Here is a 140,405-nt window from a genome sequence, read left to right on the forward strand (position 1 = left end):
CTTCCCATGTCTCCCCATCCCGGCTTTCCACAGAATCTGCAGCCATCTCTGGACTTCCCAGAGCATCAAAGGCCACCTTCTCTAGATGGTAAAGGATAGCAAAACCCCAGCTGGGTCCCATTTATGGAAGGTCTCTTTCCTCCTTGATCTTGCCAACCACCATTGTGCAGCCACCTTTGGCACGGTAGCTGTTTGGAAGGCAGGAGAGCACGGTGGGGGAGAGAGGGGGTTCCCCAGCCAGACATGCTGGATTTCGGGCCTGGCTCTGCCAGTTACTGTGTGGCTTTGGACAAGTTATTCACTGTTTGAGCCTCAATGTATTCATCTGTAAAATGGGAGTGATGCTACTCATAGTCTGCTGCACAGAACTTTTGGGAGAATCGAATATGGTACTGCAAGGAACTAAAGTGTTGGTATGGATGGTTACTTTCCAGAGGACCGTGGGTTCCTGACCTCTGCTCTAGCCTCCCTGGAACCCTGTGTGTCTTGGCGTGGAAGGGACAGAACTTCTTCCTTAGGCTGCCCTTCAACTCTTAGGAACATAGAACGCGTTAGGAACACAGAACACCACTTACACACTAAGTGCTGTATTCTACCGCTTAGACTTTCTCCAAGGGAATGGGACCATTCCACAGCCCATCCCAGCTCCTGGAATCACCCAGCCCCCAAGCACAGACCCACTACAGAGAGGAGAGTGGAATTGTCCTCCTAAAGGGAAGGCAGCCTTTTAATGGGCTCCGTGTGATAGGCAAGTCGGTATTGCTGTTGAGACGGTGGGGCTGAGAACAGCCTCAAACCAGGGGGCAGCTCCTGAGCAAGGCGGGCAAAGGGACTCGGACTCAGCATTCTGCCTTTGGCTGTGAGGCTTTCTCTTCTGCGATCTGGCTTGAATGCATCCGAAGAACTTGTGCTCTTCCGATATACTCTGGGAGAAGGGAAGACATCCGTCAGGAGAGGACAGGGAGGGGCCTGGCTCCTAGCTGGGAGCTGCTCGGGAGACCTGGGTGGACCTGCTCTCCCCACAAGACCCCAGGAAGATGTGGGTCAAGGCCAGCTTCTGCTCTGGGCTCTGCTGGTGACCTGGAAGGAGCCAACCCCCTTCTCAGAGCTTCACCTCCCCTTCCCTTTCTCCATCCAGACAAAAAATACCTAGAGGGCCAGATAGCCAGCCCCCTTAGGATCCCTTACAGTCTAGTGGGGGAGAATATTATACATGGCAGGTAGCTGTCCTCTTCTCTGCCCTTGCCAAAGGCACCAGGATGATGCTGCAGCCTCCTCCCTGGTCTCCCCCCCTGGCCCCCGACAGTCCATTCTTTACTGGATCGCCACGGGTCCCCCCAGGCCCTGCTCATAAGGCTCCAGGGCACCCCCACGCCCTCTGCATGGGACCACCGATTCCACCCACCTACCCTATCTCATTTCTTACTTCTGTCCTGACCCACAAGGCCCCAGGCACCCTGGCCTGTGTGTGATTTCACCCACACACCGGGCACGTGAGAGCCCTACTTCTGGGCTCTCCCTAGACCCACATCGGGCTGGATCCTACCTTTTGTTTGGCTTAAGGAGCCCTCTCTCCACCCTGCCAGTCCTCCCTACTGTCCCTCACTTTACCTTTTTTTTCCCCTTTTGGTACCTGGCCCCCTCAAATGTTTATATTGGCTGCCCTCCTCCTCATAAGCCCCGTGGCCACAGGAGCCCATCTGGACTCTTCCCCAGAGCCTAGCTCATAGCTGCTAAGGAAGTCTCTTGAATGAGTGGAGAGATGAATGGACAGAACGGGAAGCTTCCTGGGACAGGGCCTTATCTCCAGGGTCCTTGAATCCTGGGCATACAGCCAGGGTGGGCTTCGGGGAGTGCCCAGGATGACCTGCTGCCTGGAATCTTACCTGGTTTGTCGCCTTTGGGTAGGGGCGGTGTCTTTGTCTTCTTCGGGGATTGGCTATAAAGGACACAAAGACAAGGCTGGGAAGGTGAGGCCAGAGCCCACTGGGGCACAGTGGCAGGGCGGGTAGGGCAGGGAGGGAAGTGCTCCAGGGAGACACCTGAGAGCCCAGTGCAGGGTCAGAGCGAGAACCCAGACCCTCAAACCTAAATGAGCACAAGCCCCAGCCCCCAAGCTGCAACCACCCTCAAACTCAGCATTCCCTAGAGTGAGCCCATTCCTGCCTTCCCCTTCTGACTGTTCGCACCCTCTCATCGGCTCCTTCCAGTTCTACCAATCCCAGCAGCGTTCCCCAAGCTCTACTGGAAAAACTCTGGGAGACTGTCAAAATGACACAGCCCCTGGTTCATCCCCAACGTGCTGTGTTAGAATGTTCCAGAATCTGCATTTTCCACAAGGTCTCCTGCAAATCTGCGTGCTGCTGGGCTGGGAAGTGAGACTAGTCCCAGGCTGAATCCCAGCTCCAGGGTGGACCCCTCGGGTGACTTTGGGCCTCCATGTAGTGGTGGCTTAGCCCGAGTTTTCCAATTTGTAAAATGGGGGTGTACCGCTGCCTCCACAGATGGTTGTGTGGGCTGCAGATACGTGAGACATCTGCCAGGGTCAGGCAGCGTAGTGGGCATGTATTACTGCCAGATCCGTCACTGGCACCTGGCCCTACACACCTGCTTTGTGAGGATTTACCTACTCGCCCCTTTTCCTGTGTCCTCCAGCCATAGGAAGCATGTAACATCCCTGGTAAGGGACTTCTACTTGCCTGTTAGATTTCCATCTCTACTTGTCTTCCCAAAGACTGAGAGCAGGAGGGCTCCATGTGGCTCCTCTGGCCCTTGCCTTGCTACAGCTGACACAGAGCGCCCCTAGGGCATCCCCCAGAGCCAGCCACGGAAGCCTGGGCTGTAGCAGGGGCTGACCTGGGAATCCCCAGGGAAGGGACTGGGCCTTCTCCTCCTCCAGCACAGGCTCAGTGAGCCCAGGCTGTGGCCAGCGCCCGGATTCCTTTTTCAGACCACCCCAGCCTCCCCTGGGAGGGCAGGTGGATGAATGTGAGGGAGCAGCTCTGGGAGCAGAGGGGCAGGTGAGGGGAGTGGAGCCCACCTGTAGGGTGGTTGTTGCCTCTCTTGAGAAGGTTCTTGGACTTCGTGGAGCTGATGGAGAAGTTTTTCCACCGGGAGAGAGTCTAGGGGCTGTGGAAGGAGCTGAGCCACCGCTGTCTGCAGGAGCCCCAGGGCCAGGTCTTTCTCTGCAAGCATAGCCGGGGAGCACGGTCTTCAGTGGCAAGACCCACGCTGTCCTGTCCCCATAAGGGACAGGCTGGAAGCAGGGCCTCCAGCTCTTCTGCCCAACCCTGATCCAGGATAGCTCTCTCTAACCATCTGACATTCTGCGTCCAGGTCCCCTTTTGGTGGGGGGGGGGGCTTCTCTGTCTTGGCCCATGTGTGTGCAGAACACCCAACCCTTCCCCACCTTTCTCTCACCACAAGATCACATGCCCGTACCTTGTCCTTGGCCCTCTCTGGCCCAGCCGCCATGCCTCTGGGCTCTCTCTGGAAAGCCCCCTGGGGACCTGTCTCCTCCCCTCCCCCGCCCCCCCCAACTCCCTCCAGCTCCCATCAGCACTCCTCAACCCCCCACTTGATTACACCTTCCATCCACCATCCCAGTGTGTGCATGTGCGTCCACTTGTGTGTCCCTGTGCATATGCTGTGCCTGTGTGTGCATGTTTCCCACAGCAGTGGGTGTCTGCTGAAGACAGCTCTGGACTTCTCCCTGCAAGGTGTCCAGGGTGGTGGTCAGCCTGAAGCCCCCTCTGAGAAGCAGGGGTGTGGAAATCCTGCTGAGCAGGAGCAGGAGCATGGAGCAGGGGGACCGTCCTGTTGGAAAAGGCTAGTTTGGGGCTCCAAAACGGAGCAGCAGCCCAGGGGGATGGCTCTGGGTGGGAGCCGAGTGATATCCAGAGAACAAGGCCCTCAACAACCTCCAGTCCGAGAAAGCCCCAGGCACCTGCCGTGTCCTCACCCTTCGGAGGAGCGTACAGAAGCCAGAATTGGATAGCGCTCAAGGAGTCTGTCTGCAGGATCTGACAAAGGAGCTCCAGGATCTGCGGGCAGGAGGATAGGCCCCGGGTCAGCGGGTCTGGTAGGCACGTCCCAGCCAGCAGCACAGGCCCCGCCCCCACAACGTGGGCTCCCAGAGCCACATGCTTGGCTCCACTGGTCCCCACCAAGGTCCCTGCCCCGTGACTTCGCACTTTACAGAGCACTTTCTGTCCCACCAGTCCCGGAGGAAGAGTCTTGAGGACCCAGCCGGGAGAGTGCGGCAGAACCACGCTTCTGAACCCCATGTGTGGATGCCTCCTCCCTGAACCCCGTGTGGACTGATGGTACCCCAGAGTCCCTCACTGGGAAGGCAGAGTGTGAGCGGGCCGCGCGGCTGCTCAGAGACGCACCGAGTCTCGGATCCCTGGGTCCTGGGCTTGGGGATTTAAGGAACCCCACAGGCCTCCCCTCCCTGGAGCTCCCAGGGTCTGGAGACGCTAGCATAGAGGTGGGGTGATCGGAGTGGGTGGGCTGCGGCTCAGGGCTGGCTGTTTCTGCAGACTGCCGGGCCTGGGATTCCATCTCCCCCAGTGGCGTGCGCACTTCACACCCAGCCGCTTCCTCAGCTGCTTCCTCAGCCTCGGGTGTCACTGCCACTTTCCGACCCTCTTCCCCCTGTGATCTCCAGGCAAGTGTCATCCGGGGGAGAGCCAGCTCTGTGTCGAACAGGCTACGGGGGCTCCCTAGGCCGAGCTGCTGATGGCGGCTGTGGCTACGGCCGGCTGGAGTTGGGGCTCGCGGTAGCAGGTGGAACCCTTGGAGTCCTAGGAAAGTGGGGTCCCCTCAGTGCTTGGCAGTTGGTATTCCCAGGACCTGGAGGGGCCTGTCGGTCCCCAGCAAGTCTGCCTCATTCTCAGCAGAGTGGGAACCGGACTGAGAATCTTTCCAGGCCTCTGCCGCCTAGGGCACCCCCTTGGTCCCACATACCCACCTGTTGCAGTGACTCCCACCCTGGGTCTGCCCCTGGGCCCTTCTCCGTTCTCCGCGTCCAACTTACCTGCCCTGGGCCCCCTCCCCACAGGACCCGAGAACCTAATTCCAGGCAAGTTGAGGCCGCCCTATGGTGGAGAAAGTGCTGTTCTAGTTCGAGTTACGCCGCTCCCTCTCTGGGGGCCTGGGCCACAGAATGTCACCGGGCAGGGTTTTAGCCTCGCCGTCTGTGGAATGGGGATTCTGGGCCCTGCCTGCGCTATCCATTTCAGCGGAGCCGTGCAGTTCTCCAAAGGACTGCAGGCTTGGAAGCGCTGGTCACGGGGAGGGTGTTGAGAGACTGGCGCTGTGTGTAACCTTTTCTGGAGAACATGGATGCTTTTGGAAAGGGACTGTGAGATAGCTTTAAGCCACCGGCAAGGGGCAAGGACTCATCTCAGGCCTTGACTGGGAAACTTGTGCAGGTGGTGGGCGGCGGGGGGGTGGGGGGGGTGAGTCTGTGCATCACTGTAGCAGAGACCAAACCCCTCCAAGTGTGGGAAGACTGTGCTGGGACTGGCCCGGCTGGCTGCAGCCCGAGGCAGAGCAGGGCATGCTTTGGAAAACAACACTAGGCAGGACCTTCCTCTCCAGCCGTTCAGCCACAGCGGCTCCCTTCCTGAACTCCTCCAGCGCCACAGCTGGAACAGCCCTTCTTGACAAGCCGTTCATGCTCCTGGCTTGGGTGGATCATGGAACTAAATCCCTGAGCGGGGAAGGCCTTCAAAGAGAGGGAGAGCCTCCCACAGAAACCTGGATGCAACAGGGGGTTGGATCCGGGGGCTGGACTCCCAGGTCCGGAGTTCCTGAGGCTGACGGTCTCAGGTACATGTGTCCCCAGGAGAGGCCACGCTGCCTTTTTTCTTTTTTTTTTTTTTAAGGAGGGAGAGGTGGGGGAAGGGGCAGAGGGAGAGGAAAAGAGAGAATTCCAAGCAGGCTCCACCCCATTATGGAGCCCAAAGTGGAGAGGTCCATGCCACGACCCTGAGATCATGACCTGAGCCAAAATCAAGAGCTGGACGCTTAACTGACGGAGCCACCCAGGCGCCCCGAGAGGCCACACTTTAAAGCACACTGAAGTTTTTAAGCTCCTAGTTGGGATTGCTGGGAGCCTGGGAGCAGCAACCCCCGTGTTCTCAGCCCTCAGACCAGACCTCCATCAGGCCATAGCTCCCAGCGTTCATTCCCAGGGCCTCACCAGCAGCTCCTGATCCCGCAGGACAATGGTCTGAGCTCCTCCATCTTTGCCAGAAGGATAAATCCGGGGGCTCTGGCGAGAGTGGCGGCGACCAACGGCTCGGGTGGAAGTGGGGATGAGCCTCCCGGTTTCGGCTGAGTACTTTGCCCCCTGCTCCCGCTGAGGTTCCTCCTTCTGCTGGGGGCAAAGTGGCCAGAGACTCCAGGCAGTGAGAGAGAGATCGAGAGAGAGAGAGAGAGAGAGAGAGAGCGCGGGGCGGTAGGGCAGGGGGCGCGGCTCAAGGAAGAAGGCAGAAGGGGCCCAGTCATACCTCTAGGGCATTCGCTCCCCTCCTGAAATCCCAGCATCACCACATTGCAGGAAACTAGGAGGATGACCAGGCCAGCCCACCCTGTTCTAGACTCCTTTTCCCAGCCAGGGGCCCCTCTATAGCCAAAGTTCTTCCTCCTGGAACTTGAATGCTGGAGCCCCTGGCGATCCTCTGAAGTCCTCGTACTTCTTCCTAGGGAGACCCTCCTTCCTTCCCCTCCCCCAAGCCCATCACAGATTTGAAAGCAGTATCCTGGGCCATGGTCCCCATTGCCTACCTTAACTCCCAGGTCAGCTGCTCCCAAGTTTGTCCCCCAGAGCTTGGCATCTTTTCTTTGCCCTGGGAAACCCTCCTGAGCCAGGCCTGTGGGTACGAGGCCTGAGACCTCCTACCCTTGCAACCCAGTAGACTGGGGCATACATCCTATTTTATTTGTTTATTTACTTGTTTATTTATTTTAGAGAGATCAAGAGAGCTCCTGTGTGTGAGCAGGGGAGGGGCAGAGGAAGAGGGAGAGAAGCAGACTCCGTGCTGAGCACAGAACTCCAGTGTGGTGCTCGATCCCAGGACTCTGAGATCAAGAGTTGGATGTTCAGCTGACTGAGCCACCTGGGCACCCTTATACTTTTCCCCATTTTCAAGATAAGAAAAGTGAGACCCGGATTGCTTAACTGAGTTGCTGTGAGCATTGCACTGAGTTAGCCGCAAAGCAATCGTGAGAGCTCTGTTGCCCCAGACAAGGGTGGAGCCAGAGTCCGTCTCAAGGGCCACACCTGCCCTCAGTCCCTTTCCAGCTACCTCCAGGCTGCCTCCAATTGTCTTTACTGAATTACCAGCAAATGGCACCCATGAGGTCACCCCATCCTATTTGAAATCCTTCAGTCAATCTCCCCTCCTTAATGAGATCCGACACTACAGTAAGTTCAGAAATTAAGAACAAGCTCCTCTTTTTGTCCACATTCAAAGTCAGCTTCTTCTCACACTTCCCCCTTCCCCCTGCCATGGCTGCCCACGTATCCCTGCATGTCATCCCGGTCTCTAAGGATGTCCTGCTTTTCCCAGCTTCTGTGTTCTTGTGCTAGGGACGCCTCCCCTGTCCACTTCTTCACATCCCCCTTCTGTTACGAACCCTTCCTGGATTTCTCCACCCAGCCGCCTTCTCTTCTCCTCCGAGCCCTTGCCGCGACCCTCCCCGTTCAGGCCGGTGTTCTGTAGCCCCCTCCTCCCTGGGCCAACAGCCCCCCACCTCTTGTGGACACGGGCTTTACTGTCCATGAGGTGGGAACCCCCTTGGGAGGGATTTTGTTACAAAGAGATGGACCCTTGGATCTCTTCCCGGCAGCGCCTTTGATCCACACCCACCTCTTTGCTCTTCAGCGCATTCTCCTTAGTGAAGACGGCCACCCGGGAAGCCAGGTCCTTCAACTCCTTCTTCCAGGTCTCTGGGAAGACACTGCTAGCTGATATGTGGGGTCCTACTCCCCGCCCTCCCTGTGGTACCCAGCACTCGGGGGGAAGCGCCTGGCCACCTCCCCAGCCTTCCCAGCCTCATGTCTTACAGGGAAAGGGGGAGGCAGTGACCTGGGGGGAGGCAGTGACCTTGAGGGAGGGAGGAGGAATCCCCCCCCCCCGCAACCTTGGTGCAGTCACTACTTGGCGGGCGGCTGACGTTGATACCCTAGCCTGTGAAGGCTTCACTGGGGGATGCTGGAGATGCTTGGCTCCCTGTGCTAGGAAGTGTGCGGGTTAATCCAGCTTTGCCTTCTTTGGACACTGAGGCCAGGCTGGAGACCCAGTGGCTGTGCTGTACCAGTCACTCAGACATCCACCTGTTCCTGGCGAAGCTGGTCTGGGAGCAGGCTGGCGACAGAGAGCCTCGGAACCCTCTCTGCTCTACACCGCTGTCCTGGTTCCTCCCTGGGGCCTCTCCCCACACCCACCAGTGAGCTTTCCCTTGGCCCCGCAGGGAAGGGCAAGGGCCTGGGCAGGGCCATGGCCGCCTGAGAGCTGCCCCTCCATCTCTGGCTGTCTGCTCCGACGGCCCGGTGATAGAGCATACAAGCCACTCAACATTTCCAGTATCATCCCTGTCTCTGGCTGTCAGTCACGTGACTGTGGCCCGCCTCTGCCTCTCCTCTGATGGTTATTACTCCTCAAATACCTCAAATCTGAGTAGGGGCCACATTTCTGAGGACCTGGGGAGGGGGTGGGGAAGAATGCAGATTCTGCTGCCTGAGGAAATGTGGAAAAATCTAGGGTACCCCATGGGACCCCAGCAACCTAAGAGCTCTTTCCTTCCCAGGCACCTGGAGAGGGGTTGCTGCCCACATACACACCAGAGGAAAGCTGAGGCTCCCGATTGGACTGTGGGTCTCCAATGGGGACAGAGATGCCAGGCATCCCCATCAGGCAGCGGGATAAAAGTGTGACTTGAGGCACGGGGGCTAGAGAGAACTCGTCTCTGACGACACAGACGGGCTTCCCGGTGAGATCTGTGAAGGGTGAGAGGCCGTGAGAAGGAGACCCTGGGTGGACCCTAGGAAGCCCGGGAGACTGGGAGGCGGTGGGCAGGGAGAGCACTGAACCTGCTTCTTCTAGTAATCACAAAAGCCCATAGATCACTGGAGCTGGGAGATCCCGCAGCCACGGAGGCCCTACCCACAGGGACATTAGAACAGACAGTGACAGGCTGTGCTCAGGCTCACCTAGCGAGTCAGGTGGAGGTGAGATAGGAACCCAGGCTTTCTGGAACCCTAGTACTGGGGTCCTTCTGATGTTCTAGGACAGAGCAAGGAACTGCAGGTGTGAACACACAGAGGCAGACAGCGTAAAGAGGAAGGCATGGGGCAGGGCGCTAAGCCACAGTCTGTGACCAGAGGGGCCTGGGCTCAAATCACAGGGAGTGGTAAGAGTTAGCCAGACCCCTCTGGAGAAAACTCCTTGCCATCTGTCAGCCTGTGGCGGGCAGCCTGGGGGAGATGGCGAGCCGCTTACTCACAAGGACCCTGCTGCCTTACAGTCTGGCCATGTATTATCGCCCACCGTAAAGCTTCAAGGACCAGCCTGGTAGGACCGAGCATGGTGGCTCACTCTGTCCTTTCAGAAACACTCTACTTTTTGTCCAGGGGTCCCCTCATTCTGCTGGTCCCTCCTAACTCGCAGGCCACTCCTCACCTCCTCTGCTCCTTCCTTCTCACCAATGGCGTCCCTCCTAGAATGGCCACATCGGGGTCTCTCGCCTGAACTCTGGGCCCAGACGCCTACTCTGCCCTTCCACCCCCAAGCCTGAAAGTCCTGTGCAGTCTTACATCTCCCAGGTCCTCACCAAATTCCCAACCCCGCTTCCACCCAGCTTGGGCCCTCGCTTCGGGCTATTTTTGCCTCAGTCCATGGGACTCTGGTTTTCTAGCCATCAGGCCCAGCACCAGGGAGTCATCCTTGACTGCTCTTTGCCTTTCCCACTCATTTCGAACCAGTCCGCAAATCCTGTTCGCTTCACCTCTGTAGGTCTCTAGAGCAGGGCCGCTCAGTCTTCCACTGCTACCTCCTTGGTCCATGCCACCCTCCAGACAGCGGCCAACATGTCACTCCTGTCACTTCTTTGCCTTCGCCCCTTCCCATGGCTCCCATTGCCTCAGCGAGATGGCTCAATGGTAAGTGGGTGACCTCCAAGGCCCACGTGCTCTGGACCCCCATCACCTCTCTGGCCCATCTCCTTTTTACCCTTCCTTATTCTGCTCCAGCCACACCGGATTCCTTACTGACCCTCCAACTGAGCCAGGATGTGTGCCTCAGGGCCTTTGCACTTGGTGTTCCCACTGCCCGGGACATTTTTTCCCCCAATATCCACAATATCCCTTTAGTTCTTTGCCCCAAGGCCATGCTATTGATGAGGTTTCCTCCCCTCATGAGCCTTGGTGCTTTCTATATGCTGACACCTTATCTGTTTCCTATCCTTTCTCACCAGAGTCAGCTCTGTGGGGTCAGGGACTGTCTTATTCAGTCATATCCCCAGCACCTAAAATGTACCTGACCTGTAGTTCACACTCAATAGATGGCTAAGTGGATTAATTGGCTGGAATTCCAGAACAGAGTGCGGTTCTGGGGCAGAACATTTATCCCTTTCCCTGAATCCTAAAATGGGAGGAGGATTGGTAATGAGGGACATGTTCTAGGGCTAAACACTTGGCCTTGGAGCCTGTCCCCAGGGTCAAGTCTTTGCTTGACCAAGTGCTTGCAAGTGGCCAAGGAGCTCTCTGACCCTGACCAAATCCCCACCCTTTCCAGGTTTCAGCTTGGAAATGGGGGCTGACACCTCCCTTTCCCATTTTTAAGATGACCCCACCACCTCTAGCCGGGCCCCTACCCACCCCAGGTCTACCTTGGATGTGGGTCACACGTTGTGGGTGCGGATGGTGTCGGGAGAAGAAGGAGTGGTGGCTGAGGCGGCCAAAGCGGTAGGTCCCAGGGGTTTGGGGCCTGGGGGCCCTCAGTGCCGTTTGGATCAGCTGGAAATCCACAATCCCTGGGATCATCAGTTCTTTCTGCAGCCCGCCGTCCCCATGGCTCCTCGGCCTGTGTCCTGACTTCTTTTTAGGCTCAGCCCTTGGACTGAAGGAGAACATTAAGGAGAAGCTAATGGAGCCTCCGGGCAGCAGTGCCCACCCAGCTTGGAGCTCAGGTCTTATCTGGAGTCTATTACTGAGACACGCTGAAGTGGGTTTCCAGGATCTCTCTCCCACCCCCCTGGCACCCAAAGTCGGGCCTCTCCCGGGGTCCACTCCCAACTGGTACAATCTAGTCCCAGGGAGCTTCCTGTCTTCCTAAGATGCCTTCACAGGGAGCTTGAATCTATTTGAAAGAATTCAGATGGAATCTCTCAAGACCTCAGTTTTCTCCCACAAACCCTCTCTCAAGCCACAGGGAAGAAGCCTCAGACCCACCTACTCAACCAAATACCTGGGTAAAAGCAAAGGGACCTTATATACACAGACACAGCAAGGGCCTGTCGCCACGCTGACTGTTGGCAGTCCAGGAGAAGCCAGCTACAGGCAGCCCACCCCCACCCTGTGCCCCCCAGACAATCTTGGCCCAGGCATCCAGAGGCCAAAGCTGGAGCGCCGAGGTCAGATGGCGCCAGCATGTCCTTTTCCCGGGGGGCCCCTCCCAGGAGACGCAGAGCTGATGCGGTAGCCTTCAGAGTCGCAACGCTGCAGGGAAGCGTCAAGCTCTTGCTCTGCTTTGCTGGAGACAAGCTTCTCAGGTTGTCTGACCTCCACCCTGCGCCCCTGCCCTCCGCCGAGGATGCCAGGCCCTGCCTCTGGAGGAGGAGCTCGAGGTCAGTCCAACAAGGATCCAAAGGTGGGGTGCTCTCCGCCTGGGGCCTGGGGGGGCCACCTGCCTGCGTGCTGTCTGCACTCCCTTCTCCCGCTGGCCCCGGCTGAAGGGAGGCCCTCTGGAGAAGAGACGGACTCTGGATATGCTAAGCAAGGTGCTCTGCCCCGGGACCCTCTGAGAATTTCGCTGACCAGGCCCCTGAGTTTTCTGTGCCGTCCTCGATTGGCCTCTAAGGGATCTGGGACTTAAAGAAATAAAGCAAACCTTCTCTGAAATTTGCAGTTACCTGGTGGTCCCCTACCCCAAGTGATGGAGGAAGTCATCCCTCAGAAACCCCAGGAATTCTAGTACTAGGTGCTTCGGCCCCCCGTTACCATGTCCTCTCCCTCCAGGGAGGGACCCAGTGTGTGACCTGCGCTAAACTCAGGCTCAGAAACCCACGGGGACCTGGCTGAGGGCAGCGGAAGGCGAGGCCCCTCAGTCTGCTGGGTTTCCCCTGGCCACCTTTGTCTCCCACCCCGCCCTGCCTCCACCACCCCCTTGGTCAGCAGCGGGGGGCACATGCGGGGTCTTACGCCATCAGTGGATGTTCAGCCAACTGGGTCTTCACTTCGGTAGCCATCATAGCCTTTCTGACAGAATAAAGGCCAGTGCACCTAATACTAGTGCTGGAGATGGATGGCAGGAACTCTCATACACTGGTGGTGGGAGTGTAAACCGGAACAGACACTTGGGGGAGAAAAATTGGCAATATCTTGTAAAATTGAACATTGGCATGTTGAACTGGCATAGAGCGCTCAGCCATTCCTCTCCCTGACATATACCCAGGGAGGCCCTTGCGGTGGTACCACGGGGGCTGTATGTAAAAATATTCAGACTAACATCGTGCAAGTTAGCCAACACCTGGCGACATCCCAAATGTCCGATGGTGGCAGGAACGGGAAAATGAGCTGTGCTGCATGTGGGCAATTGAGCATCATATTGCAATGACAATGAACCACAGCTACGCAGAACAACATGGGTGAATCTTACAAATATAATGTAAGGTCAAGGAAAGTGAGTCCCAGAAGCCCCAGAGCCTGAGATTCCTTTTTAGAGGTAGAGTTCAAAGGCAAGCAAAAGTATCATAAATGTGATAAAATAAGGTGGGGGGGGCAAGAAAACAGGACACACAAAATTCAGCTAGTGGCTATTTCTGAGGAAAGTAAGGGGGGGGATGGGATGGGAGGGGGCGGGTTAGATTGTTGTTGGTGGTGTTCTAGTTCTTGGTTTGAGAGGCGCCTTTGCTGGTGCTCATTATAAAATGAAATAAACTAATTTGGTGACATGGATGTAAGATGATAGGTGTTGAAGTCAAGAATTATGACTGGGGGCACCTGGGTGGCTCAGTGGGTGAAGCATCTGCCTTTGGCTCAGGGTCCTGGATGGAGGGCCTGCATAGGGCTCCCTGCTCAGCGGGGAGCCTGCTCTCCCTCTCCCACTCCCCCTGCTTGTGTTTCCTCTTTCACTGTGCCTCTCTCTGTTAAATAAATAGATAAAATGTTAAAAAAAAAGAATTGTGATTGGTCTAAATCTATGGACCTGAATATAGCTATATATATGCATATATGCATAATATATACACACACATACATATACACAGACACGTACGTATACACATATAGTACACACACAGATATACATGTACACATATAAATACACGTGAACACTCACACATATACATGTACATAAGCACACACATGTACACATTTATATAGTATGTGCACATGTACATACATGTATACATACACATGCACACGTGATTGCATATACACACATACGAACACACACATACATCTACACATACAATATACCACACACATACATGTACATATACATGTGCATACACATACATATACATATGCACACATACAGGTACATGTACACACAGCACATATATACAGGTCACATACAAATACACATGAACACACATGCACATGCATATATGCGTGCACATGCACACACAATACAGTATATGCATATATACATGCATGTACACATACACGCATATACACATACACACACATACATAGACACATGCACATATACATATACACACAGCACACACACATGTTCACACATATATACTTGTATATATGTATACTTGTATACACATACCTATACACATGTACACACACATGTATATATACACATATATATACACAATATACAGGCACATATATAGCACACATATACAGGTACACATAAAAATACACGTGAGTACACATGCACATACACATGTGCATTTACACATACATGTACACACACATACAGTATGTAGATCTCTAGATCTATCTGTCTATATCTCTCCAATGTGCAGGATAGTGATGGGGTTGGGACAGGAAGCCAGTGCACTCTGAAAATGAACTCTCAGTCACAAAATCTGCAAAGGACCCCAGAGAGCCTCAGGGCCAGCCTCTCAAGCGCTTCTTGAGTTCGGGAAAGGGGAGACTTTCAGGCGTCCTGCCTTTAAGTCTCCTGGTCTCTTCTCTAAAGAGCAAAACAGTCGGCAGAACTTCCTTGGAAGGAAGCTTTGGGCATCCTTGGTGACGGGGGCTGGGTCTAGAGCACTCACATGCTGCAGGCTTGAGGACAGGCCATTTGGAAGCCCAAACCCATCTGCCTACAGGAAAAAGTACTCGTTAGAACAAAGACTTTCAAATGCTTTTGACTGTGATCATACTAAGAAACTCCTTCCTAGATCCTGATTCACACACACACGTGCACACACATCTGTGTATGTGAAACTGAAGCAAGAACATTCTAGAGCAATCCTTACCCTTGCCACATAGCATGCACAGCACTATTTTCATCCTACTTCTTGTTTTCATTTCGCAAATGTTAGCTGTGACCAATTACATTGATTTTATAAGCCACAAATGGGTCATGACCCACAGCTGCGGTAGAGGTCAACAGGGACTCAGGCAGGCCTGTCTTTTCCAGAGTGGGACAGGCCGGGCCCTGCTGTGTCTGCTCCCGTCCTCACTCCCCTCTCTGCCTGGCCCCCAACCAGCTGGACACAAGGAGTCCAAACACTCACACCCATCCTAGACCTTCCCTTTCTGCATCTCGGCCTCTGGAGGCCCTCCCCTGGCCCCTCTGTCTGGCTCTAGTGTCCATTTCCTCCCCGGGAGACATCCGTGGTGGACTCACCAAGGCGAGTGCCTGCTACGGTCTGTGTATGAGAAGTCCCCGCTGCCTGAGCAGAAAGGAGCGAGAAGACACATCAATAGGCAGGCAGGCTCGCTGGTTCTGTGGGCAAGCCTGTCGGCTTTGTGACCACGTAAGGCACTGGTTGCTAGGCTACCCCTGCCCCACAACTCCAGAACCACTCCCCAGCACCCCTCTCCTTGCCACCCCCCCCCCAGCTCCTCTGAACCCTCCAGGTTCCCTCCAAGTTCCCTCTCCACCTGGGACTCGGCATTTTCAGTGGGGGCCGGGGAAGACAATGAGAGTCGGGGGCTGGTTTCAGCCAGCAAGCGGCAGACAGAAAAACTGGCAAAGAAGGTTGGTGGAGGTTGGTCCCAGCTTTGTCAGCCCAACCAGGCCTGATGCCACTCTAGAGAGCTCTGCTTCCCACACATCCTGTTTCTGGGGGTTGATTGGCAAGATAGCTGCCTCTTAGCTGGAGAGAAGGAGGCTGCCCGAGTGACCTAGAGCCTCCCTTTAGCCCTCCTCTGGGCAGGATAATGGGGTGGAAAGACTCTGGTTTTTAGCTGGGCAGGGGTTTCAATCTGATTCGAACACTTCCTAGATGTGGCACCTTGGGTTTCGAAATCACCCGTGTTGCCAGAAACATGGAACAGTGGTAAGAAGCTTGGTTGAATACCAGTTCTGCTACTTGCAAGCTGTGTGACCTCGGACAGATTACCTGATGTCTCTGAACTTCAGTTATCACATCTCAGAAATGAACATGCTCATGGGATTTTTGGGAAGACAGAATGATTTCATGCACATTGAAGTGTTTAGAACAATGCCAGGCACTCAGTATGATCTCCTACCATTATTGCCTTCTCTGAGCCTGTCTGACGGGGCAGTCTCCTCTACCCCTGGTGTCCTTCTGAAGGATGAATGAGCTCAGGGAATTCAGCTACCTAGTCTTTTACCTGGTGCACACGAGATGCTCAAAAATGGTAATAACAATGCTCATTAGTATTGGTGTCAGGATGGAGGTAGGATTTTTTACTCTACATGCCTATGTAGGTGGGATAAGTCCTTAGTCCGAGAACTCCCTTGGGTAATTCACTTGATTGCTTGGAGGCTCAACTTGGAACACCTTTTGTCCGCAGGGTACGATAAGATCAGGCACTGTGAGGGGTGCATGCTGGTTCTATGAACTAAGGGAACGTGCTTGATGCTGTATCCTCGGCTAGGAAGGAAGGAAAGGAAGAAGGAAAGCTAGAGGCAAACCCAACTCCTTCAGGAGTTCTGCTAGTCCCAGCAGAGGGTGGGGATTCCAACAATGGTTATGACCCACTGTGGGCGGTGCCTGATCTTGGCCTGGCCCCCAGTGCTCCTCCATCCATACAGGTCAGCATGGTCTCCAAGTAAGTGAAGCTTTTCCCAGGCCTGTCTCTGGGGGAATGAGGAGATCCCTTTGAACCCATTCTGCAAGATCCTTCTTCCACGTTTCTGGAGTTGTAGCTACTATTACAATAAACAGTACTGTGTTTGAAAGAAGGGAAAGCTTCTTTCCTGCCCAGTCCCTCCTTGTTGCTTCCAACCCACTTTGGGGGGTTTCCCACCAGATGACCTGAGACAGCTGAACCTAAAGCCCACCTTCCCTTTCTGATTGTACCTCTTACACTTCCATTGTATTCTTCAGAACCCTACAGCAGGGTCTGCATGTAGATTGAGCTGTGGGGGTGAAGGGAGTACCTTAGGGAATGCCTTCAACACTGGTTTGTAAGGTTGATAACATAATTGCTAAGCAAACCCTCCTGACATCATCTTTATGGAGCATCCAAGGCAGGAGGGTCTGTCTGCCTGGAAATGCTCTGAAGCTTGGTCCTCCTGCTCGGACATCTCAGTTATGAGAGGAGAAACATTACATTTTATGGAGCACTTTCTATGTGCCAGGCACTGTGCTAATCCTTTTAGACCTGTTATCTCATAATCCTAGAGTTGAGGAGATTAATGATCAGAGAAATCCTGAGTTACAGGTATTACAATTATTTCTAAAATTTCCATTTGGTTCATTATAGCTTCTATTACTTTGCCAAAACTTTCTATTTTCTTTTCCATCACTTATCTCCAGTGTGTTTCTCATTGCTCATTAGAACTTTTTTTTTTTTTTTTTTTTTTTTTTTTTTTTTTTTTTTATCATGGCTTCTGTAAAATCTTCCTCACAAAATTTTAACATCACTGCCTTTTGGTATTGGCATCATTGGGTATTTTGAGGAATTTCTCCAGAACATCAACATTTTCAATTGTATCGCAGAGGTCATATCTTTGTATTGTTTCCAGGAACTATAGTGATACCCGTTGTTTCATTCCAGACAGTGGACTGGATTTGATCTCTCTCTCTCTCTCTCTCAACCCCTTGATAAATCCTGCCAAAGATTCTTCTTCTTCTTCTTTTTTTTTTTTTAAATCAGTTTTTTCCCCTCAAAGAACCAATGTTTAGGTTTTCGGTCCTCTTTATTTAATTTCCTCTACTTTCTTGGGGGTCTACTTTGTGTTCTTTTTATAATTTCTTGATAGGGATACTTAGCTCATTGACTTTCTGCTTCCTTCTTTTCAAATATAGTCTACGTTTGAGGACATCATAGCTGCATCCCACATGGCTTTCCAGTTTTTAGGGGATCAATGCCAGTTTAATTTGCATTTCTTCAGTCAGATTGAGCATCTTTTTTCCTATGCTTAATAGCTACCTGTGTATATTTCTTGCTATTTCCGTTCATATCTCTTACCCACTTTTTCTATTTGTTTGTTGTCCTTCTTACATGAATATTTGTATATTAGAGTCGTTATCCCTTTGTAACATGAGTCAGAAGACATTTTTTCTTGTTCATTATTTTTCTTAGACTTTGCATATGCTATGAACTCAGTTTGAGATCCCCTCTCCTGCTCAATGGCCAGTCTGCTGAGGGCTTACTCACCTACTTTTGGAGTTCACACAGGAGAGCCCATTTTGACCCATTCTGCTTTGGTGGGCTTTCATTTATCCCCAACAGAATGAAGGCCAGAAGCACAGGCTCTGGAGATCCTTGGGCCTGCCATTCCCTACGTACTTGATCTCAGATAAGTTTTGACAATTTCTGGGCCTCTGTTTCCTCTTCTGTAAAGCAAGGATAATAATTCTGCCCCTATGGGGCTGTTTGATGCTTAAGGAAGATAATACGTATATAATCACCCCAGAACAGTGCCTGACCCATAGCAAAGGCTTTGAGGCATGGCATTTTTCTTTTATTATTACTATTGTTTACCCAAATCATGCAAACATTTCATGAATAGCTGTGTGTTATCCTAGTGCTGTCCCCCATCAGGGCAGGAGAAAGTCCTGTGATCACATGCCTCTTGGCTCACCTGCTATTTCTTTTCTGCTTTGGACACGGAGTTCTGGATTGTGGCCAGTACCACTAGTGCTTTGATGGCTGTTCTGAAAGTGGAGAGTGTGCCAGGCTCTGGGGGTTCACCCACCATGGATTGCTGGTGCCTCTATTGTCCCAAACTCGGTGTGACTAGCCTTCTGGTGGTCTTTTAGAGACAAGGGAAGGAAAGAAAAGGCATGACTAAAGACCACACATGGCTCCCCTGGAATGATCAAAGTTACTGGGTTACCTGTCAGCTGAGCAGAACTCACAGCTCTGGAACTGACATGACCGGTAGAGACTGGTCTAAGCCAGCCTTCAGAAAGGTCACCCAACTGGAAGAGCAGGCATCACAGAAGAGAGAAGAATCCTGAGTTCTCTAGAAAGATCTAAGGTCATGGAACCCCACAAGCTTCCTACATTCATCCTTGTTCAAGTTTAATATCTCTCTGGCTCCCACCCCTAGTCGTCCCCTCATACAATTGTTTGTATCTCTTCTGCAAACCTAGAAGCTCCAACAGGTCAGAGGCCAAATCTGCCTCAAGCATCAGCCAGCATACGCCCTTGCTTTGCATGGTGGTTACATGGGTGTGTCCGTGCTGTGCTAATTCATTGAGCTCCTGGTGCAATGCCGGGTGCTCAGTAAATATTCACTGAATGAATGAATGAATGGATGAATCACGAAGTATAAGGTAGTGTATCCAGGCCACTCACCCACTACATGCCCTAGTCCTTCCCTCAAAATTCCTACTATAGACTAGTATTTGTCAACAAAACAGCCCTAGTGGCAGGGAGTTCTCTATTGTTCAAAGCTGCCTACTGATTTTGTGTAGTCCTGCTGGCAGGAAAGTTCTTCTTAATACTGAGCTGAAATATATCTCCTTGAGGCTTCCCGTTAGTATTCTTGTTCTTCCCTGGTGGTCTCATAAGTCAAGTCTAGGTCCTCTTTGTGATCACAACCCTTTAGACGATGGAAGCTAGTGGACACAGCTACCTGTTCTGCTCTTCAGGCTTCTTCAAACTACCTTCAAACTACCTTCTTCAAACTCACAGGCTAATTACAAAATCATTGATTAGAGACGTGTTGAGTACCTACAACATGGAAAAGACTAGAGAACACAATGATGAAAAGATACAATACCTGTCCTCAAGAGGTTACAGGTCTTGTGGGGAGCCAGGGAAATGGAGACAGAATGTGGTATATGCTGGGGACAGTGAAGACACAGGGGAAGGAGAGCCCAAGCCCACCTATGAGTCTTGAGGAAGGCTCCACAGAAGAATGGATTATAGAATGTGCTCCAAGTAAACCAGAAGAGGAGAGCAAAATTCTGGGGATTCAAGAGCCCATGACATGTTATGGGAGCTCTAAGTAGCTCCACATGGCTATGGAGACCAGAAGTCCCAGATTGGGTAAAACAGTCCTGGTTATACCTTTTGTCCTGGGAAACTGAATAGGTCTGTATCAAAAGCATCTCATATTGGATGATAAACTATATGGTCGCTCTATGCCTGGGAAATAAAGCCTCGGTGTGAGATAGACATGTGGGAGGTAAAGGCAGAAAAAGGAAGAGGCTAATCAGAAGGGGCCTGTGGGCCAAGTTCAAGAAGAGCCTTCTGTTAACTGAACTTTGTATGGCGTCTTCCCTTGGAGGTCATCTTCTCCAGAAGTAATCTAATTCACAGATAGGTCAGCATATCTACTGTAAGATGATTATTGCTGTGGGTTGCCATTTATGGATGAGTTAACCAGGTAAGTGCTTTCTGCATAGTCTGGGGTATGGCCGAGGCTACCTCTGCTAACCCTTGTTCATGCATATTCTATAACTGATTCTCTGCCAGTAGACCTCAGTGTTGACTTGTTTTTATGGTTGTGAGGTTGTGTCCTGAGACAACATTGGGCAATCCCCTCAGGGCCTTCTGTTCCCAACTAGAAACTTTATAAGGCTTCCCTGGAGGGGGCTAGCTCGGGTGGGGAGTAGGCCTATTAGCTATAAACAACTTGCTCTAAAGAAGGGGAGTGATTTGTGTATTGGAGAGGCTTATAAGAATCTTCAAACGAAATGAGTTTAATTGGGTCTACGATGATGCAATAACCAGGGAGCCTTGAGTTAGATGTTTGAATGGGAAGCCAATGTAAAGAGTTTACGTATTTGCAATTCTTGAAATACACGAAAAATGAATGGTAAGGGAGGGCATTTGAACTATGTCTGGGTGAGTGGTTTCTTTGGCAGTGGTTCCTGCAGCATTCCAAGGTGCCAGGTCCAAAACTAAATGTAGTGGTCACCTCAAGGATTAGCTTCAGGATTAGCCCTGGTCCCAAGGGTACTGGGGGCTCTTGCACTTCAGTCATTGCTCAGACACCTGGCTCAAGGGGACACAAGGCTCCTCAAAATGGACAGTTCACCCTGTCTCTCTCATTCCTCCTGCGTCAACTTAATGAAGGTTGGAATGAGTTTGAGAATCTCAACATATGGATTTACCAGAGCTGTTGTCAAAAAGGGCCATAAACTGGGTGGCTTCAACAACAGTAATGTATTATCTCACAGTTCTGGAGACTAGAAACCTGAGATCAAGCTGTCAGTGGGACTGATTCCTTCTGAGTGCCGTGAGGGAGAACCTGTCCCACGTCTGTCCCCTAGAGGCCATCTTTGGTGTTCTTTGGCTTGGAAAAGCAACGTCTCAGCTTCTGTCTTTATCTTCTCAGGGCACTCTCCCTGTGTGCACGTCCATGTGCAAATCTCCCCTTTCTGAAGGACCTCGGTTATATTGGATGAGGGGCCCACACTACTCCAGAATGACCTCATCTGTCCAGGTATGAGTCTTCCCCACTGATGCCACTGTTCTTTCCTAGAACCAGCGCCTTCCACTCTTCACCTGGAGGAGTGTGAATGCCTTGTAGCTAGTCTGCATCTAGCCATTCTCCTTAGTAGCAGGGGGAGTGTATGAAGACCCAAATATGGTACAATTAAAATGACTTCAATGGCTGCTGGCTGATATTTGGATTAAGATAAAAATATTATATCTGGGGCACCTGGGTGGCTCAGTGGGTTAAAGCCTCTGCCTTCTGCTCAGGTCATGATCCCAGGGTCCTGGGATCAAGCCCCACATTGGGCTCTCTGCTCAGCGGGGAGCCTACTTCCCCCTCTCTCTCTGTCTGCCTCTCTGCCTACTTGTGATCTGTCTGTCAAATAAATAAATTTTAAAAAAATCTTAAAAAAAATATTATATCCTACAGGGCCCTGTGGTCTCAGACAGGAAGCTTAACATTTGCAGCGAATCTCAGTTGATTTAATTAAAAAAAAATTGAATTGGCAATCCTTCCTTCTCCCATTCTTTTCTTCCCCTTCCTTCCTTTCTCTCACTCTCTATCTCTCTTTTTCCTTCTTTCCTTCCTTCCTCCTTTCAAAAGATTTTATTTTTAAGTAATCTGCACACCCAGCTTGGGGCTCAAACTCACAACCCTGAGATCAAGAGTCACATACTCCACCAGCTGAGCTGGCCCAGCACTCAGAAATGCTCTGTGTTTTGATATGGGTGATGAACACTGATGTTCACTCCCTGAAGATTCATCAAACCTTAGTCTTTGATTTGTGGACTTACCTGTTCATAGGGTATACTTCAATTAAGAGACAGAACTTCAAAACAATTGAATAAGTTACCCAAAGCTCTGGGATTTCCTTGGTCACATTCTCCTTTATGACCTTTTCGATCTCTTGACAATCACCATACAACTATAGATTTCTCTCTCTCTCTCTCTCGGGGGTAAGGGGAGGAGATGGAATGAACAAACAGGGGCGATTCGGTAAGTTACATCATGGTCACAAGATGAATTATGGAAACTGTGACAAGAAAACAACATAGTCCTACAACATTTTTGAGCTCTTTTTGTCCAGAATTCGTGCTGGCTTGCTGTTTCCTGTTGCTAAGAATAAAGAGTGATCTGTATGTTCCATCTGTCTCCCAGCGCCCAGAGAAGATCAGGATTGTGTCTGCCTGTCAGTATAGAACATGGTTTGCCTCTGGAGGGACCATCTGCCCAACAGAGCTGGGGCAAGAGGCTGGCTGTGGGCAGCTCCTCTATGTCTGCCCTGAGAAAAAGGGAGTTTAGAATAGCTTGGGCATCTGAAAAAAAGGAAAAGCTTTCCACACATGGCTGAAAGCATCACTGGTGGTCTCTGGATGTCACTGCTTTGGGGCAGTGACAAGCCCTTTGAGTGGGCTCTGTCTCTTGGGGTGTTGAGCCCATTGGCATAGTTTGACACAGAGCACTAAAGCAGTCCTAGCCAAAAGAAGAGCACAATCGCTGATATCAGCAGGCTTCTAGGACATAGCAATGTTAACATTGAGAGATTTTACCAAAAAGTCTGGATTTATAACTTTCCTTGTGAAATTGAAATGTTGGGCCTACTCTACCATTCTGTTTGCAATTACAGCACCTAGGACACCCCGCCCTGAGCCCCACACTTTCTATTTCCCATACTCAGTTTTCTTTTTTTTCATAGTCCTTGGCACTTTCTGGACTGCCATATAGTTTACTTATTGTGTTTATTTGTCTGACTCTTTCCACTAGAGTACAAGTAGTACTGGGGAAGGGTTTTTGTTTTGGTCAATGATCCACCCCTTGCCTGGGATACTGCCACTTAGCATTTAATGAATGAATGAATGAATGAGCCCGAGGCAGTCACGTCACCTGCTTGGGCTCCTGAAGACATGTGCCCTGCACAACTATCCCTACTGATCTACACTGCTTTCTGTACCTGCCACTGGGCCTTGGCACATATGACACCCTCAGCCAGAACATTCTGCCTGCCCCTCTCTGTCTGCTTAACTCCTGTTCATCCTCTGCACTCAGCTCAAGCTGTCCTTGATCCCTCTGCCGGGTCAACTCCCCTGATCATGGAGAATGACTGTCCTTAGTTTTTATAAAACCTGCTAGAGAAAATTACTTTAACTCCATTTTTAAAGACTAAGGTTTTCAGTTGCTTGTGCAGATGGATGCTCTCTCCTCCTCCCCTGACCCCTGAGCTCAGGATACATCTAAAGCTCCCCTGAGTGAGTCAGCCTGGGAACTGGTTCTGCAGGACAAGGCAAGGAGTAACCACAGGCCAAGGTTCATAATTACCACTTGGTCCTCTGTTTACACAGGACTTATATTACCCAGGCTTCTTCATTGCATCCCATCTGTGTCCACACTGGTGGGGGAGGAGAAAGGGGGCCCTGGCTTCCCTGGGCATTTGGGCCATGGCACTCACCCTCAGAACAGGACCGGGACAAACACTTTTCCCAATCAAGTAACTTTGTGATCTAGGGCCTTTCCCGGGAACCTGGGGACAGAGAAGTGCAGTTTCCAAACAGAGGCTCCGGGGAAGTGTTAACCCAAGTGAGGTATCGAGAACTCTAGACTGACAGAGTTGGAGAGCTGCTTCCTCTCCCTATCCAATTTTGAGGTGAAGAAATTGAGGCCCAGAGAGGGTCAATGGTTCACCCAAGGCCACACAGTACGTGAATCCCAAAGCCGGCATAAGAACCTACAGTTTTCACTACGGTTCCTGAGTCTGGGCTTCTGGAGCTGGAATGTCAAGAATTCTTGGTTTTGTCTCCACTAGCTGTGGGGCCAAGGCATAGAAACTGATGAGAATGGATAGAATTTAGTAGCTCTTACCTGGGTGTGCCCAAAATACAGGTGTCTGGGGCCCACCCCTCATCCACTGGGTCTGCAGGAAAGCCCTGACATGCGGATTTTGAAAGGGTTTTTGGAGATTCTGACCCGCCATGATACCTGGGAAGTCTGGGCCTGGCCGATGCTCAAGTCCCTTCCAGCTTGACAGATACTCAGCTGCAGATACTAAAGTGAGGCTCATGCTCAAGTACATTTCTGTTATCAATCCACGGTGACAGGTCTCAGTGGGACGTCTCCGAGCCTAAGGAGGCAACCTGAAAATTTAAAAATTGCGGTTGTCACGTGATGAGGTTGGTTCCCTGGCATTCGGTGATCTTGCCCTGCAGACTGTGAGGACAGTTCCTCACAGTGAGGAATTATCCCCGAGTCCTGCACACCTTTTTTTTTTAATTAGTTAATTAATTTATTTGACAAAGAGAGAGAGAGAGATCACAAGTAGGCAGGGAGGCAGGCAGAGAGAGGGGGAAGCAGGCTCCCTGCTGAGCAGAGAGCCTGATGTGGGGCTCGATCCCAGGACTCTGGGATCATGATCTGAGCCGAAGGCAGAGGCTTAACCCACTGAGCCACCCAGGTGCCCCCTGCACACTTTTTAAATAACATCTTACCAGAATACTCATATAGGTAAAAAACCAGATCATAGTCACATGAGCCAAATATTTGACTTTCTTTAAAAAAAAAACCAAAAAGACTTATTTATTTTAGAGGGGGGAAGGGGGAGCAGAGAGAGGGGAGGGGTGGGGCAGAGGGATAGACAGTCTGAGGCAGACTCCACAGTGAGCATGGAGCTTGCTGTGGGGGGCTGGATCTCACGACGCTGAGATCCTGACCTAAGCCGAAGCCAAGAGTTGCATGCTTAACCAACCATGCCACCCGGGCGTTCCCCGATTTGACTTTCATGCAAAAAGTGCATTTCTTTAAAAATATGGTTTTACTATACGCACTGTCTAAAGGGTAATTACCATGTGGAGAGTTGCATGTAAGTTGCCTCATCTTGCTTGAAACTTGGCAACTCTTAATCCAACAACCTTTCAGAAAAATCACATCACCTAGGACGACGCTGCTTATACAGCCAATGAGTCACCGGATGATACCTCCATACTGGTCTGCAGCTGTAGCTTGTACAATTGATGTAACAATTGTACATCATTATAGCAAGATCCAAATTTAGCCTCTTTTTCAAATGTCAATTATAAAGGACAAAGAGACAACCACATTTAAATAATTATTGCTTTCTCTTAAAAACATAGTCCACCCAGGGGTGCCTGGGTGGCTCAGTGGGTTAAAGCCTCTGCCTTCAGCTCAGGTCATGATCTCAGGGTCCTGGGATCAAGCCCCGCATCTGGCTCTCTGCTCTGCAGGGAGCCTGCTTCCCCCTCTCTCTCTGCCTGCCTCTCTATTTATAACAGATTTTGTAACTCACATAAACGGGGTGTTGGGTCTGTTTGGTCTGAAATGTACCGATCAATAAACAAAACCTGTAGGAAGACCATAGAGAGATCTGAGGCTCTTGGACAAGCCTTGAAAAGGCCTTGGGTTCCCTCGGCGGCCAAAGTCAGGTTAGAAAGACTGACCGACTGTCAGGATCAGGTCCTGATGGGGAATGAAGCCAGACCTGGAGGTCTGGTCAAGGTGAGGGGGCGGGGCTTGGTTTAGCTGGTCCCAGAGTGCAGCCTGGAATCCTACCTGAACTTCTAGACACGCGTGGAGTGGATCTGACTAATGCTCTGGAGGGTTCCTGGCTCATGGCTGGGTACACGCGCCTGTCTCCTGAGGTGCCGCCACTGCCCTCGGGTAGAGGCTATTAACCTTTGTTCTACAACTGGGGAAGCCCAGGCTCAGACCATGAGACCCACTTGTTCGAGGCCAATGCAGCAATCCGGGAGAGGCCAATGTGCCTGCCTTCAAAGCAGTTCTGTCACCACAGGCCCCAGCTGGTTTCCTTCTGCCCAAGGAAGGGTGTATTTATTTGGCTTCTGATAAGCAGTCACTCGGTGTGTGAGGCTTTGCTAAAAGTGATCCCGTAGCCCAGACAGCAATGGGTGGCTTCCTCAGGAAAAGCCGGCTTCCTTGGGAAATGATTTGTTTCTTGCGGGTTTTGGCCATTCTGACTTTTGGCTGAACTGGTACGTGGGACATGGAGCTCAGTGACCCAGTGGAACCTTCCTGTCTATCCCAGGATGGCACACTCTGGGCACCTGCTCCCCATGTCAGTTGCCCCCACTGTGTCTGGCCGGCCCTTAACTTACCTTCTCCAGGCCGGTCTTGTGTCATCCAACCTGCTGCTGGTGGCTGGTTTCCTGCCTCTCCATGGGGAGGGCATTTCAGGCTCCATGATCAGAGGTCCTGCATCAGAGGTCCTGCATGGCTTTCCTGCAGGCCATTCCTTTCCAGGAGGGGTTCAGAAGCTGCAAGAACATCTGCCCATAGCCCTATCTTGAGGTGATCTTCCACAGAAGGCCCCCAGTTGGGTGGGGAGGTGTCAGGGTCAAGAATGGAGGTGTGGGTAGTATGTTCCTGCTTTTTAGAGTGGGGCGTGTGTTCTCCTGGATGGGGGGAGGGGTGTCACTAACTTGGCCATGGAGAGCTGCCATTTTAAGCAGAGCCCAATTTGCTGGCATGAATTGTTTTAAAAGAAGTCGTGTAGGCGGGGGCCGGAGCACCTGGGCGGCTCAGTGGGTTAAGCCTCTGCCTTCAGCTCAGGTCATGGTCCCAGGGTCCTGGGATGTTGCCATGCATCCAGCTGTCTGCTCAGCAGGGACCCTGCTTCCTCCTCTCTTTCTCTGCCTCTCTTCCTGCTTGTGATCTCTGTCTGTTAAATAAAAATAAAATCTTTTAAAAAATTAAAAAAAAAGAATAAAAAAGACGATGCCACCATGTAGGGTTAAAAAAAAAAATCCCAGACTGTATTTCTTCTCATTGTGGCCCCTGCCACCCCAAACCCTCCGTCATCAACACAAATTCCAGTCCCTTGCTGGTTCTTCATGGGTATTTCCAATCGCTCCCATTATTTTTGTTATCCGGGAAGGCACCATGATGTCACCGAAGGCCAACTTGGGAGCATTAGTTCCCCTTGCCCCCCAAATATTCATCAATCTCCCTATACCATCCCAAACAAACACTGTACTTTCTCTGCAAGCAGGGTGTCCAGGAAGTGCCTGTCAGAATTTAGGGTGCATGTCTATTACCTGGGGGGCTTGTTGAAATGTAGATTCAGATTCATCATCTGGAGTGGGGCTCCAAGAACCTGCATTTCTAGCAAGTGTCCCAGTGATGCCAGTGATGCTCCTGGGGAAACCATACTCTGGGTTCGGAAGCTCCAGGGAACCCTACCTCTGCCTCCCACCAGCCAGCCCAACCCGTCCTTCTGAAGCCCCCACTGTGAGAGAGTCTGGTGGGGGGAGAGGGGAAGGAGATTTGCTTGTGTCCTCTCCTTAGCCACTGCTTCTTGCTTTTTCATATCCCTTTTTCCCTCTGCACTGCATTATAATTCTCTCTTTTCTATCTCCTTTGTTCTCCTCTCTCTAGCTTTCTCCCAAGGGCCCACCGATATAGCTAGGACACATAAGACCAAGAGGCTGTGGGGATTTTGTTCTGTTTTAGTATAATGTGATTCCCCCGTGAAGGCTGAAATTATCTCCCTTAATCCCCATGCTGCTTTTATCCCTGGCCACTGCCTACTTGATGCTTCTAGTGTAATCCCTGATGTTATCCTGTGGATAGGGGGAGAGGGAGCGTGGGGCAGAGGAGCCGGGGGGCCTTGAGTGTCTCTCTGTCTCTGTCTCTGAATCTCTCTGTCTCTGTCTCTTCCTCTCTCTCTCTCTCACACACACACACACACACAACCTCTGGGCTCTGCCAGCAACAGCCAAGAGTCATGTTCCTTTCTAGGCCTTGGTTTCCTCACGCATGCACAATGGGGTTGAGCTGGCCAAGAGTGGAAGTCTTCTCCACCTCAAATCTTTGAATTTAATAAATCAACCAGCATATTTTAGGCTCTCCCTCCAAAATCTAAAGCCTTAACTTTTTATCCAAAAACTCTATCCCCTTCTTCTGTGTGTCTTCGGAGTGATCATTCACCTTCTCTGGGCCTTGGTGTCCTGATCTGCAAATTGGGAGGTAATGAGAGTCAGCTGATCTGGGCAAGTTAGGACCTAAAGAGAGTCCTGGTTGTAAAGGTACCTAGTTTAGTTCTTGGCAAATTTAGTTTCTTAGTCAGCTCAGGCTGTCACAATAAAATATAAGATAAAGTTGTTGCCAGGTTTGGGTTTCAGTGAGGCTCCTCTTTCTTTCTTGCAAAGGGCCACCTCATTACGCGTGCTCACATGACTTCCTTTTTGTGCCTGACTGGGGAGAGAGAGCCAGAGAGGGCTGTGGCCTCTTCCTTTTCTCATAGAGACACTAATCCTATTATGGGAGCTCTGCCCTCAGGACCTCATCAAAACCCAATGACTTTCCAGAGACCCCACCACCACAATGGGGGGTAAGGCTTCAACAGACGAATTCTGGGCGGGAGGGGGTGCGCGGTGGGGGGGGGGGCGGAGACAAACTTTTAGTCCACCACAATAAGGATTAGTCAATAACGTTGAATTGGTTGGTTCATCCGGGAAGAATGACAGGATGACCTGCTGCATTTTAAGGAACTGCGAAATTGTACTGCAGAAGCGTAGGGAGGGACCAGAGACGGACCCTGGTCCTTCAGTCAGCTGGCATAGAGATTTCAGATGAAAGGATGGGAGGTAGCAGCTAAGGAGGAGGTGAGGGACAACAGATCCTAGGATGGAAGAAGAAATAAAGAAGAGGGGTAGAAGTGGGAAGTGGGGAGTGGGGAGATCACGCCTGGAATCTCAAAGTGACTCTTGATGATTTGACATTGGCTAAAGGGCCCAGAACATTTCCTGGCCCTTCCACACTGAGAATGGATGTCTGCTGGGAGATAGCAGCAAGGGGGTAAGGGTTTGGGAGCATCAGTGACTGATTCAGGAGCTTTGAATGGCAGAGATGTCTGGGATTTCCTATGGGGTGGGGCTGACGGTGAGGAAGCTGAGACCTGCTTGACCCTTTCAGAGTTTTCACCACTCTGGCGGCCAGGCTGGGAAGTGACAGCCCCTCAGGGTGTGCAAAGGAGGGCAGCCATTCTAACAAGGGATTCCATCCCGAGAGCCCTGGTTGAGGGGTACCAGGGGCAGCGATGACACTCTAGGTTAGTGTCCTGACAACATTTGCAAGTGGTTGCAATTGGGTACCCTCATTCGTGTCATTTTTGTTAAGATTTCAAGATTCCATCTAGGTGTCATTTTTAAATCTGTTGAAAAAAATACCGCATGCTGATCACTGGTCAGTTACCTGAGACTACCCTATCTTTGCTCCTGCTGAGTTAGTGTCCTAGGAAAGTCATGAAAAACATATTTGAGATTGAGCTATTTCATCGGGAAATGAAGGCTGACATTTGTGGTCCCGGTGGGCACTTTCACTTCAGTGTTAGACGCTTCCTGACATTGCTCATGAAAATAAAGTAATATTGGTAACGTTTTTTGCCCAGTACCTGGTCTCTGTTCTTCATGTTTGTAGGGGGAGGGGAGAAAGGGGAGGATAATTCCCCATCCCTTTTAGGAGTTTTCATGTAGCTTTTCTTCAGACATTATTGACCTCAAGGAAATCTGGAAAGAAAAGGTGCAAACCTCTGAGACACCTATTAAAATCCCAAAGGTCTTTCTAGGGACCCATTTTGAGTGGTTGCTTTGGGTTAGTTGGTGCAGTGCTCGGCATGCTGACTCTCTCAAGGGCTCCAAGTGACCAAATGTGACCAGTGAGTTGGTTTTTACAAAAGGCGGCCTGAAGGAGAAGGGGGTGATGGTCTGTCGCCAGGTTCCACCGTCCCTCAGGGCCCGCCGAGATGCCGGTCCCTGCCTGGCCAGCAGGCGGCGCGCACGCGCCGTCAGGCTGGGAGGAGAGGCGGGCCTCGCCCCCCCCACCCCCGGTCTCCTGGCCGGAACGTGCGCGCCCTCGATGCCAGGGTCGCGCACGCCGGGACTGGGGAGCCATTTCCGGGCGGGGAGGGGCGGGTCCGCCGGCGGTCGGCCCTCCAATCTCGGCGGCGGCGGCGGCGGCTGCAGGGGGAGCCCGCGCTCCGCTGCCGGCGAGTCGGTCGCGTGGTGAGGAGGAGCAGGGCCGGCGACAGGGAGAGGCTGAGGGAAGGAGCGGGGCGGCGGACTCGGGGCAGGGGAGTGCAGGGGGCCGCTGCGGCTCCGGAAAAGGGAGGGTCGGGCTGGCGCGGACGGCTCCTGGGTGGGCCGGGCAGGGGCGTGAAGAGGAGGAAGGAGGGCCCGGCGGACCGAAGGGTGCGGGCTGAGTGTGGGCGTGCCGAGCCCCTAGTTCTGAGGGAGCTGGGAGTGGGGGTGGGCCCGAGAGGGAGCCCCCGTCCCGCGGAGGTGGGAGCGGACCGGGACCGCCGCGATCTGCTGATCCTTCCTTACAGAGGAAGGGCTCGGGGTTGGGAGCGATGGAGTCGGCGGCGAGGCCAGCGGGGCTCGGGAGGCTGGACGCTGGGCTGGGCTGAGCTGAACCGAGCTGAGCTGAGCTGAGCTACCGGCGGCGTCCGACCCTCCTCCCTGCTGCGCTGGTGGGCTGGGCTCCCGGGCCCCGGGGCGGGGTCGGGGGCGGGCTGGGCGTTTCCCCGGGTGTCTACCTGGGGGGCGCGCTGGGTGGGAGGCTGGGTCTGGATTCGTTCGGTCAGCTGTGGGAGGAAGCACCGTGCCAGCAGGGTTGTGATTCGCTGGCTTGGGTGCTGAGGGGGTGGAGTGTCCTAGCTGCGAGTGAAATCGGAGCTCTCAAAGGAGGGAGAGAACCATTTCTTGACTGCTCCTGCGACTCTCGGCGGGCCGAGGCGACAGTTTGAAGCTCGAGAAGTAAACAAACCTGGTTCCCTTTTGCAGAGGGGAGGCGCCGAGAGGAGGGCTGGGGGAGGAAGATGCCGAGTACGGACCTTCTGATGTTGGTGAGTCTTTCCCAAACATCCTCCTGGTTATTAGGCACTTTGTCCCTTAAGTTTTATTTTTAGTCGAGAGGATCTGAGTGTGTGGATCTCGCTCCTGGTGCTTGCTTTTGGTAGCCGAGCGTTTCTGCTCCCCTTTTAGTTCGGGTGTGCTGGTTGGGATGGATAAATGCTGATTTACATATACGAATATGTTTGTATTTAATGAATGCGAAGAATCTTTTACAGAATTCTTGTGGTTGATTTTAATCTCTCCCTTTCCATACTCCCAGAACGGTTTTAAAACTTGTATTCAGTTTTGCCTGCGTCTGCCCTGTACTCGTTGATAAGCGTTTGTCTCTCAGACTAGACTTAAGACTCCTCAGAAAACAGATAATCATGTCTTACATGTTTAAAGATGAATAAACAGCTGTCATAGTGCTCTGTCTATAGTAAGTGCTAAACACATGCTTGTCGAGTTAAACTAATTTGAATTTAAGTTTTTCTCTTGGGCTGAGGAATAGTCCTTGCTTTGGTAGAATCTTGTTTTTTCCTCTAGAGATTTCTGTGCCTATTTCTCCCCACCCCCTCCACCCCTCCCCAGCAGGGAGAATAGCATTGCAAAATGAGTGTTTCCCAAAATGAGCTTTTATTCTTGGGACATTTATGATTCCATAGAGGGACTTTTTTGGGGGGTATTGTGGGGAGCCCGTGGCTTTCTAATAGCTATCTCGAAAAACAGCATTTTGTTTTTAATAAGCTACTTCTCCGAGTCTGATGTGTCTTTGTGCAAAAACACTGATTTCAGAACAATTCATCTCCCTCTCTTTATCTCACTCTCCCAGAGAGCTGGTAGCTGTCCCTGGGAAATGGGCAAAAAAAAAAAAAACTAGCAGTGAGGTTTTTTGTTTTTGTTTTTTAAATACCCAGTGCTGACTTTCTGTAGTGGCAAAACCTGTAAGGTCTGTGGGAAGGATAAAGAAGGAAATCAGGTGCTGATTAGTGCTGGTTTGAGGCAGAGACCAAGGATGGTTTTAGAGACTGAGGTAAATACTTGGCTTATTCAAAGATCCTGATAAAGAATTCACTTAAAGTAGCTTTTTGCTTCAAATTTCATGGATTGCCAGTAGATAATCCTTATTTATTATGAAATTTTAAATTCTTATTGCAGGAGCCATGTATTAAAAAAAATTGGAAGCTATACATAAGCAAAAGGAAGCAACCCCCCAATGATTACACTATTCAGAAATAAACACCTTAGAGGGTTAATGTAGAATGATTTGTAACGATTGGCAGTTTGTTTTTCCCCTTACAGACGGATCAATATGTTGATGGAAATTAAGATTTCCTTGTGTAAGGAAATCATGGCCTGAGATGAGCTTGTGACTTCTTGGGCCCGTGTGCTCTCTTGAAAGGTGTGGCCAGTCAGGGCTTTTATTCAGGATGTTAACTTGGGCATCTGTTTTGTTTTGAAGCATTTCTCTGGCCACCACCATTAGTTTTCATTTCCTCATTTGATAAGCTAGAGTATTAAGGGTGTTCATTTGCTTGTTGGTATAAGGAATACATTCACATGGACAGTGACTGACTCTCGAGAATCCTAACTCTCTGAGGATACTGTACATGTTCCTTGAGGTGCTTCTCTGGGAAAGCTGTTATTCTTTGCCTGTGCTGCGTTTTTGAGGCCAAATGGTAAAGCACCAGTGGCCAGGGCCGGGTTCTTGATGAAGGCAGTAAACGGTCATTATCTGCATTCTTTAGCTACTTTGTGTGAAGTGGAAGATGTTCTGGGCCCTCTAACAGGGAAGAAAGGACCTCAGGTAATAAAAAAAAAAAAAAAAATAGCCTCCATGCCAGGCAGCGGGTTGTAGAGCCGCAGAAGTAGAAGCAATCTTGGAGGCCGTGTGATGCAACTTCTCACTTAGATTGTATGTGAATCCTTTTTAGAGCATATCTGATGAATGGATAGCCTGTCATCCATCCTTTCTGCTGGGGGAATAAGATGGGCATAAGCTGGTTCACAATCCAGGGTGGACCCAGGAATAATAACATACAACTGGTAGCTAACATTTATTGAACATGACTTACATATTAGGTGCGGAAACAGATACTCCATGTTCATTGAATTTTCACAAAAACCCTTTGAAAAACATGCCGGCATCCTCCTCTTGTAGGTGAAAAACCAGGCTCAAAGAGGGTACTGCTGCCGTGAGCTGGTGGAGCCTCATTTGAACTCCAGCTAGTCTGACGTCAGATCCTTCCTTCTGCCTTTTTTTTTTTTTTTTAAGATTTTATTTATTTATTTGATAGAAGACACAGCAAGAGAGGGAACACAAGCAGGGGGAGCGGGAGAGGGAGAAGTTGTCTTCCTGCTGAGCAGGGAGCTCAATGTGGGGCTCAATCCCAGGACCCTGGGATCATGACCTGAGCCAAAGGCAGACACCTAACCACTGAGCCACCCAGGCGCCCCCTTTTCTGCTTTGTGATGCTGCCTTGGACCACACTGCGCACAGCTACAGAGGTTGCTGAGCTCTTTGAGTGACGGGACAGGGGTTCCTGTGGGGCAAGGGGGCAGCATAGCTCTGTCCCCTGAGGGGGGCACTTTGGAAACCCATGTGGGGGTGCTTTTGTTTTCTAGTATGGTCCTGTCTGAAAATACATGCTACGTGAGACAGATCTTCTGATTTATTTTCTCCTACCTTGGCAGTTAGGGCATTATGCCGAGATTTTTAAAAGTTATGTTCACACAGGTAGTCTTTGAATTCCGTTTCAGAACCATAAAAGGGGCATACGAAATATTTGTTCTAATAAGAGGGCAGCAAATTTGATAGTGTTGGAAACTGCTTATGTGGACAGTATCCTGTGGCACAAAAGCATGAAGATGAACCAGAGTCCAGAGTTGATAAGCCTTATCCTACTCCATACTGTAGGGCTGCGGCCGCCATCTGCCGTGCCTTCCTGCCCTACTCTTTGCCCTCATTTGATAAGGATGGTTTGCCTGAGTTTTTCCATTTGCTCACTTGTGTCATGAACTGTAGTACTTTCCACCTGTGTCTCAAAGAGAATGAAAGGGGGGGAGGGTATTCATCTGAGACCCACGATGCTTTCAGAAGGATTTCAAATCCAGATTTTTTTTTTTTTTTAGCAGTTTCTCTCCACTTTGCCCACATTCTTTTCACCCATGTTCTCCTCCTCCCTGGTGCTAGGGTATGGTGTCACTTTGTAAGTTGTCAAATACTTAGAGCTTTTAAGAAAAGAGTAAGTCTGCTCCTTTGGGTGTCTTTTCTCTTTTCTCATCCGGTGACTCATTCACGCCATGGCAGTGCTGGGTGGAGGTGGAGTGCTCGTTTATCTGGGGCCAAGGTTCTCGGCTGTGATTTTGCTCCCCAGGAACATTCAGCAATGTCTGGAGGCACTTTTGGTTGTCCTACTGAGTGCTAGAGGTCAGGAATGCAACTACAGGCCCTATTGTGCATATAGCACTCCACCACCAAGAACTATGTGGCCTAAAATGTCGGTAACGCTTAGGTTGAGAAACCCTGGTCCAAGGTTCCTTAACACAGGTAATAGCGTCTGTGTAGCCCTGGCATTCATGTGGGTGAGAGATGGGGCCTTTTCTTATAGTTCGGTGGGTCTGTTCCGGTGCTCCTTCGGGTTATTTTGTCCATGGACCAAGTCCTGCTTTGGAATGTCTGTATTGGACTGTATACAGCACAGTCTTCTGTAATACAGTAAAATCTTGAGAAATGCTTTCCTTCACAACATCTCTGAAGCACTCTTGATTTGGAAACAGTAAGCCTGTCTTGGTTTTGTTTTTTGGGTTCAAAATGGAATCTTTACAGATCTCAGAGCTTTTATCTTTTGAGCCTTGAATCTCTCTTAGGCATGCTTTCTTTCTGAATGTCAGGTCGGATTTGAGCCATAAGCCAAAAGATCGACTTTGAATCTGGTATCTTGTTTGTAGGATTGTCTAGGGAAAAAAGGGAAAATTCATTAGGGCTGGTAGGACCTTTAAAATTTTGGTGACCATTTGAACGGCCCTTGTAAGATGGCACCATGTTTGGCATTGTCCAGTCTTACTGGTAAAGCAAAACTACAATAACAAGTTCGATAATTCCTCCAGCCATGGGTCTAAAGGAAGGAGGGGTGATAAATAATAGATAAATGCCAAATCCCAGTATTTGGCTTGGCTTTGCAGTCTGTGTGTCAGGAGCTTTTAGTGCTGTTTGCTTTCTTAATTAGGCTCTTCCCAAACATACAGTTTGTACACATTGGTGGCAAACCTGGGAATCATTTTGGGATTAAGAATTTCCCATAGGGAATTGATTTAGAGTGACTCAGTCCGTATGTGGAAATGTATAGAGCACAACTACTGAGAGGAAAACCATTGGGGGGTAAGAAGAAACAGGCATCTGGGAAGATGGAATGGTTCAGGCTGAAGAGAGGGTTGGATATATCTGCAATCTCCTGGCACCCTCCGGTAGTGTGATTGAGGAGAAGAAAGGACTGTTTACAAAGCTGGGTAGAGTTAAGGAGACCCATAGGGGTTGGTGAAATGCCTCAGGGTTAAGAGTCATCATTATTCTTAGGCCTGAGTGGGCAAAGAGAGAGAGTAGCTTCTGGAACCTTGAAAGTTTAGCTGGAGGAGAGGGTAACCTGTAGGAATGCTGCCACTGCCAACTGGTACCATAGCAGGAAGGGAATCGGGGAATACATACCTCACACCCTTCCTTTTCCCACCCTCTGATCTCACGATGGAGCCTTTCCTCAGCCAAACCCAGCTGGAAACGAGAGGATAAGGAAAGGAGCCTGGGAGGTTTAATTCAGAGAGGGCGGTCCTGTGAGGCACAGTGGGGTGGAGAAGGTTGGATAGAGGATCTGGAGGAGCCAGGGGAGGATAGCCAGCATGCTCAAGTTGAGGTCAAGTTCATTCTGAGAGGCACAAGCGAGAAGATAGCTTGTTAGTAGAGTCTCGAAGAAGGGATAGAACACAGAATGTTATAGAAAAGGAATGTTCTCACTGATAAGAGAAGGATAGATTCAGAGGCAAAATGTTGCCACAGCTTTGGCAAGGCGGAAGCTGCTTTTTTCCAGGAGTAGCCTTAGAATCTTAATTGCCTGAAGGGCATTGAGAGATCCTGCAGTCCAGCTTCCCTTGCTGTGTGGAAATCCTTTCCATGGTGCCCTGCCAGGGGTGCGTGCAGAGTGCTTTCTCATGGAGTTCTTTCCATTGTTGGACAGCTTTAATTGTGGAAAGCGTTCCTTTTGTCCAGATCACTGACATATCCGGGAGGGTTAGGTTTGGCTGCCTATAAAAGAAAAACTAAAGTAATAGAGATTTTTAAAGGTAGAAATGAATTTCTCTAAAGTAAGAGAAAGCCAGAGTAGACACTTCTTGGCTGCTTTGGCTGTTCCTAGGGCTTTGAGGAGGTTCTACCAAACGCAGTGTGTCCCCTTCTGGTCCAGCATAGCTGCCCTGAGCTTGAGCTGTTACATTCATGTTTTATTTGGTAGGAACAGCAAAGGCAAGGAGAAGGTCTTGCCTTCCTTTTTAATTAAAAACGTTTTCATATTGGGGCACCTGGATGGCTCAGTGGGCTAAAGCCTCTGCCTTTGGCTCAGGTCATGATCTCAGGGTCCTGGGATCGAGCCCCGCATCGGGCTCTCTGCTCTGCAGGGAGTCTGCTTCCTCCTCTCTGCCTGCCTCTCTGCCTACTTGTGATCTCTGTCCATCAAATAAATAAATAAAATCTTTAAAAAAAAAAAAAAACGTTTTCATATGAAATTTGTTATACATATAGAGAGCTATATAAAGCACTTATCTGTATTTTAAAGGATAAAGGTAAAACAGTCATACACTCTCCCCAGGTTAAGAAATAAGAGTATTTACTCCCAGTCCCATGTGCCTCACCCTGATTATATCTCCTTTCTTCCCCTCTAGGGATAACTATCCTGATTTTTGGAATAATTAATCTCTTGCTGTGTTACCAAAAAAAAAGTTACCACTTACATATATGTCCCTAAGTTTAGTTTTGTTCATTTTTTAACTTGCTGTAAATCTGTGTATATGTATCTTTTGGTGATTTCCTTATGTTGCTCAGTATTTGTGAGACTCCTCTATGTTGTTACATGTAGTTATTGGAGTTTCTAGTTCATTCATTTTCATTGTTGCCCAGTGCCTCACTGTATGACTACCACAGTTTATCCAGTGCATGATGGTGGGTACTTAGGTGGTTTCCAGTTTGGGGCTCTTTTGAACATTACCGTAGTGAACTTCCTTGTATATGACAGTTTTTCTGGGATTTCCTCCTGGGAGTAGAGTGGCTGCATTGTACCTTCACTTGATAACGCCAAACTTTGCAGAAGTGGATGCAGTTTATACTCCTAGCAGCAGTGTATGAGAGTTTTTGTTTCTGTGCAGTTTGACAGACTTGGTACTTAAAAGCTTTTTATACTTTTTGCCATTCTGGGAGGGTAAAATCTAATTGATTCCCATATGCATTTCCCTGATTACTCCTGAGGGTAGGTGTCCTTCTTTTTGTATCTGGAGTGTTTTGTGGGGTGCCTCTTCCCATCTTCAACACTTTCTCAATCATTTATTTCTCCTTGTAGTTGTAGTAGATTTTGTTATATGTACTTTGAGATTTTGTTACTAGGTGCATGCGGATTTAAAATGATCACATCTTACCTAGTAAGTTGCGCTTTTAACCTAATAGCGCGTTTTGACTTGCTATAATACAGCTGCATGAGCTTTTTGTCCTGAAATGGGGAAACTGTAAATGCTTGATGAAATTGAATGAGTGTCTTGCCGATTGTATAGGCAGGAACTGCAGAACAGTCTTTATCCTGGTTCGTTTTTCTGGCATACTGCTGTTTATATGGCCTGTTATCACTGACAGTGGATAAATCACTTTTGAATTTAAGAAAAAAAAAGGTAGTTTTCTTTTTTGAGGAGGAACTTACATACAGTAGAGGCAGGAATCTTAATTATACAGCTCAGTAACATTTGCATGTGGTTACACTGTGCTCACTGCCTAGATACTAAGAATGTCCAGCCTCCCAGCAAGTTCTTCCTTCCCTCCCATTTGGACCCACCAGGGTTATCCTTCTCACTTCGGCTTTGTTTTGCTGATTTTTGAACCTCATAAATGGAGACATACAGTATGTTTTATTTCGAGTGTCCTTTTTACCGAATCTGCAAGATGCAGCCGTGCTCTTATGTAGCAATAGTTTTAAAAATCATAGCTGTGTGGTTTTACATGTATAAAATGCCGCAGTTTAAAAAAAATACTGCAGTTTATTCCTTCTATAGTTGGTGAACATTTGTGTTTCTAGTTGTTAGCTGTTTTCAGTGACACTGCTACATTCTTGAATATGTCTTTGGGTAAACATAGCATTGCCAGGTCATGAGGCCTGCTGCCAGATGGGTTTCCCAAGTGGTTGTACCAATTTATACTCCCACAGGATTTTCTTAATGTGTAACTTGTGCTTTTAGCTTTTGGGCAGCGAATCTTAGATTTCTGTTACCTGCACATTAGATGTAGGAAGACAGCATTGAGAACTCTGTCCTGAAGTAGGGTAGGCACTTTTAAAGTGTGAAATGTCCTTCCTTTTCTGTAATTTCCCCGGAGAGTAAAAGCCTACTATGTTCTTATTTATCTTGTCTCTAACTATTAATAAACATTTGATGGAAAGAGAGCAACCTGGGTTCTCTGTTGAGAAGCAGCTGTTGTAGTGTATTTACACTTTGTGCTCCATCCTGGGGAGACCTTTTTTTTTTTTTTTTTTTTTTTTTTTTTCTGGAGGCTTTTCTGAAAGCATTTAAATGTATTCCTTTGAAATGCATTTTGGCAGAGAGGACTGATATATTCTCTTTTAAAACCACTGTGAGTTCTAGTCTTACTGGTGCTGAAACAATTGAGGCAAATAGAAAATTCTGTTTTCATACTCTAGTAAGAAGGACTCTAGAGACCAAAAACAAGAATGCCTCCAGGGACCTGCTCCCTGTGTAGCTGCATTGCAGCCAGGGTGGACGAAGGCCTAGGAATAAGCTACCCAGCCCTTTTTGATAAACTTGTGATTTCAAGTGCTTTCCCAAGAGTCATAACAGTAGTAATCAAACAGCAATCTATCCCCATGCCTGAAATCAGGCTTGTGATCTGTAAACAGGAGTAGGTAACCAATATAATCCTGTTTTGTAGGTGAGAGGGCGCTTGCAACCTTCTGATTGAGTTAGTTGGAGGCTGAGAGTTGACTTACCTCTGTCTTATTAAACATCGGCATCTGTAAGATAGTACTTAAGCTAGTACGATGTAGGCAGGGGAAGCAAACCACTTAGAACCTCTCCCTGCTCTGCCTGTGGGACTTCGCTGGGGACATGGCAGAGCTCACTTTGCCTTGCTGCTCACTGAGCAGGAAAGGAAAGCATTTATCATCAGAGATTCAGGTTCATCAAATATTTAGTAAGTGTTCATTATCGGCAGTCAGTCTCTTACCCCCTGACTGCGCAGTCACAGCCACCCTATGAGTAGCTACTTGAGGTGTCTGTTTGTCTTGTGAACTTTTTGTTGAATGACAACAATGGCATCTGTTTTTGCAAATCAGCAAAATCCAGCTGCATAGAGGCTCAATCATATGCCAGAGGTCGCACAGAGCTCACATTAGTAGAGTAGAAGCCTCTGCTCACCAGTGCAGACTTTCCAGGGCACCGCAGCTGTTTGTAGGACACGATTAACAGACATTCAGTGAGTCTCCAGGAGTGGTGATGAGTGTCGGCTCAGAACAGCACCCAGAACCGGCTGTCCTTTCTTCATATCCTTGGTAGTGGCTGGAGCACTGGTTTATGAGCTGCCAGGGGAGAAAGTGTTTTTTGTTTGTTTGTTTGTTTGTTTTATTTCATTCTTTTAGCAGTTAGTAGTTCTGTTTATGGACTCTTAAAAAATACATACCTTTAGGCAATAATGACCTGCTTTGTCTAGTTTATACATAATTGCTCTACAGATTTCTGAGTTATCTTCAGATACTCAGGATTGGTTTCACTTGGAGTCCAAAGCTTTGCTCTCTGTTTCTGGAACTGCAGAGTTTCTGCTGTTTTTGGCCCATACCACAGCTTTTTTTCAGAAAGGCCTTTAGGCATTTTTTTTTTTTTTTTTTTTTTTTGCTTTGTTTTGTTTTTTAAAGAAAGCCTGTGAATCTTAGGTGGTTGGTCTTAGCTGAGAGAACAGTGGTGAGAGTAAATGGAACTGCTGGGTCATAATGCCTTTTTTTGTTTCTTTTTTTAAAGCACCCAGTTCATTGCTTTTCACTGTGTTCACAAAGTTGTGCAACTGTTACCACAATTTCAGAACATTTTCAGAGGAGACCCCTTATCTCTGCAGTCACTTCCTTATGTGCTCCCAGTCCCCCAGCCCTAGGTGACCCCCAAACTGCTTTTTGTCTGTAGATTTTCTTACTCAGAACACGTTATATAAATGGAATCCTGTAGTGTCTGGTCTTTTGTGATGAAATAGTTTTGTTCACTTAGCATGATGTTTTGAAGGTTTATCCATATTGTGTAGCTTGGATCAGAATTTCATTCCATTTTGTTATAATCATAAGGCTTTTCCCAATTTTCAGTAATGGATAATAGTTCTCACCTCCAGGCAGCATAGGGGAGTTGGGTTTACTCTACATATAATAGGATACTTTGTCATATTAAAGCTATTGCTGTGATTCATTTTGAAGAGGGGTTTATTAACCTAGGGAATATAGACCCCAATGACTGGCCTTCAGGATGTTCTGAAACCTTTGTAATTATTTACAGGTTTCATGTTCCCAGATATTTTTTTGGTGGGGGGTGTTTGGGGACCTATGGGTTTTAGCCTTTGTTGAAAGATAATTTTCAAAAAAAGGTAAAATCATGACACTGATACAAATATAAAACAAACACATTAAAATTTTTATTTTGCTTATAATGAGGAAACCTGGAAGATGTTATAATTGTTTCAAGGAAAGGTCTAAAGAACAAACACATTTATAGGTCATGGATATTAAAATGAATATGTAAAGAGCACCCAAACTGGTTTCTTCCCTAGTGAAGAGGGAAGTCACGTGAACCATTACCAGACCTGGCAGATTTTACATGTTTATAGATAAAGAATAGTTTAAATTGCTGTAATTACATACAACTTAAAGGGTTGTACAATAACTTCCTTACAGTCAAAATCAGGTAACCTAAGGGAGTTCCTAGATAATGTATAATTTTCCATTGGAAGCACACATCTTCTGCACTTTCAACAGGTTATCAGAAAAGTCAGAAACTTTTCCCGGTGTTACTATTAAACTTGGACCTTTCTTCACTTTTTAAAAAGTAGCTTCTTTGTGACTAGGTTTTGAAAGCAGATTTTCCAGTGGGTGTTTATATTCCCTGATGGCTGGTTAGAGACCCAGGGACAGGTCTTTGATTTGTGCTTTTGAATAAGGTTACACGTTAGGAATCTCCAGAGAAGGAGCCTTTGTGGCTTAACTTAGGTTAAGCTTCCCAGCACAGATTCAATGTTTCTTGTCTCATAGCAGCATGATGGTGGAAATGGAGATTTCTGAACTATAATATGGAAAGGGTAGGCACCTGAGCTCAGTGACAAAGGTAGAAATCCTATCAGTAAATAAGGATGGTAAGGGAGAGGCCATGTGACTCCTTCCCCAGCTGGGATATTTGCAGGGAAGTCAAGACTTCCGTTAATGTGTGAAGAATACGGGATTATTTCTGCTGCTCCTTATTTGTAATCCAAGGAGTTCCCATTAATTGACCAGAGGATAGTGAACTCCTTTTGTACTTTGAAAGGTAGCTTATATGTACGTGCACAGTTATTTAGCTACTACTGTAAAAGGCTCTGGAAGTTCGTAGCTGTCAAGTTTGAACAGACCTCCCCCCACTGCCACCATCTTCCCTCCTTGCGTTTGGGTGAGAATGTATTCAGCAAGGCTCTTACCTCAGCATCCCTCAGCCTGTGCCCCGGCTTACTGAACTTGGTTTCCTGCATGTTCGCTTTCTCTGGTTGAAGCTTGCATGGGTGCCTTTCTGATGCATCACAGAAGAGAAGGGCTCCAAGTCTTCAGTGACAGAATTTGCATCAGTCTTCACTCAGTGTCTTTACCCCCAACACAAGTAAATAAATGCAGAATTTACACACCCGTTTGGCAGTGTTTAGGGCTGTCATCACCGTTTATGAGCTCAGAAGCTTTGGTCTTCCATGAGTACACTTCTAGCGCTGCACGTCTGTCCCCTTTCTGAGGCCAGGATTATGTCTCAGTGATGGTCAGGGGCTTATCTGAATTCTCCAGTGCTTCTCCAGTGCTAAGTGCAGAGCAGTTAGACGTGTTAAGTGTTATGGAGCAGTACAGCTGTACCTCTGACTCTTGAGGCGTGGCTGGCAGGGCAAACATGGACCGTTAAGCTCGTTGCGATGACCTCCACACATGTGGTGGAATTTTGGAAGAAGTATATGGTTTGTTCTTTACCACCTAAGAAATGATGATTCAGTCCCTTCAAAAAGTTCTGTAATGCAGTCAGATGACTGTTTGGTTTTGTTGCTCAGTTCTTACTTCTTTAATGACCCAAGGGAGTTTTTCCTTTGGGCTTGTGATCTGGTTTTGCTGATAAACTTTAATGCCTTTTAAGGTTCCAAAAACAATAGTGTTTTCTTACCTGTTTACTTTGCACTTTGAAGTTCTGTGGAATATGATATGAAAGGGAACCAGATTTAATTTGCTTTGTTTTCTGTGTTTTTAGGGCAGAAGTGTGTAAGAATGACTACATTAACTCTTTGGTGTCTTCTGTGTCTTAGCTCTACTCCTTGACCTGAGTCCCAGGCTTTAAATACCCTCTGATCTTGAGGCATTAAGGCAAAGGGTGAACTCGGTAAGACAGGTCTTCTTTTCCTCAGCAGCCCATTCCTGCTTTAAAGCTCGGATTTCTGGCTCTTCGGGAAAAACTATAGAGTGGTGAGGTGTGTAGTTGTATCGGGTATAAAGAAAGTGGAGGGAAAAAGAAAACCAGTGCTTTTTGTCTGCAGCGTTGCAGGGTGGGAGATTTTGATTCCCATTAGTATTTGGCTTAAGGATAAAAGCAGGGAGCAGTGTGTGGTCTTGTGCACGATGTGGCCGGGCCCTCACTGACACTTCCAGGAACACTTGGCGATGTTAAACAGTCATCTGAAAGACGGATAGCCACAAAGTGTGGCGACTGAGTCTCAGTCATTTTTCTTTTACCACAGCAGGGGATGGGGAAGTCATGTGAGCTTCAGCCTCAGTGTGTTCATCTCTGAGGGGTGGAGAAGGGCCCTGTGCTAGTCTTGAAACTCCCTGCTGCCTCCGGCGGCCAATGACGTGAGGTGCGTTGTGAGTTCATCTGAATGGTGCTGGTGTGTGCCCGCTGGTTACAGATACGTGCCCTTGTCCTCCTCGGGTTTGAGCCCCTGCCACCAGGAGAGGTGTGGGAGAGGTGAGACAGGATCTTCCCTAGGACCGTACAGAGCAGTCCTAGTGGATGCAGTATTAGAATTATTTCACTTTAGTTGAACCAATAGATCTCGTGTTTCCGCCGTGTTGAACGTGTTATAGGAGATATAAAAATTATGCCTTCTCTGTTGTTTGTATTCTTATCAGCACTTGGTGCCGTAGAGAGGTCAGGTCTGGAAACAGTTACTTGGTCGTTCTCCCCCACCAGGGCTGACAGCTCTGCCTCTGGGACGCGTTAACTCACAGTGCAATTGGCTAATGCCGCTTGGTGCTGATTGACTCTTGAGAAATAACCCGAGCTGAGGCACACGGAAATGCAGAGCAGTCACCGTGCTGGGATAGGGAGGTGAAGCTTTTGTAGCAAAGCAACTTTCCCAGAATCCCAGTTTCAGAGTGACCCTGCAGTGATATTGATAGGAATCACTGTTCTGAATTTTCCCTCCTGCAAGTGACAGACTTAAACTTGAACCCGGGTCTTCGTCGTGGACGGCAGCCCTCATTTGGATGAGCAAGCATTTGGAGGGGCCCAAGCTGTGACGGGAACTGAAGAAAACTAGGGAAACTAGTTCGTGGGCACTTTAGCTTTGACCCAAAAAACCTTCGCAGATTTTGTGCTGGGTAATAATCAACTGAGCAAAATTGCTACATTTTCTTTGGCGAGAAATCCATGTCTCTGTCAGAAATTATTAGTAGAGTCAATCATTCTGACAGTGGGAATGTTTTTCTCTGATGTTTAGCCTGATTTTCTTTGATGTGGGAGGGTCAGGAAGCAGAACATACGTTGGAATAACTTGCTGGTTCCTCTGCTTAGCCTCACAGCGTTTTGGTTTCCTTGAGTTCTCTTCTTTCAGGTCCGATTCCTCCAGTTAATGTTTAGTTACATATGGTGTCCTGGAGCCCTGGGAGAGGGTCCAGGGCGTCTTGAAAATCAACTCCGTGTTTTAGTTCTCACTTTGCTCCTTATTACTTACTATAAAGCAAACTTACCCTATCTTGATTTCACTTTTTGCCACCTATGAAGTGAAACCATTTATTCTTTTTTTTCTCAAATCATTTATTCTTTTTTATTTATTTATTAGAGAGTGAGAGAGTGCAAGAGTGCACAAGTTGAGGGGGGGCTGAGGGAGAAGCAGACTTCCAGCTGAGCAGGGAGCCTAATGGGGGGCTTGATCACAGGACCCCGGATCATGACCCATGCCGAAGGCAGATGTCTGACTGACTGAGCCACCCTGGCGCCTGTGAAACATTCATTCTTTTTTTTTTTAAAGACTTTAGTTCTTTATTTGAGAGAGAGAGGGAGAGAGAGAGTATGAGAAGGGAGAGGGTCAGAGGGAAAAGCAGACTTGATCCTGGGACTCCAGGATCACGACCTGAGCCGAAGGCAGTCGCTTAACCAACTGAGCCACCCGGGTGCCCTGAAATATTCATTCTTAATCTGAGAACCTCATGAGGCTATAAAGTACACATAAAGTAATGTGAAACCTGGTTAAAAACTTAAGTTCTATAAATATCACTGGGTATTCTTTACAAATGAGTTAATGCTTTTAAGTGCTTCACCTTTTCCTGTGCGTGTTTATCATGGCCCCTGGGGCCTTCCCCATCTTCATTCTAGTCCCTCTGTGATCAGGGGGTCACCTAGTCTTGGAGTTTTGAAGTAAAGAGAAAGTTACAAGTGAAAACAAACTGGTGATCTCTGATCCCTGTAAGATAACGCTGTGGGGATAGTAGGTGCTCAGACACTAATTGTCCTGTGGCGGAAAAAGTGGAGAGCAGTAGACATGTGTGTAGCGCAGGCAGCGTAGCCCTGAGATCTTCTCGTAAAGTGTGGGAGGCAGCGCAGGGAGCCGCCTGAGCTGAGATGCCCAAGCTCTTGAACAAAGCCAGTACAGATGGTTCGCCCTGCAAGATGATGGAGAGAGGATTGTTGTTATTTGTAGTAGCTCCGAGGAAGGAAGCGCTGTCTGCTGGATGGATTTTCTCTTTCAGTCCTGTCCATTCTTAGAGTGTTTCTTCTAGTATGCATTGGTCAAAATCAATGGGCAAGAAATATCACTGCCTAATTGGCTGTTGGCCAAGTGCAGTTCTAGTTCTCAAAGAGGGTTTTTTGGGGGAAGGGTGTGGGTAGTGCCACTGAGGGAAGTTTGCCTGTGGAGTCTTCTCTCCTGGAGGGATGTGGGAACTGAAAGAGTTAGCGGTCGCTGGGAGTGGCTGTGGGTTGGGACCAGTAGGGGAGGAACCTGTGATGGAAAGATTCAGCATCTCTTCAACTGACCGTTAGCTCATGACGTCATAATGCCGGACTTACAAACGTGAAGAGAATAAATCTTAAGAGCAAAAACCACTGAGAATGTGGAGAGTGTAACATACCTCCAGTTAACTCCCACTTCTGCGTTTCACAAGTGTATTCTCTATTTGGAGAAGCCAGGAGTAGACTCACAGTAAGGCCCTGCTTTTAAACCTGAAGGCTGTGATCCATTCAGAGGGATGCAGAATCAAGTTAGTGGTTTGAACATTTAAAAAGAGAACGAAGAAAGAAGAGAAAAAAATGTACCTGCAGCACAAGTAACAGATGTTAGGTTTTATTTTGGAAACCTTTGTTTTGGTTTCCTACCATTCTGTTGCTGTGTGCTAGGTGGTTGTAAAATATACTTTGCAGGTCTGGAATGATAAAGTGTGGATCTGGTGGTGCCTGGGCAGGTCAGTCAGCTAAGCCTCTGCCTTTAGCTCAGGATGGAGCCCCGCATCAGGTTCCCTGCTCAGCAGGGAGTCTGCTCTCCCTCTCCCTCTGCCCTTCCCCCTGCTCGTGCCCCCCCCAAATAAATAAATAAAATCTTAAAAAAAAAAAAAAGGAAAAGTATGAAGTCCTGTGGTCTAAAAATTAACATGCAGGGGCACCTGGGTGGCTCAGTCGATTAAGCATCTTGACTCTTGATTTTGGCTCAAGTCATGATCTCAGGATCATGGGATCGAGGCCCATGTTGGGCTCCAAGCTTGGCGTGGAGCCTGCTCAAGAGTCTCTCTCTCTCTGTCTCCCTCTGCCCCTTCCCATCTCCTCCTTTCTCTCTCAAAAAAATAAAAATAAAAAAAATAAAAAGGCACATGTCCCAAATTTACAGAATTTGTAGACTTTTACTATTGTGTTACTTTTATATGGAAGTGTCTTGCTCCTTTGAAGTGATTTGGGGGTTGGAAGAGTGCAGTATGATTGGGACTAAGAGGGCCACTAAGTTCCCATAAATCCTAGCTGCTGCCTTTTGTCTGATAATGATTAGGATTATTGAGTACTATTTTGGTGGTTTGTAGGCATCAGCTAAAACTTAATCATTAGATGGGAAATTGGAAAGAATTAAGAAGAGAAGAGCCAGTTAGTTTATTCATCTTTGACAGTAGCTCCTTAAAGTAGTTACCCTTTTGAATCTTTATATTTCTTTCTATTTTAATAAGATTTATGGTTTTCTTTGTCATCATTTTAAATATGCTAGTGAGCAAAGTGTTTTATTTTGGTTTTCTCCAGGGGAATACATTCCCAATCTGATAACAAACTGCGGAGGAAGGAATGCTTTCCTTGTAGAAATTTTACCAAAATTGCTCTGTTCAGGGTTGGAGGTACATGCCCACATGTATCCCCCCCCCACACACACAGATGCACATCTACACAGACACAATTTCTTTCTTGTGTGACTGTTATCCTATGTCCCTTCCTCTAGGTGAAGGGCAGAGGCACATATTGGTGAAATACTTACCTGGAGGGCACGACAAACCAGTGGCCTTCACAGATGTCCACTTGTGGTTCTTTTGTTTCCAGAGACAAATGTGTGGATTAGGTTGAAATAAAAGCCCAAATATTGACTATTAACACATATGCAGGTGTATATTGACCCCCAAAAATGTATTTCTGTAAACAGGAAGACATGGTGGGAAGTAGTAATTGTATTGATATTATGTTCTTGTGCTATTTCTAAGTGTGTTTATATCTGTAGTCATGACCTACTTCTACCATTTTTGTTTGCTCTGAACTGTACATATATCCAGGGTAGGTTCTGCCAAAAACACAACTTGTGAGAAGGAAGCTTGTGGGATGGCACTGGATGGTAACATGTTAAGTGACCATCTGCTTATAGACACTTAGAATGAAGAACAGGAAAGAACCCTGATCCCTGAGCTGGCGGCCCGGGCTTGGACACAGCCTCTGTGGCTAGGCTTAGCATGGCTGTCTCACCGCGGGGCCTCTGTTTGTGCACTTGCAAATGTGGCCTTGATCTCTAGGGTTCCCTTCAGCATTGGGATTGTATGCTTCTCTAGGGCTGCCGTGTTGCATCAGGCCCCGGCCTGAGGCTTGTGCCACATGCAAGGCCCCAAGGAGCTGCCTCATCCTTTTTTCCAAGGAGATGGTGTGCATTAGCCCCAGAGCCCTATAAAGCCATGAGCTCTTAGTGCCAGGAGGTGTTTATTCACTGGGGATGGAACCTAGGTTGTTTGTGGTAACCAGCAGGACCTTGGGCTGAGGCTAGGACTTGATTTCTGTGACCATCTAGTTGTCTACCAGACAGCTTACTAGGACCTTTCCAAGGCCAGCAGCATTCTGTCTTGGGAGAAGGAGAATATAGAAACAGATCTCTTTCTAAGGAGATATATTTAAGGACTTGGAATTTAAGGACTCCCATTATCCTCTTAGAGCAATTACCAAGAAAATACGTTCTCACTGAAATGTAATTTTATAAATGTTAGAAAGGAATGCGTTCATATCTTAATAGGCTTTGTAAAACTTAACACAGATTACATTTGCTGATTCTTTGCTCTCTCCCTGATACTAGTTATATTACTTTTTGTTATGTGCTGTGAAAAATTGATATCTACAGGCACCTTTTGACCTAGGTAAGCTCTATTTTCTGGGTAAATTAGGAACTAGGATCACAGGAGGAGAAGATGATCTGCATGATTATTTCTTCTGTCATTCCATTTGTATACATTATTCATTTCATGTATTTATTATTATTTAAAGTAGTCTCCATGCCCAGTGTCGGGTTTGAACTCATGACCCTGAGATCAGAGTCGCATGCTCTGCTGACTGAGCCAAACAGATACCCCATATATACTCTTTAACCATTTGGTTTCGTCCTAGCCTTAACACTAGAAGATTTCTTCATAATGATGGAAATAAGGACACACCTCTGCTGATGGGTAGGCTCTTCTGGTCTTCCCCAGGTCCTGACCGACACTGTCACTGCTGGGCAGGATTGAGGCTGTTGATAGCAACAGTGGACTCTGGGGAGTGGCCAAGAACTATGAGGGGGGTTGCAGATCAGCTGGGTTTCCATGGTTGGCCCTCTAGGGAACCTAGCACTTGCCCGATGTTAATGACCTTACACTGCAGCCTAATTGCTAAGGATAGAAATGTTTTCAATACACATTTGTTGAGTACCTGTCCTCCTCGGCTTTCATGCTCCTACTAGAACACTGCAGGTAGATATCCAACAGGAACATAACTCAAACCAGTATCATTATCTTTATCGCAAAATCTCCTTTACCTTCTTCAGTTTCCCTTTCTCTTCTAGTCTGCTGGGCTTAGTGCTGACACCACTCACCTGCTCTCTCAGACTTAAACTTGAACATTTGGAATTACGTGTACTCTTCCCACTCCATACTTCCTGTATCTGAAGTTAGCAAACCCTGTTTGTGCCACCTCCAAAAGGGGTTTTTAATCTGTGCTGCTTTTCAGCCCCAGTGTCCTACTGCTTAAGGTCAAACCTAGTTTGTTTCTCCCCTGAACTGTTTCAGCAGTCCTCTTAACTGGGATTTGTGTTTCTGACCTCTGTCCTCTCCTTCATCTCCCATCAAGTTATCTTTAAAAAAAAAAAAAGTACTCTCCTGATTAACAACCTTTTGTTTGCTCTTGTGGTTCTGCAATTTTTTTTTTCTTACACTCAACATTATGTTCTAGAAATTTTTCTAAGTAATTCATTTAGATTTTTCTTTTAAATGCTGCATAGTATGAATACATTAGGGTATGTATTATAGTTTGTTTCGCATGGACATTTGTGGTATTTATATTTCACTGTTACAGAGAAGCCTGAAATGACTATCCTTGTCTCTGTGCACAATGAAAAGCAAGTAGATACCAAAAAGTGGAATATCTGGGTCAAAATGAATGTACATTGAAAACATCAATAGATACTAACAAATTGCTTTATAAAAAGTACCTATCAAATTATATTCCCACTCTCCATATTTTTTTTTAAGACCATTTTTAATCTGGACCTAGTTTACTTCTGCCAGCCTCTCTTCTCCGACTGACGTGTTGACACGCATGCTGGGTCGCCGCCGGCTACCCTCCAAGTGTTTGTGGAGCACTTGCTGTGTGCTGGGGGCCTAGTACTGATGACACACGTAGCTCCCTGTCCTCAACGCTGCTCGCACTATGCAGAACTTTTTTGCTGTTCCTAGACTTTCTTTATGCATTTGCAGTTCCTCTTCTCTTCCTGGTTATGACTTTTTTTTTCTTTTAACTTTTCTGCCAAGAGAATTTTCCTTGGTAGTTCTTTTACCCTTCTAATAATATCTTCCCTGTCTCCTGTTAGGTAGAGTTGGACAGGCCTTTTTTCTTAGTGGTCTCTTTTAGCACTTTACTTCAATACTTTAAAAAAAATATTTCTTTTCTTTAGGGGAGAGAGAGAGAGAGAGAGAGAGCACCAGCGAGCATGGAGGGGGGAGGGGCAGGCAGAGGGAGAGGGAGAAACATGGTCTCCCCTGAGCAAGGGACCTGGATGTGGAGCTTGATCCCAGGACCCTGGGATCATGACCTGAGCTGAAGGCAGATGCTTAACTGACTAAGCCACCCAGGCGCCCCCTTAAATACTTTTTATCCTGAAGAGTTTACATGTATATGTCTGCCAGTGTATGTTTTCATGTGTATGCCTGTGTGGGCACACACACGCACACACATGCGTACACACACACCCCCGCTTCCCATTAGACTGTAAGCTCAGTGAGGGCAAAAACTTGTGGTGTTTATCTTAAGGCTCCAGCACTGGGGATGCTTAGTAAACATGGAATAAGCCAGTGAGGAACAAACTGTCAGATGAACCAGTTTTGGGGCTTGGGGAGATGACACATATATCTGATGGGCATTGAAGGACTCAGGCTTCAGGCACAGTGAAGAATATAAAAACAGAGGAGTAGGCCAAGTGCAGGCCACCTGGAGCTAGGCTCTGTGGGGCGGCACAAGGGGAGACTTGAGATTTGAGCGGGAGAGATTCATTCTTGTGAGGGTTTGGTAGCTGATCAGGGCAGAGGACTTTATTCCTGCTCATGCTGGCTGTTGCGAGGGACACACGTAGCAGTAAGCTTCTGTCTCTGCTCTAAGAGTGTGTTAGCCAAGCTGGATGTGAGAATGGAGATTGGAAGCATCTGCTGCCTCTTTCTGTACAGCCCAAGAGCTAAGCATGATATTTTACATTGTGAAAATGGTTTTTATAAAAAGAGTATTTGGTGATATGGGCAATTCTGTGGAATGCAGATTTGAGCATCTGTAATGAACTTATTGGAACACGGCCATGGTCGTTGGCTTCCCGTTGTCTGGGATGCTATCAGGGGCTGCTGCCATAGCAGCAGAGCCGAGTCCTTGTGACAAGACCAGCCAGCCTGGGATGCCTGAGACCTTTCCTCTCTGGCCTTTTCAGAAACAATCTGCTGACCCCTGGGTTAGAGGATGGGAAAGATCCAAATAAAGCAGAGCAGGAGGGGAAGACGGGCTCGGGGGAGCTAGGAGAGTGGGACGATGGATACTGTAGTCACAGTGAAGCTTCAAGATGGAGATGATGATCCCGCAGAACCTTCTGTTTTATAGACCAGGCAGAGGATCAAATACCTTGTCAAAGTCCACCTGACTCGTGAGGGGCAGTGTACCCTGGAGCGCCTGGAGCAGAAGCCTGGAGGATGGTGGAGGAAGATAAGATTATTACTGGGGTAGGGCCAGATCCTGAATGGCCTTGCCCTTGAAAAATGAGAGCTGAGGAACAGATGAAGAACAGACTTTCTCTTTCTGAATGTCATGTTTCTTTTTTTTTCTTCTTCTTGTATTTCTAGAAGGCTTTTGAGCCCTACTTTGAGATTTTGGAAGTGTATTGCACAAAGGCCAAGAATTATGTAAACGGACATTGTACCAAGTATGAGCCCTGGCAGCTCATTGCCTGGAGTGTCCTGTGCACCCTGCTCGCAGTCTGGGCCTACGATTTTGTCTTCCAGCCAGAGAGTAAGTACACCTCCCCCTCTCCTGGAAAGGTACAGTGGAGTCTCACCAGCCTTAGAACCCATGGCTGATGGATTGGATGAATTTTTTGCCTTCTGATTTGGTTCTGATTTTTTAAACCTATTTAAACGGGAGTGGGACATTATCTTCTGACCATGAAGCTATAGTAGGACTCCATACGTAAAGTTATAATAGCTACTCTCATGTGTCTGTTACTGCTCTTGTTGATCCTTCTGGATTTGCAGCTTGCACAAAAACTCCCAAGAAAGTAGTTACTGTAAGGATCCGCAGGTATCTCAGAGCATGGCTTAAATGAACTTTCTCATTTTTAGTTTCTTGCCTAGAACATAATTGCATACCCTGGAGTTCCCCAAGCAGGAATTTATTGCGTTCATTTTAGGCCATCTTTTTAGTATAGATTATGGGAAATTGAAACAGCACTCCTGCAGTGACCCTACGAGTATGCGCTGTGTGCCAGGCACTGTACTGGGCTCTGGGGTTGTCTGCACAAGTCGTACAGGGTCCCTGTCCTCTTGGAGTTAAACACGGATGTCAGGGGACAGTGTACTTCGAACTTCCAGGCAGCAGGGTAGTGCACTACTACTCAGGGAGCCAAACTGACATGGGGAAGAGGAGGCCACTTCTCAGGGAGTGCAGAGGAAGATGAGAAGTCTATTAGTTATGGGATTGTAAGTCCTCCATCCTTCCCAGCCTGGTTGCCTGTTCCCTCCTTGTGAATCGTTTCCTCTTGCAGGTTGTGCTTAACAAGTAAAATAGGAGTGGCGCTGGGTGTTTTAGACCTCTCCTCTGCACCCCTTCCCCATCCTTAGTAGAGTGCCTGAGTTAATTTCCTTGGGATGAAAAACCAACACCACTGAAGAGAATTGCATGTCATATCTCATTTGTTTAAAATGTCCATGACTGTTTGCTTCCCTAATAACATCTGTTTGAAGGGGCTCTTAAACTATACTTTTCCTGCTTTTCTTCTCTCCCCCAGGAAGGTTAACTTAGAAGCCAGTTTCTTTTTTACCTGTTTACCCTGCAGATAGCCACTGAGCCATTCTAGTAACCATTGCTGTTAAGGTGCAGTAAACATTGCGCTTAATGAAGGTGGAAATGAGACCTGCTTGCCCTGTCTACATTTTAGTCCATTCCGGCTGTAAAAACCCTGTCCTCAGTTTCTGCTCCATCTTGTCCTTCCAGGTGAAGTAACTTATTCCAGAGGACTCTAAGGAGTAGCAATAAATAGACTTTTCTTCCTTTCTTTTTTATTGTGATAAAATATTTGTACATAACATTTATTCTTTTATCCATTTTTAAGTACATTCTCATTTTTGCACAGCCATCCCTACTGTCCATCTCTAGAACTTTCTCAGCATCCCACACTGACACCCTGTACCCACTATATAACTCCCTGTCACCCTCTCCCCCCAGCTCCTGCTGGCCATCAGTCTGTGTACCTTTCCTTTTAAGGTAGTGCATTTATTAAAACCAACGTAAGGTTCCAGATCTTGAGTTTATATTTCTTCACTATGATTAGTGTTTGCTTTAGATATTGACTTCTGTTTTTAGTCCTGCAGGCCACGGTGCCTGTGTGCATTTTGCCCACAGCCACCTTAGACCCTGATACTTACATACCTGCCTTGTTCCAAACAGAATATACTGGCCTCCATGCATTCCGTGAGAAAATTACCCGTAGCAGTGTATTGATGGTATGTGCCATGGAAATCTTCGTAAGCCCAACTCCGAGCTATTTAAGTCCTTTTAAATACATTTTTTTCTTATTATAAAAGTAGTACAGGTTCATCGCGGAAAATTAGGCAATGCCAATAATCCATAAGAACTAAATGAAAATCTTGCTACCTAGAGCCAACCACTGTGTACACACAGGTATCTTTTTTCTGTATCTGAATCCAGTTGAACCAGACATAAAAAATGTTGTTTCAATAGGTCAGCATTTTTTTTTATGTTATTTATTTATTTGACAGAGAGAGCCACAAGCAGACAGAGAGGCAGGCAGAGAGAGAGAGAGGGGAAGGGAAGCAGGCTCCCTGCCGAGCAGAGAGTCCGATGCGGGGCTCGATCCCAGGACCCTGGGATCATGACCCGAGCCAAAGGCAGAGGCTTAACCCACTGAGCTACCCAGGCACCCCAGGTCAGCATTTTTGAATATCAGCAATTTCCTATAGTTTAACACATATACACACCCTACACTTTTTATTTTGTAACTTCTAACTTGAATTTTAGACACTGATCAAAATGCCTTCCCTCTAGAGATTGGGGATAACCTTGGCAGCATTGCCATTTTTTTAGTACCTTGCTCGTGGAGAGGCATTGTCCTTATCACAATTGAGTTATTTTCAGCCCATTGCCCCAGAAGAGTCTTAAAGTCTAGACTAGTGATAAATTTTGTTGATTTTCAAACTCTGAATACACGTCTAAGAGGAGAGGATAATTCTGGAACATAGGATGGACACTGGGGTAGATAAGAACTAGAAGTGTCAAGAGGATGGGAGTGAGAGCTTTGGCAGGGGTCAGCTGCTCTCAGGCGTGTTATCTCGTCCCTAATTCTGCTCTGCGATATCAGCGCATATCATTATTCTTTGACATTGATTTAACTGTGGGATTGTCCATAGTTCATGAACAGAAATCAGAGTTATGTGGCAGGAGGAGGTGATACACTCTGCCCGTTTCTGACTGTGGCGCCTTGAACAACGCCCTTAAGCTCTCTTAGCCTGTTTCCTCATAGTAAAATGGGCCCAAGTGTCACCCGCCTTACTTACTCATAGGGTAATGTCAGTATTGAGGAGGCCTTGTTTGTGTGAAAGGAATTTGTCACCTGTAAAGAGCCATGCTTTGGTGTCCTTACACTGCATTTCCTATTTTATTACCTTAAAACACTACAATAAACACTATAATTACTTTTCTTTCTGTACTTCTGGGGACTTCTGAGATCATCTTTTTATGTTATGATCACATGATCTCTTCATTTCTAATTTCTCTGTCTCTGATCTTGTATTCTCTTCTTTTTACCTGTCCTGTTTAATCTCACAGCTGGCACACACTCCGTCTATTCTCGCCTCCTTCACCTAGCCACATGACTACTACTGGACAAGTGACTCCCATTTACTGAGTTTTTGACCTCTTTCTTCCTCATTAGTTAATTACCTCATCTACTAAATAAGGAAGGTGCTATGAATCTTTACAACTTCAACATTGTTAGAAATGGTCAGATAATAAGCATCTTAGATATCCAATGCTAAGTTATACTCATTTGATGGCCTATTATGATAATATTTTAAAAACTCTGTTTAGGAAGAATCTTTAATGTAGAAAAGGCTGTGACAAAAGGACACGAGGTTGTACATACCGTAAAATCGCAGCTGTATGTAGAACATAGGCCCGAGAGGAAATACTCCAAAATTTAAACAAAAAAGTAACCTACAAACAAGTGATTTCAGTCCCTTTGTCTTTTTATTCATTCTCGGTCTCAGTTCCCTGATTTTGTCCCAGATGTTATGGAGTGTTGACACTGGTGGTAGGCACTGTGGGCAAGGGGGAAAGGCAGGGTTATAGCGCACATAAAAACAAGCAGTAAAGATGCAGGGCGTCGTGTAATCAGTACCAAGGAGGCACAGACAGTCCATGCTTGTTGGAGAGTGCTCCACTGGCTAGGGAAGCTGGAGCGTCTCCATCTCCTAGAAATGTAGTAAAAGGTCACATTCATTTCCTGCCTGCACAGAAGCTAGGTCTAGATTCCTCATGGACTCATTCGGGATAACTGAGAATTTCTGTTCTGTGTTTGAAGCAGCATAGAGTCCTGGGGTTCTAGGGCTAGGAAAATTAATACTTCAGTTAAATGCCTGCTGTGTCACTGTTGTGACCTGTGGCCTTCAGCAAATTATTAATGCTTGATCCTTAGGTGCCTCCTATATTGAGTGTGAATTTATTAAAAGTTACGATGGCCTCTTTGGATGCCATGTATTTATAATTCTTGCAGTGGATAGAATCAGAATTCCGTATTTGTCCTGTGTACTGCCTGACAGAAGGGAGTCTGATTGGTGTCCGTGATACTGAAGGCCTGTTTAAGTCTGTAAGTGTTGAAAAGTTGTCAGGGGGTATGTTGAAGAGAGGCTAGAGCATAGATCCTGAAGAAAAGCATGGCTTGGTCATTTGTGTTCATGGAGGAAAGAGAGGTGTTGGGCATCTGGAACTTTGGGAAGGTCAGCAGCTCTGTAATACATATGTCATTTGACCTAGTGTTCTGTTAGGAACAGAACTGGGAATTCATGCTGTAGACACGCTGTCAGGTGTGTGGTACCTGCTGCAGGGTTATTGTTCCACTGTTGTTGATAATAGGAAGTACTAGAAATAACCTCTAAGTGTCCATCAGGAAGGTGCTGGTTAAATTAGTTATGATACATCCATATCATGGATTACTTTAGAGCTAAAAAGGTGAATGCTAGGGTGCCTGGGTGGCTCAGTCGGTTAAATGTCTGCCTTCTGGTCAGGTCATGACCACAGGGTCCTGGAATCGAGTCCCATGTCCGGCTTCCTGCTCAACGGCAAGTCTGTTTCTCTCTCTTCCCCTCTGTCCTTCCCCCTCTTGTGCTCTCTCTGTCTCTCAAATAAATAAAATCTTTTTTTTTTTTTTTAAGATTTTATTTTTTTGACAGAGATCACAAGTAGGTGGAAAGGCAGGCAGAGAGAGAGAGGAGGAAGCAGGCTCCCTCCTGAGCAGAGAGCCTGATGCAGGGCTCGATCCCAGGACCCTGGGATCATGACCTGAGCCAAAGGCAGAGGCTTTAACCCACTGAGCCACCCAGGCGCCCCTCAAATACATAAAATCTTAAAAAAAAAAAAAAAAAAAAAAGATGAATGAGGAAGCACTGAGTTTTAAGAGAATATGCCTAAATAGAGTATCAAGGTCTAGTATAGTGCTATCGTATGCTACCTTTTGTTTAAAAGGTGGGGCAAATAAGATTTTATCTTTATTATTGCTTGTATAAGCATAAAGAAATTCTAGATGGCTATTCTAGAAGTGAAGAGTAGTAGTGTTTACCTGAGGGTAGGATGAAAATCTGGGGAATCCTTGAGAGAAAAACTTTTTTTTTTTTTAAAGATTGTATTTATTTATTTGATAGAGACACAGCAAGAGAGGGAACACAACAGGGGGAGTGGGAGAGACACAGGCTTTCTGTGGAGCAGGGAGCCCGATGCGGGGCTCAATCCCAGGACCCTGGGATCATGACCTGAGCCGAAGGCAGCTGCTAAATGATTGAGCCAGCCAAGCGCCCAAGAGAGAAACTTTTAACTCTGTGTGTATTTATTAAAAAAAAATTTTTAAAGACTTTATTTATTACATATTTGAGAGAGAAAAAAAGAGAAGGAGACTGCACATGTATACATGAGCAGGGGGGGAAGCAGAGGAGGAGGGGGAGAGAATCTGAAGCAGACGCTGTGCTCAGTGTGGAGTCCAACTCCGGACTTGATCCCAGGAGCTTAAGATGGTGACTGGAGCCGAAACCAGGTGTCAGATGCTTAATTTGACTGGGCCACCTAGGTACCCCAATTTTTAAAAAATTTGAATCGTGTAAATACATTACTTTTGGCAGTTTAAATTTAACAGTTTTTTAAAACAGAGAGAATACCTTTATGATCAGTAGGTGGGTGAGGTTGCAGGAGGCCCATTGAGGAGTTCATACCTTATCCGTGGGAATTTATTCGGGTAACGGAACCCTCTGTTTCTTTTAGGTTTGTGGTCAAGGTTCAAAAAAAGATGTTTTAAGCTTGTCAGGAAGATGCCTATTATCGGTCGCAAGGTAAGTGGAATCTGTGTAGATCTCTCTGCCCTCCCACCACCCCCATGAGCATGACGTCTTCTTTCTGTTTACTGAACCTAGTGTGAATTCCCCAGGGCGAGAGGTGATTTTTGTCCCCCTACCCACCGGGGAACATCTGACAATGTTTGAGGATGCCTTTGGTTGTCACAACTGGAGTGGGATGCTGTTGGCTCTCAGTGGAACACAGTCAGGGGTGCTGCTAAAATCCTGTGGGGCCCAGCAGACAATTACCTGGCTCAGAATGTCTGAAGTGCCAAGATTAAGAAACCCACCTGAACCCTCTCTCCAACCTGTTTGACCAAAGGAGACAGGTGACACCTGTTGAGACAGAATTTACAATTAGGAAAGCTGACCAAAGTGGCATGATGCTTTTGAGCAGTGTTTGGCTGTGCTAACTTGAGATGTGTGTCTGGGTCAGGTACTTCCATGGTTAGGGCAGGTTTGACAGACTTTCTCCATGAAGGACCAGATAGGAAACATTCTAGGCTTTGCAGGCCATACCATATCTGTCAGAACTGTTCACGTCTGCCCCTGGAGCAGGAAAGCAGCACAGGGCCATGGGTAGGTAAAGGGATGAGCCTGGCTGTGTTTCCCTGAATAGCCAGGGGCTAGATCCCAGCTGTGGTCTGTGGGTCCCAGGTCTTGAACTTAGAGAGCTCTGTTCTCTTGCTCTTTGTACCTGTCTGTAGCACAGTATGTTCTCTTCTCTGTGTCCTCTGTCCCCTCACCCATGCTGAGGATGAGACCGTTACCTCTGTACCCTTCCCACCGGCTCTTTATCGCAGAAGATAAATAGGGCAGGCCCCATGTGAGCCCTTAGGAAGGCACATAGCCTCTGATGTCTTCGTCTCCCTACGTGCCCTGCCTGTCCCTCTTTCACTTTTGGCTTTCAGTTCCCTTTTCCTTTTCCCCTTTCCTGGCCAAATCAGAAGAGATGTCAGTTAGCTTTAGCCTTTCTACCAAAATCCATTCAGACCCCTGCGCTAACTAACTCTCCAGTAACTGTGTATTTATTTTCAGGTTCACTTCCTGATAGGGAAGCAGAAATAGTCATTGGGGTAGAAAAGGGGAATGGGAATAGATGGGCTTTTATTTGACCCTAAATCATCTTAAGCCCTAAAATGAAATTTCCTTGAGTCGTTCTAGACTTAAAGGATAGAGAGAGGGCGACCGTAGAGAGTGGACTGGATTTCAAAGGATACTAGCATTTCCCCTTTCCATTCCCCGTATTTTTTTGCTTTTTCTTCACACATTTCTCCTTCAGTTTCAGATTTGGGGACAAATAAATGCTAGGGTTCCAAAACCCGTTCTTAAATTTATAAAATAACAGAATTGGAAGGCACTTAGAAACTAAGCAGACACCTTTCATTTTTTAGAAGCAGATTTTGAGGCTCAGAGATATTCTTTGTTTTGAGCGAGTGTGCATGATGTGTCCCTGTCTTGCTCATTTCGCTACATTCACTTAACTCAGCTGATGGTTTGCAGGCCCGTGCTCAGCATCAGGTACTGCTCTGGGTGCTGGGGACTAAGTCCCCAATCTGTGCAATTTTCCTGGGAAAAGCAGAAAATAGCTACATGAACAAATACACAAGAATTTCATTTTGAAATAAATGCAGTGAGGAAATTAGAATATGATTGAGGCTCTGAGGCAGGCACTGGGGGAAAGGTATATGCTGTGCTTTCTAATATGATCATCATCGTTTCGTGTCTCTTCTGTTTTATTACAGCAGCAGTCTAGGCCTGTTTTATTACAGCAGCAGACTAGTCTACCTAGTCCCATGGCTTGGTCCTGCTGCGCGCTTTCCATTTGGCAGTACAGTCCATGTACAACTTTAAAAATGCTTTCATGGCAATCCCATGTCTCCCCACTACCCTGGGCGTGGCCTCCGCTGTCTGCTGCTGCCTGCCTGCTAGCCTGGTGGGCTTGGTTCCCAGGCTCGGCTTTCCCTGTGGTTTCGTTGGGGGCCGCATCTAGGAGGCACCTCTCCTATTCTAATCCTCTACAGCTAGAGATGGGAAAGTTGCAACATTTGGGGTCAGATCTTGGGCCTCGGACATTCACAAACAGGTCGCTGAAATGGTCTTGCTGTAATGCTTATAGATCGTGGCCTGCAGCCGCTCTTTCAGGCCTGACCCTCAGTGGTCCCTTAGTGCAGATAGCAGCCCCTGCTGGCTTGGTGTGTTTTTAAAACTCTGCTCTGTCCTCCCCCAGCACTTTCCACCACCTGACTTTCACTCTCTGTGTCTGCTGCTACAGGGAAGCGCCGTGAGAACAGAAGTTGTTCTCACTTGTACTGCCTAGTTAGTGTGTTTTGGTCGCTGTGTCTCCTGGGCCCACAGGGGTTGTTGGGCAACGGGGAAGGGAAAGCACGGGCTTTTGCGGTGAGGATGAGGGCCAAGGAGAAACAGCTGTAGCTGATGAACCACACGGAAAGGACCGCCACTCCCCTAGCACTGAAGCCTCAGGGAGTACAGGCAGCAGACAGACCGAGGAGATGGGAGTGCGCTCTCCCCTTGCCCCCAGCGGTCTTGTGCACACGTGTGGGGAGTTGCACAGGGCCTCCGCGTTCTGGGTGTGCTCCGTGTGTGTCTGGTGACGGAGCCCATCACTGGCACAGGCACCAGCATCCCTTCTGCACGTGGCCTATTTTCTGGCTGCCGTTCGTGGCTCCACCTTTGTTTCTTCACACACTGGCTGCTGCCAGGCCCGGATATGGTCCAGATACCATGCTCACAGGTGCCGGCACTGGCTCGAGCAAACCCAGTAAAGCAGGGCTGATGTCGGGCATCCCAGAGGAAGGGGGTGGGGGAGGGAAACTGAATGCATTTTTGACTTTCAGAAAGAAAGTTGACTTTTCAGACTCCTAAGAGCCTGTCTCACATGCCAGCAAAGAGCTGAGCAGCCAGCACCTCCTCGTATCTATTGAAAAAAATACCATCCCTGTTCTGTCGCACCCGTGTGGCGCCCAGCCCAGAGTGGTTGACTCGGAGTCATAACTGGTTCTTCTGCTCCCTGGCCTGTATTTTTCTATATCCTTTTTAACTTTGCCTTTCTTCCCTTTGGAGATCCAAGAGAAGGTGAACAAGACCAAGGATGATATAAGCAAGAACATGTCATTCCTGAAAGTGGACAAAGAGTATGTAAGAGCTCTGCCCTCGCAAGGTCTGAGTGCGGCTGCAGTCCTGGAGAAGCTCAAGGAGTACAGCTCTATGGGTATGATTCTGGTCAAACGCACGCTGCTTGCTTTCCCAGTGTGGCCGGTTTGGTCCTTGTTTAATGTCGTAGGTGAAGAATGCTTCATCCCTGGAACTTAACATGTTCATTGTGTCTCAGAGGCTGAATTTCTTATTATAAAAATTATGCTTAAATTCATCCTTCATCCATAAAGCAAACAAATCTTAGAGACAGTGGAACTGGAACTTGGTCCCATTTCCTTTTGTGAGCCTGAATAAAACATAGTTTGTTTCGAAAGAGAGAATATATACGTAATAAAAATAAAATGCAGATTCATTACAGAAATTGTGAAATCTGCACAAAGGCACAAAAGAAAATTCCATCATCACAAGATAAACACAGATGAGATACACACACACACCCCTACACACGTGTGTGTGTGTATATATATATATATATATATGTATGTGTATATATATGAATTTTAATAGTGTTTTTGTGTAACAAACATACACACACAGATAGATACATATATACGCATGCAGATACATATATACGCATGCATGTAAGGGAAGGATAAATATACCAAGTAGCTTAATGTTCTTAATGTTTAAGAGTGTAGCCCTGGCTGGCTGAGTTGGGGGGGCATGTGACTCTTGATCTCAGGGTTGTGAATTCAAACCCCACCTTAGATATGGAGATTACTTTAAAAAAATGCAAAGGTCTTTTAAAACAGAGTGTCGCCCATGGAATAGCCTGGATTCACATCATGGTTGGGCCATTTAAGCTGTGACTTTGGGTGAATTACTTAACCTATGTCATGGTCTCTGTCTTTCTACGATGGGGATTACTTGAAAAGATGATTACAAAGATTAAATAAAGTCATACATATAAATGTATAATACCTGCCATGTAGTAAGTGCTCAATAAATGTTGACTCTTTTTTAAAAAAAAATTTTATTTGAGAGAGAGAGAGAGATAAAGCACTAGCAGCTGGGAGAGGAAGAAGCAGACTCCCCACTGAGCAGGGAGCCAGATGCAGAGCATAATCCCAGGACCCTGAGATCATGATCTGAGCCAAAGACAGATTCTTAACTGGCTGAGCCACCCACGTGCCCCAAAATGTTGACTATTAACACAAATGCAGGTTTGTTACAGAGTAAGATCGTATTGTAAGTACTTTTAGAAAACAGGCTTTTTAGTTTGTCATAATTTTAGATTTGCAGAGAATTTGCAAATTCATACGAACAGAGGTTTCCCATACACCTGGCTTCTCCTGAAGTTAACATCTAAAGTGACCGTGATTCATTTGTCAAAATAATAGTTGACTAAACTGCAAATTCTGTTCCTATTTTGCCAGTTTTTCCACCAATGTCCTTTTTAATGTTCTAGGTTCCAATCTAGGATACCACAGCAAATACACTGAAAAATTTCTAATTGCCATGTGTTGAGATTTTGACATTGGATAGTATAAGATTAGCTGCAGTCCAGAATTTATAGGTGATATAAAGCGGGGATCAGCCAGATGAGACCTGGATATTAAAGATTTCATTGATCTTCAGGGCACATTCCTGTCACCATATTGCCTTGCCTTCCCTTTTCTGAGTCATTGACAGTAGCACCGGTAAAATAACAGGAAACAAAACCACATATTCTATTTTTGAAGGGCTGGTGGCCTCTGGTCTGAAGACATGCATGGGACAGTCCAGTGTCCTCTAAGGAAAGAGGGAAAGTCCTATGGAATCAAGCCAGAGCTGGCTGAAAATGAGGGGTCTGTCTGGATGTTCGCTACTCATTCTTTTGCTCTCTTGCTGGAGCTGAAGAGTGTGGCTTTGTGGGGCCCGTGGCAACAGTTTTCAGTTAGTGTGTCTCTGGTAGCTTTGTCACTGCCCACTCTCAGTAGGGCACAACTGTATTGGATCAGAGGTACCTGCTACCCACATCAGCAGAATTACTGATAGAACATAGACTGACTTTGGAGAAGCACCTTAGACCGGAGGTGGAATTGTGGGTGGGTTTGGGGCTTGTGCGAGGCCAGGGCCACTGAGACCAGGGTGCTGATGGTGTGTTCATCATCATGGTTTGTCTGGTCAGGGATTCAGTTCTCTGGTTCCACCTTTGATGATAGTGTACTGAAATCTTGCACTTCGCCCTGCATTTTCCTGCCAACTCTGCTCATCGTAGTTCTCACACTTCCTTTGACTAGATAGGAAGGGGAGAAAAAAGTCAAGTTAGCCATACAGAGACCAGAAAATGAGTTTAGATAAAGGAACAATTTGGTACTGGTAGAAGGCCGCTGGGGTGATGACAGCATCGTTATTGGACTGTATTATACCTGGATGCTCCTACTGTCTTTTTCACACTATTATTGGTAGTTTCACACTTTCATCTTTATTTTGCTATGATAATAAGTCTTTATTGGAATTCTTTTTCTTGATTTAACATAAGAACACCTTTGGGTTTCTACTCAAAAGTTTTTTTTTTCTTCTTTTGTACCCAGAGATGTTTCTTTGTATTTTGGGGAGGTTCCTGCTTATTGACCCAGTGGTCTTACCTTTCTCTACAGACATCTTCTGGCAGGAAGGGAAAGCCTCCGGAGCGGTGTACAGTGGGGCTGAGGAGCTCACCGAACTCCTGGTGAAGGTGAATGCTGGCACCCCAAGGGAGCGTGTGTGGTCTGTGGCCTTCATACTACCTCAGTTTTTCTCCTTCCTTTTGTAATAAGAAAAAAAAAATACTTAAGGATAGTTGAAAAGTTTCTCTTTACCCATACATAGGTGAATATGGGTAATATTGTCAGAGACATCTTCAGTCCATAAAAAAGGACAATGTTACTTACGTTTCCATGCTTTATCAGTGCCCCATGTAGAAGGCAGATTACTGGGGAAGGGTGTCTTGTTTCCCCATCACTTGAGGTTATTAATGACAAGACATACTTTGATGAGAAGAGAGGAGGAACAGACACTTGTCCCTCATTCCCTGTACCACCTGAGTCTCAGATCAATTGATTTTGAGAATAAGCAATAGGTTCACTCATAATTGAAATAATTCTCATATTTTTGGTTGACTTTAGGGTTGCCTGTAGCTTCTTCCTCTCCTAATCCAGTTTATTTCCTAAACCCCACTTTGGCATTGGCATTGGACTCAACAGTGTTTAAGGTCTTTGTTTAATTATGGTAACTATGAAACCACTCCTACCTTACTAAATACTGTAAGTTTGGCTCGGCTATACCTTGACATAATGCTCTGAGTTTACTTCTTAGCTTAAAAATCTTTCCACTGAAAGATGTCCACTGAAAGATAGCTTCCCGCTATCTATGGGATAAAACCCAAGCTGCTTACATAGCAGAAAATGCAAGCCTAGCCTCAGCCGGCTCCCACCTGTGTTTTTCAACTACCTCTGTTACTTTCCCATGTAAATATGAACTTCCGCCTTTCCTCTTCACTGAGTGTACCTTGCTCTTACCATGTTTTCCTCCCCTCCTTCATTCCACCTGTTCAAAATGACGAATTCCTATTGATCTGTCAAGGTTCTGCCTGTACAGACACCTCAGACCCCTCAGGCTGTTTGTTATTCCCTCCTTAGGGCTCCTTTCATCACTTGCATACTTCTGCTGTCACACACCTGGCTGCTTTTTGCCAGATGCTCTCCTAAGGGCTTTGCATACCTAATGTTATTTACTTAGCTAGAACCCTATCGAGTAGGGACCATGATTGTCTCCTTGAGCACATGAGGGCACTGAACCTCAGAGAGGTGTTTTGACCTCACATGACACAGCAAGAAATAATAGGCAAAGCTAAGATTGCAAACTGGGTCTGTTTGGTGTTTTAGTGTGTGCTTTGAGCCACTTTCACATCTCCTCTCTAACAACATTGTAAAATAACTTATTTGCAAGTCTGTCTCCTCCACTGTATTTTGAGCTTCTTTGGAGGGCAGCACATATCTTCCCGTTTTTCCAGTTTCTAGGGTTGTGCCTAGCATCTAGAAACCTTTGTCTAGTGCATGATTTCCTGTCCCATACCGTGTATTTATCCCTCCTGCTTCATATCTGCGTGCATCGGTTTGCAGGCTTACGGAGATTTTGCATGGAGTAATCCACTGCATCCAGACATCTTCCCGGGACTGCGCAAGATCGAGGCCGAGATTGTGAGGATAGCTTGTTCCCTGTTCAATGGGGGGCCGGATTCCTGTGGATGTGTGAGTATATGCAGGTGGCCTCCAATAACCTTATGTTTTTATCCTAAAGTAGAAGAGTTTGTTGGAAACATTTTGTTACACAAGTAATGTGATTATTGATAGGAAGATCAGATTAACAACAATGTAAAAATGCTAACTTTTGGAATTTTTAGAGCATCAGCATTTTATTTTATATTTTTTAAGATTTTTTTTTCCCCTTCAGTTTTATATTTTGAAAAATTTTAAACCTGAAGTTACTAGAAAGACAGCACTATGGATTCCATTATTGTAAATATTTTGCACATCTGCTGTGTCTGCTCCTTTATTTCTCCCCCTCCCTCTTCGACCCATCCAGTATTCTCCCAGCAGATAGGCCTTCTCCTGTGCCATCGACTCTCTGAACTCTGAGGAGACCATCAGTTAAGCAAGCCCGAAACAGTTTGGCCTCATCTGAAGAAGTGGAAGAAACATGTATCTCATGACCCTGAAATTTCACTACTTAGGGTACATACCTCTGGAAAACTGGCACGTGTATGTCAGGATAGATGGATATTCCTAGCAGCATTGTCCGTGATGTTGGAAACTGGAAGTAATTCAAATGTCAGTCAGCAGTGGGGGAAATTACAGACTGCTCCCTGTGTTTCAGTCCATCGGAGCTGCTGCTCTGAGTGATGCTCAGATTAGCCCATTTTGACCAGTGGGAGCCTCTTATTTTTGGCCTCTGGGTCCTTTTGTATGATTCAAGTGGTCTTTGAAAGCTTCTTTCCTTCTTTTTTTGACAAAATACTTTTATTTGCTGAAATGTTCCAGGGTCGCTTTATGCATTTCCAGACACCAAGCCAGCCATTTGTCCGAAGAGCCCTGTTTCATTCAGAATGGTGTAAAATACTTACATGGCTCCTAACCCAATTTATAGAATAAGACTTATACAAAATTAGCCGGAAAAACATCCAGAGGGACAAACAGCACAAAAGAGTTGGGTGAGACATGAGGGCTGGAGCAAGAAGGGCTGCCACGCACCTGGTTGGGGTGTAATTAGTGTTGAAAGAGCAGGTGTTCTCAGCCGCAGCGGCGGGGGCGTTTGCAAGTGGAGGAAAGACAGGCTGTGAGGTGCTGCTTGTCGGAGCTGGGAGATGAGTACAGGGGTTTCATGGATTCCCTCTTCAGCCATGTCTCCTCTGCATTTGAGTTCTCCTATTGAGTTTTTTTTTTTCTTTTTAAGATTTTATTTATTTATTTGACAGGCAGAGATCACTAGTAGGCAGAGAGACAGGCAGAGAGAGAGAGAGGAGGAAGCAGGCTCCCTGCTGAGCAGAGAGCCCGATGTGGGGCTCGATCCCAGGACCCTGAGATCATGACCTGAGCCGAAGGCAGAGGCTTAACCCACTGAGCCCTGCAAGCGCCCTTGTTTATTTATTATTTTTAACCTCATTTACTGTGTTCTTCATTTTTGAGAATTTTGTCTTAATCTACCTGGGGATTCTTTTGTTTTTAGACTAGGTTTTTGCTCATTTTATTTATTTATTTATTTATTTATTTCTGTATTATTTAAGTGTTATGCCTTATGTGGGGCTCGAACTCAGAACACTGAAGTCAAGTGTTGCAACTTCTGCTGACTGAGCCAGCCAGGTGTCCCTGCATGGTGGTTCTTTATCGTTTCTTTCCTTGGCTTATGTTTTGTTCATTTAAATATGTTGCGTGTAAGTATTTTATATTTTGCGTCTGATAGAATTATCAGACAGGATTGTTACTCATGAGTCTTAACTCTCCGTTTCTGCTGGTTTCACTCATAATCCTCTTGTATCCTTATATTTGTGACTTTTTTTTTTTTTTTTTTTTACATCTTTCTGGGAACTTCAGTCTCCAGATTGAAGTGAAGTTCTCGCAGGGAACATGTGTAGTTACTTCTGGCAGTTGCCAGGGACTTGCTGGGAGGTGCTGTCACATGGGAACCCATTTGAGTCTGATGCTCAGGGTGCAGTCTCATCCTCCAGAGGGCGTGTGAGTTCATGCTGCAGACCCACGTGAGAGCTGTCTCGTGAGTCATTCTTGAGAGAGAGCTTTATTTTTCTTTATCAGAGCATCAATGCTTCTTTACCAGAGCATTTTATTTTTCTTGACCAGAGCATCGGGTCAGGGAGAAAGCAGTTTTTCGAGCTGTCGTCTTCTGCACCAGTGGGGCTTTAATTTCTTGTTCCCTTGAGATGTGGGTGTAAGTCCCAGGTTCTCCAGCTATCTCCTGTTAGACTCTCCACCTTGGACAGGCCCGCAGTTTACCTCCTGTTCATTTGTCACGGTGGGGGTCGGGGGTCTCAGAGGGTGGTAGCAGCCCTCAGAGTTGAAACCAGCTTTGGCACTCACTTATCTTGATTTTGCTCTGCTCGAGTTCAGCATATGCCTTTATGTTATAAACTCAGTGGTGGATGTAAAATAAATTCTAATGTTTTATGAGGCTTTTTAGTTGTTTCCCTTAGGGCTGCCCAAGATGGCTTATCTATAGTGCTGGAAATAGGATTTCCATGATTGTTTTTTCCCTCCGTGTGATCTTTGTACACTTTACAGCCTTCTCCTTCTGGATCTGCTCTTCTCCACTTTCTTCCTAGGCTACTCAGCTATTCTTAGAGAATACAGTTTGACAGATTGGCGACCATGCCCGTGTTTCTTCTCCAAACACCTTTTGGTTATGTGTGTCCAGCCAGAGGGATATAAGTGTGGAGAGGCAGTGATCTTTCAGTCTCTGTCTTTTTTTTTTTTTTTTTTTTTTTTTTTTAATATGGGTTCACTAAACTTGCCTTAAACCTTTCCTCCAAGCTCTGATCTTTATTCTCGGCAGTGTTTATTCTATTCCTCGTGTCGTTACTACTCCTGTATCGGGGTCGTTTGGTACTCTGTGTTTTAGGTCTGCGGTCTCATTCTCTTGGTTGGGTGTCCAGTCTTTCAGCTCTTACTTTCTTGAATTTGTCATCTTGTCATGTTGTCCTATAGTGAGAAACAGTGGTGAGGAATTCCCTTCTCCTCCTCAGACTGTTATCTTTTGAGTTAGTTACCATGCCATTTTCTTTCACTGTGGCTCATGCTGATCAGAATATTCTGTTTTGTTCTGACACATGCTGGCTGATTTCTCATCGGAGAGCATTAGGTTGAGGGCCTCTTGTATTAGAATATCAGGCCACACCTGTGTTAGAATAACTGGGTCTCTTCTGAGATTTTGTTAAAAGTTACCTGTTAGAGTTCACTCTGCCTAGTTGGAAGAAAGTAATACCCTTTGGGTTTTGATTATTTCTTTAACCCATTCTATATCCCTGAAGCCATGACTTTGAGGGGTTGGTCCCAGTGTCTCTTAACCCATTTTGCCCGTTTCTCCCTAGCTGCCTTGTCTACCACTCACAGAGCAGAAGATAAGGAACCCCCATCCACTTGCTTCTCGGAAGATTTGGAGGGGTATTAATGAGAATCCTCAGGATTTTGCTGGCTCGCTGGACAATTTGAAGGGCTTGGAAGAGGGATTAGGAACTGTGTTTTGTTCTCTGCTGTGCTTTAGTAACTTGTCTCTCTTTTTCATTGCCAATATTTGAAGTTTATTGCATTGTATTCTCTCTCTTTTCTTTGATGGTTGCGATTATAGCTTTCTGCAGCTTTTTTTCCCCTACTTTTAGGTACCAGGGGAGAGGAAGTAGCTGTGAGGTGGGTTCAGTGTTTCATCTTAATGCCCAAGTCCAACCCCAGGGGCATTTTTGCATTGCTGTGGTATCGGGGGCTCTGGAGAAGGATGGAGTCTGAGATCCCTTAGTCGTTTCTAATACTTAGACTTTTATAAGAGAACTAATTACCTCTGGGGTACTTTGAGTTTCTCTGTTTCTTTCACTCTTCTCAGTATCTGTCTCTCTCTCTTTGTCTCTCTCTTGATGAGTTGCTTTCAGTGAAAAAAATTCGGAGGTGGGAACCAAGACAGAGCCGCATGGCCAAGCTCTTAAGCTCTTTTTAGGTTCTTTGTTTTTCAGTGTAAACCATCTTTCCTGTTACTAACTTCATTTGGCTCTGTTAATAATGGAGGAGAAGTGATTTCATATACCAAAAGAACTTCTGTTGCCCTAGGGAACAGTCTTGGCTTGTGCAAAGGCCTCTGGGTCCAAACAGCATCTGAAAGAAAATTCTCTCAACAGGCCATGTTCTCCTCTTATTCTCTGACATACTTCTCTTATATTATAGCAAGAGTTTTTCTAAATGTCGGAAGAAGCTGACTAACATTAGTAGTTATTGAAGCTTTCATCTTCTGTTTACACAATTTCCAATTTTCTTTGGGCACAGAGGGTCGAAGGCAATGGGAGGTTAATAGCATGTTTAGACACAGAATTTGGGGATTAGAAAAAAATTAGAAATAGAATTTAGGTATTCCTGCTTTTACAGTCAGAAGTACACTGCTGTTTGCCCAACAAATAATGATGTTGATCTGATTAGTTATTGGACTAAAAATAGGGCGTGTGTGCTAGGTGACTAGGGGTTTAGAAATCCTTTTGCGTAGGTCATTACTGAACCTTAGTAAGGGGCTGACACACTGGAGACTTGGACATTGCCGGTCCTTTCCTGACTTGCTTCACAGCTCATTTGGGTCCTCATGTGACAGTCTGAGGTTTTGTGCTAGACCACAGGGCGAGCTGCTGATTTGCAGAGCTGACCTCTGCTATAAGCATTTTCATCTCCTCTGGCAGAAGAGTGCAGAGGCTACAAACAGGCGGGCGTCCTGTGCCCAAGTTCAGTGGCATTACTTAGTGGGTGATGGGCATGTGTTTGGTGAAAACTTCCTGAATCACAGTATGACTAACTTCTCTCAGCTAATCTTCCATGTAACTCCTGACCGCTGGGATTTTGTAGCCAATGGTGTTTTTGTCCTCTGTGGGGGTATTATATGAAATTCCAGAGATCCCTTTCTCTTATTCTCCCCCTCATGTTAAGCTTCACCAAATGAACAAATGTAGAAAGTTTTCTTTTTTAAAAAAAAATTTAAATTCAATTATTTAACATAAAATGTATTATTTGTTTCAGGGATACAGGTCTGTGATTCATCAGTCTTAACACAATTCACAGCACTCCCCATAGCACCTACCCTCCCCAGTGTCCGTCACCCATCCCTCCCTCCCCACCAACTCCAGCAGCCCTCAGTTTGTTTCCTGAGATTGAGTGTCTCATACGGTTTGTTTCCCTTTCTGGTTTTATCTTGTTTCATTTTTCCCTCCCTTCTTCTGTGATCCTCGGTCTTGTTTCTCAGATTCCTCATATCAGAGAGATGGTATGATAATTGCCTTTGTCTGATTGACTTATTTTGCTTAGCATAATACCCTCTAGTTCCATCCATGTCTTTGCAAATGACAAGATTTGAGAGTTTTGATGACTACATAGTATTCCAATGTATACGTGTGTGTGTGTGTGTGTGTGTGTGTGTGTGTGTATCTATCTCACATCTTCTTTACCCATTCGTCTATTGATGGACATCTGGGCTCTTTCCATAGTTTGGTTATTGTGGACATTGCTGCTATAAACATTGGGGTGCATGTGCCCCTTTGGATTACTACATTTGTATCTTTAGGGTAAATACCCAGTAGTGCAGTTGCTGGGTTATAGGGTAGCTCTATTTTCAACTTTCTGAGGAACCTTCATGCTGTTTCTCCAAAGTGGTTGCACCAGCTTGCATTCCCACCAGCAGTGTAGGAGGGTTCCCCTTTCTCTGCATCCTCACCAGCATCTGTCATTTCCTGACTTGTTAATTTTAGCCATTCTCACTGGTGTGAGGTGGTAGGTATCTCACTGTGGTTTTGATTTGTACTTCCCTGATGCCGAGTGATGTGGAGCTTTTTCATGTGTCTGTTGGCCATCTGGGTCTTCTTTGCAGAAATGTCTGTTTATGTCCTCTGCCCATTTCTTGATTGAATTATTTGTTCTTCGGGTGTTGATAAGTTCTTTATAGATTTTGGATACTAGCCCTTTATTTAATATGTCATTGGCAAATATATTCTCCCATTCTGTGAGTTGTCTTTCAGTTTTATTGACTGTTTCCTTTGGTGTGCAAAGTTTTTTTATCTTGATGAGGTCCCAATAGTTCATTTTTGCCCTTGGTTCCCTTGCCTTTAAGACATGTCTAGCAAGAAGGTGCTGCAGCAAAGTTTTACTTTTTATCAACTGATGCTAATAGATGGCATTGGGTGGATTATTTTAATCTTCTTAGGGCTCAGTTTTCTCACCCATACAATGAACAAGTTATCTAACCTTGTATGAATTTTTGGAGATGAGAAATCTAAGAAAATAGCCACCTAGCTCAGTGCTGTGGCTTTTTTTGTTTTGGGTTTTTTTTTTTTAAAGTGATTCTTTTTTTTTTTTTTTTTTTTTTTAAAGATTTAGTTATTCATTTGAGAGAGAAAGAAGAGGTCGGGGAGAGGGGCAGAGGGCGAGAGAGGGAAACCTCCAACTGAGCGTGGAGCCTGATGTGGGGCTTGATCTCACAACCCTGAGATCCTGATCTGAGCTGAAATCAAGAGTTGGATGCTTAATCAACTGAGCCACCCTGACTTCCCTGAAATGATTCATTCTTAGATGTCATCAAAAGTTAACCTGACGGGTATGATGTGCCTTGTTGGTCATGGTTTACTGAGTGTCAGATCAGGCTTTGAGAAAGTTAGGTGAGGTTCTGTTAGGTGTCAGCCTTTAGGCTAGGTGCTTGGAATATTGTCACGAGGGGATCGGTCCCCACCTTCATGAGTTTATGGTCTCGTGAGGGAAATTGGACACACGACATGACCTTTGAATATTTACGTTTCAACTCTGATAAAGCAATTCACCAATAACAGAGGGCTAGGCCTAGCTTGAGGAAAACATTTTACTTTGTTTAAAAACACTAGGATTTTTGTTTTGATTTCAGGTAAGTGAGATAACCAACTTCTTTTTTTTTTTTTTTTTTAAGATTTAGATAACCAACTTCTAAGTAGAGGCTTCTGTTTTTCTTTTTCAAAGAGAAACCACAGTTCACTTCAGAATATCTAAACTTTTCTTCTCGGTCTGCTGAGATATTACGTAGTTTAGTGGACTTTGTGACTGCAGTGTATTCTGCAGTGGGCACTGGGAATATAGATCAAAGTCTGTAATCCTGACACTTTTGAGTGGTGTAAAACGCGCTGTCCTGACCGCAGCCGGATGAGTAGTAGAAGTGTAAACAGCCCATGTACTGCCGACATCTGGGGAGCTGGTGCATTTTTCCATACAGTGCAGAGATTCTTATTTCATAGTTTTTTACTCTTCTGAACCAAGATTGGGCTTAGCTGATAAAGCCACATTTCCTTCCGGAAGACACAGTAATATCCGCTCTGCAGAGTGCATGCCAGACCTGACCTGACCTGCTCCTGCATGAGACACCACCAAGATAGGGTGGGACATGCATGCCAATAGCTGTCCTTCTCTGCTCTCCGAGGATGACATCTCTTCTTTATTACAGGTGACCTCTGGGGGGACAGAAAGCATACTGATGGCCTGCAAAGCTTACAGGGACCTGGCCTTTGAGAACGGGATCAAAACTCCAGAAATGTATGTTTGCGTGGCTTTGGGATTTATCTGTTTGGAGTACTGCAGTTGGAAACAACCTGACCATCTGTTTTCTCCTTCTCTTCCTTCTTCCTTTGGTAGTTCCAGTCCTCTTTCATCCTGTCCTGTACCCTCAACCCTTATCCTCTCACATTTCACAGAATCCTACATGGATTAGCCAGTTAATTTTAAAGGTCATTCATTTCCCAACCCCCAAGTTTATACATGGTAAATACTGAAAGCAAGAATGAAATTCTTAAAAAAAAAAAAAAAAAAAGAATGAAATCCTTTTTCTAAAAGTGATCGAGTAACAGGACTACATCTTTGAATTCTGTGATATTTATTATAAATAATCTGAAGCCCAAGGAAAAACTCTCTAATTCCCTTAAGTTCAGTGCTAGTTACTTAAATATGATAGGCTGTCTCAGGGTGCTTCCTAAGAAAATCAACCTGCAGGCTATTTTCTGGGAGAAGAACTTTTTAAAAATCTTTTTGAGATGTATCCATAACGCCACCCCATGGGCATAACTTTGATATTTGGCTGCATTTTTTTCTCTAGACACTCTCTTTGCTCAGAATGTTTATGCTACATCCTCTGGGTTTCTGTTTCCCCACAAGTATCAGTGACCCAAGGGTTGCACGTGGTCTCATGCTGTGCTTCGTCCTCGGCCTGAGAGAATCCATCAGGCTGCCATCAGTCTCTGTATATAAATCTTGGTGCTTGGTACTCAGTAATAGAGTCTTTCCTTCTGTAAAGGGAATGATTGATTTTGAGAGTGCAGTAATTGAGAGAAGTTTGAAAGCAGATACTTAACCATGACTCAGTCCCCTTTTCAGTGCGATTTGTCCATGCTCTGTGCCAGTGTGGGCCTTGTACTCAGGACCCCAAGATCAAGAGTTGCAGGCTCTACTGATCGAGCCGACAGGCACCCCCATTTCAGTACTGTGGAAGTGCTGCTTCCAAGTGTGTAGGAACAACAGGAATTATAGTTTCTCACAGGTTCGTGGGCTCTCAGAGCTGGAAGGAACCACTGACCTCATAGAAGCAGTCTTGGGTTCTTCCTTGGCTGTGACCCCGCCACCCCTCACAGCTTCCTGGCTTTGGATGACTGACGCAAGAAGGCTTTGCCGGATGCCAATCTGCTCTAAATTCCCAGGCTCTCATCTTCTCCCTGTCAGCCCTAATTTATGCTTTGGATTTCCTAAACCATAGGGAGAAGATATCTGTAGAAAATCAGTTGACCTCTTTTTCTTTGTGCTTGAAAGGGTAAAACAGTATAAACACTTGTAAAAATGTGAGGAAGAATAACCAGCTGCTAACTTGGCTCTCTCTTGAGCCCTGTTTCTATCTGAATTTCATTAATCTTTTCCCTCTCATTCAGTGTGGCCCCCCAAAGTGCCCATGCCGCATTTGACAAAGCAGCCAATTATTTTGGGATGAAGATTATACGGGTTCCACTGAACAAAATGATGGAGGTGGATGTTCGGGTGAGTTCCCCTGAAGGGCCCGTGTTGTGCCATGGACTGTGAGGAGCAGGGACACAACCGACTGACAGACGTTCTCCAGTGTTGTGCGCAGAGAGGCTCCAGTGGCCTCTGACTGGGCAACGGGGCTGCCAAGCTGCCACCGGCTGTGGGGATGGAGTGAGGCTCGGTGTTTGCATAAAGTCTTGAGCTCTGAGGAAGCAGGATGGTCCAGTCCTGGGTTGATACTTGGCAGACCTGGGCTTCACTTCTGCAACTTCACTTTCTCCTCTCTCTAAGATGAGCACGGACTGACTTGGCCCAGGACTCTCCCTGTGGTTTTTAGGAGCCTGAATCCATATCCTTGCCAATAAAATAGGAACTGTATCTTTTCAGAACTAAACTGCCCAGTTTCGTAGCACTAGCATTATTTCTGCCTTCCATCTTTATTGATATGTTGACTGAATAATTAATTGACAGATAAAAATTGTGCATATCTAAGGTGCTGGCTGGATGTTCCGCTGACGCGTGTCCACACAGCCAGCTCCTCACTACAGCCGCACTGTGGAGCGTATCCCATTTCACATAGTTACCATCATCCTTCTTCTCCCTTGTTTCTGGGTTAGAATACACGGGGCTGCTCTCTGGACCGCTAGCTGGCTTCAGGCACACAGTGCAGTATTGTGCAGCCCGGCCACATGGCCATCCGCAAGCGGTCCAGAACATCCGGACAGGCAACTTGGTGCCCCTCATCCTCCAGCCCCTGGCAGCCGCCATCCTGCTTTCTGCTTCCGAGTTTGCCTGTCACGGGCACCATGTATGTGAGGTCACACAGCCTTTGTCTCTCTGTCCCTGGCTTACTTCACTCAGCAGAGTGTCCTCCAGGTTCATCCATGTCATCACAGGTGGCAGACTTGCTTTTTTAAAGACCCTGTAGTAGTCCTTTAGTCACTGTTCCTATGTCGTGCCGTGTGGAGAACTCTCTAGTGCCTGGGTGCTGTAAGAATTGCATCTCAGTCTTGTGACAGCCCGGGTGGGGGGCGGGGGGTGGCTGTAGAAACTGTCTGTCCTTGCACAGCGCACAGGTGAGGAAACAGTTTGTATGGAGTTAAGTCGTTTGCCCCAGGGTTCCACACTAGTGAGCAGGACTGGGACTCACACAGGCTTCTCTGCCTCTTGGCCCAATGCCCTTTCTCCTGCCAAGTTGTGGCCTCAGACTTTTCCCCAGATGGAGCCCTCTGGCCGCGTTTGCGTGCTGCCTCTGTGGCGTGGGGCTGTCCTCTCCCAGGTTGGAGAGGCAGATGAGGCGGGCTAGATGAGTGCAGACCCTGAGCTGGTGGCTTGGAGTGCTCTTGGCAGCAGCACAGAAGAGGGATTCTGACGTGGCTTCTCATTTTCCTTTCAACTTTAAACCCCAAGGCAATGAAGAGAGCCATCTCCAGGAACACGGCCATGCTTGTCTGTTCTACACCCCAGTTTCCTCATGGTATCATTGATCCTGTCCCTGAAGTGGCCAAGGTACGTGGGAGAAATGGGCCGCCAGGCACGCAGGCTGAGATTTGAGAGTAGAATGTAATGGTGTAATACTCAGCAGGGAGAAGCAAGTCTCAACTTGGACACGTGCACACATTTCCTGAGCCCTGTAGGAACCCCTGCTGCTCTGTTTGGAGCCTCAGAAAGTTACTGGCTTCTGCTGTGGGAAGAAGACTGTTGAAACTGGATATTCTGGGAGAGTACTGGCATTTCGATTCAGCCGGGAAAATGAGCTGCATTTGGAGTCTGCTGCCCGATGGTGGCGTCCAGCAGCGGCCCCGCCTGTTGCCCTTCCTCCCCACCTGGCAGTTACTACAGCAGGACCTTGTGCCCAGCATCAGAGGGCTGCTCCTGCCCTGCTTGATTATAGAGTGAGGTTGAGGCCCTGTGTATTAAAATATTTTTTAAAGCCTGAAAGACACGGTATATAGTGGCCTGTGGTCACAGCACATCTTTCCACCTGCGTCTTGCAAGTTTTTGTTATATGGTTATAATGAAATTCTCTTGTGGTCTTTGTCTTTTGGGAATAGCTGGCTGTCAGATACAAAATACCTCTTCATGTAGACGCTTGTCTGGGGGGCTTCCTCATTGTCTTCATGGAGAAGGCAGGATACCCACTGGAGCAGCCTTTTGATTTTCGGGTGAAAGGTGTGACCAGCATTTCAGCGGATACCCACAAGGTGAGATGGGAAGCGACCAAATGCTAATCAAAGTAGGCGGTTGATTATTTTCACTACTGTCAACAAAATAAATTGGTTAAAGCATTAACTTCCACTCAAAATGTAAAATTTAACCTGGCTCTTTGATCTCCCCTGCGTAGCTGGTTCAGGTGACAAAGTATGGTGCTAGAGGTGACCGGTAATCGTGAAAAGGGACCTGTTATCTTTGTGGCATATGGCTAAGAGAAGTTCTGCATCCACTGGCCGTATGTAGCTGGGACATGACAGGACAGGGGCCCATAGAACAATGTTTCTGACGTGCTGAGATTCCGTGGGGTGGAGGCTAGTGATGAAGCTCATAGTGGAATTCCTGAGAGGGTGGACGTTGGTGCTGTAGCTCCCACGCAGCCAGCCGGGGCTACTTCCCGCTAAGGGAAGCCCTTTGGCAAAAACGAAGAACTGCGTGCTCAAGAAGGTTTGGACGCCGCCCCCGGTGGCCTAGAACAACGTCTAAGTTGGTCAGGAATGCTCTGAAGCTACACGCAGTTGTGGGGGAGTTGGAGCAGCCTCAGGAATGTGTGCTCACTCATGGAGCTTGTTTTCATCCCAAGTACAGAGGAGACCTGTGTTTCAAACCCTGCGTGATGCACATGGATCTCCTGTCGGGACCTGATTTGGGGTGGCCTCAGGGCTGAGGCCACCCCTTGTGCCCTTGTCCTCACCAGTCTCTTGCTGTGTGGTTCAGGGAGCCAAGCCGCGTCCGTGCTTGCTGCGGCAGGAGTTCACTAGGAGGGCAGGTTGCTGTAAGGAAACTAAGGAGTAGGTTGTTTTTTTAAAGGGGATTCAGTAGTTTCAAGATTCTAAACACCCTGATGTTCCTAAAAATGAAGTATAACACTGAGCGAGAGGGATGGGAAACCCCAGTCAGCCGGGGTTTTAGTTGCTTCATGTGAATTCCACCCTTTGCCCCAGTTTCCAGTGGGAGCTTATCTTTGCTTCCATCCTGACGCCCTGCCCTGGGGTCCTGTTTATAGAAGAGAAGCTACGTGCTGGGTTGGGGGCCGTGGGCTCGGCCTCTCACCAGCACAGGCCCTGTGTGCCCTCCACCCTTCACATCTGAGTGCGAATTCTCCGAATTCCCTGTGCAGGTGGGCCCTTGAGAAGGGGCGCAGGAGGAGAAGTGCGGGAGGAGCTCATTGGGTGGGCACTCACCTGTGTGCTTCTCCCCCTCAGTATGGCTACGCCCCCAAAGGCTCTTCTGTGCTGCTCTACAGTGACAAGAAGTACAGGAGCCATCAGTTCTTCGTGGCAACAGACTGGCAGGGCGGCATCTACGCGTCCCCAACCATCGCAGGCTCCCGGCCCGGAGGCATTAGCGCAGCCTGTTGGGCTGCCTTGATGCACTTCGGTGAGAGCGGCTATGTTGAGGCCACCAAACAGATCATCAAAACTACTCGCTTCCTCAAGTCAGAGTATGTGTGTTAGATTGGGCTTCTGCCTCGTCTCTTGCTTTGTCTGCTCCTAGGCTCGAGGCATGTACTGGACCCAGCACCTGTGCCCCCAGCCCAGTCAGCATCCTTTAGTGGCCAGGGGTTTAGGACAGCAGTTTAGGGGTGTGGTGCTGGCCTGGGAGGAGGAGAATTCCCTGGCACTGCTAGGACTTGGAGGGTCCGATCCAGGCTTCATGTGTAGGCCCCTGTGTTTCAGAGGACGTCTTCATGACTGGCCGCTCTTACCCACTGCCCAGACGCTGTGCGCCGTGAATGCTGCAGACTGCGGGTCTCACATGTGACCGTGTGTCATCATCATTGGGAGGGCCAGTCACGACACACGTTGCTGCGCCCCCCCAGGCTTCTCATCCCGTCCATTTGGAATGGGAGTCTGCGGACGGGCATTTCTGGGATGCGGAACCTGTGGGACTAGAGTCGCTGGTAGATGAGGCAGAGGGAGTTGGGGGAAGGGCGGGCTGGGAAACCCAGGGCCGGGATGAAGCTAGAACTACGCAGCACATTTTCTGACACACCTGTTCATGTATATCTGCACACCACCCCCCCACCCATCTCTGTGGCTCACCCGCCCCGGGGAGGCTTTTTCAGAATCTGGAGGGTGAGTGAAAGCAGCCAGGAGGCATGTCTCATTTGAACAAAGCCTACATATACGCAGCCAATACACCCATCTGTTTGCGAACTGCTCTGCCATTTCTTGCTTTAGGGATTACATACATGACTTTTTAAATTGCAGACACGGAGGGGTTCTTTTCCAGGATTATTTTTTTAAGTGTGTCTTTTATGCCTCATACGCCCCTGGGCACATCATAATTTGGGAGTTGGGCAGACAGGGTAGGAGCCAGTGACTCTGACTCATCCGAGCTCAGTGGAGTTTGGGTCTTCAGATGTTTGTAATGTTTGGGAACCACTGATCTCAGTCTTGCCACCTGATTTTAGAAGGTGAGCAAGCTGAAGCCCTAAAAGAGGAGACTGTGCTATAGGGGAGATGTTGCATGATGAAAGAGTTGATGACCCAAGCAGTATATGTGGCTGAAATTTTCTTTCTGTTCCTTTTTTTGTTTGTTTAAGACTGGAAAATGTCAAAGGCATCTTTGTTTTTGGGAATCCCCAGTTGTCAGTCATTGCTCTGGGCTCCCGAGATTTTGACATCTACCGGCTCTTCAACCTGATGACTGCTAAGGGCTGGAACCTGAACCAGCTGCAGTTCCCGCCCAGGTAAGCCCCGGAGAGCTTCCTGCCCTCGATGTGCTCTGTGACTTCCCAGCAGCTTGAGTAGCGGGGTCACCTGAAGCCTAGAGACTGACGGCGAGGCCAGCACCCTGGTGCCGATGGACTATCTGTGTGATTTCATCTCTCCACCTGGCATTACTCAAACTCTGGGGACCATTGGTTGGTCAGGAACCCCTTTACAGCAGACCCTATCCTCTTCCTGGGCTGTGTACTCTGCGCCCCATCTCGTAACCACCTTCAGATTGTCCTTGGACGCACTCATGACCTGAGTCATACTTAGCTTAGAACCTTCCACAGGCTTCTCATCATTCAGGCCCACTGCCCTGATCTATAATATGCTTCTGTCATCTCATCCCCCATGATGCCTGTAAATAAACATGGCTCCCTGAGGGCAGAACCCCACCCCCCACCCCCAGGTATCCTCGGGGCACCCTGATCCTTTCACCTGGTGGTGCCCTTGCCAGTCCCACCTGGACTCAGCTTCTTCCTCTTCATGATCCCTCTGGGCCTCAGTCTCCCTCCAGGGGGTGTGAGCATTTCTTCTGTGCTTTGAAGTCCTTCAGGACCCCCGTGGCCCTGAGCATGTGGGGGGTTATCATCTGCGAGGAGAGCATCCCCTTGGTGGCCCTGTGGCTCAAGGCATAGCGGTTGGCAGTTTCTGAGGGGAGAGGTGGGACAGAACAGGCAGCCTGTACTCCCTTTTGTTGGGATGTTGCTGCTCACGTGGAAGTGTGACCCCCTCGTGCCGGGCCAGGCTTGACAGCCGTGTATTTGAGAGCCCCGAGTTCCAGGACTGGGAACACTTCTCACAAGTAACATGAAGAAGCGAGTGATAAATTCCAGTCTGTGGGGCTCCTTTATTTTAGAACTTGGTTTTCTTTCCCCAAGGTTCATCTCCACCTGTCTCTCTGTTCTCCCACAGTATTCATTTCTGCATCACGCTAGTACACACCCGGAAGCGCGTAGCCGTACAGTTCCTAAGGGACATCCGGGAGTCTGTCACTCAAATCATGAAGAATCCTAAAGCAAAGACCACAGGAATGGTAGGACGCTGGGGATTTTCATCTTCCTATGGAAGTTTAGGTGTCGTGGGGCGTTTGGAAGAACCAGGTGACCTCAAGTCTCTTCCTGCCTCTGTTCTATCTCCGCAAACCTTATTCCTTGGAGCTCATGACCTTTGCCTCACCCGTTTCCAGGCTCTTTGGTCTCAAGTGAGGCATGCTGTAGATAACGTACCTTATATATTTGAACATGTCCTACAGAGGCAGGTGGTGGTCGTGTCCCTTTGAATGGAAAATTTTGACACAGGAAAGACAATAAGCGTGTTTTCTCTGGAATTTTCTTTGGCAAATCCCATGGGTCAGTTCCTTTGGGCAGAAAGGCAGACTAGCAAGTACCTGTGAAGTGCTGCCTGGGTGGGTGTGGAGCCAGGGTGTGGAGAGGACGTGGAAAGCGGGGATTTCTGGGGGGTGGGGGAGAATCAAAGTCGCAGCTTCGTCTCCACCCCCATACGCTGTTGCCACTAACACTCTGACTGGATTTGTAGGGTGCGATCTACGGCATGGCCCAGACGACCGTTGACAGGAACCTGGTCGCAGAATTGTCCTCAGTCTTCTTGGACAGCCTCTTCAGCACTGACACTGTAACTCAGAGCAGCCAGATGAATGGTTCTCCGAAGCCGCGCTGAGCCTGGACCCTCTGGCCCCGAAGGGCTCCTGGCCTCCAGACGGTGCTCGGGGTGCAGAATGGGCCGTGTGCAGGGTCAGCATCTGGTCTTGCTCCATGGAGCACGACAAGACAGACCGTGAGACAGCTTGATCCTTGGGATTCTTGTTCCTCCTCTCGTCCTCCTCCTGTGGTCTTTATGTGGAGACCTGAAGGAGCCTATTATATAATTATTTTGCCCTTGTTCTCAGATGTTGCCCTAGGAATTGTTTTAGTCATTTCTCTCTCTTACCTTCTAGCTTTCAACTTCACTTAATCATTGTGCAGCGGCTCTGACCTGAGTCCTTACAGAGGCTGGGGGGGTTTACGTGATAAAGAAGCTTCTCTGTTCTCTCAGGCAGACTGGCGAGGCAGATTGGAAGATGTTTTCCCGGGTGGGAGTTAGGCGCCCTCTAAGCGTGAGGCTTTCTCCGCCTCCTCTCTGGGTAGTGAGTTGTCTGTCTCGGAGAGTCACTGGTAGTGCAGCTCAGTTTCTTTTCCCATTTGATACTTGGTGGCCCCATCTGTGGAGATATGTGCTTGAAATTGGGCTCCCATTGGTTTGTTGTTGCTGCCCTGGATTAGGAAGAGATTGCAGTTTTCAGAGAGCCCAGGCCTTTCTGGCCCTGGCACTGCCTGTCTGCACAGGCAGTGTTCAGAGCACACCTGGACCCTCTCCTGGGCTGCTAAGGATCAGAAACCAGAGCCTTTTCTCAGGTTCTCTGTCACATTCAAATACATGTCCCAGAGTTGGTGGTGGCCGTCCCCTCCCCCGCTGCTATAAGCCCTCTCATCTGTGAGTACGTTTGCTTGAAGGAACAGCTCAGAGCACCTTCACAAGTTGCCTTGACCTACCCTAGATGGGTGCAAGGGGGCATGAGAGAGCCTCCAAGGCAAGGAAACTTCTCAGCATTCGTGTATCCCTCCTCCCTCTTTCTGTCTCTTTGGCTCCCCAGGTACTCTGGCAGTTTAGCCTCAGGTACTGGACACTTCTCAGCCCTGGCTAACTCTGGGCTAGGGAAGCATGATGGCAACTGTCAGTTGGGGCCTGGGGCCTGGGATTCCTTCCTAAGACTAGTTTCTCAGGGTGGTGCAGGGACAGAACCAAACCCTGCGCCCACTCCCTGCCCTCTTCACCCCTACACAGGGCCCTGACCTAGGTGGAGCCACAGTCTTCCTCTGAAGACGACCTACCGTGTGCCTTTTTCCTCAGCACTGAGCAGCGAGGGGCTACTCCTGACCCAGGCTGTAGGGGAAATGGGTCAGTCTTCAAGCTTTTATTTGGGTGGGGGAGGACTTTAGGATAAAGTCATGAGAAAATGTCCTCTGTTCATTCCCCTTCTCAGGGACCTCTGAACCATTCAGCCTCTGCAGGCTGCTGTCCTCCTGCATGCCCTCACTGGGAATGCTGGCGGGGAGAGCCAGGACGACCAGGCCTTCCCCGGGGCTTCATAGCACATGTGTCTGAAGTGGCCTTTGGCATTGTGCTTCCGCCACAATAACTGTGACTAGCTGGCTGTGTCATTGCCGGGCTGGCGTGTGTGTTCCTCCTGTGCCTTGTGGGTTCCAGGAGTGGGGGTTGGTGGGGTGTGCGTGTGTGTGTGTGTGTGTGTGTGTGTCCGCGCATGCTCATTAGAGGGAGATGCTAAGATCTTTTGGACATGGTAGCCAAGTTCCTTCCAGTTGCTGAACTGGGGGACACCTCCCAAGAGTTGCTGTGGCCGGAGCTGTGCACCAGTGCTTCTGGGTCTCTGGTGCGATCATGGTGTCGGAGGAGTACCCGGGACCCAGAACCACCCTGGCACCACTCTGTTGGCAGCGAAAATGGAGAAGCCTGTGCCGGATAGAGCGATGGGCATGCTGTTGCTTCCGGTGTCTGCGGGCCCTTCCTCTGCTGTGATGGCACTGCTGCCCCGGAGGCAGTGGTGTTTTTTCAAAGGGACCTACAGTAGCCACTTTATATCACGAGCCTTAGTTTGATTGACACTTGCGGGCTTTCCATTCTATGCATACCTGCGCCCTAGAACACCTAGTCTGGCAGAGGCAGGCAGGATGTCTTCAGATGTTGTGTTGCTAGCAGATGTCACATTGGCCTCTGCAGAAACGGTAGTGTCTGGGTTCTATACAGAGGGAGTAGCCGCCAGACTATATACTGCCATGTCACTTTTAATATTACTGGTTTTATACTTGCAAAATGGTACTTGCCTCTTTTAAGTCTTTTCTGTTTAACCTCCTTCTTCCCAGCTCAGTGCTCCCTTCCTGATTGCAGCAATAATATCTTAAAGAGCAATTCAGTAATTAAATGACCGAAACCGTCACCAATGTGGTTGCATTCATTTGCTTCTGGAGGGGCAGGTGGGAGATCCCTGGAGGGGTGGTGGCCACGGGAGACCTGGCTGCTGGTGGGAGCTCGCCCCCTTGTGGTGAAATGGTTGTGTGTGGCCACACAGACTCAGGGTGGTGGCTTCAACAGAAGGTCTGGAACTCAGGCCTTTAGTTCCCCAGAGCCCGGGTCTGCCTTGTGTTTTCTGTCCTCTTCACCACCATCTTCTGCCTATACCTTAATGATGATGGATCCCCCGAGGGGTCTCCAGCCAGCTGGGCGCTGGCTTCAAGCCCTGCATTTGGTTTGGGAGCTGATGGAACCCCTCAGAATATCTCTCTGCACATGTAACCGCTGGGCTTCTTGTTCCATTACAAGTAGGAAGTGAGAATTCCTTCCACAGGTCCTGGGGCCTGTCACTCGGGAACCAGCATTTCAGCCCATTTGGAATTTGTTAAGAGTCAAGTCAAGGAATGCCTGTCTTTGCTAGTTTTCTGCTAAATGACTTGGTTTCTTGAGCACCTGCTTGCTTTGGGGTTAATCCTAGAGGATGAGGCCTGCCCCTCCCCCCCCCCCCAATCCAAGAATTGGTGTTTGGATGCTTATACCTGCTACTTAGTGCTGTGAACCCCTCTGCCTTCTCTGAGGGTTTTTGGTAGCAGCAAGCCACTTGTAGCCAGACCCTGTAGTAGAGACGTCATTACGTCTCCTCAGAGGCCTGACTTGACAGCTGCCAACTACAGCCTGGGTCCAAGCCTTTTCTCAAGTTGGGAGTCTTAATTGGCATTCTTTTTCTTGGGCTTTTTTTTTTTCATAATCTCTCCTTAACATCTTCCCCTGTAACTTCAGTTATTTGCACGAATTGTAGAATAAACATTTGTTTTTGAAAAAGTATCATTAATGTCTTTGTCCTATAGCAAAGTCTGTCACAGAACTGTAGTTTCTTCTAGGTTGGCATCTTTCAGCTCCTGATCCCTCGGTGAGCAGAGGCAGGGAGGTGACATAACACGTGCTCCATACCTCTGTGTCTGGTGGCTTCTGTCCCCTAAGCCACAGTCATCAGATTGAAGCACACTTAGGAAAAGGGAAGTTAGAAGTGGAGCAGATGGGGGCCACCATCAGAATAAGTTTTCTGAGAACCTCCCGTTGACGTAGGTGTTGTCAATCCTCAGATTCTGCCGGTACCTCTCACAACAACATGCTTCTTTCTCAGACACCGACCTCTGCCTCTCTTCTGGCCCCGGTTATGTGACCAGCTCATCCTGGGTTGTAATATTGCTGAATGTCTGCTCCAAGGAACCCTGGCATTTGCAAGTCAGCTTAGAATGCAGAAGCTGCCTGCATCCAGCTAGGGGATCTCAGATGAGAAGCCATCAGAAGGGCCTCCCACAGTCCTGCGTCATGGCACACGTGGACTGCTATGTGCATCGCGTGCCCTGGGGGGAGAGGAGACTGAGCTCTGTGCCTCACCCCCTCTCCCAGTCACAGCGCATTTGTGGGAACAGTATCCTGGAGTCACTAGGTTGGAGGACTTATCTGTAGGAATCCAGTCCCTAACTGCTTGGATGGAAAGTAGCCCAGCACCTCCTAAGCTAGAATTTCTGCCCTCTCCCTCACACAGTAAAAGCGTACAAGCCTCAAAGCGCACAAGCCTCTAGAAGGGCTAAGTCTCTAAGAAACTGCAAGACCCTACCGGGATTAGCAGTCTCCCCGCCCTGGGACGCTGTAGGCCGGAATGCAACAACAGCTGCAGACTGCCTTCCTCATCCCAGATGCCACCGCGCACAAGCCTCTAGAAGAGCTAAGTCTCTAAGAAACTGCAAGACCCTACCGGGATTAGCAGTCTCCCCGCCCTGGGACGCTGTAGGCCGGAATGCAACAACAGCTGCAGACTGCCTTCCTCATCCCAGATGCCACCGCGCACAAGTACATGGTACTTGCATACCTTTACCTGTTAGTCATGGTACCCCTTTGGCCACCGCTGCGTCAAGAATCCCTTTCAGGTTTTCAAGGCACAAGTCAGTGAAGCCTTCAGACTCACCCTTGTCAATCACTTCATGTTCCCTTAACTCATTTCTTTACCCTTGCCTCTAGTGTTGACTTCATCCATCCTGCCCCGTGGTAGTGAACTGCTTCCTGCTTAATTCCGCTACATGAAGACCATGGTCTGGTCCTCTGACCCCGGGGCCTTGAACAGGGCTTCCCACAGAGTGCTTATTTAAATGCCTGTTGACTCCAATTTGGATTGACCTGTGGAAAGGAAGTTTCTAGAGCCTGAGACCGAGTGAAACACTAGTTTTATTTAAGACATAAAAGCACAGGTGTTTGTGTTACATATGGTAAGGTTGACTTTAGGGTCCTGGTTTCTGAGATTAAGACTTGGTACCTCTTTGTCACAGCTTCCTGGGAAATGAATTAGAAAGGGAGCAGGATGCAGCCTGGCAAAAAGACCAATACTGTTGCCAGGAAGTCTTCCAGAGAGAGATCAGACTCAATTAGTATACATATAACAGCGCCAAGGATGAAGAGGGGTTTGGGGAAAGGTTGGCGTTGATGCCGGCATCTCGTTCCACAGCAAGGACTCTCCCCTAGCTGGTGGCAGAACAGTCCACTTGGCCCTTCTAGCTGCAGCAACATCTTGGCTCCCTGGATTCCCCCCCCGCCCCAGATTCCTGATTCAGTCACTCCCTTCCCCTGAAGAATTCACAGAGGAAGGGCAGGGCCTAGGTCATGGACACTGCTACTTGTTCGATGAAGCTGGCCAGGTTTATGTCCCGTTCCGAAAGGCCGGCACACTCATGGGTGCTCAAGGTGATATGGACCTGGAACAAAACCAGAGGTTCGGGCCCAGAGCGGGAGAGGGTCAGGGCTGTGCGGGTCAGCGACACAGAGCGCTCCAGGCCAGGGTGGTAGCTGGTCATGCTCTTGCCCGGGGACAGCCTTCCTGTCTCCAGCAACACTGCCAACCCTCCCGCCGTGGCCTGTGGCAGGGGTCGCGTGACCGCCCTCCGACAGCCTGCGGTCCGATCTGTCTGCTGTGCGTGTGTGTTCTCAGCTCCGGTGACTACTTTTTCATTCCTCCACACCACACCTTCAGGAGGATTTGGGCCACAGAGCTATGAGCCGTGAATACGGCCAGTGCCTGCGGCCTAGCCTTCTGTGGTTCAGCTTTCCTAATGCCGACTGTGCACCTTAACCGCATGTTCGCTCACGAGTGTTTTAATTTGCACTTTTCTAGTCTGTAGCGAGCCTGACTACCATAGGGGTGACGGTGCTGATTCTAGGTGGGGAGGCCCCTAGGGAAGGCCAGGGAAGGGCCTTCAGAGCTCAGCCGGCCCGGCACAGCAGGCACGCCTCGCTCACCTTGTTGTACACGTTAAACCATTCGGGGTGGTGGTCCAGTTTCTCGGCCTGCAGGGCCACTCTTGTCATGAAGCCAAAAGCCTGCGAAGTGAAGTGAGACCCGGGTGAGCGCTGTGAGAGAGAGGGCTGCTCGAAGAGTTCCAGGTGTGGAGACCCCCAAGACCCATGCCCCCCACTCCCGTCCCCAAGGACACTCCAGCCCGACAAGGATAGTGGCCGAGGGGCTTAGGTGGCAAGGCCTTCAAGGGAAAGAACAAGTTCTGGAGTGTCAGAAACTCTGTCCCACCAGGCAACATACCCGATTGAAATCTTTGAAATGGAACTGCTTGAAGATGGCGTCTCGGCCTTCCAGCTCATTCCACCCCACAGCCCTCAGGTTTGGCAGCAGCTGGTCCCGCTCCTCGGCACTCAGCCTGTGCGCTTTGCCGGCCTAAGACAGGAAATCAGCAGAGGCCCACGGGCATTTCTCCCTCCAGGACCCAGGAGAGGGCCCCAGTCATGAGGGGACCTTGGCTGACCTCCATGGGGTCTCTGATGGCGTGGTCTAAAGCAATGGACAGGGAGCCGTTCAGGTGGACACCCTGCCCTGGGGGTGGGGCCCTGGCTCACGCACTGATGGGTTCTTAGATTCTGACACTGCTCAGGGAACAGAAAATACTGAGCCTGTGACGCAAGTCACTGGGACTGAGCAACACTCCCCGGCCCGCCCCTGTCCCCAAAGCCTGACAGAGCACCCCCACCATAGGTCTCTCATATCAATGAGGGAGTAAAAGCAAAATCAAACCCAGATGCGAATGTGTTACTACACAACTTTTCAGAAAAAGACTACCCATGACTGTCCAACCTTCCTTTTTCTGTTACAGACTGTATCCAGTTCACCCCCAGGTCTGCACAAAGAAACTGAGGCCTAGAAAGAGAACATGACCATGGTTCTCCTCCCCCCACGTCCCCTTCCATCCTCAGAGCACAGACATTGTTCTCACAGGGGTCTGAATCTGCATCCTGGGCCCAGAGAAAAGGAGCAAGTGCTTACAACACCTTCCAGGCGATTCTACCAGAACTGATCCCCACTGGTACTATCTCCCACTGGGTATTCATCCCGCCACCACGCAGCCCCTGAGTACCAGCTGCTAGGCCTTCTCATCTACTCCATCAGCCTGGGAAGCCCGAGCCACAGAGCTCATGCCAAATGGAAGTAACTTGGCCAAGGCCGACTGGCAAACCTAGCCCCTTGGCCTATTTGCCTATTGTGCAAAGTGCCCTCCAGGCAGCCAGAGCTGGCACAGTTCAGGGGCGGAGTGGAACCTTCAGAGACAGACGGAAGCAAAGGCCAGTTCCATTCTCTGGGGGGATGGATCCAGGCCTAGGCATGGAAGGGATCCCAGAACTGTGATTCCTCCAACAGAAACTGTAAGAGTGTTGAAGGAAAAATGAACCCGTAAGGTCTGGGGAGAGAATGTGAGGGAGGCTAATTCAGCTTCACGAGGCAGCCCGCAGCCTGGCAGTCATGGGGGCGTTGGCAGGGCTGGGTCAAGCCCCAGTTCTGGCATTGGCCAGCAGGATGGTTACCTCCCTTGGCTTGAAAGGTAGAAGGGGCCCAGAACTTCCATTTCAGATCAGTGAGAGGAGCCTATGGGACCTATGAGTAAGTCCATCCTTATTAAGGGCCTGCCATCTCGTTTTGTAAAGGGCTTGTTAGGTCCTGCAGGTGTGGGGTCGGCTGTGGGGGTCGCACTAGAAAAGCAGTACAGTCTCCTCTAAGTAAATTTTCCCTCCCTTCTGAAAACACTTGTTTTCTCTGGACTGATCTGGCTTGGTCCGGTTCCTCAGCTCTTAGAGCTCTGCATCCTGCCCCCAAACCCTGCTCCATTCCAGAGCCGGCCCTTTCTCTGGGGCTGATAAGCCTGGTCATGTATCCAGGCAACTGGATGAATGATGTCAGCCCAGGGATCAGAACCCACTGCTTCGCTCTCTGGCCCAGAAAGAAGTAGGGGGATATAGGGAGCTCCTAGGAGGCACCCCGTGCCCCTTAGTGTCTTCTGGGATTTCATAGCCTGGGGCTGAGAGGACAGGCCCCCCTGAGAGCTGGGGTCAGACTGGGGAAGGGGCACTGTTTGCTTAGTAAATCACAGGCCAGGCCTGGCCAAGCCTTCTGGGGGACTGTGCGCTCCGGTTACTGATTACCAGCCCTGCCCCGAACCGCAGTCTCTACTGCTCCTCAGGCTTTGGGATCTGAAAGGGGCTGTTTAGTAATGCTCCCAGGTCTACACCCTTCTCCCCAGCCAGGGCTCCACTTCACTGCTAGAGAGAGGGTGGAGGTGATGAAGCAGGACTGACCACAGGGCCCAGGCCCTCCTGGGGGAACACCCTCCCTGGAGGAGGGCTGATCCTGAGCAGTCGGTCCCCACTGCTGGGCGCAGCCTCAAGCGAGGCACTAGGGCCTGGCTACGAGGCCAAGGGGGCAGCGCCGGGTGCGCAGAGGGCCTGGCCAGACCCTGCCGGAAGTGCAAGCCAGAAGGGCGGCGGTAAACAGACTCCTACTAGCCTCCCTCCTACTCACATTCTGACACACAGACGCCCCTCACCCCCATGTGGACGAGAACCCGCCACTGAGAGGGGGCAGATATCTACAGGCTCACCAGCTGCCTCCCCCACCCCTGCCCTGGGCCAACCGCCCACGCCCCGCTCGCGAGGCGGCCGGCAGACAAGGGCCTGGGGGCAGGGACAGGCCTCGGCCGCGCCACCGCCCCTCTCCGGCCTCAGCTCGCCTCGCGCGCCACTGGGGGTGCGGGTGGCAGCAGGGCGGAGACCCCGGCTCTCCAAGCCTAGCCCTGGCTCTTCTAAGCCTAGCAAGCGGCCGGCGGGCGGGTGTCTCGCAAGGACCGTCCCCCACCCTCGCCGCCGCCGCGATTGGCCCCTTCCTCTCCTCCGCCCTCCCGCGCGCCCGGGCCCCGCGAGCGGCGGCGAGCGAACCCCTCACCATGGCGGGCGCTGCGCAGGTGCGGGCGCGGCGCAGGTGCTGACGGGGCGCAGGTGCGGACTCGGGCGCAGGTGCTGACGGACTCGAGCGAGCAGCAGGTGGCGGCGGCGCGGGCGGACGGCGCGGGGCGTTCGGGGACGCGGGCGGGGAGGGGCCGAGAGGACCCGCCCACCGGTAATCGTTAACTCGGCCGCGACCCGCGCACTCGGCCTCTGCCCCCTTCCAGCCCCTTCTTCCGGTCTGCTGTTACCCGGAGCTCAGGGGCTGGGAAGGACTGGCTCCAGGTGCAGCCTTCTGCGTTTGAATCGCTCTCTGCCGCTTACCAGCCGTGTCACCCTGGACGCGAGATTACGCTTTTCTTTTTTAAAGGCAACAGATGGAGGTATTGGCCTAGAAGAAACCGCACAGAACTAAAATGTACTGTATGATGCCTTTTGACGTCTGTTAGCGCTCCTGCGAGCATCACTACAGTCACGCTCATAAACATATCATAGCCAGCGTCCCTACAAGTGTCCTTCTTTTTCTGACAACCACTCATCCGCTTCCGGGCACAATATGTTAGGTTGTATTTCCTAGAATTTTATGTAAATGCAGAGCATGCAGTGTACACTCTTGTGCCTGGCTCCTTAGGACTCAACGTTGTCACTTTGCGGTTTGCCCCTGTGGCTGCGTGTATCAATAGTGTCTTCCTTTCTATGGCTAAGTAAAATTTATTTCATAGTGCTACATTGTATGGCTATACCACAATTTGTTGATCTGTTCACTTGTTGATAGGCATTTAGATTGTTTGCAATTCTTCATTATTACAAATAAAGATGTTGTGCGCTTTCCCATCAAGTCAACTTAGATATCTGCTTTCATTTCTCTTGGGTAAAGGTCTAGGAGTGGGATGGCTACCTCATACGGCACATGTGTGTTTATAACTTGTTAGGAAACTGCCAGACGCTTCCCAAAGTGGTTGTACTATTTTAGGTGCCAGCCAGCAATGTGTGAGAGTTCCAGTTTCCCTACATCCTCAAAGATGCACCAATTTTTGCTACGGTCAATCTTTTTCATTTCAGTCATTCTCACTGGTGTGTAGCGGTATCTCATTGTGGCTTTCCTTCGAGTTTCCTTAATGGCTAATGATATTGAACACTTTCAGGTGTTTATTTTCACTGGTAAATCTGATAATCGTCTTCGAATTTCCTGCCCCCCCCCACCCACTTTTGAGTTGGGTTCTTACTGGCTTTTGACTACTTTACTCTGGATATGGGCACTTTACCAGAGACATGGTTCGCCAGTTACTGCTTTGTGTTTCACACTGTCTTCCAAAGAGCAGACACCCTTAATTTTGATGAAATCCAATTTATCCGATGTTACTTTTATGGATTAGTGTTTTGGTGTTGCAACTAAAACAATCTTTCCCTACCCTACCGTCATGAAGATTTTTCTGTTATGTTTCCTTTTTGTGACGTTTTTTCCCTGTGTTTTATAGTTATTGGTTTTCCATTTAGGTCTATGACCCATTTTGAGTTAATTTTTCCTATGCATTGCATTATGGATCCAAATTCACTTTTTTGCATATGAATATCCAGTTCTTCCTTTCTCCCCTGAAATGCTTTTACACCTTTGTAAAAACTCAGTTGAAGGTATATGTGTGGTTTCCTTATAATTGGACATATATTGTGGACTCTAGCCTGCTCATTGACCTGTTTGTCCCTCCTGATGCTAATGCTATACATCTTGATTCCTGGAGCCATGTAAGTCTTGGAGTCAGGTAATACAAGTCCTCTAACAGTCAAAAACGTTTTTCCTTCCCATTAACCTTCATCACTATAGTCCACTTTTACTCCTCTCCTCCCAGTGCGTTATTCTGCAAAATCTAACGTGTTGATATGTAGTTTTGTTTGTATCTGTTTGGCAACAGGTGCTGTTGTTTCATCTCTGTGCCATTTATTTTTTGTAAATAGATCCATGTGCTGTGTCTCATTCTGTTTCTTTCACCTATTTTTGCCATTTTTGTATATACACTTCATGTGTAGCTTCTAACTGCTGCTCCGTGGGGAGCACCCAGCATAAGTTCTCATTCCTCCAGTGGTGGATGCTCGGCTCGCTTCCGACAACCTGCCTCCACCACCACCACCCCCCAGCCTGTGAGTGTGCAACACACGCAGAATATAAATCCAGCAATTCCCTCATGGGTGTGTATCCAAAAATAGTTTCAGACGCTGTGGGCAGGGGCTGCTCTGGTCCTCACATCATGTGCATCATGTAGGGGAGGGTTTCTATTCCCCTGTATTGCTCACACATACTACTCATCCTTGGCATTATCTTGCTTTTTAATTTTTAACACGTTAATAGGTATAAAATGATAGTGCACTGTTTTTACTTTGTTTTTCTGATGACTAATGGTTCTGAGCACCTCTTCATCTGCTTGTTAGCACCTGGGGCTTATTGCTTGTAAATTGCCTTTTAATAGTCTTCCCATTTTTTTTTTTTAAGTATACAGTGTTCTGTTTTTTTTTAAGTTGATTTGCAGGAGTTTATATCTAGACATTAATTGCTTGTCCATTTTCAGTATTGCAAATATCTCCTCCCATTGGTCATCAGTATATTAACTTCTTCCATAGTGTCTTTTGTTGGTAGAAATTTTATATGTTGGTATATGGGACTTACTCCTTTTTTTTCTTGGCCTTATAGTATTGTGCTTTTCAGGATTTATCTGATGATTTTCCTGCCACAATAATAATCTTCCTTTTCTCCTGTTAACTTTATGGTTAGATAAACATAAGACTTAAATGTGAAAGGTCCCCCTTTATATGTAGCGCTCTTAGTGTTCTCCAGTGGACCTTGACTGTCCATCTTCTTGCCTGTGGCTTCCGCTAATCATGCTGCAGCGTGGGGCGGGGGCTCCTTGGCTGTCCAGACTGTCAGATGACTTCAGCCCCAGCAGTCCCATGTGAGACCTCAGCAGAGACCAGTCAACCCATGGAACCATGAGAACTAGTAGCACGTTTTAATAGTAAGCCACCAGATTTGGGGGGTGGCTTGTCACACAGCAATGGAGAACAGGATTCCCGAACAAAACTCGGTAGCTGGAAGTGAACTGCTGAAAACAAGGTGCCTGGAAGCAGTGGTGGGAAGAAGGTGGAAGGAAGGCTGCAAAGACGGGAAGTTTTGCTTCCACCCCAGATGTAGAAAGCTGCAGACTGTTGCTCCCACACTAACATGGGGAAGCCTGGATATACTACAAAATCAGCACTTTTCTTCTGTTCACCAGGAAGCTGAGCTCACAGGGCAACCAAGGAGCCTGAATTCCAAGGGAGGAGCACAGACAGACTCATCTGTGCTGGCCCTTGGGGAGGGAGAGGGACACACACAGCCTCCATATATGTGGAGAGGAAGAAATCAGTGAAATCTTTTTTTTTTTTTAAGATTTTATTTATTTATTTGAGAGAGAGAAAGAGAGCACAAGAGCAGGGATGAGGGAGGGACAGAGGGAGAGGGCAAAGCAGACTCCCCACTAAGCAGACATCCTGACCCTGGCTCGATCCCAAGACCCCGAGATCATGACCTGAGCTGAAGGCAGATACCTAACAGACTGAGCCACCCAGGGACCCCAGAAATCAGCTCAAGTCTTATCAAATAGTTGGGAGCCAGGTGTGTGCTGGCATGCCAGCCTGAGGAGCTGGGGCTGCAGACACCGGGACAGTTTGCATAGAGGAACTCTGGCAGGAGCCGGGTGGAAGACGGGAGGAAGATCCAACCAGGAGCAGGGTGGAGGGGATCGGCAGCTGCTGTGGGGAAAGGGCCAACCCCTCCCTCCTCTTACAGACCCTTGTTGCAAAGGAGCAAAAGCCTAAGTCACTAGGAGAGGGGCCACATATCAAGCACGCCCAGGACCCTCGTAAAGACCCACTGTGGCTTCATTTCCAGCAGGAGGAACAACCCTGGTTGCCGCACCTCACAGGACACTGTTGGAAATGCAAAATAAGTCAGCCACTTGGGAAAATGCTTTGGCAGTTCTTTATGAAGTTAAACACCCCTTACCTTATAAATCACCAATCCTACTCCAAGAGAAGTGAAAACATGTCCATGCAAAGACTTCCATACAAATGTGTAAAGCAGCTGTATTTGGAAATAATCCAAGTGTCCATCAGCAGGTGAATGAATAAACACAGGTGGTCCATCCAGACAGTGGAATAGTACTCAGCAGGGGAAAGGAGTGGACCGTGGACCCGGTCAGTGTAGTGGGTGAGTCCCAAACACATTATGCTAAGGGACAGCATTTCGGATGTCTACACACCATATTATATGACATATTACATCATTCCATGTATATAACATTCTGAAACCCACACTACTATTGGCAAACATTCCTGATTGACTACAAGGGGCTGGTGGGGGGACCTGACTACCGAGGGGCACAAGGGAATTTGGGGGGTAATTATAATATTTTATTATATTATGATCATGGTGTCCCATGACTAGATGTTTCTGCCAAGAAGTATGAATATATACATTATATCTCAATAAACTTGAATTAGAAAAATGAGCCTGGAGTGTGAAATCTCGGGACAATCATTTCCCAGTGATAGTTAATATTGGAGAGATTGTGAGTGGGCTTCTGGTAATGTTTTGTTCCTGAATCCTTGTGTGGGATATGTGGGTATGTCAGTTAGTGAAAATTCTTTAAGCTGTACCTCTATGAGTTATGAACTGTTTTATATGTATATGTCAATAAATTTTTTTTAAAGGCACAGTGAATAAATTTTTGGAAAAAAGAGGACTCAGGAACAATTACAAAGACTATCTCTTTAAGTTACCTGGAAGGGAGAGGGGTTATCTAATAAACTTGTGCTGAGCTTTCTAGCTGCCTGTGATAACACCAAGAAAAGTGGGGATGGTGAGCAGATTGGTGGTTTTTGTTTTTGTTTTTTTTTAAGTAATCTCTATACCCACTGTGGGCCTTGAAATCACAACCTCAAGATCAAGAGTTGCATGCTCTATAGACTCAGCCAGCCAGGAACCCTGACCTGTTGTTGTTGTGTTTTGTGTTTTGTTTTTTTTTTTAAGCAGAATTTATAGGAAACAGAGAGGTCCCAGGACAATCTTTCTGGGTTGCAGAAGATTCTCAAAGTAAGAAATGACTTCACAGTAAAGGTCAAGTCAGGGGTGCAGTTGTAAGACTCTTTGTTATGACCTTAGAGAGATTTAAGGCTGTGTGTCATACTTTCAGGTAGACAACAGGTCTTCCAGAAGAATCTTTAGGATGTGATTCTTAGACCAATTTTGTCAGACAGGAGGGCTGTTAAAAATCCCAAGGACAGGATCCTGCCCTGCCCTGACTCACAGCCCAAGGCAGAGAGGGGCCTCTCTTGAGATTTGTGGCTGGAATTTTTGTCTAATAGAATAAACCTCCATAAGGTTCATAGGAACCTCACCAAATTTTTAAGAGAATTGTATTGGTAATAGCACTAACAACTTGGATTGAAAAAGACAGAGACAATTGAAAAGGCAAAGAGTCCAGTGTACTTCCTGCCTTCTAGGAGTAGAATTCAGACAGAATTCAGACTGTACTTCAAACAGGAGCATTTCTTATCAAGAAGAAAAAGTAAGCCCCATTTCAGAGGCAAGAACTCAGTGTTCTAAGCCAAGAGCTATGAAGATTCACTCCCAGGGGCAGGACTGGGCTATGACCCAGGATCTTACAAGGAGCATGCCCTGCTGGATTTCAGACTTGCTAAGGCCCACTGACTGCCATGTACCTCTTTCTCCTTCCCCTTTTTGAGCAGGAGTGTTTATCCAGCCACCCTATCCCTGCTATTGCAAGTTTGGGGAAAGTTTGGAGTAGGGCGATGTTCTGGTGAAAATGCCTTGTCATCTTCCTGTAGGAAGGGTCATGTCCCTTCTAGCCCCTTCTGCCCCAATGGGGTATGTGTTGATTCATGAGCCATGTTCTCGAAAGATGGAATGTGAACAGATGAATAAACAAGCAGTCTGGGGCCACATGCTGGTCTGAGCAGCCTCGCTTCTCCATTTCATGCCTCTGTCAGGATGGAGTGGGTTATGCTGCAGTAACAAATAGCCCCCCAACTCCTTCTGGCTTAACAGAGCCAAAGCTTCCTCCTCTCACAACGTGCCCAGTGCAGGGTGACAGGTGGATTCTACCCATTGTAGTCACATGGAGACCTGGCCAATGGAGATCTCTTGTGTTCCTTATTTCCACAATCACTAGTCACTACAAGGGTGGGATGGGGATAGGATGGGTTAGCTCTGACCCCTCAGTTTCAGCTCACATGGCTGTGCCTAGCTTCGGAGGGAGTGGGGAAATGCAATTCTACTGTATGCCTGGGAAGTGATGCTGGAAGTATCTGATGACTTACATGAAGGACCAGAGTCTACTATCCCCATGATGGAGCACCTAGAGAGGGTGGATGCTGTTCTAGGAGGAAAGGGAGGCTGTCCTTTAGGTTCCATAGCATGGGACCGTGGGTCAGGCATGTTTGAGGCTCCAGGGGCATGATCTGGCCCCGGGAAACTTCTGAGGCTCCCTAGTTGAGGCCAGAGGTTCATAATGTCTGGATTTGTTTGGGCCATCTTCTGATATTCCCATTCTACGTAGCCCCAGAATTTCATCCTCCATGAAAATGACTTAATAGGGGCACCTGGGAGGCTTAGTTGATTAAGCATCTACCTTTGGCTCAGGTCACAGTCCCAGAGTCCTGGGACTGGTCCGGTATTGCGCTTCCTGCTCAGTGGAGAGTCTGCTTCTTCCTCTGCCCCTCCCTCTGCTAGTGCTCTCTCTCTCTCTCAAATAAATAAAAATTTAAAAAGAAATAAAATGACTTATTAATGACCTCTTCCAAGAAGTAGAGGCAGATCCAGAATTTTTGTATAACTTTAATGTATATGCAATTGGGGAGGCCTTCTTTAAGCAAAATAACACAAATTACAGAAAAAAAAAATCTCTCCACACAAATTTAGGCTTAAATGTGAATATTTATTTAGAAGGAGAAAGGCAGTCACAACAAATTGCAAATTTAAAAGAACTGCCATAAATATCACAGAGTTCATAGAGATAATAGAATATTTTAATTAGGTGGCTGACATGCACCTATAATAGTTTTTATTTCCTACAATTTCTTCTACATTTTGATTGCTTCATATGATGATAGTTCCGTTAGCATTTTTAGAGAGAGAATAGGAAGATAAATTTTGATCATTATGCTAGAAGAAAGACTAATTATTTTGTTCATAATTTAGATGCACAAACTGACCTCACACAAATGCAGACTTGCTAGTTGGATCTGACCAACAATGAAATTCTGATACATTATATCTGTGCAATACACAAAGAAAAAAATAACTACTTATAATTGAATATGTTACATTATTGAGAATTTTGCTAACAAGGGAGAAGATGTCTTTTTTTTAAAAAAGATTTATTTATTTATTAGAAAGAGAGGAGGGGCAGAGGGAGAGAGAGACTATCAAGCAGACTCCATGCCTGGTGTGGGGCTCGATCTCAGGACCTGGAGATCATGACCTGAGCCAAAATCAAGAGTCAGATGCTTAACCGTCTGAGCCACCCAGGTGCCCTGAGATGTCTTTTTTTTTTTTTTTTTTTTTAACCAGGTGTTGACCAAAATGAAGATGCCTACTTACAAATATTACCCAACTGACAACTGGAAGAATGTTCTAGAGGTTAGATGCTGGCTCTGTACATAAAGAGACTTTTCTCTCCTGCATTACCCATGTGCCCTTTGCCAGGGTCCAAGGGATGCATTCATGTCACTTACAGTGTCTTGCCCTACACCTTTTTGTCACTTACCTGAGGATTCTGCATAGCAGGAGGTGGGAATATTTCTGGAAGACATTCCTACAACCAGAATGGCCAGCAGTAGCTCATCTAGACATGGAAATGACTGAGAATAACATCCATGTACTCTTCCTTCTGAAGACAAATTAAGCATATCCCTAACTCAGCTTTTCCTTAGCCAGATCTCCAAACCCAACCAGCATCTGGCCAAACACAACCCAGTCTGAGGTGAGCAACCTCAGGACGGTGTTGGAGAGACAGAAGACAAGGGGCTCAGCCCATTGTATTTAAAATATGAAAATATCTTTCTTTTGCCAATTTCACAAAAGGATATGAGCAGGTTGCTTCCTGGCTGGGTCCCATTCAGGTGCAGGGCTCTGAGGCTCAGAATCTGTTTGCTCCAGTAAATCCACCCCTGCCCCGGGCCTTTCCCATGGGCGCCTCCCACTTCCTGACCATGCTTTATTGCATCTGTGTCCTCAGTACATTTCCTTTCCTCCCCTTGCTCTGCAGGATGCAGTATGGCATCTCTGAATTCCCCACGGTGTCTGGCACTCTGCCATCTGCTTAAGATGCTTTCAACAAATGCTTCCCAAATCCACATTCATGTCTGTTTGCTGGTTGGAATGGCTACCGAGCGACATACCAACTGTATTCAAGAAGTAGGATCTACAAGGGACACCGCTCAGACTCACATTTCCCTACCTTTAATTTTTTTTTTTTTTTTTTTTTTTGCCAGATCCTAGGCTAAGGATCTAAAAAGTTAAAGCAAAAAACACAAAACAAAAAATACACAACCTTGAGGAAAAAATGTTTTAATTCTATTGTATAAAGAAGTAAAACTGACATCCAATGATAACTTAGTTTCAGGTTTACACATTGTAATCGAATAAGTCACTCAAACTTTTTTTTTTTAATTATGGAAGAAACACATGCTTATAGTAAAAAAAAAAAAAAAAAAAAAAAAAAAAAAAAAAAAAAACCACACACACACAACAAAAATTAACAAGAAGAGTGTTATGGCCGGGCATAATAAGGAGAAAGGTAAAAATCACCTTTCCATGCCGCCTTATGCCCACTGAGGGTCACCATGTGGAGGCCACCGCAGGAACTGGAGTGACATTTGCTCTGAGGTCATGCTCCTCCACTGGCCTAAGGGTGGGATCTTAGACAAGTTACTGAACATTTTGGAGCCTCAGTTTACTGAACTGTATAATGGGAGTAATAATAATAATGATGATGATAATAGCTGCCTTGTAGGGTTTTTTGCAATGACTAAATGAGATAGTCTGTGGCAAGTGCCCAGCACTATGCCTGTGCCTTCGCAACCCCAGGTGAAGGTCACATGCATGGTCTGTCTTCCCACTGCTGCTCTCTGCTTCCCTCCACCTGAGGGCATTCTCCACCCCTAGAACAAGCTGTCTAGACATTTAGACTGGGAGGGTAATGCCCCACTCTCCACCAGTGAGTACCAGGGCTTTGTGGGTCAAATCCTCTCCCTTGCTCCTTGGGGGAGCAATCCTCACGTGTTCTACATGGTCCCTCAGGGGTCCCTAGCAGGTTCAGCCCATTGCCTGCTCTTCAAAGCCCATGCCCTGGATTTCCTCCGCACCCCCCACCCACCAACCCACCGGCCTGCAGTCTTTGTTTTTCATATTTCCAGATGGTCCTTTTCTTGTTGATTTGTAGGATAATAGTCCCTTATTTATTATAGATGTTGTAAATATTTCTCTGAATCTCATTTGCTTTTTAGCTTAGCGACACAGCAAAATGTTAAATTTTGCGGGGAGGTGCTAAGGAGGGGGCTAGGGGAGGAGCAGAATCTTTAGCAGACTCCATGCCCAGCATAGACCCTGACGCAGGGCTCAATCTCACAATCCCGAGACCAGGACCTGAGGGGAAGTCAAGGGTCAGATGCTTCACAGACTGAGCCATCCAGGCACCCTGAAATGTTAAATTTTTAGACAGGCAGATCTATCTGATTTTTCCTTTGTGACTTCTGGATTTCAGGTCTAGCTTAGAAAGGACTTCCTCATACTGAGAATGAACAAATATTGGACAGCTGGTAAAAAGTGCTCAGATTATTAATCTCTCTGGAATTTTCTTTTGGGCATGATGTCAGATATACTAATACTAACCACAACAACAACAAAAAACTGGAGAACAATACTTACTGTTCTGTTTCCAAGTGGATAAGGGAAAATCCCACACTATTTGTCCATATCTCAACTGGCCCATCTTGCCCCCTTCCAATCTGAATTCTGCTCTTACATTTTTCCCAGTTCCCATGATCCCCGTAGCGTGGCTTCTGAGTCTTCGTTCTGTTCCTTTGATGCATCAACTCCTCTCTGTTGTAATTACTCTGGCTTTACAACGTGTTTTCGTATCTGGAAGGTCAACTCTCATCTCATTTTTCTTCTTTTTTCAAAAGGTTCTTGGTGATGCTTACTTGTTTACTCTCTCAGATGAGCTTAAAAACCAGCCTGTGAAGTTCTTATAAAAATCCCTTTCAGGTTCTGATTGGAAATGCATTGAATTTATAGATTTAATTTAGGAAGAATTGACATCTTCATATTGTCGAGTCTTCCCATCTGGAGCATATGATATATCTCTCCATTTATTCAGCCTTCTTTATGTCTTCAGTAAAGTTTTATTGTGTTCCTTGTGTAGGACTTGGACATTTCTCATTAAGTTTACTCTTAGATATTTTATAGTCTCGGTTGGCCATTGTGCATGGGATATTTTTCCCATTACATTTCTAATTGGCTATTGTTGGGTGGGCAGGTGGGGTGTGAATTTTTGATGGTACCTTGTCTGCAGTCCCACTGCTGCCTTATGGAGTTCTAATGTTTTCCTGTGGGTTAGCCGAACTTTAAACCAGCCGTGCCTGTCCCACAGGGGACAAGGGCTTCCTCCCTCAAGAGCAGAGGGCTCTGTTGTACCTGGCTGGCAGCAGCTAAATGCTGACCCGGTTAGGGCTGCTGTAGGGACAGCTGCATGGGTCAGAGCTCTCCACCTCCCATCCTAGATCCCTTCCAGTTGTGAGCTTCCCTGAGTTCGTGATTCTGGTCATCGTGTCTGTTTTCAGCCATCTTCCTGAGCACAGGATCATCAAGGACAAGGTTCCTTCCCTCCTGTCTTCCTTTCCTTCTTCTTCTGTTATTATTGGATTTCTACATGCTGAGCTCTGCAACAAGGGGCGGGAGGGAGGGGAAAGGGATATTGAGATGAGAGTTGAAGATATAAATGCTTCCCACCCTTGGGATGCAAGTGGTATCCCTTAAAATATTCTTCAATTAGTGCATGGTAGAGACCCACACCCCCAAATGGCTCAAAGTGCAAAGTATATTTCGGAGGCTCCTCCTCCACCGCATGTCCCTAGGCATGTCCCTAGCCCCAAGCACGAACCCCAGGAAAGCTTCCTCCCAAAGGAAAGCATCTATTCCCTGGGAGCAGTCTTGCTTTTCCAAGTGGCTTGCCTCTATGTTTGCCACAGAGGGCGCTGCTGTCCAGCCCTGGGCCCCTGCTCTGCTGCTGATCCATGCTTCTGTTCCAGCAACCAGCCTTCTCCGAGGCAAAAGTGTGGGTGTCCTTGCCCCCAGCAGCCTAGGCTGCTCCTCAGGGACCCTCTCAGCAGTTCCTAAAGGGCGCACAGCCTCAGAATGGGGCGGGGGCAAGGACCGCAGGCTCTGCCTGGCGGATATCCTGAAACCTGCCGCCTTTGCCCTCCTTCCTGGGCCCACAGAGACTCCAGCAGGGGGGCTGCTCCCTCCCCCACCCCTAACACAGATGACTCTTTCCCATCCATCTCTCATAGGGACCATGCTTACCTACCAGAAGGGTCTGGGACAATGGTTCTCTATCAGGGTGGTGGCAGTGGTGATGATTTTGTCCCCCAGAGATCATGTGGCCCCTCCCCATAATATTGCTGGTGCTCAGCTTAGCGAATGGCTCAGACAAGCCCTCACTAAATGTTGTTGGGTGAAATGAGATCTGAAAGACAGCTTTGGAGCAGCCCAAGAGTCCTGAGCACCCTTGGAGGTGGCCACTAGTTTTTAGAATGAGGCGTCCCCAGGGTGCCCTGAATGCCCCCAGTTTGGGGGCGCTCACTCCCTTAATGATACTCTCCGTTCTGGGGTGGCTCCCGCCATCTGGGCAGAAGTACTTGCTGATGATGGAAAGGTAGGTCAGCTACCTTCGGAGAGCCACAGGTGACTGGGGGCTATCATACGGGACAGGACTGTTCTAGACATTAGAAATAGAAAGTCTTCATTTCTTCCCCAGGGAGACCAAAACTGCCACCTGCTCCTGTCTAATGACTCAGCCTTCATTCTCAAGGACAGTGGGGAGCTCTGGCAGGAGTGGTAGAAACCAGACCCACGAGTTTGGTTCTTAGTGGGTCTCTGCCATGCTGAGACCAAGTGGTCTCTTTCAAGGACCCTCTGGTCTGGGCAAGGAGTCAGGTACCCCAGTAATACAGGCAACAAGTGCTATCCTCAAGGGCTGTGGTGTGGCTGTCATAGAGGGACACAGAGTAACTCTACATGTGGGGGGCAATAAAGTGCCCACCTGCAGGGATGTTCGGTGTATGCCATGAAGATGCACCAGGAGCGGGCCAGGCAGAGACAAGGTATGTATATGTTGGGGAGCTCCTGGCCAGAATCAGGTGGCAAGGGAGGGTGTGGCTTATCCCTAAGGACAGTCTTTAGTGGGCCGACATGGGAGCCCCGAGGGGTGGGAGGGGGCTGATGGAGATGGACTCTGCATGCCTCTGTGGCCTGCTTTCCCCTTCTCCCTTCTCCGCTGAACCACAGCTATGGGCTCTGAGGGTGCTAGGAACCCCGTGTTGTGTCCACCCATCCCTGCAAAGCTGCTTTCCACCAACAGGGGGCAGGGCGACCTCAGGAAATGATCCTGGTTCTCTGAGATTTGGGCAGCCAGAGGATGTCCAGTGTTTCATGAGGCCTCAAGATACTCAGGGGACAATGACTGAGCTTCAGGCTTGGTGCTAGGCTCTGGACGCATGAAGACAAAGACACACCCTGCCCCTTGCAGCCCGTGTCCCTGGCCACAGGAGTCATAGGGGCTGCAAGGAAGCAGCAATCACTTCCACCAGGGTGGAGGCCAGAGGAAGCATCAGATCTGCTCCCTAGAGAAGGCCATTTGGGGGCTCAACCGAGACGTTTTGGCAGATGGGGTTTGGAGATGTGCACCGAAGGGACAGGGCAAGGTGCGTGGGGGCGGACACAGACAGGAATATCTGGAGGCTGAGCGTGGTCCTGGATTCCAGCACATGAGGTGTAGGCAAGTACGGGGGGTGGGAGGGTGGGCAGGAGGCTGGGACAGTGACAAGGGGGCTGGGGTTATGAGTGCAGCTCTTGGAGGACCTGTGCTCCATCCTGGGGCAGCAAGGAAGTGCAGACAGACTTGCCTTTAGCAACACAACCTCAGAACAAATTTTCATCGTGAAAACGTACAAATACACACCAAAGTATGTAGTATAACGACTTCCCTGTGCCTGCCCATGATGATCACATTCTCCCACATTCTCATCCATTGTCCCTCCACGTCTGAAAAACTTATTATAGGGAATTTCAAACACGCACCAAAGCAGGGAGCTGGTATAATGAACCTCACAGACCGACTGCCCGCCTAGCTCAGCGATGAACAGCTTGCCGGGCTCATTTCCGCTGTACCCAACCCTCAGATTAGTTTGAGGCAAATCACATATCATTTCATATATAAATTATTTTTGGATCTCTAAAACTTAGGGGCTCTTTAAAAGCAAAACACAACCGCACTACCGTGAGCACACCTGAACAAAGTTAACAGGCATTCTTCAACTTTATCCCATAGCCAGGACTGACAGATTTTTAAGCCCAGAAATGGTGGGAGTTGGGTTAGCATTTCCAGAAGCTCGCCAAGGCTGGATATGTACGGGAGATGGGTGGGGGGTGGGGTGGGCAAAGGGCTGGCGTCCGGGCATCAGCCAGGAGACCCTTCTGAGAGGCTGAGGTGAGGCAGTGAGGACATGAACTTGGCTAAGGGATGGCCGTGAAGGGAGGGGTGGAGAGCCATAGGGGTGCCAGACACTGCACGTGTTGTCTTAATCTCACAAAGCCCACGAGGGAGGTCTTGTTACGTCTCATTCAAGGTCAGGAAACCACAGCTTGGAGGCACTGAACTGCACCATTCCCCAAGCCCTGCCTCGCTGCATCTCTCCCTGTAGCTGAGTGCCCGGGGGTGGGGGTGGTGGGGGCGGGTTGAGCTCAGGTGCAGGGGGTATAGGGGGAGCCTCTGGCATGTGAGTTATGGGGAGGGAGCTATCCCTTTCCTAATTTCCTAAGTCAAGCTCACGCCCATCCTGGGAGATGTGGTAAGAGTCTCCAGCCCTTTCTGGGCTTCAGTTTCTCCGGCTATGAAATGAGGTGGGAGGACTTGTCTCCAGGCCACTCCAGGGAGATTGTCCCGGCAAATCCTGACCAATGGAAGCGCTGTGCCTGGTTGATGAGGGGGTCATGACTAACTTTGTTCCCGCATTGCTTCTGGACCTGTGGGCTGAGATCAAACCTGCTGTTGCTTCCCTCCCCAGAGTCAGAAGGGCACAGGGGATGGGGCTGCACCTACCCTGAGAGCTTAGAAAGCAGGAAACCCTTGAGCCCCTGGGGCAGTTTCTCGGGAGGAGGCCCGGGGACTCTCCCCCTCCTCATCTTAGCTCATTAGGAATCACTTCTCCCCTCTAGCCCCTGCCCATCTGACCGCTCCCCCAGCCCCAGCCCTGCTGACTTCCTTCCTTCCCTGCAGCCCAGAGGAGCCCATCTGTCTTCAGTAACCAGGGACTTGGGCCCCTAGTGCTATTCAGAATTGGCCACCCTGGGCCAAAGCTCTGGGGACTGTGGCTTTGAAGGAAGATGAGCAGGGCCTCCTTGGTGTCTCTCTGTAGCCTTTGGTGGCCGTGGGGAAGCTGTGTGACCGGTGTTTATCCATGTCTGAATTAGACTTCTGCATCCCAAAACCAGCCAACTGTACCTGCTCCCCCTAGGAGTCTCAGAGGCCAGAAGGGATCTCGTGGTAGTTCCTTACTGGGTAGATGAGGAGACAGATGCCCGGAGGGTCAGGGACCTGCTCAAGGTCACTGTCAGCTGTGATACAAGGCCAGGCCTCCTGCCTTACTGGCTGGGTTCTCACCTCTGCTGTAGGCCCTCCAGACAGGTTGGGGCCGCAGGCCTTTCCCCACCTCCCACCTCGACAGGCTAGAGGGGCTCTGGTGGGCTGGACTTGGGGTTCAGACCTTGGGCTCTCTGAGACCTCAGTGGCCTCCAAACCAGAAGGAACAGAAGGGTTCACCTTGCCCGGCCCCTTCCTCATATGGCAGCTATGGAAATGGAGGCACACACAGGGGAGCTCGCCACTTCAGTCAGCCACTCGGGGTCTCCTCTCCATCTGCGCTACCTTCCTTCCTCTCATTTACCTCCCTCAGGACCAACTGTGAGCCAAGGAAGGGAGATGGCCAAGGGCTGCCCCGGCTCGGCCCCTCCCCCACACCCTGCGGGAAAGACTAACAGGGCAAGGTCTTCCTCCCCTGTCATTGTTGTAGAACGCACCTCCCTGCTCCCCTGAGCCTCCCCAGCTCAGCTGCTGGCTGGAGCACTAGAGGGGGAGTCCAGAGACCTGCCCACTGCCGTGGGATCTTTAGTAAGTCACTTCACTTCTCTGAGCCTCACCGGCGCAATGGTAACAATGATTCCACTAGCCCTGCCTTGATCACCGGGGATCGCTTCTGATCACCGGGGATCGCTTCTGATAGAAAACCCCAGACAAGTATGGGGGTGGGCTTGTCCTGACACAACTAGAGAGAGACCGAGAGCATCCATGAGTCTACAGAAGAGGTTCTTCCCAGGCTCCAGAAGACCGTGACCACCAACTCCAGCTCTGTCACGGATTTGCCGTGTGGCTTTGGGCAAGAGGCCTAACCTCTCTGTGCCTTTTATGAGGCAATCTGGGCTTCTCCGTGCTGTGGTATTGACCTGCTGGCAACATGGGAAGCTAAATGTGGAAGAGCTCTAAGATCCTTGGAAGAAAGGCTGTTTATAAACCTAAGAGATTATTAACAACATCCAATAATCACACTGTCTGCTAACAAAAGTAATGACGCCCTAAAGTTGGGCAGAGAAACTAGCCCCGTCAGCACGGCAGCTCCGAGCCGGCCTCCCTCTCAGGCTCCAAGGGCTAATAACTCTCTGTGTTCATGTGGGGCTTTGCCTCTGCAAACTAACCACTAATTAGCTCCTCCACAGGCGTGCCCAGGAGGTAGGCAGGAAGGGCATGGGGTTATGAGGGAGCTCAAGCTCCCGGAAGGGGGGGTCTAACCCGGCCACCCAGCTGCTTAGGGGCAGGGCCAGGCTGGGAACAGAAAGCTCTCCTGGTTCTCAGCGCCTACTTCTGCCACCGTGGTGATCACCAGGGCGAACGGCTCACCCTCTCTAGGCCTCTGTTCTCCCCCAGAGATGCCAACACAGAAAGGCAGTGGGGCATCATGGCACGGGTGGCCAGATCTCCTGGGACTTCGCCCCTCAAACTTTCCTCTCTGTCATCCTTGATGCGTGGTGCTAGCCCAGAGAGAGCACTTGGAGGTGGGTAGGGGGTGGTGGTGGGCTGCATCTTTAATTCTGAGCCCAGGGAATCCCACAAGGTGTCTGTCCTCTCTGCGGCCCAATCCTTGTGGTGGTACCCAGGAGTCAGGCCTGTCATGTGGCTTTCTGAACCTCAGTGTCTCCATCTGTACAGTGGGGTTGTAATGGCTACCCTGCCTGGTCTGGGTGCCTAGAGCCTGGCTCTGAGCCCACCGAACGCTGCACAGGTAGGTTATTTCTGGGTGGAAGGATGTCTTCAGCCTCCAGCTGGGGCCGGGGCCAGAGAGGGAGACACAGCCGCTGGCTTGTCCCGGCGGGAGCCTGCAGGGACACTCCTCCTCATCCGGCCCTGTACCTCTTGCTTCAGATGCCTGCTCTCATTCTGTCTCTCTTTCACCACACAACCTATTTTTAACTTTCGGCGTTGGGGGAGGGGAGGAAAGGCTCTGTGGCAGCGGTTTTTCCTGTCTCCTTCCCTTTGTCTTTTCCTCCTGGGTCCTCCCTGCTCTGCCCTTCCCACCCCTCACCCCCCTGCTCCCCCATCCCACCATCTTTCCTCCCCTGCTGCGTTCACCCCCTCCCTGCCTCCTGCTCTTCCCCCAGGGTCCCTCATCTCCCACTCCCTGCTGCCTCTTCCCGCCCCACCCCTGTCCTGGATGGTGCCCCCAGGTGACAGCCATTTGAGTAATGCCCAATCTTGCCCCCATCTCGTGTGACTGCTGGTGGCCAATCTAGTGGACACTTTGTGGCCCCTGCGGCCATGGTGACCACGCCCTCCCTCTCCTCCTTCTGGGAACCTGGTCTTTTCTTGGTGTCTGAGACACTGACCTTTCCTGGTCTCCTCACCTTGCTGGACAAGCCTGTGGGCACCACTGGCTCCCTGCCTTTGGCTGTGGCGTCGGCTGGGAAATCTGGCAGCCGCGGGGAGGACTTCCCGGTGCCCTCCGCCTTTTTGGCTTCCAACGTGGGGATGCCCCTTCTCCTCCTCACCCACCTGCCTCATCCCTGTCCCTGTCCCTGTTCTGCTTGTGGGCCCCATCTGGCTTCAGACCATGCGTGTGACCAGGCCTGGCCCGTGGATGCCCATCCTAGGTCTTTGCTGGATTGGGAAGGAGGATCTTTCCCCTTGATGGGATGTCAACGTGGAGCTTCGGGGACGTGTGGCCCACTGCACAGAACACCTGCCTGAGGGAGAGGTTCGCAGGGAGGAGAACAGAACCCTAGAATAGAAGGAGAGGGATTTCCAAGCCCTCGGGACCTGGATCCAACTAGGAGTGTTCTCAGTGCCTGTCCCCATACCCCACAGCTGGCTGCCCCCCAGGTGGGAGGCCGTCTCAGATGTACCACAAGGAACCGCACCTGGGGGAGCGGGGGATGGCCAGAGACCACAGCCCACCTTGTGGTATGCTGCGATGAGGGTCTGGGACTCCGGTAGATTGGGGGCTCCTGCTAGGGCCCGTGGAAACACCTGCCTGAAGCATGCGGCAGGCCTAGGAAGGTGGGGTCCTGCTCTGGGGCAGTTGGGGAGGGCGGTGCAATAGCCCCAGACTCTTCTGTATGACACCACTGCCCCCTCCCCAGCCCAGCCCCTGCCGGCGCTGCCTGGCTCTCCTGGGTTCCCCTCCAGCCTTTCCTCACCACATTCCTCCTGCCTGTAGAGCTCCAGCACCCACCCCCACAACCTGGCTGTGGCTCAGCCACCCCTGCGAAGGCTTCCCTGCCTCCTGACCTCCCCAAGGACTCAGCGTCGACTTCCTGTTTGGGACCTGGGACAGCATGACCCCCAGCAGCAGGCCCTGAGGTACCTGACCTCTCCGTGAGCATCTCTGGGCTCAGAGCTAGTCCCTGTGTGCCCGGAGGGCTGGAGGTTCAAATCCTGGCTGTCCCATGAGCCCAGCTGTCTGGCCTCCTGGATGTGGATATAAGAAAGCCCCTGGGCTTTAGAGTCGGGCAGATCTGGGTTTGAACCTCAGCTTGGCTGGGTGGTCTCCTTATGTCTCTGTGTTTCTGTGTCCTTTGACATACAACCCACCTTGGATATTTGAGGGAAGTGCCTGGGCCAGCATATGGCTGCCTCTCCTCTCCCCTGCCTGCCTTCTGGCCTGGCACAGGGTTGGGCACCCAGGAGATGGTGTGGGGAGGGCAAGGAGGAGGGCACAGGGGCAGGGGGCGGGCTGTGCTGGGGAGAAGGGAGAGTTACCCTTAGCTCGCAGGGGCTCAGAAACACTGGTCAGCAGTGGCTTCAGCATGCAGCCCTGCAGGGCTGGGGCAGGCACAGAGAGCGGGAGGGCGGGAGGCTTGGGGGGTGGGGAATGAGGGGCAGAAGGCACAGAGACAAAGAGGGATAGAGATGGAGAGGCAGTGGGACACACAGAAGAGCCCGAGGGGAGGGAAAGGCTGGCAGAGTGGAGAGCCATGCGCAGTGGAGGGCAGTAGAGGGAGGAGAGCTGAAGGCCGGGTCTCCCCCCAATGCCCGCCCTGCCCACCCGCCCTGTGGGTGAGTCCCCACAGGCACATGGGAGATTGCCTGTGAGCCAGGGCCTTTGGGGGCTGTCATTTCCCATGGCTCCTCGTGCCCCCATGGGTGCCGATGAGCAGTCCTGCAGCCTGGGGCCAGCAACTAAGGTGTGGGCTATGGCCTGGTTGGTGGGGGCTCTGGGGGCCCTGGACCTCCATGACAAGGGGGCTACCAGCTCCTGTGAAGGGTCACCCCGGCACTGGCCACTCAGAGAACTCCCTCGAATGCCAGGGCTCTGGTAGCACGGCAGAGGAAGGGCAGGGAGGACGTTCGTGGACTTGCATGCAGACTGGCAGAACTGGGAGGCTCATGCAGGAGGAGGGGAAGCGGGGAGCGGCCAAGTATCTGAGTCTCTCTGGGATGAAAGAGTCCCCTTGTCATTCCGCTGCCTTGGCTTGGATGCCTCCAGGGTTGGGCAGCTCCCCACCCCTGAGAAAGCCTGCTCTGACACTGAGAAGGTCTTTGCTTGGCTGATGCTTTCACTCTGGCCTTGGCCGTGGGATGTGTGCGCCTGTGTGTGTGTGTGTGTGTGTGTGGTGTGCGGGTGCGTGAGCTGGGACAAGCTATAAACCAGTGTATGAGACCATAGGGCTGCCCCTTGGGCAGAGAATTCTAGGCATTCCGTCTGCTCCCCAGAGGAAGCAAGGGTCTTTCTCTTTGGATCCTTTATTTGATCCCGGGTCCCTGTTGCCCCAGGGAAGGACTTCTGACAAATTCATTTATACTGTGATGCTAGGACATGACTTTGTTAACTTCCTCTATAAAGAGGGCAGTGTTTAACCCAAAGCGACAGTTCACTTACGGAGGAATGACAGGCAGTAGGGAGATGATGGGGGAGGGCACAGCACACTCTCTGGCTCCTGTTCCCCGCTAGAATCTCTTCTTCTTGTCTTGATTGTGGACTCTTGGCAGGTGGGGGCGACCCCCCCCTTGTCCCAGGCGACTCCATATGAGTGGCAGTGATGAGACAATTAGCACAGCTTCCGTGCCCATGAGTCACATCACCAAGATCTCAGCTTATGTACAAGTCCTGGCTGTGGGTGGCTTGCTGTGCAGCCTCGGGCAAGTCATTGCCCTCTCTGGACCTCCATGGCCCATCTGGGAAAGGCAGAGCTTGGACCATAGGGTCTTTGAAGGCCCCTCCAGCTGTGGCAGTCCAAGGTCCTGGGCTTTTGAACCTCTTAGGTTGCTAGTCAACGCCCAGGCTAGGCTCTGAGGGGAACAGGACAAGGTGTCTGGACTCCAGATGATCCTGTAGCCCTGGGCCAGCCCGGCAACTGGCCTCCTTTGGACAGAAACGATGCTCTGGGGAGCTATTTCTGGAGGCCTGGGGGCTCTCTTGTCTGACTCCTTTGGTGACAGATGGAGAAATTGAGTCCCAGATAGAAATGGCTTGCCAGAATCCCTTAGCACGTTAGGATTGGGTTGGACCTATAAACAGGTTTCCTGCCATTCTGTGCAGTTGGATAGGTCTTGCAGCTAAATCCTGGTGGGCTGTTAGAGGTGAAAAGTAAGAGAGGTTCTAAAGAAAAGTGTGGGTGGAGAATTGTCTTCTAAAGAGGGGTTGCATTGTATACCTGTCCTTGGCCGGTGTGCCCCTTTCTTGCATCCTTGAGACCTAGAAGCTCTGGTGTCTGAGTTGGCCATTCTGCACTTGACCCCTGGTGTGCAGTGATGGAGGACACCTCTCCCTGGGGTGTGCGCTGTCCCCAGACCAGTGACCAGACTGGGCGGTTGTGACTATAAATCAGCCATGGAGCGGAGCTGGATGAGAAGGTTTATGCATCTCAGGCGCCTACTCTGCAACTCCGAATGGGCGGTGACATGTCACTCTAACGAGGTTGTAAATTCCCTTGTCACCCAGCACCACCTTCTCACCACAGGCCCCTCCAGGGCCTCTCTCCAGGCTAGGGAGTGTGTACAGAAGGCGATGGGCCTTCAGGTTCAATCAACCAGACTGTAGAGGGTTGGGATTGGCCTGACTTTGTGCACCCCAGCCCACTCCCACTTTGTCTCCCTCTGCTTTCCAGGGCATCTGTCCCCTCTGGCCCCTGATCTCACTGTCCTTGAATCTGCCCTACAGATTTTTCCCTCCAGATCTCCACTGACACTGCTACACACCCTAGAACATCTCTCTGTTCCCATCAACTGTCCAGATTCTTTCAAGGTTAAGGTGAAGACTTTTCCCCCCAGGAAGTCTCCTGTAGTCAGCTCAGTTATAATCCTAGAGCTCTGGGGACAGGGGAGTCCCATTTTGCCAGCTGACTCCAGTGATCAGGCCGGGGGCTGCCTGGGAGCACCCTAACAGAAAGACCAGGGAGGCTGGATCTGGGCCCAGCTGGAAAGAGCTGTGGGGATTAGAAGACCGCAGGGCCTCGGGCTTGCTTTCTGCGTTGAGGCATCTGGGCCACATGGCTATATTCTAACATTTCACACATAGTGACATTCAGCCTCTCTCATTGCTTTACCCTCTGTCTACCCAGGGGAGACATAGCCTCCTAGGGCTGGCACTTTCCATGTATCCCCCGTGTGCCTCGTAGTGGTAGATGTGTGAAGACTTGGCAAACCCCAGCCAGAGAGGGGGGCACGAGGAAAATGCAGCCACTTTCCCTAGAGCTGGGAACCTGGGTCTGAGGGCTTCAGAACCACCTATAGAAGAGGGCTGTAGGGGACATGACATGCAGAAGCTTTTCCTCGAGGTCCCAGAGGAAGTGAATGCCAGGAAAATCTTTCTAGTAGGCTGGAGGTTTCTGAATTGCTGGTGCTTCTTGGACCAGTGAGGCAGGGCCCAGGGTCCTGGCCTCAGGAGCCCCTAGGTCCCCATGCAGACTCCTTTTTTCTCTTCTGAGGCTCTGAAAGCATTCATTAGTGCGTATCTTCCCACATGTGGATCCTATTTTATAGATGGAGAGATGAAGGGTGCTTGGGATTCGTGTTTGAACTTCACGGCCCATCCAGCAGTCTGGTAGTGGCTAGAATGGCTCTGGCTCTGAGCATAAATTCTCTGTTCATGCCAGACCCCACTCTTGTCGAAGAAGTTGTCCCTTTAGGGACTCTGATGAAGAGTGTCTGAGCTACAGTCTCTTACAGATGGTTAATTCTGAGTCCCTTGTGATCAGACAGAGAAAATGAGACCCAGAAAGGACCAGGGCCGGCCCCAGGCCACACAGCCTCTCCTAATGGACAGGCTTCCTGACAGCCAGGCCCCCTGAGAATCCAGAATAGAGGGTGAGCAGGCTGCTTGCCTGGGCCTTTGCCAGGGTCCCACACTGCCCGGACCCAAAGACACTGAAGAAAGGGTCCTTGTGGGACTCCTGCTGTGGTAGCCGGCCTTGGCCAGCACTGGTCTATGCCTTTACTTTCCACCAAGTTAGACACTGACTCTCCACCCAAGCAAGACCTTGGTGTGGGATGGTTGTGCAGTACGAAGCCTAGTGCTCTGAAGTTTTCAGATTGATAACTTTCAGATTGATCAGTCCCCACTGATGCCTGGGGACATTTAGCCCTCCTAGCTGTAGCAGCCTCATCCCCCCAGTGATGTGGGATCAGGGCATCCCTGCAGTCTTGGCCAGCTTCAAATTCCTACTATAGTGTCAATGACTGATAGAGGACTTTTCTTGAAGCCATGTTGGCAGGGAGTGGGAGGAAGAGGCTGAAGGGGAGAATGGGACCCCAGGGGATGCTGATGCTGCAGATATGGGTCATGATGTGGTCCAGAGAGGAGATCTGGGGGCCAGGACCTTCAGCCTGCTTCTGAGCTCCCTCCCTGGCTGGCCTTTCTTTTCCTTCTTTTCCCTTTCTGTGTCCCTTCCTTTCTTCTTGTTCTCCTGCTGCAGTGGTTCATGGAGTCCTCCCCTCAGCACGGAGCGCTGGTCCTTGGCCCGATTTGCATTGGTGGTTTATTGATTAAATTAATAAGGGGCTGTAGAGTGTCCCCCATCTCCATGTGAGGTTGGGCAGGGGCTGGACTGAGCATTCACAGGGCAGCTGACTGCCATTAAAGACCCAAGGAGGCCACTCACATCAAGTTCAGCCCGTTTCAGGGATCTGTGTTTCCTGTCCCCTTTGTCCCCTTTGGACTCTATTTGAAGTGACACTGCAAGCAATAGTCCCCGGTTCATCAAGCCTGGAGCTTCTGCCAGGGAAAAGGAGAGCCCAGCGGATAGCAGGCAGACGGAGCACGGCCCCAGTAGCCTGGATCCCACCCTGGCCATGCCTGTTCGGGCAGGTGCCCCACTCAGGGCCCGGGGAGTGAGGTTCTCTCACCCTCAACAACAGAGTGGTGCTCCAGAGGCCGGCGGTGTGCTTCCCTGTGCCCAAGCTCGCCCGGCATCCCCAGATGCCATCATGGGGCAGACATTTGTTATGTCTGCAGAAGAGGCAGGAATGACTTCAGGTGACCAGGGAGCACTGGCCTGGAAGCCAGAAACTTGGGCTCCGTGCCATCTGAGCCGTAAGGGCTGTGTGGCGTGCTTTCCAGATGCTCTCTGTGGGTGCACGGGAGGCCTGGGGTCAGCGAAGTTGGAAGTCCTCCTTAGCTCCAGGGTTGTCTTTTCTCTCATGCCTGAGAACTGTCCTTACAGCATGGATTGCGGGGCACAGGATGGGTGTCCCCCACCGCTGCGGGGTTGGCCAGTTCACATTCCAGGTCTGCCAAGTGGTTGAGCTCATCAGCACCTTATCGATGTGCAACTCAGAGAGGTTGAGTTACCTGCCTCAGGTCACACAGCTGTTAGGTGGCAAAGCTTGGTTTGAGCCCAAGCAATTCTGGGGGTTGGGTGGTGGTGGCAATGGGGTTGACGGAGTCCTCCTGGCCTCCTCCCCACCCTACTGTCACATTGGCCCCTTGGGTCAGCTCTAAGGCCCCTCCCGCCCTGCACAGCATGCTGCAAGGGCCTGCCTGGGGGGCATGGGGAGGACAGAGATGCTCTAGGCAGTCTTTGGCCTCAACTTTTGTTTTTTGTTTTTGCATTTTTGAAACATGCAACATTCAAGACTTTGCATGTCATCCCTGCGGCAGGGGCCACACTCCTCTCCCCCGCCCCATTTCAGTGTTGGGGTATGTGTGGCCGAAGCGAGCACACCCCATCCTTCAAAGAGGAGGCTGGAGTGACCGAGCCGAGTGGGCTACACTTGCTGCAGGGAGCCAGGAGCCTGGGTGAGGGGACTGAGGATTGTCAGGTGTCCTCTTGGCAGGAGTGTGGCTCTGAGCCTCACAGTGCCAGCAGGGTCTTTGAGGCCCATTGCCCAGATGGGAACACTGAGGCCTGGGACACACAGTCTGGGTTGGGGGCTCCCTGGGAGAGTCTGGCCTGGCCTTCTGCTGATCCTCCCCAAACTTGCACCCTTCACCGCCTGGACCAGGGTGGTGGCTGTGCGGGTGCAGGGGACAGGCAGGAGTGGAGACCGCCACCACAAGCTGGTGTCAGCAGCATCTGTCTCGTGAGTTCACAGCTGCTGGGAACATCTGCTCCGTCTCCCACCTCAGTACCAGCTGCTTCCCTGCCCCGCCCGCCCTGTCTGCGGCTTTTCTCAGTTCTTGGGGGTCTCTGTTCTTCCTCCCTCCTCTCATTCTCTGGGTATCTCAGAATTGGTCATCTCTGCCCCATCCACTGGGCAGTGCCAGCCCCCAGGGGGAGGTGTGACAAGCTAGCATGGCAGGCTGGGCAGGGGGACCGCACGGCAGGAGGGTTCCTGGGCTAACTGCTCTGGGCTTCCAACTCCTCATCTGTAAGGTGGGGTGTAACAGCACACACCTCAGAGGGCCACCATGAAGGCAGATGTCCAAGGACAGTGCCTGGTGACTTCTCAGCCCCCTCTGTTCCTTGCTCAGGCTCAGAATTACTGTCATTGTCACGCATCCCCATCCATTCCCAGACCTGGTCATGCCCAGGACTCCTGGACAGTCCGAGGAGCTGCAGATCCCAGGCCTTTTCCCCTACCTTGCTCCTGCCCGGCTGCCCCACTGATGCGGCAACGCTGCCAGGCCCTCCCTGCCAGAGGGCCATTCACCTCTGGTGTGTTGCCATCATTACCAAGGAGGGCTAACTGATGCGGGTTCTGGTGCCTCTGCTCAGTGCTCGGAGCCTCAGTGTGCCCATCTGTGACATAGGAAGGATAAGGCCTCCTTCCTGGGCTTGATGAGAACGTTCCCATGAAGCTCTCACCGCAGGGCCCCAGGACGTCAGAAGGGCCCAGCACATGGAGCTGACTATACCTGTTGAGCCTGCCAATGTTGGGGGGCTCACCCCTCCAACTTGGGTAGCAGGGGTGCCTGTTCTAAATAACGCCTGGGCGTGTTGACCAGGAGTCCTTGCCTCTGCCTGCTGGTCGAGTCTCCCTTTCTCCTTCCAGAAGCCTCCCCTAGCTGCCCACACTGCTGACATCTTCCTCAAGCCTCCTGCAGCATGACCGGCTGAGCCCACGCCTGGCACCTGTTTCCTGCTGGCTCGCTCATTCTCTCACACCTGGGGTGTTGCAAAAGCCTCCCCAGCGCTCGTCCTACCCTCCCTCACCCTCTCCACCTGACTCTTGAACTTTTATCTAAGGGACTTAGAAAAACCACTTTATTGGGGATATTTCTTAGTATAAAACTCTCAAATCTTGAGAGTGCATCGTTCAATGGATTTCTACATGTGTAGACTCAGTGTAAATGCCTCATTGATCAAGATATAGCAAGTACCAACAGCCCAGGAGTGTTCCCCCGGGCCCCTTTCCAGTCTATAATCTCCCAGAGGTAACTGCTCTTCAGACCTTAAGCCCCCAAGGGCTTTCTTTTTTCTCTACCCCCAGGGTTATTCAGATGGACCCACAGAGCGCCTGGGCCCTTCTGTCTGCCTTCTTCCATTCCACGTCACAGCTGTGAGGGCCGACCTACACTGACCTGCCTCGCAATTAGCTTTTTCATTGCCGTGTAGTATTCCACGGACTGGCTGGGCCCTTGCTCTGTATCCGCCCCACAGTCCGTAGGCCGGAGAGTGGTTTTCATTCTTGGCTCTCGCAGCGGAAAGCCGCGATGGCCGTTTTTGTTCACATCCTTGGGCGCTCATCTACTTTCATTTCTCTTGGGCAAATACTTGCAAGGGGCATTGCCAGATCGTAACCGAGGCATGTGTTTCATTTCCGTAAATCCTGCCAGGCCGTTGCCCAAGCGGTTAATTAACACTCCCACCAGCGGCATGTGAGAATTCTGGGAGGCCCACGTTCCTGCCGACTCAGGGAGCTAGCATTCCTTTTTAATTTTAGCCACTGAGGTGGGAGTATAATGGGATCCCATTGTAGCTTTAATCTGCATTTCCCCCGCGAGTGATGGCATTGGGGAGTTTTCACGTGCTCCCTGGACAGCTGGACACGTGCTCACAGAGCTGCGCCCGTTCCAGGACTTGGCCAGTGCTGTTTTTAATTGGGCTGGGTTCTTTTCTTAATTTGGAGTTTTTTCTTTTTTCTTCTTCCTTCCTTTTTTTTTTTTTTTTTTTTTTTTTTTTTTTTTTTTTTTTTTAACATATTCTGGATTTGATTCGTCTCTGGATGTGGCTAGGCGATGTGCTTCTCTATCTTCATCCATCACTTCCTCATCCTCTCACACACCTCACTCTGCCTCCCTGGGCGGTGCAGGTTCCGCCACTGAGCATTGGAATGTGGAAGGCCCTCTGCCAGGTGAGATCACCCTCCTCTCCGCCTCGCCGGGCTTGCTGTCCAAGGCCTAAATCAAATCGCTTCCTCTAGAATGTCAGTCCATTCCTGTCGGATGCCAGCCGGCTGAGGACAGGTGTTTGGGGGTGGAGGGGCAGTGACCCAGTGCCTGGGGCTCTGTCGGGGCAGGGTGCTAAGGGGGCAGAGACAGGAAGTGACAAAGGCAAGCTCACCTGACTTCCAGAGGCCAGAATGGGGCCCCACGGCCCTCATTTGTACAGATGGGGAGCCTGAGATGCAGAGGCCAGAGGGGACTTGGTCAAAGTCATGTGGGCAGTTCTTGGGGCCAGGTTATCCCCACTGATTTCACGTTCCTCTTGCTCCACACTTGCCAGGGATCGGGATACATTTTTCTGGCTTCCTTTCAGGCTTTGAAAGCCTGAAACTGCCTTGTAACCCTCAGATTTGGGCCAACCTCTGTGTCTTGGACCTGGGCTCCTCAGCATCGAGAGCTGCCGAGTCCCGGGGTATCCGCAGAGGAGCCCGCCAGGCACCTTGAAAGATTACTCTTTTGGACCAACTTATTTGTCATCTCTCCTGGGTAAGCCAAGAAAACCTATGTGTCAGGGACTAACCTGGCCTGACTTGTGTGCTCTGAACTGACCTCTGAGTCCCGGGCTATCCCGGGAGAACAGGTGCTCCAAACCAACCCAAGTGTTCTAGGATATCACGTGTCTCTGGATTCGTGTATGGGACTGGGCTGACCTAGGAGCTAGTTCTAGGCTAGCCTGGGGCTAAGCTACATGTTCAGAGATAAGTTATAGACTCTGGCTACCCTTGGAACCTGTTCCAAGCTAATCTTCGAGACCTGGGATGGGGGAAGGGGGGGTTCTCCCTCTTCCTCTCCTGGAGACAAGAACCAGGAACAGAGTTTCAGTCCGAGTGCCTTCTTAAATCGTCAGTGATGGGAAAGCTGTCCTCCGTTTTCCTTCTCCTGAGCCCAACCAGTGCCCAAGAGCTTGGAGTTCCTTCAGCAGCGGGCCCCTAGGATGGCCTTAGGAGTCCAAAGCCAGGTTCCTCCTGAGCTTGTGGGGGCAGAGGAAGACACAACCCGCTCTTGCCCAGGTGAGGCAGGGCTGGGCTGGGCAGGTGAGGGACAGTGGGGTCATTGTGCATTCTGGGGAGGAGGCCAGACCGTAGGAGGGCTCCCTGTCTTTCCTGATTCTTTCTGTTGAAGAAAGGTAGGCACATCAGGAATTCTTGGCTTCACCCCGGCCTCCTCAAGACCCCCCCCCCCAGAAAGCCTGGCATGCATGTATACCTCTGCATCTGCCAGTGTCACCCCCTACCCACCATGGCTTGGTGGAAGGAGGATCAACTATCTGGGTGGCGGGTGGAGCCACTGAGGGTCACAGGATCTCCTGTGCCCAGCTCTGATGCCAGTGCGTTGTTCCCGTCCACCTCCCCGCCCTCCCTTCTCTTCACCCACGAAACACAGACCCATCTTTGAGAACACAGATTTAATGCTCGGGAAAACCTTTTCTGTGCCTCAGTCCACATGGGTTCTGCCTTCTCTTTGCCTTGTGACCCACCCCACCACTTCTGCTTTGTAGCAGTGATCTTGATCGCAATGAAGTAATAGCTGTATCTCATTGGCTTTTTACTCTGCCTCCTGAACCACCTTCTTATCCCCTGCTCACACCCTCTGGAAGCTTCATGATGGTGGGGGCCTTGCCCATCCTTGAGTGAATGAATGAATGGGAGCTGAGACTGCAGGCAACAGTGGGTGAGGAAGTGAGGAGGCCAGCCAGGGGGCCTCTGTGGTGGTCCAGGTAGGCCCAGGAGGCTGCCCTTGGCCGTGTACCCCTGCATGGTGTGTGAGCATGGCTGGCCTTCTTGGGTGGAGGTGGGTGAGAAGTGTCAGATTTCAGACTGATATTGGAAGCAGCACCAACAGGCGTGGTGGACAGAGTGGACGCGGGGTGTATGCAAAAGAAATCTGGCCTAATTGGAGAGGAGGAGGCACCACTGGGATGGGAAAGGCTAAGGGTGAGTGGGTTTCAGAGGGAGGCCTGGGATTGTGACAGTTTCAGTGGGAGTAGCCTGCTGGGTTCCTAGGGGAGGTCTCCTAGGAGGTAGACGGTGCACACTGTGAGTCTGGAGTTCAAGGGGAGAGACATTTTGGAGTTGTCGGTGGATGGAACTTGAAGGTGTGGAATTAGATGGGCTTATTAAGGGCATGAGGGGCCCATGGCTTTAGGAGGCGAGGGCCATGTGGAGATGGGGAACAGCCTCAGGGTGGACGAAGGGGAGGGGGCACAGCAGCCTCACAGGTGAGGGGCCAAGAGAGAAGGGAAGGGAGGGCTGGGGAAGTTTCTAAGTGGCAAAACACAGGAGGATTTAGAAGGCAGAGGAAAAGTCAGGGATAGGAGATTTGGACGGGTTGAAGAGGCTCTGAACATCGGCAAGGAGAGGCCTTGCTTTATTGTGTCAAAAACAGGGAGCTACTGATGAAGGCTGGTGAGCAGGAGGTGCCAGTGATGGGGGTGGCCCTGGGGACCCACTCAGTGGCTGTGATTAGAAGGGGTGATCTGGAGACCAGTCTACATCCATGCTAGAGTCTGGATATGAGTTTACATTTTGGGTGACCTTAGACTTCAGTATCATTCTCTGTCAAGTGCATAATAATCTTAACCTTGCATAAGGAGGCTGTTTTGTGGGGGCGGTTAGCCTCCCGTCTTCCCTGGGGCAACGCAGCCTGCTGTTCTGATACTGGCCGCTAGGTGGCAGTCAGTCCCCAGCAGCCCCACCTGTAGCCAAGATAGGCCCGAAGGACTTTCCCGGGGAGTGCCGGGCTTGGCACCGCCACCCCTCAGCCTGCAGTTTCTCGGTGGAATCTTCTCTACTTACTCACTCATCAGCCAGAGGCTTCTGGGGCCTGGGGGGCCAGGGGGAGGTAATGGCTGAGAAATTCATCATGCACACCCCCCCATGGGGGCCTCTTTGGGACACCCTTTGCCAGGCATGGGGCCCAGGGGACACTCTGTGTAGGGTTGTCCTGTGGAGCAACTAGACACAGTATTTGGGACAAAATCTTGCTAAAAATTATTCTTAATTCATCTAAAATCTACATTTATCTGACAACCCCAATCCCATGGCATTGGCTATCATGCGTGACAGGGCCCAGGGCCACCCATGCACCTACACCGATCACAGGGCACTGGCCCCGGCTGCCAGGGCTTTGAGCTTCAGAGAGGGAGTTGGCACCAGGGGACCAAACCCAGCTTCAGCTGTCAGTCCCCTCCCCTGCATGCTTTTCATCTTTGTGTCCATCTGTCTGTCCAGCCATTCGCTCCTCCGTCCACCTACCTGTCTCTCCACCCATCCATCCATCCGTGCGTGCACCCAGCCACCCAGCCAGCAGCCATTTTCACTCCCTGTGGGCCTACTGGTCTCGAAGGATGGACAGACCACTGGCCGCTGTCGTCACGTTCTCCTGGGCTCTATTTCTGTCCTTCCAGGTCCAGCCCACTCGGCTTCTCCCCGGAGCCTTGGCAGAGCCTGGTGGTGGAGTGGGAAAGAGTGCACGGGCTCCTGCCTGCTCGGAAGGCCCTGCTTTCCATGGTGCCTTTGGGCTGGACACATACAGCCACTGGCCCCCTCCCTGAACCAGAAGTGTATCCCCAAGAGGGCTGGCAATTGTACTTTTGCCAGGTAGTTGTGTGTGTGAGTGGAGCCCAGAAGGGCAGGGAAGGGGGAGCAGGGGCTGGGGAGGCTGGCACTGGGGGCAGGATCCTGAGAGAAAGGCTTTCCCAGTGGGACACACCCATTTCTCCTCACCTCTAGGGGTGGGGGGGTCGGGTGAGGGGGACACATGGTGGGACTTAGGACCCTGAAGGCCAGCTCGGGGTTGCCTCTCAAAGACCAGCTGGGCCCATCTCTTCCTCCCTGGATGTTAGATTAGAAACTGAGTCCCAGAGAGGGCCAGTGAGTGACCTAAAGACACACAGTGACTCCACTCCCTGTCTGAGTGGATTATCCTGCCTCCTCCAGGCTCTGATCTACTTCAGCTCCTGGGCTCTGTAAGCTTCCTTCTATCCCCCGGGGGTCTCCGCCCTGGGTCCCCATAACATGGCTCCTTCATCTGTCCCCTCCATCGGGAAGAAAATTCACGAGGCAGGTGAGTTAGTTTAAAGTAACCTGCGGTCTTTTTATCACCTTGATGGCTACAATGGATTTTGTTTCAGGGAGTATCCATAAGACTTTAATTAAATCAGGAACTCAGGCCCCGCCAGCTTCCCTGCTGCTTATCAGCTTCTTAAGGCCGTGATTCATTACCCAGGATTATTTTTTTTTCATCCCTGAAATAATCTTTAAAGGCCTTCTATCAGGGAGATTAAAGCCATAAGTCATACATGCCCACGTGGCCGCTTTGTTTGCTCTGCACATGGGTGGTGTCAAGTCACCCAGAGGCCTGGCCCCGGCCTGGCGGAGGGTGGCTGGGCCTATGGGTGCTGGGGTAGCTGGGTGGCTCAGGAGGGATGGGCCGGGAGCTCGGCATTGGGCTTCCCTTTCACTATGGACACCTGATGTCCTGAGTAGAAGGGCCGGGCCTGTTGCACTGTCAGCCTCTGCCCTTAGCAAAAATGTACAAACGTAACAGGATAGAGGCACCCAGCAACTCTCTCAGCCTGCTACTGCTCCTTGCCTTTTCCTCTCAGTCTGCTCTCTTTGCTTTCTGATCTTTCTCCTTCCTTCATTTAACAAACATTCATAGCCCCCTGCTCTGGGTCTCTCTGTGCCGGGAGCTGGGCCGTGCAAGACAGACAGGATGCCCATTAAGGGATACAGAGTGTAAGTAGTGAGCAACGATGCCACGTTTATCTCTCCCTGCTCCGTGTCTCTTTATCTCTTTGTCCCCACTGCCACCCCACCCCCTGTCTTTCTCTGGCTCTGTCTCAAACAGAGAAGCAAGAGGCTGGACCACTCCCCGGAGGTAATGGCCTTCGGGCTCATTTTGAATTGTTCAGTGTGAATCTCCCCTGGGCCAGTTTCCTAGGGAGCAGTGTGGGGCCCCCTCAGTCCAGGCCCCCAGACCCTTGAGGATTAGTGAAGTTCATGGCTCAGCCTTTCATGGGGACAAAGGCAACCAGGGACGTGGAGGGAGGAGGTCAGCCTGTCTGGAGGAGGCGGTGATGGAGACTTAGGTCAGGCTGCAGAGAGTGTGGGCCTGGAGCCCAGCCGGCCCTGCTCTGGTTTCAGAAGGAGCTGGGGTGGATCGGAAGTCACAGGCCTCCAGGACCTTCCTCGTCTCTTTGCTGGGGTGAAATAGGAGGTACCAACGTTCAGCGCCTGATGCCTTCCCCCAACCTAGTCCTTGTCTACGGCCAAGTTCGGTAAGTTGCTAGTGAGCCAAGTGTCCGTGGCTTTGGAGATGTCAGTGTGTTCATGCCGTGTTGCTTTGAGTCCTAGGTGCTGGCTCCTGACTGCGGCTGCTCTGTGTCCTGGAGACAGGCAGCGGCGGTAGCCAGGACGCTCTCCAGGTTAAGTCTACACAGGGACTGCAAGTCCCAGCGCACCTACTGGATGGTGAGGCCAAGAGCAGCAGCAGGCACCAGTAACTTGATTTGCATACATTGATCAGCAAGAGGATGCATCTGGGGTTGTGGGTGGTCAGAGATGGGGCTAGGGGATCTGGGAGCTGGAAACCTGGATTGGGATTCAGCCCCTGCCCCCAGCACGGGGCCTGCATGCTTCCTTTCCTTTTCTTGAATGTGTCTTATTCTCTTCCATGTCCTGGCCACTCCCTGCCTCCGTCCACCTCCCTGTCACCTGGACTCCTCTGTCTCAGCTATGCCACGCCGCCCAATGAGGCCAGGTCCCTGTTCGATGCCCTTCTAGTACCAGGAGTCCATAGGGGTGGTGATGTGTCCCCACAGGGCAGGACGGCCAGCATGGCTGGGCCCCCTCTCTCTGGCACAGAGCAGGTGGTGAGCCACACCGAAGGGACTCTGGGGACATGGAGCTCCCACAAGGAGTATGGCCCAGACCTGGAGAGAGAAATGCATCCCCAAGCCCACGTCTGCCCAGAACACAGAGGGTCTCCATGGGGCGGCAGGCCAGCCTGGGGGTCCCAGGAAGGGATCAGACTGGTCCTCCCCCACCCCAGCTCCTTTCTCATGAGGCCACAGAAGGCGACTGGGCCAGAGTGTATGGGAGAGCCCCTCCCTTTCCCCAGCGTCCCAGATCTTCCTTGGGTGGGACAGTGGCTGACACCACCGTCACCTCCTTCACACCGTGGGCTGCCCAGCTCAGCGGACACTGATGCTTGTATCGATCTGTGTCACTCACGATGACTTCATCTTCTGAGACAAAACTCAGAAATACACGCTGAGCCTTTCAAATCCAGGCCACCTTGATTTTCTATAACATCTGCTCCCGATGTGCGTGGGTCTGGGGAGCTTGGGGTGGGGGGAGGCACGTGGTGGCTACACCAAAGCCTGAAGCCCTGGGCTTCAGCCCAGGTGATTGAGTTTCAGGGGCTTTGGGCTGACCTGTGGTTCCTCCGGGAGGAGGGTGGTGAAGGCCGACGAGGGGAAGGCCATTAGCTTGTGATCATTGAGAGGGTCAAGGTCTTTCCTTAAAATAACAGCTTCTGTTTATGGAGTGCTCAGCGTGGCCTCTGTGGAAGTGCTTGGACGGGGCTTGTGAGCCTTCCAACAGCCTTCGCGGGGGCGATGGTACCGTCTCATCTTCCCGATGAGGGAGCAGAGGGCCAGCGCTGCGTTCCTTCCCTCGGTCATTCATTCACTGGGTCCCATGCTTATCCGCGCCCAGTGCTCGCTCAGCATCAAGGACGACGAAAGGATGCTGCTGCTTACCTGTGTCAGGCTCGCGTTCCTACCCGCGGCCTGATTTCACTCAGTGACCCCAGAAGGGACATGTTTGAGCCTCACCCCCTTCTGGCTGCTGACGGTCTCTGCCCCGCGAATTCCTGGACCAGGATGGGGCCCCGGCAGACGCTTCCTTGGCTTGAGACGGGCAGCAGGACGGTGGAAGACAACAGGCTTGTAGCCGAGAGAGCACAATGTTTCTTCTTTTGGATGCGTGGACCGCGGCAGCCACGGCGTGCCATCATCCTGTGGGGCCCTGTTGGCTTCTCCGCCCGCCCAATGCCAGACGGGCTTTGGAGTCGCCATGTTGGCCTTGACACCGCAACTGCTCTGAGCCTCGGTCTCCTCATCTGCGCGATAGGGCTGATGAGCGCTCCCTCTGCAGGTGGACTTTGTGAAAATTAGAGATGGTGTGTGTCAAGCCTGCGACACAGGGCCTTCACGGGTAAGAGGGACAGGGAGGAGGAGGAAGAATAGGAGGACGGATGCCCTTCCTCCAGAAGATAAGCTAAGCAGCGCGGGAACACACCCCTGATGCTGTGGCCCCACAAGTTAGGGGTGTACGTCACATCGCCTCCCTGAGCCTCACTTCCTCCTCGATGAGACACGACAGGCTGAGTCCCGCTCTCCACGTTGCAGGGTCTCTCCGCAGCTCCAGCAACATCACGGATGTGGAAGCTCCCCACTGAGTTCCCAGCGTCGCTCCAGCTGGAGGATGATCGGCTTTTCCAGCACTCCTACTAATTTACTCTGTTTTACCGCTCAAGTGATAAATAAGAAAGTCTGGTCAGGGGAAGCTTCCCGCCTGCCATGATCCACGATTCATCCCCTCTCTGGGAGCTCCCTGCGGCCTTCGGCGGCGCCATTCCGTCCGCACACGGCGCATCTGGCCCCCTCTGCTCCGAGGACTGGGTCTTTGGCTGTCCTGTGTTCTTTGAGACCCCAGAATCCAGTGCGAGGGCTCCCAGCAGGCACGACTCTGCCCTCTGGCTGAGTGACTTCTCTAACCTCAGAGCTCTGTCAAACGGTCGGGGTTGTTGGAGGGTCCGATGGGACAGGGTCTGGACGTGGGCCGGCAGGTAGCACGCAGTGGCACTTTGGGAATATCACGCCCCTTCTTCATTCCGCAGGCCCTTCTTGAATAGCCGGTGCCTCATCTGCAGGACAAGGGCATCGGAACTTGAAAGGATGGCAAAGCATGGGACTGTACCTGGAGCCCAATCATGCTGTCCAAGGCCAATGGCATACATCACTCACCAGCAGGAAGCAGCCTCAGAATCCTTCTTAACTCAGGGATCCTCAACCAATCAAGCTCACAGATGGCTTGAACTTCTAAGATGAACTTCTAAGGGCTAGAATAATCTTGATGTGGGGAGGCTTTAAGAGTCCATATGGGGAGAAGATCTAAGGTTTGATCTAAGGTTCTTCTATAAGAAGAAGAGGAAGAGGAGGAGGAGAATTTCTCTACATGTGTAAGCCTGGTGGTTTCTAGCGCACCCTCACCCAGAGAGGGCCCTGTGATGCAGGAGGGCCCGCCTGGCAAAGAGATGCCAGTCAGGGGCTAGCCACCCCAGAGCTTGGGTTCTGCCCCTCTCGCCTTTCTCCAACCCTTGGTCTCAGGCAGGCTTCAATACACACCATCACCCCTGTCCTTTACTAGGGGCTTTCTCTGTGCCAGCCCCCAAACCGGGCACGTGCATCTATGATTTCACTGAGCCTCACAGCCACCTACATCCCCATCCTAGAGACAAGGAGCCAGAGGCTGAGACACCATGACTCCGTGGCCAGGGTTGGATGGCCAGACAAGAGCCGAGCTGGGAGGGGCCCCGTCGGCTTTTGCTGGATTTACCCAGGCCATTAGCCAGGTCCCTGACATCAAATGAATTCTATAATTTGTAAACGCAGCCAAGTGCCTTCTTACAGAGGAATGTCAGGAAGCGATAGAAACTAGCTTCGATAGATTTACGGAGCAGCTGAATGCCAGCCTCTGCCCCCTCCTGCTTTCTCCAGGAGCCACACACGACCAGAGAAAAGGCCCGAGAAGGCTTTTGTGGCTGACGGCCAGGTCTTTCATCGGCTTTTACAAGACAAGTTTACGGTGTGGAGGAGATGGGGATGCAGGGCAGGAGGGAGAGGGATGACTCCGTCTAGATCTCAGGCAGGAGTGTGACAGACTAGGTGAAGCTAGGGTAGGACAGCCCTGTCCCCTCCCCTAGGGGCGGCATGAGGGCCTATGAAGGCAGAGCTGGATGGGTGAGAGCACCAATTCCTGTATCCTTCCTCTATCCTTGCCTCCCAATATTGTCTGTTTTCCATACGGTAGCCAGAATGAGCATTTTCCCAGAGACCAGGTCCCACTGCTCACAAAGGCTCCGGTTGCCGTTAGGGTGCCCTCCCCAGCCAACCCTGCTCTCTAAGCTATGAATTTCCTTCTCTCTTTGGAGTCCTCTTTCCTCCCTTCACCTGGTTCAGGATGACATGGAACCCTGACACAGCTCAGGGGCCCATCCCGGGGGGCCCATCTCAGCCCCCCAGACCTGCCCTTATATCCTAAACCCCAGTTCGTAGGGTTGTATTCTGTGTGCAGGAGACTGGCAGCCCTGGTGAGGTCAGAAATGGTATTTGTCCCATTCAGTGGCCTATCCCTGGCACCCTGGACAGGGTTGGCATGCAGTAGGTGCTCAATTAATGTGTGAGATTACAGGGGGGAGCAGTTGGAGCCCAGTGGGATATGCTGATAGAAGAGAGGCCCCGGGAAGGAATGAAGCTGGGGCGGATCATGAGGACCGCATGGTGGGAGTCGGGTGAGAGGGTGGACCCCAGTGGCTGCTGTCTGTTCATCTTCAACACATCAAGGCTGGATGAAGCAAGGGAGCCTGGAACTCACTCACTGGAGAAGACGTGCCCGAGATACCCCAGGGGGTGTGATCACAGCTTTTGAGTGTCTGAAGGGCGAGGACCTAGAAGAAGACATGTGTCTTCTGGATGTTCTCAGGAGCGGGAGGAAGGCAGGGGAAGGGGAGGGGGAGAAGCCACGGGAAGGCAGCTGTCAGCCTGCTGGAAGAAGAACTTTCTGGCACTTGGAGAGGCTCCATAACAAATGAAGGTGCCTACCGTGGTGGTGAGCCCCTGGGATCTGGGGGCATTCAAGCAGAGGTGGGTAAGGATGGGCTGAGAGGCAGGCTGGTGAAGCTGATGGCTTCTATGACTCTCCCCCACCGTCTGTGACTCCAGTCTGGCCCCACAATATAGGGACGCACTGAGAGATGTCCCCTGTTGGTTAGATAGAATAGGGGGACCAACTGTCCCAGTTTGCCTGGGACTATGGAGTTTCCAGGGATGTGGAACTTGCAGTGCTAAAACCTGGGAATCCTGGGCACTCTGGGACGGGAGTGTCTTGGGGGATCCCCCCTCCCAAGCTAGCATGGCTCTGGTGATGAACACCGAGGCTGGCAGAAATGGTCTGGACCACCTCCTTCCCTGACGTAAGCCCGACTAGTTAGGAAGGGCAGACAGGGAACCCTCTCGACCAGGAATCCTCCATGATGATCCGCCAGGCCAGCTAGAGGCCCTGCCTGCTTGCTTCCCTCCTCTGGGCTTCTCTTTCTCTTTCTGTAAATTGGGGAGGGGTGTGGATGGGCGGCTGAAGACATCACAGCCCTTGTTCTCCACTGCCCCCTGACATTCAAACATCAGCCTCTCCTTTTCCTCCTGGCCAGACTTTCAGCTGCCTTCTTGCTGCACACGGGGACAGCAGGGTTGGGGGTGACACAGAGAGAGGGCTCCATTCCTCGGGCCCTGGCTTCATGCCTTGGAAGGAGGAAGTGGAGAGGCCTGGTGAGTGGGGAGGCCCAGGTCAGAGCCTCTGTCTGGGCAAATCCGCTCTGCACAGTGAGAGGCAGCCTAAGCGTGAAGCCCCGGGCAGCCCCGGGCGGCCCAGGCATCAGTCCTCAGTGGGGCAGGGCCGGGGCGCCAGGGCTCACTGTAGCTGGGCCCAGAGTGCTGCATGCCGCTCAGCAGGGCTGGGGGACGGGGAACAAATGGTCTGAGGAAGAGGCCCCGCCAACCTGGGAGCCAAGCAGCTCAGGCCCCGTGGTGACCTCAACGCGGGACCTTGGGCCAACCACTGCCGCTCTCAGAGCCTTGGCGTCCTCCCCGGCGCTCTTCCTTCCTGTCTTCTGTGGGGCTCGGACACCAGGGATGGACGTGGTGGTCCATTTTTCAGAAGCTGAATCCCCGGTTTGCTCTTTGTGGGGTGCGGCCTGACCACAGACACATTCCCTCGTGGTTTCCACACAAAAGTGAGCACACCAGCACCCGTTCTCACCATCATGCACACACACTTACAGCCTCGCCCCCAGACTAGGATGGAGCAACAGAAACGATGGGCCCAGACGAACGGTTGCTGGAGAGCCCCAGGGGGGGCCCGAGACCCTGGGAAGCAGGGGGCCAGGGAAGCCTCCGCCAGGCACACATGCTCTGTAGGTGAGGAGTCTGAGCGGACTCCTCCGGCCCAGGCCCCTGGCGCCATCTTGTCCGAGGGGCCCTGCAGGGGTGCAGGGGGTGTTGGCTCTGGAAGGTCATGGGGCCTAGTCCCCCGAGTACAGCCTGGCTCCAGGCAGCAGCTAGGCACTCCAACTCCACATCCTGACACGGAGCTTCAGGCCTCTTTAAGATGCAGGAGGAAACCGGGTGGGGGGAGTGGAGGTGACTGGCCCAAGGTCGTGCAGAAACCAGGAAGGAAACCAAATCTCCCCAGAGAGGCTGCGAGATGTGCTCAAAACATCAAGCCTCTCTTGGGAGCCAGAGTGTGTGCCTGCCCTGCCTGGTCTTCTCCATCCCTGGCCTTAACCACCCTCCCTGGGCCTTAGTTCCCTCCTTAATCCACCATGGAGGCCGGTCAGGACATTCTTCTCAGTCTTTTTCCTGCCTTGACACCCCCAAGACAGCCTCAGCCTCACCCCAGCTGTGATGGGCACTCCGTTGCTAGGACTCCTATATGGTACTTGGTGTGGGGTGGGAGGAGCTCCTGGGGACAGGGAGCCTGAATTCAGTGCAACAGCGGGTAATCCTGATGGGTCCTCCAAGAGGGCACGTGACCTGATAACTCCTTGGGGTCCCTTCTGTGCCCCTGTCTGGTGTTTTCAGGTTGTCTGTCTCCTTGGTTCTCTTTCCCCACAAAGGGACCCTGGGGCTGCTCAGACGGCCCTCTGTGAGTGGAAGGAATCAGCCCTCTGGCAGCTCAGGGGCTCTGAGCCTCCCTGTATTAAGGTCCCTGACACAAAAAGGTTGCCTAGGAGCCTGCAGGGCAAAGGGCTTCCAATTTGCTCCAGGCTGCCCGCAAGGGCCATGTTTTCACCCTGTCCAATCAGTGCCATCTGGAAGTGGGCAGGATCCCGCTTTTTGGAAGCGGGCAGGATCCTCTGGGCACGATCACTGTAGCTAGAAGGGGACATGGGTATGGCAGGGACCCTGAGTAACATGGGGACATCGCACAATGCTTTCTGGAAGACATGAGTCAGGGCTTGGTCTTGAAGGAGAAGTAGGGCTTCAGAAAGCAGAGAAAGCCCTGTTCACAGCTCCATGGGTGCCACGAGGTAGATTGGGGACAGCCCGCCCAGAGGGTCTTTGCAAGCAGGCAGGAGTCAGAGCCAGTGCAGTAAGGAGGGGTGGGCTGAGGGTGCAAATCCATTGACGGTCTGCACTGCAGGGGTGGAGTGGGAGGCTGAGCACCTGACGGGGACAAGAGTCCCTCAAGAGCTGGAGGACTGGAACAGGGCTGGGCGTCATAAAAGCAAAGAGAGGTGGCCGGCAGCATCAGCCACTGTATAGGGCCCAGGGTAAGAGTCGGGAGGCTGAAGATCTGCATAGAGCAGGTGTATGTGGGCAAGGCCTGATAGCAGGGATGAGGAGGGAGAGAAAAGTCAGGTACGGAGATGCCAGGCATAGACCTCTTGGGGGTTCATGGGTGAGAAGGGGCCCTGTCCCTGCATGCTTTGTCTACCTGAGACGCAGAGTGGGTGAAGTTGTTCCGAGCCTGGCTCTCCTGGGGAGCCAGCAGCCGGAGCCAGTTGGGAGAGGCTGCAGGGCAAGCTCCTGCAGCTGTGACAGGTGACATCTGCCAGCTCTGCTCAGACCACGGCCAGAGGGACCACACCCACGGACCGACAATGATAAACTGCGGAGGAGTGTAGGTGCCTGGGCCACACGACCCAGGCCAGAGGTAGGATGACTGAAGGAATTCTGGCATTGAACTTGGGAAGGAGGTGATGGTTGTTCTTAAACACCTGAAGGTCTGCCCCACCGAAGAGGCATTCTGCTTGCTCTGGGGGACTCCTGAAGGCAGAGTTAGCTCCAGAAATGGGGTGGAGCAAGAGGTGATTTTCAGCTGAAATGGGGAAGATGTTTCTAGGTTAGCACTGACCCCAGTGGCTGCTGGAGGCACAGGGACAGGAGCGAGGGCCCCATCCCTGGCAGGACTGAAAGCAAAGGACATGTCCTGCATACCCAAGGTACCCAAAGAATGTGTGGTCCAAGGGATGTCCAAGACATGCATGCCATGAGCCCTGCTCTTGGAGGCTGATGAGAGCATGTGGGGAACTTGATGCAGACAGAACACACAGAGGAAACCAGGGCAAGGAGTCACCCCCAGGTGGGTTCCACCTTTCTGGAAGCAACCGGGCCCGGGGAAGGCTTTCCTGCAGCGGTGAGGCTGTCTTGTGGACAGTACGCAGCCCGTCCTTGGAGGAATGCAGCTGGGACAGGATAACCTTGGGCAGGGATGCTGGAAAAGGGATTCCAGTTTCGGGCATGGGGAGGGGGTTGGAGGTGAACAGATGATCTCTGTGGTCCCTTCGAGTCCAGAGCTCTTTGGCAGGGAAAAACAGCCGCAGAACTCTGAACGGCACACAAGGTTACTGAGGACGGAACAGAGATCCCAATATAGCTGGCGGGAGGAAGGCGGCAGCGGGCGAGGGGAAAGTAGGTCCCCCGAACAAATGAGGTGGGGCACGAAATTAACGAGGCTGGAAAGGGCTGAGCTCAGGGACTCATTTTTAAAAACTGTCTCTTAGCAAGAAAAATGAGGGAAAGAAATGTGGGCAATGGAGAGGTAATGGGGGTTGTGACTGCTTCTATCGACTCCCAGCCAACTGGCCCGAGAGGGGGGCCTCCTGGACAGCAGAAGAGATGCACATCAGAGGGTCTGGGGTCACCCTGCATGTGTGCAGGCCAGAGAGGAGCTGGTGATGGAATGTGGGTGATAACAAAGGGGGTGACCCCATCCTACGCACTCTCTGCCAGTCTCCCTGCACGCCAGCTCTTTAGCTGGGCCATTCTGCCCCCCGTTCTGTCCTCAGGCACTGTACTCCGACTTACTTATCGAACGCCTCCTCACCTCCACTCACACAATTCGCTTGGCATAATGCTTTTCTCCTGTCCGATGGGGACGGGAGATGGCTGATTGTTCTTCTTCTCAGCTACTCTATAACCCCTGGAGTGGCGGATATTAGGGATGCCTGAGTCACTCCCTGGTGACTGGTTGGCTTTATCCTTGTCTCTTTGGGAAGAATAGTTTGCTGGGTACCTGGGTGCCTTGGGGTCTTGCCCACCCAGCTTTGCCCCAAGGCAGTTGGCCTGGAGTTTCCTGGATACAGAGGTTTTTGGACTCCTTTTTGGTCTGCCTGGCCCCTGGTTAGACACTAGAGGCAGAGGGCATGCTGGATGGTTGGATGGGTGGATGGGTGGATGGGTGTGTGTGTCGATGGATGGATAGATGGATGGGTGGATGGATGGATGGATGCATGGATAGATGGATGCATGGATGGATGGATAGATGGATGGATGGGTGGATGGGTGGGTAGGTGGATGGGTGGATGGATGGATGGGTGGATGGATGGATGGATGGATGGATTCATGGATGGATGGATGGATGGATTCATAGATGGATGGATGGATGGATGTTGGATTCATTGATGGGAGAGTAGATGGATGGGTGGATGGATGGATGTGTAAAATGCAGGTAGGTGAGTAGATGGATCTCTTCTCTCTGGCCACCTGTGTGCCATCTGACAAAGGCCATAGTTAACTATGTTAGAATGATTCTATCTTTCATTGGGTGGGGAGGGAGGACAGAGAGGATGAGGAGGAGACAGGGAAGATTTAAGAGACAAGAGAGGAGGAATGAGATACTTCTGGCCCACACCTAAGCTACTAGGTCCTTAAAGAAGAAGAAGACACCCTTTCCGACCGAGTCCTCCCAGAGCAAGAACCTCTCTTGGCTCTCACCATTGGCCTCTGCTAGGAGGTGACTGAGCTCTGGAAGCAGGGGTCAGGAGGCAGAATCAGCAGGGGAGTCTCTCAGCCAGAACTTTCTCAGATCATGTGTGGGGGCATGGTTTGGGGAGTCCATCTGGGGTCAGGAGAGGCAGTGGGGGCCTGTGATTGGATTTCTGGGCTCTTGGGCTCCTGCTTAAGGGTGGGGACTGCTGCCACCAGACCTGAGGAGAGGCCCGTGAAGTTCTTGGGAAATAGGATATTCTCAAGGCCCAACTACCCGGCTCTGGAAGTTCCAGCAGCCTCCAAATTCGCAAAGCTCCATTGCTGCTCACTGTGGTGGCCCTGGGTGCTGGTGTGCAGCAGCCCAGGGTCGAACTGAGCCCTTCCAGATACTAGCCTCCCACCCCAACTCAGGCTCAGGAGGGAGGGGAGAGAGCTGGTATCCAGGATCTGGGGTGCAAGAACTCAAATGAATCCTGACCTACGGGGACCCGGCTGCAACCAGCCTACTTGTTCTGGGGGCCTCTGGGGTGCTGAGTTTGGTAAGGCCCCCTGCTTGCTGCCCACTGTGGAAAACCCTAGGGTCATGGTCCAGGCCCTGAGAGCCCACCTCCCCCTGACAGATCCTCTGGTCCCACCCTCCTGGGATAAGTGGGGCCTGGAGGCTCAGAGAGGGGAGGGGAATCATCCAAGTTCACACAGCACAGGAGAGGGGCAGAAAGGGAAAACAGAGCCCCCAATATCCTGAGCTTTTCCAAGGCAGTGCTGTGGATCTCCCAGGACAGCCCCTACTTCTCTGAAACCCCATCCCTCCCCCATTTTAGGCAATCTTGACAAGCCACTCTCTTCTCCAGGTGTGGGAGGGCTGGAGTGGGGGTTGGTTAGGGGGATGCTGAGCCAAATTGTTTCAACTGTTAGCAGCCCCCAGTCTTGGTCAGGTGGGCAGGTAGAGAATGTAGGACAGACATCTCTCTGCTCCCCCTGCACTGGCCTTCCGGAAATTCAGTCCCCGGAAACCCCTGCTCTGCTCTGCTGTCCTCCCTACCTAGGATGTGGACGTGGAGGTGGTGGGGCTGGAAAGGGTCCCTAGTGGCTGCTTGGATTTGGCCAGGGTGATCCCAGCAGCCCAGGCTGCCCCAACCTCTGTGTTGTGGGCCTGGAGGGGGCGGGGCGGCTCCCCCTCCTCCCAGCCCACCCTATGGCCCTGCACAGGTGACATCGTCCTGAAAGAAGTCCAGCCCGCGGGACTCCTCAGTAGCTGTCACCAGGAGGCAGGGAGCAGAGGCACCAACAGGAGCAGCAGAGCCCCTCCTTCAGAAAAGGAGAGGAACCTGGGGGCGGGGGATGGGAGAGCTTGGAATCCAGCAGCCATTTCACACCTGGCCTATTAATTGCCAGATTGATTTCAGATCCCAGTCTCCAAGAGGCCCCAAAATCAATGCCCTCCTGTCCTCACTTCTGTGGGCTCAGAAGTTATTCTTAAAGTCACAGCTGTCCCAGCTGCTTTGGTTGAGCCCTCCTGCTGAAGGGTAGGCTTCAGGCTCCAAAGCATGCCCAGGCTCTGTGTAGGAAAAATCTTACCTGGAAGGGAAGTATGGCATCCCATTGGGTTACCAGCCAATGACTGGAGGGGCACTAAGGGGGCTCTCATCGGGGCGCCTGGGTGGCTCAGTTGGTTAAGCATCTGACTCTTGGTTTCAGCTCAGGTCATGATCTCAGGGTCGTGAGATCAAGGTCCGCATCAGGCTCTGGGCTCTCTGTGGAGTCTGCTGGAGATTCTCTCCTCCCTCTGACGCTGCCCCCACTCATGCTGTCTCTCTAAAACAAAACAAATAAATAAAATCTTTTTTAAAAAGGAGAAGAAGAAGAAGGCTCTTATCTGCAAATCTCCCTCCTACCAACATGCCCTGATATCCATAATTCCACCATTAGGAAGTCATTCCTTTGGGTGAATGAGGTCAACAGTCCCAGCTTCCAAAATGGAATCACAGGAGAAGGAACACTTGTTAATGCAGTAATGCCCCAGTTCCATGTGACTGGAGGCACTGGAGACCCTGTGTGATGACTGGGGACCAGGGGGAATGATATCAGGGTGAAGGGAAGGGGAGTGACGTCCTCAGGTTGACTTTCTCCAAGGAGCACTGATTGAAAGACCAGAGAAGCTGAACTCAGGCATGGACTCTGGTGATGGCCCAAGTGCAGGGCTCAACGGGAGTGGGGCAGGTACAGGCTACTGGGGACCTGTGGGTGTTCCAAGGGGTCACATTCCAACTTAGTAGGAGAACCCTCCCTCTCGTTGAGCTCCCTCCCAATGTCTGCCCTGCAGTGAGTGCTGCGTCCCTTGGGGCATACAAGCTGACGCCAAGAGCCACCTGAAGGGAGGCTGTGGAAGGACTTTGGGCAAAGGGACATCAGGCACCCTGAGGGCCCTTCCCTCTTTGGGGTTGGTCCCTGGGGCTCTGGGGCTGGAAAGCCAGCTTTGCGGCAGGCAAAGGGTGGAAAGATGGGGTGACTCCCAATGGCTAGGCACTCACTGTGTTCGCAGCCCTGAGTCAAGAGCAGTGGCTCCTCTAATGCCACAGCCTTGCAAGGAGAGCACTAGTAGCCCCGTTTCTTAGATGGGGGACACCGAAGTACATGAACACTGACACTGATGTCACACAGCTGGTCACATGCAGCCGGGACTCCTGCTGGGCTCTGCCCCTTCCCAGACAGAGATCACTTCAGGCTCATGGAGGCTCCTGGGAAGTCAGAGGAACTGGAGTCAGGGAAACTCTCCATGAGGCTAAGAAGCCCAGGCAGTCCGATTCTGCCATCCACAAGGCAGACCTGTGCAGCCCTGGGCTCTGGCCTCGGCCTCTCTGATTCTGCCTGGCTCAAAATGCCACGCATGGGAGAGGCCAGTGACTGTTCTTCTGCTGTCCTGGCCCAGCTTCTGCTCCTGGCTTCTCCTCCTCTGCGCCAGGTCACTGAGTGTCAGCCCTGGGCCTGGAGACGTGATGACATCGTTGCTCATTACCTCCCCACCTGGGGTCAATTACTAACACAGCACTCTGTGTCCCCACAGCCACCAACGAGGGCCTCTGTCCCGGTGCATCAGTGATGGGCAGAGATCCTGCCATCTCCCTCCGACCCTTGTGCCCAGTGCGGTGGCTTGGAGGCCTTCCTGAGGTCAGCTTCCCCCTCACGCTTCTCTGAAGGTATATCCTCACTTCCTCCACCTAGGGGTGTGTGTGTGTGTGAGTGTGTGTGTGTGTGTTGGAAGCAAGTGAAATAGCAATTGTGAAACAGTTGGTTTGGTTTCCTGGGAACAGGTCTTATCTTTGCCTTGCCTGTGAGCTGCGTGAAAGCAGGCTTTCAGTCACTGCTTGCCTGGACCACCCCACCCCCTGCCCTGTGTGCCTAGCCAGTAGAGGATACTCGGTAAACGTTTGAATGAATGAATGAATGAATGAATGGATTGGAATTCCTGCTCTCCAGGCTCAGGGAAGTGAGGATCGTGAACTCTGCCTCCTTCTCAGAGGCAGACAGGGAAATCTCTAGGTGACTCTCGGTCCTTGCTCTGCCCAGCGATGCTGTCTGGTCCTTGGTGATTTGCCTTCTGTCTCTGTGTCAGATCCCTGCGAATAGCACTTCCTGTGGAGAGTGGCTAATGACAGGCAAGTGTTGGAGGGATAGAATGGGCAGGAGGGGAGAAGGTGCCAGCCGTGGGAACCACAGGGGAAGGGGGGCCTCTCGGTCTCCCCCAGGGTGAGGCTGACATGGGTTAGAGCACAGTATGGTCCTGAGGACTGGGTGGACAGTGTCCTGGGCCTGGCACCCAGCCAGGGCACAGACTGGCCCTGGGGCAGAGGGGCATCAGCGTGGGCCAGTTGGGGGCTTGGCCAGGGGTTGCAGTCAGGGCCCTCCTCCAGCAACAGCCGGGGCCTCGTGCTGGATCCCAGATGAAGACTGGTGAGGGGCCGGGGCAGAGCCAGGGCTGAGTTCTCCAGGTCTGGTTTGAAGTCAGAGGCTGGGGCTGATTCCTGGTCTTTGACCTGGGGCTGGATGAGAGGTTCCTGCAGACGGGGGCAGGGTCAGCCAGGGGGCACGGGGAGATCTTCTCTCTGATGGGGGCCAGGGGGGCAAGCACCGCCGTCCTGGTTGCATCAGCTCTAAGCGCTCAGCTGAGTTGGGGGTCACCGGAGGCTTTCTGAGAGTGTTGTTCTTGGAGGTGTCCTCCTTGTCCTAGGGTGTCCTCAGGGAGGCTTGGGGCTGCCGAGGGAGCATTTCTTCCTGCGTGTGGGTACAGTGAGGGAAGTGCAGGAGAATGACCCCACTAGCCCTTCTCTCCAGCGGTGGAAGGCGTGCTATCATTGCTCACACGTGCACAGCCCTTTACAGTTTATAAAACCCTTCTCTCCAGCACCTTTTAGTCTTCTCCATGGTCCCAAGAAAGAGACCTGACAGGAGATGATGCCCATTTCACAGATGAGGAAACAGAGGCCCAGAGAAGCTAAGCCGCTTGCCGAGGCTGCTCGGGAAGAGGGAGAGCTGGGAAGTTCTCTGTCTTCTCATTGGCTTCACTGCCACTGACTCCCCTGGCTGCCACCCAGACCCGGGTCCCCTGCCCTGATGCCAGGCCCTCAGCCCATGGTCTTGCTGCCCTCCAAGGCCTGCAGAGGTTAACACGCCGCTCCTGCCCTACAGCTCTTGCAGAGTCTCTCCAAGTCGCCTCTGTCATCAGCAAGTCACATCGCTGACATCATGACCGCATAAAATTAATTTATTTAGTTAAGGAAGGTGTTAATTAAGAGTTCTCATTTATTGTGTCTTTGCAGACAGCTCTCGGGGGCTTCTGAGTTGTCAGTGCTGGTGACAGCAAAAGCTAATGGTATCACAAGTTATTAATAGGACTCTTGGAGAGGGGGAGGGGCAGGAGCTGGGGTTGCAGGGGAGGGGACGGGGGAGAAGGGTGAAGGGAAGGAGGGAAGGAGAAGGCTGGGGGAGGGGCGCGGACAGTGCCCCCAGCTTCCTTCTCCAGAAGTGGGCCCCTCTCTGCAAGTTGGTCCCATTGCAGACATCCCCTGGGGGACCCAGAGTTTGTTGCTAGGCCCTTCGGATCTGTTAGTGGGGTTGTGACACCCAGACGGACAGTGGGCTGTGAGCCCTGGAGGGGGTCACACTGCTGCTGCCTGCACTTCCGTGTGTCTGGAGTTCGCCTTGAGGGGTGTTTGTTCTTAGGCAAGCAGGTCCTTCTTTGCCTGCTGGCTTCTCTGCCCTGACCCTGGGCATCATGGAGTGTAGACAGTGACGGGGTTAGCTCTGGGTCCCCCCCAAACTCTTGCACAGAGTCTAGGGTATCCTGGGAGGTCGGCAGACATTTGCAGAGTGAATATGGTGTCCCCCGGGACCCCAGCCGGTCTCACGTCTGGACTTCTTGCTGAAAGAGCTTGCAATCTGAGAGAAAATCATGGGAAAGAGGCTCCCCGGCCCCCGGGCTCCTTGCCTCCAGCCCGTCAGCCCCCTCTGCCTTGCAGTCCTAAGTTCCACACCTGGCAGACGATAACGCTTCGCTGGTGAAGGTGGGGACATGTGACCAGGTGTGGGCAGCCAGGTGTCGAGGAGACTCGCCAGGGCTGGGGGAGGAGATGAGGGGTGTCTGGTAAACTCTGCACTGGGACCCACTGTGGGGACAGTTGGGAAAAGAAGACATTTTAAACTATTTTAGCTCAACAAGGATGGTTGCAAAGAAGCCATTTTCTTTCTGGGCTCTGAAGGAAAGAGCCCAGCCAAGGAGCTTAGAATTCCAGTTCTATCCCTGATAGGCTCTGTGACCTTGTTGGTAGGGGTGGGGGAGATGACCGTTCTATGGACCTTCATTTGCTTATCTATGAAATGGAGTGACTTGGCTAAACTTGGCCTAAGTCTCCCATATCCTGTGCAGTCACTTATGGAGAGCACTTTCCCATTCCAGGAGACACGCTGGACCCTTTTGTGGTTCTTGTCTTGAATGCTTATGTCGCCCCCGGTAGGGGGATGGTTGTTTTATTCCCCTTGTTACAGTTGGGGAAACTGAGGCTCAGATCTGTTAAACAGAAACCAAGTAACTTGCTGAAGGTTCCAGGTGGGCTTAAATCCAAGTTGGTGCTCTTTTCAGAGTATCAGACCCTCTCCATTGATCAGTGGGAGGCAGTGGGTACAGAGACCCCAGTTTAGAAATTGGTTGATGGAGCAGGGCGGGCAAGGGCTAGGGGGAAGAGGGACAGAGCCACAGGGCCATGGGACTAACTGGGCCCAGCTGCTGGAGCAGGGACAGTTGGCCTCATACACAGATATGTCCCTTGATGGATCACGGAGGCTGGGATAGAGGCAGGCTCAGGTCTGCTGGGGGCTCCCTGGCAGGAGGGATCACTTCTCTGAGGCCCAAGTGACTAGAGGAAGCGACGTTTGAGTGGAGTCTTGATAGATGAGCAGGTGTTCAGCAGGTGGGAAGGGGGGCTCTAAGAAGGCCAGCTCTGGGTGCGGGTGCGTGCGGCAGGGGGCCGGGGAGAGATGTGTGGGCGGAGCCACGCAGGTATGAAAATACATTAGGGCTGAAGCCTTTTGGGAAGACGGTATCCAAAGGTGAGGTGGGTGGGAGGCCCGACCATGCCAGCTTAGAGACTGGACACCCGCTGGAGGGTACTAGGGAACCATCAGGGGATTTGGGAAGAAGAGTGGTACCTACACACTAATCAGATCCTCCTCCTCCCCCACGGCTTTCCTGCTCTAGGTGCTGAGGAGACTGCTGAGAGTGGGGAGGAAGGGGGTCAGTTTGGATTCCTCCAGAAGCCCACCCTGAGACACTTGTTTCATTGGTGGGACACCAGCAGGGAAAGAAAGATAGTAGGCCATTATCGAGCCCATTACCATGGTGGGTGAATGGGGCCCTGCCCTGCTGGGGAGCTGTGAGACCTGGAACGGACCATGCCCCACTGTTGGACCACCCAAGGAGCGAGGGAGCTGGGCTGTGCATGAGTCAGCGCCCATCTGTCATCGGCTGAAGGCTGTTCTTGGGGCTGGTCTTCCCTACACAGTCAGTAATCAGAGAAAATCCTTAGACATAGAAAAGAAGAGGATGTCATCTGGCCATTGGGCCAGTGAGCTCTGAAATGGTAGGGGTGGGGAGTGCATATAGGGAGAGCACCCACAGAATCGGCTTCAGGGACCAAGCAGAGAGAACCTCTCTCTCTCTCTCTCTCTTTTTTTAAAGATTTTATTTATTTATTTGATGAGAGAGAGGGAACACAAGCAGGGGGCACAGCAGAGGGAGAGGGAGAAACAGGCTCCTTGCCTAGCAGGAAGCTAAATGCGGGGCTCAATCCCAGGACCTTCGGATCATGGCCTGAGCCAAAGGCAGAGGCTTAACCAGCTGGAGACTCCTGGAGGGGCCAGAGGTCTGTTTGCACCGAGACTCAGTCATGGACCACTTGGTTGAACAGACCCCGGGGGCAGCTGCCACTTGGTTGAACAGACCCCGGGGGCAGCTGCCAAGGGGAGAATCAGCTTCCTGGGCACCTTCACCCCGGCCTCAGCCTGGGGGCTGGATCTCAAGACAGGAGGGAGGGAAAATTTTGGTCTTAAGCTCCAGCTCTGGAGAAATGCAGATCTGAGTTTGAGGGCTGGTTGCCATTTACAGGGCTGTGTCCTCGGACAAATTACTTAACACCCCTGAATGTCAGTCTCCTCTTCTGAAAAGGGGAGATAATAGTACCTTGACAATGAGGTCATTGTCATCAACACGTGGGACGTATTTAGCCCACTGCCTTGAATATACAATGTGCCTGGTAAATGTTTATTATCATCATTATTTTATCATTATCCCACTGATACCAAAAAAAGAGGGGGCAAGAGAAAGGCTTGCAGAACACGCTGCCAACTTACTAGGCTAGAGTGATTTTCAGTGGCTCATGGTGCTCTTGGGAGTTCAAGAACACAATCCCAGAGCATTCCTGGACTCTGTGAGCTCCAGCAGAGCCACTGGCCAATGACTTTACGAGTCTGTTCACATAGATCCTGGCTGCGACAATCACTTCTCAGTCTATGATACCCATCTCCCCAAGAATTCAGAGATCAACTTCAGATGTCATCTGTTACCACATAATCATCCATGGACTGTCCCTGAAGATGCAGAGTTGAGGAAGGACCCAGGGGCAAGGAGCGTGGATTCTAATTCAGGCTTCAGAGTGAATGATGGACTCCTTATCTGCATGTAGGCACAGATGCTCTTGGCCGGTGCCTAGGGGGTAGGCAGAAGGCAGAGGAGGTTGGGGATGGCAGTTAGTAAGCCAGGAGGTGGGGTGGTCACCTGGGAAGTGTTGTGACCAGTTGGGACGGGTTTCCTCATTTCCTTACAGATGCAGGGACATCTCCCAGGGAAGCTGGCTCTGGCCGGATGGGCAACACCTGTGGTCTGCTGGAGACAATGTGGCTTCCCTTTCTCCCTGACCATGGATGGGCTGCAATCTAGTCCTTGGTCTCAGCCAGGGTAAACCCAGCCCTCGTGCCCATGTCAGTGGTCAGTCTCGGTGTTCTGCAACGTGAGACCATCCTGGGTTGGAGAGGCTGCGGGGTTGGAGGCCCGGGGGGAGGGATCCCTGCTCACACCAGCAGCTCAGGACCCATTTCCAGAGAACCACTCAGGGAACTCTTTTCACTGCGGCTCAGAGAAGGAAAGTCACGACCCTAGGGAGGCAGACAGAGAAGAGTGTGTGCCCCAGCTTGGGATGTCTGAGCAGGATGTGATCTCTAGAAGATGCCAACAATTTCACATGATGCCAGTGGTGGAGAACACCAGGCTGAGGCATTGTCACCTCTCTGAGCTCCCCGGGTCCCATCTACAATGGACAAATTCCCCCCATCCTTCCTGGACACCCCTTGTCCGCATGGCCCTGGGGCGGGCTGGTTTCCACCCTGGGGGCATTTCTCTGTGACTCCTTGATTGGAGAGATCCAAGATCTAGATGGATCCTGGCTGCGATCTCCATCTAGATGGAGGTGCTATTTAGAACCCCTTGGCCGCCGTAGAAAGTCCTGTCCTGGGCCCCCCAGGTCTCAGACATGATTGGCTCATGGCTGGGGGTAGGGGGATACAGGAGGAAGAAGTTTTGACTTAGGTTCAGGCTCTAGTTTCAATTTTAATCTATTATTCAGGGACCTAGTCAAACTGATTCCCTGGGATCTTATTTTATCTTTCAAAGCAGAAACCCTCTAAAAGTTTGGTTGACTCTATCGTTTAAGTAAAAACCTTCGAATCTGTGACTTTTACAGTTTTCCTTCT

General features: G+C 50.2%; 3 protein-coding genes across 18 annotated transcripts; 1 reads left to right on the forward strand and 2 right to left on the reverse strand.

The window, feature by feature from the left end:
- Positions 1-566: 566 nt before the first annotated feature.
- TBATA (thymus, brain and testes associated) lies at positions 567-15,161 on the reverse strand. 9 transcript variants are annotated; one of them, XM_004769505.3, is made up of 14 exons: positions 15,048-15,161; positions 14,470-14,517; positions 12,431-12,584; positions 11,920-12,099; positions 10,900-11,129; positions 8,855-9,010; positions 7,881-7,960; positions 6,209-6,382; positions 5,039-5,099; positions 4,392-4,805; positions 3,962-4,043; positions 3,041-3,185; positions 1,887-1,939; positions 567-925 (listed from the first exon to the last, which is right to left on the reverse strand). In XM_004769505.3, exons 3-14 carry the CDS (start codon positions 12,478-12,480, stop codon positions 709-711), a joined length of 1,842 nt encoding a protein of 613 aa, XP_004769562.1. In that variant the 5' UTR covers positions 12,481-12,584; positions 14,470-14,517; positions 15,048-15,161; the 3' UTR covers positions 567-708. The 9 variants fall into 9 exon arrangements, with proteins under 9 accessions (XP_004769562.1, XP_044939390.1, XP_004769563.1 ...); XM_045083455.1 differs by having other exon boundaries at positions 14,470-14,513; positions 15,048-15,129; XM_004769506.3 differs by lacking the exon at positions 14,470-14,517.
- A 64-nt stretch (positions 15,162-15,225) lies between these two features.
- SGPL1 (sphingosine-1-phosphate lyase 1) lies at positions 15,226-83,000 on the forward strand. 7 transcript variants are annotated; one of them, XM_013044290.2, is made up of 16 exons: positions 30,184-30,259; positions 30,583-30,726; positions 31,040-31,101; positions 51,661-51,826; positions 57,578-57,645; positions 60,733-60,880; positions 63,408-63,484; positions 64,911-65,039; positions 72,499-72,587; positions 73,967-74,072; positions 75,468-75,566; positions 76,112-76,261; positions 77,474-77,712; positions 78,817-78,963; positions 79,901-80,021; positions 80,525-83,000. In XM_013044290.2, the coding sequence occupies exons 3-16, from the start codon at positions 31,075-31,077 to the stop codon at positions 80,663-80,665; spliced, it is 1,707 nt and encodes a 568-aa protein (XP_012899744.1). In that variant the 5' UTR covers positions 30,184-30,259; positions 30,583-30,726; positions 31,040-31,074; the 3' UTR covers positions 80,666-83,000. The 7 variants fall into 7 exon arrangements, with proteins under 7 accessions (XP_004769559.1, XP_012899738.1, XP_012899742.1 ...); XM_004769502.3 differs by lacking the exons at positions 30,184-30,259; positions 30,583-30,726; positions 31,040-31,101 and adding exons at positions 15,226-15,401; positions 21,132-21,239; XM_013044284.2 differs by lacking the exons at positions 30,184-30,259; positions 30,583-30,726 and adding an exon at positions 28,566-28,587.
- Positions 83,001-85,285: 2,285 nt separating this feature from the next.
- On the reverse strand, positions 85,286-89,630 carry PCBD1 (pterin-4 alpha-carbinolamine dehydratase 1). Of its 2 annotated transcripts, none has more exons than XM_004769501.2 (4): positions 89,349-89,630; positions 86,667-86,798; positions 86,369-86,449; positions 85,286-85,827 (listed from the first exon to the last, which is right to left on the reverse strand). In XM_004769501.2, the coding sequence occupies exons 1-4, from the start codon at positions 89,349-89,351 to the stop codon at positions 85,729-85,731; spliced, it is 315 nt and encodes a 104-aa protein (XP_004769558.1). In that variant the 5' UTR covers positions 89,352-89,630; the 3' UTR covers positions 85,286-85,728. The 2 variants fall into 2 exon arrangements, with proteins under 2 accessions (XP_004769558.1, XP_012899747.1); XM_013044293.2 differs by lacking the exon at positions 89,349-89,630 and adding an exon at positions 88,929-89,009.
- Positions 89,631-140,405: the final 50,775 nt, after the last annotated feature.

Source organism: Mustela putorius, unplaced genomic scaffold, assembly GCF_011764305.1.
Source record: "Mustela putorius furo isolate JIRA1106 unplaced genomic scaffold, ASM1176430v1.1 tig00000698_pilon_pilon_pilon, whole genome shotgun sequence".
Taxonomy (NCBI): domain Eukaryota; kingdom Metazoa; phylum Chordata; class Mammalia; order Carnivora; family Mustelidae; genus Mustela; species Mustela putorius.

Bases quoted from the DNA above. Each gene is read 5' to 3' on its own strand.
- TBATA (XM_004769506.3), bottom strand. From the start codon at position 12,480: ATGATGGCTACCGAAGTGAAGACCCAGTTGGCTGAACATCCACTGATG. The intron at 9,011-10,899 runs GTAGACCTGGGG...CACCCTTCACAG, and splicing joins ACGTGTGACCCACATCCAAG to ATCTCACCGGGAAGCCCGTC. The intron at 926-1,886 runs GTAAGATTCCAG...CCCTTCTCCCAG, and splicing joins ACCCAAAGGCGACAAACCAG to AGTATATCGGAAGAGCACAA.
- PCBD1 (XM_004769501.2), bottom strand. The intron at 86,450-86,666 runs GTATGTTGCCTG...TTCACTTCGCAG, and splicing joins ATTTCAAAGATTTCAATCGG to GCTTTTGGCTTCATGACAAG. The intron at 85,828-86,368 runs GTGAGCGAGGCG...GTTTTGTTCCAG, and splicing joins GGTTTAACGTGTACAACAAG to GTCCATATCACCTTGAGCAC.
- SGPL1 (XM_004769502.3), top strand. From the start codon at position 21,156: ATGTGCAAATCTCCCCTTTCTGAAGGACCTCGGTTATATTGGATGAGG. The intron at 21,240-51,660 runs GTATGAGTCTTC...TTGTATTTCTAG, and splicing joins GAATGACCTCATCTGTCCAG to AAGGCTTTTGAGCCCTACTT. The intron at 65,040-72,498 runs GTGAGTATATGC...TCTTTATTACAG, and splicing joins GGCCGGATTCCTGTGGATGT to GTGACCTCTGGGGGGACAGA.